This window comes from Lacerta agilis, chromosome 2 (assembly GCF_009819535.1).
Source record: "Lacerta agilis isolate rLacAgi1 chromosome 2, rLacAgi1.pri, whole genome shotgun sequence".
NCBI lineage: Eukaryota > Metazoa > Chordata > Lepidosauria > Squamata > Lacertidae > Lacerta > Lacerta agilis.
In genome coordinates, this window is record NC_046313.1 from 113,241,339 (window position 1) to 113,379,818 (window position 138,480).

The 138,480-nt window shown below is 44.4% G+C and overlaps 13 protein-coding genes across 32 annotated transcripts in view; all 13 read right to left on the bottom strand.

Moving 5' to 3' along the window:
• Positions 1–250: 250 nt before the first annotated feature.
• LOC117042784 (zinc finger protein 678-like) lies at positions 251–3,486 on the bottom strand. The gene is made up of 3 exons (XM_033142431.1): positions 3,387–3,486; positions 2,450–2,585; positions 251–1,102 (listed from the first exon to the last, which is right to left on the bottom strand). Exons 2-3 carry the CDS (start codon positions 2,577–2,579, stop codon positions 339–341), a joined length of 894 nt encoding a protein of 297 aa, XP_032998322.1. The 5' UTR covers positions 2,580–2,585; positions 3,387–3,486; the 3' UTR covers positions 251–338.
• A 3,936-nt stretch (positions 3,487–7,422) lies between these two features.
• Positions 7,423–14,709, bottom strand: LOC117042729 (zinc finger protein 501-like). Its single transcript, XM_033142352.1, has 2 exons — positions 14,636–14,709; positions 7,423–9,301 (listed from the first exon to the last, which is right to left on the bottom strand). The coding sequence occupies exon 2, from the start codon at positions 9,245–9,247 to the stop codon at positions 7,730–7,732; it is 1,518 nt and encodes a 505-aa protein (XP_032998243.1). The 5' UTR covers positions 9,248–9,301; positions 14,636–14,709; the 3' UTR covers positions 7,423–7,729.
• Positions 12,651–14,720, bottom strand: LOC117042481. Its single transcript, XM_033142027.1, has 2 exons — positions 14,638–14,720; positions 12,651–13,409 (listed from the first exon to the last, which is right to left on the bottom strand). Exon 2 carries the CDS (start codon positions 13,317–13,319, stop codon positions 12,651–12,653), a length of 669 nt encoding a protein of 222 aa, XP_032997918.1. The 5' UTR covers positions 13,320–13,409; positions 14,638–14,720.
• A 4,212-nt stretch (positions 14,721–18,932) lies between these two features.
• On the bottom strand, positions 18,933–25,219 carry LOC117042482 (zinc finger protein 665-like). Its single transcript, XM_033142028.1, has 2 exons — positions 24,187–25,219; positions 18,933–20,596 (listed from the first exon to the last, which is right to left on the bottom strand). The coding sequence occupies exons 1-2, from the start codon at positions 25,217–25,219 to the stop codon at positions 18,933–18,935; spliced, it is 2,697 nt and encodes an 898-aa protein (XP_032997919.1).
• Positions 25,220–31,676: 6,457 nt separating this feature from the next.
• LOC117042483 (zinc finger and SCAN domain-containing protein 20-like) lies at positions 31,677–36,225 on the bottom strand. The gene is made up of 2 exons (XM_033142029.1): positions 35,652–36,225; positions 31,677–32,590 (listed from the first exon to the last, which is right to left on the bottom strand). The coding sequence occupies exons 1-2, from the start codon at positions 36,223–36,225 to the stop codon at positions 31,677–31,679; spliced, it is 1,488 nt and encodes a 495-aa protein (XP_032997920.1).
• A 4,520-nt stretch (positions 36,226–40,745) lies between these two features.
• LOC117042484 (zinc finger protein 3-like) lies at positions 40,746–49,532 on the bottom strand. The gene is made up of 4 exons (XM_033142031.1): positions 49,368–49,532; positions 45,989–47,111; positions 41,408–42,406; positions 40,746–40,927 (listed from the first exon to the last, which is right to left on the bottom strand). The coding sequence occupies exons 2-4, from the start codon at positions 47,019–47,021 to the stop codon at positions 40,746–40,748; spliced, it is 2,214 nt and encodes a 737-aa protein (XP_032997922.1). The 5' UTR covers positions 47,022–47,111; positions 49,368–49,532.
• An 11,877-nt stretch (positions 49,533–61,409) lies between these two features.
• LOC117042485 (zinc finger protein 345-like) lies at positions 61,410–66,697 on the bottom strand. Its single transcript, XM_033142032.1, has 3 exons — positions 66,611–66,697; positions 63,821–64,571; positions 61,410–63,136 (listed from the first exon to the last, which is right to left on the bottom strand). Exons 2-3 carry the CDS (start codon positions 64,479–64,481, stop codon positions 61,410–61,412), a joined length of 2,388 nt encoding a protein of 795 aa, XP_032997923.1. The 5' UTR covers positions 64,482–64,571; positions 66,611–66,697.
• A 2,187-nt stretch (positions 66,698–68,884) lies between these two features.
• LOC117042637 (zinc finger protein 271-like) lies at positions 68,885–74,656 on the bottom strand. Of its 5 annotated transcripts, XM_033142204.1 has the most exons (4): positions 74,562–74,654; positions 71,757–72,507; positions 70,305–71,075; positions 68,885–69,884 (listed from the first exon to the last, which is right to left on the bottom strand). In XM_033142204.1, the coding sequence occupies exons 2-4, from the start codon at positions 72,415–72,417 to the stop codon at positions 68,926–68,928; spliced, it is 2,391 nt and encodes a 796-aa protein (XP_032998095.1). In that variant the 5' UTR covers positions 72,418–72,507; positions 74,562–74,654; the 3' UTR covers positions 68,885–68,925. The 5 variants fall into 5 exon arrangements, with proteins under 5 accessions (XP_032998095.1, XP_032998094.1, XP_032998092.1 ...); XM_033142203.1 differs by having other exon boundaries at positions 68,885–71,072; positions 71,769–72,507; positions 74,562–74,656; XM_033142201.1 differs by having other exon boundaries at positions 68,885–71,075; positions 71,769–72,507; positions 74,562–74,656.
• A 2,197-nt stretch (positions 74,657–76,853) lies between these two features.
• On the bottom strand, positions 76,854–82,624 carry LOC117042636 (zinc finger protein 271-like). Of its 5 annotated transcripts, XM_033142198.1 has the most exons (4): positions 82,541–82,624; positions 79,726–80,476; positions 78,274–79,044; positions 76,854–77,853 (listed from the first exon to the last, which is right to left on the bottom strand). In XM_033142198.1, the coding sequence occupies exons 2-4, from the start codon at positions 80,384–80,386 to the stop codon at positions 76,895–76,897; spliced, it is 2,391 nt and encodes a 796-aa protein (XP_032998089.1). In that variant the 5' UTR covers positions 80,387–80,476; positions 82,541–82,624; the 3' UTR covers positions 76,854–76,894. The 5 variants fall into 5 exon arrangements, with proteins under 5 accessions (XP_032998089.1, XP_032998088.1, XP_032998087.1 ...); XM_033142197.1 differs by having other exon boundaries at positions 76,854–79,041; positions 79,738–80,476; XM_033142196.1 differs by having other exon boundaries at positions 76,854–79,044; positions 79,738–80,476.
• A 4,518-nt stretch (positions 82,625–87,142) lies between these two features.
• LOC117042632 (zinc finger protein 271-like) lies at positions 87,143–93,398 on the bottom strand. 4 transcript variants are annotated; one of them, XM_033142187.1, is made up of 3 exons: positions 93,301–93,398; positions 89,770–90,883; positions 87,143–89,078 (listed from the first exon to the last, which is right to left on the bottom strand). In XM_033142187.1, exons 2-3 carry the CDS (start codon positions 90,791–90,793, stop codon positions 87,184–87,186), a joined length of 2,919 nt encoding a protein of 972 aa, XP_032998078.1. In that variant the 5' UTR covers positions 90,794–90,883; positions 93,301–93,398; the 3' UTR covers positions 87,143–87,183. The 4 variants fall into 4 exon arrangements, with proteins under 4 accessions (XP_032998078.1, XP_032998077.1, XP_032998076.1 ...); XM_033142186.1 differs by having other exon boundaries at positions 87,143–89,081; XM_033142185.1 differs by having other exon boundaries at positions 89,758–90,883.
• A 4,025-nt stretch (positions 93,399–97,423) lies between these two features.
• Positions 97,424–102,520, bottom strand: LOC117042486 (zinc finger protein 665-like). The gene is made up of 3 exons (XM_033142033.1): positions 102,439–102,520; positions 99,876–101,001; positions 97,424–99,191 (listed from the first exon to the last, which is right to left on the bottom strand). The coding sequence occupies exons 2-3, from the start codon at positions 100,909–100,911 to the stop codon at positions 97,465–97,467; spliced, it is 2,763 nt and encodes a 920-aa protein (XP_032997924.1). The 5' UTR covers positions 100,912–101,001; positions 102,439–102,520; the 3' UTR covers positions 97,424–97,464.
• A 3,192-nt stretch (positions 102,521–105,712) lies between these two features.
• On the bottom strand, positions 105,713–127,762 carry LOC117042711 (zinc finger protein OZF-like). Of its 3 annotated transcripts, none has more exons than XM_033142325.1 (5): positions 127,589–127,762; positions 125,493–125,596; positions 115,515–115,632; positions 113,917–114,547; positions 105,713–106,770 (listed from the first exon to the last, which is right to left on the bottom strand). In XM_033142325.1, the coding sequence occupies exons 2-5, from the start codon at positions 125,568–125,570 to the stop codon at positions 105,957–105,959; spliced, it is 1,641 nt and encodes a 546-aa protein (XP_032998216.1). In that variant the 5' UTR covers positions 125,571–125,596; positions 127,589–127,762; the 3' UTR covers positions 105,713–105,956. The 3 variants fall into 3 exon arrangements, with proteins under 3 accessions (XP_032998216.1, XP_032998215.1, XP_032998213.1); XM_033142324.1 differs by having other exon boundaries at positions 127,570–127,762; XM_033142322.1 differs by having other exon boundaries at positions 127,539–127,762.
• Positions 127,763–130,941: 3,179 nt separating this feature from the next.
• Positions 130,942–138,480, bottom strand: part of LOC117042769 (zinc finger protein 525-like) — an 8,684-nt gene continuing 1,145 nt past the window's right edge. For 3 of the 7 annotated variants that reach the window (XM_033142413.1, XM_033142411.1, XM_033142414.1), the window contains exons 2-3: positions 138,323–138,401; positions 135,254–136,596 (exon numbers count right to left, since the gene is read on the bottom strand). In XM_033142413.1, coding sequence (XP_032998304.1) covers positions 135,536–136,588 — 1,053 coding nt within the window. In that variant the 5' untranslated portion in view covers positions 136,589–136,596; positions 138,323–138,401 and the 3' untranslated portion in view covers positions 135,254–135,535. Of the gene's footprint in view, positions 131,054–132,173; positions 132,278–134,514; positions 134,802–135,253; positions 136,597–138,322; positions 138,402–138,480 lie in introns of those variants that run through there. The other 4 variants (XR_004426076.1, XR_004426077.1, XR_004426078.1 and 1 more) reach the window with 4 other exon arrangements.

Here is a 138,480-nt window from a genome sequence, read left to right on the forward strand (position 1 = left end):
ACTGAAAGAAATGAACCTTTCCACGATATTCTAATTTTCACCTGTAGTTCTAAATAATCAAAATATCCCATGTGCCCACGAAAGGCAGGCATTTACACGTAAGATAACCAGATAAACGCAGAAGTGCATTGTAACTGTCTTCAAAGACTCAGAAACCTTAAGGCAGAACCCCATCTCACGAGCTTCAGGCATTGGGATAATCTCTCATGATAATTTCACCCCTCTGTGGGTTCTTTGATGTGAAAGAAGGTGTACAGCACACACTTTTCCACACTCCAAGCATTTCCTGTGTGAATTCTTTTATTTCCTTTGATTTAGCAAACAAGGTCTGAAAATTTCTACGGTACCTCCTCCTTGTGACCCAGCTGATGTATTCCAAGGCTTAAGGCAGACATGAAACACGTTTGACATTTGGAGCATATAAAATGTTTCTTTACAGAGCGGGTTGTGTCAGCTCCAACAAAATCTGATGGAGGAACAGAGCTTACGCCACAATCTGGCTTCTCTATGTGGGCTCTCCAATGGGCAATGAAGTTTGTGCTGCTACTGCAGCTATGTTCACATGCCGAGCATTTATAAGGTCTCCCTCCAGTGTGGATTGTTTTACGTTCAACAGAGCTTGCTTGAGAAGCATAACTGGTGCCACTCTCTAGCTTTTTCTCTGTATGGGTTCTCTGATGTGCAGTAAGGTTTGTGCTGTTACTGAAGCTGTGGTCACATTCCGAGCATTTATGAAATGTCTCTCTAGTGTGGATTCTTCGATGTGCAGTCAAGTTCGACTTCCTCTTGAAGCCCTTTTCACATAGGTCACATTTATAGAGCATCTCTCCTGTGCAAATTCTTTGTCTTCCGGCAACTTTTGATGTATGACAGAAGCTCTTTCCTCCCCTGGAGTGTTTATATGGCTTCACCCCTGCATGGAGTCTTCGATGTGCAGTAAGGTTTGACTTCCAATTGAAGCTTGTCCCACATTGTTCACATTTATGGGGTCTCTCTCTCGTAGGAACTCTCTTCTGTTTCAAGTTCACTTTTACATCTTCATGCTTAAGTCCTGGCAGAATCACACATGGTTCTACCTCATTCTCAACTACCTGCACATTACCTGTCAGAAAAAAGAGAAAGACCCAAAAATGACAAGCAAGACCTCAGTTTGCTCTCTCTTTCCCCATCTTGAGTCATATTCTCCCCACTGGAAAGGCTGGTGGGAAAACTTGATGATGTAAAAGGGTAAAAGAGTATTGGGAAATAATTTATAATGAATTGAAAAAAATGTTTAAAAACACCTTCCCCCCCCCCAAAAAAGAGTCCTTTTTTGGGGGGATAATTCAGATGGAAATTCCCAGGTGTCAAAAAAGGTTATTTATGTATGCCACCATGGCGGCCCGTGTTTCGTTAGCCCCCAAATGGAAAACGAATGAGGTCCCAACTAAAGAAGTATGGTAACTTAAGCTGATGGAATATGCACATCTTGCAGATCCAACTTATAGAATAAGAGAACAGAAAGAATATTTGTTTAAAGAAGATTGGAAAATGTTTATTGAATATATGGGGGGAATTCTGTACACTTGAAAACATGAGCAGCATTAAGTGTAAACAAGTTTTGATGGATTTAATAATGGAATGCTGAATGCTTTAGTTTATATAAAACATGCAGGGATTTATGCTATGCAAAAGGAACCATGGAAAGAGAAGGAGGGAAGTCATTGATATTTTAAGGTTGTTTCAATGAATACTCCAAATGGGCCATTCCATTGTCACGGGTGGGACACTTTGACCATGTTTTTTGGTATTCACACATGTGTAACAATGTAAATATACATAAAAATTAACCATCAAAATTTAAACTATGTTCTTAATAAGATACTGAACATTTTACTAATTTTTTATTATTTTTATGGATATTTTTGACAATTTTATTAAATGTTAAAAGTGTTGTCACGGGTGGGACAAAAAAAGGACATGGAGCTTGAGATAAGTTTGATTTATGGAAAAGCTCTGTGAGTTGGGAGGTGAATCAATGATAAACTCAGCATATCTATTTAAATCAATGTTTATTGGTTACAACTATGCAATCAGGAATTAAGTTTAAGAAATTTAACAATACAAAATTAAGGAAAAAATGCTGTCACGGGTGGGATAATCATCAGAAAACTTTTAACTTGAACACTTCTGTGAAGACTACATGGGTGGACTTTTGAAAAGAAGGTCCATAAAATAAACTTCTTTTGTCTTTAGCTTTTAAAAAAATGGTTAGACTGCACGTTTGGAATCTTCCTCACCAAAGTCCAGCGCTCATCTAGCATTCTTATCAGGCTCATTTTTCTTGGAATGGCCCAAATTGTAAAACAGAAAATTTCGTTAAAATATATATATTAAGAAGAAGAAGAAAGAAACTGGGGGGGGGGGCGCATCAAAAAATGTAGGCTGAGAAAGCACAGCTTCTCCTTACTCAGACATCTGGCCTCCTCACTGTCGACTTCCTGTTCCATTTCCTGCCATGGCTGCCTCTGTTTCCCAGCTGCCTGAGCCTGGCCTGCCTCAGAGATATTTGCAGCCTCCTCTTCCTCCTCCTCCTCCATGGGCGTCTGAAACATCAGAAAGGCATTCATTAAAAACAGCCCTCCTGGACCAAGCCAATGACCCTGGCATCCTGTTCTCACAGTGACCAACCAGATCAGCGATTTTATATATTAATAATAATTTATACCCCGCCCATGTGGCTGAGTTTTCCTAGCCACTCTGAGTGGCTTACGGCACATGTAAAAACAGTGCTGTAGATTGCCTCCTTCTGTGATGTAAGTATGTTTTTTGGGGGGCGGTGGTCTTTGGCTACAGGCTGGGCAATTTCAAAAGTCTATATAAGGGCTTGCGCACCGTGTGTGAGTGGGGACCCTGCTGCAACAGTTCATTTCCTTTAATAAAGATCAGGCTTGCTAGCAGCTTTGCTTCTCAATATACTCTGGTTGGCCTCTGTTGTTTTCTCCATACATTGCCCTGCCAACAGAGGCCAGCAGTTCTTACAGATCATCAAGCAGTCTCTCCAGGCTATCTAAGCTCAAGCTGCAGAACCACACCATGCATCCAATGTGCATTTATTATTGTCATCGTTATTATCCTGACTTTTTCTTCAAACCTGGAATTGAAGGCAGTTTACACCATTTTTTTTTAAAAAAAGAATCTGCCTTAAAAAAGAAGAAGAAGAATCACATTCCTGCAAAAGTAGTCTATAAAAATACTGAATGCAGGAGGCAGCAAGCCCCTTTTGCTTACCCAATCCTGTGAATAAATCTCTGTCCCAAAGTTCTTCCTCTGCAATCAAGAATCTCCTGATTTCAGCTTCTCTCTTTTCCCCACTGAAGGAAGAAAAAAAGGTTCCTTTAATTCACCTATATCTCCTTAGAACCAAGGAAGCTCTTGAACCCAGCCCCCAAACAGCAGCCACTACAGGGGTACAGGTTGAAGCCAGAGGATTAATTTCCAGGAAGGAAAATAGAGCAGAAACAGGAAAACCCCATTTAGAACCCACTGAGTTTCCCCCTCACCTCTAGGTAGGTTCAAACCCCACACATTGTAGGCAGGTGGTGGTGGTGAATTTATGATTGGCCTCCTGCGTCCTCCTCCCTCCCAGCTGTGCATCTGCTCAGATAAATGGTGCCAGCTGTTGGTGATTTCAGTGGGATTAGCAAAGGCTGCTGGCGATTGCAGTTCCCAGCAAGCAGTGGCGGCTGGTGCCCATTGGGGCAGAAGGCAGGGAGTCCAACAGGTGGCGCTAGAGCCAACTGCTTTCTCATTTTGTCCCCTTCCTTTTCCTTGCAGGGCTGTGGAAGGGCAACAGCTGAGACTCAGTTCATAGAATCAAAGGATCCTAGAGTTGGAAGAGACCACAAGGGCCATCCAGTCCAACCCCCTGCCAAGCAGGAAACACCATCAAAGCATTCCTGACAGATGGCTGTCAAGCCTCCGCTTAAAGACCTCCAAAGAAGGAGACTCCACCACACTCCTTGGCAGCAAATCCCACTGTCGAACAGCTCTTACTGTCAGGAAGTTCTTCCTAATGTTTAGGTGGAATCTTCTTTCTTGTAGTTTGAATCCATTGCCCCGTGTCCGCTTCTCTGGAGCAGCAGAAAACAACCTTTCACCCTCCTCTATATGACATCCTTTTATATTTTTGAAGATGGCTATCATATCACCCCTTAACCTTCTCTTCTCCAGGCTAAACATACCCAGCTCCCTAAGCCGTTCCTCATAAGGCATCGTTTCCAGGCCTTTGACCATTTTGGTTGCCCTCCTCTGGACACGTTCCAGCTTGTCAGTATCCTTCTTGAACTGTGGTGCCCAGAACTGGACACAGTATTCCAGAACAAAATAGGAAATTCTTTCCAGTAGCACCTTAGAGACCAACCGAGTCCGTTCTTGGTATGAGCTTTCGTGTGCATGCACACTTCTTCAGATACACTGAAACAGAAGTCACCTGATCCTTAAATATAGTGAGGGAGTGGGGAGGGGTATTACTCAGAAGGGTGGTGGGAATGGGTGATCAGCTGATAGGTGTGGAAAACCTGTTGACGACTCTTAACGGCTGCATGATCACCCATTCCCACCACCCTTCTGAGTAATACCCCTCCCCCACTCCAGATTTAAGGATCTGGTGACTTCTGTTTCAGTGTATCTGAAGAAGTGTGCATGCACACGAAAGCTCATACCAAGAACTAACTCAGTTGGTCTCTAAGGTGCTACTGGAAAGAATTTCCTATTTTGTTTCGACTATGGCAGACCAACACGGCTACCCACCTGTAACAGTATTCCAGGTGAGGTCTGACCAGAGCGGAATACAGTTGGTGGAAGCTGATGAGCAATGCCACTCCCCAACCCCTGGACTGGTTGTAAGCAAGAAAGTAGGCAGGTGGGGTTTGGCAAAAGTTAGACTGAAGGTTAGGCAATGCCCTGCTTTGCCCAAATGGAGCAAACTGTGGCAGGGAGATCTGGCCCAAGACCTGGGACAGATATTCTTTCTTCCCTCTTGCACTTTAATTGATAGCAGGCACCCCCAAACTCGGCCCTCCAGATGTTTTGGGACTACAATTCCCATCATCCCTGACCACTGGTCCTGTTAGCGAGGGATGATGGGAGTTGTAGTCCCAAAACATATGGGGGGGGCTGAGTTTGGGGGTGCCTGATTTATAGCTTTCCTGTTTATTTTGGTGCTCTGGTCCATGGGGTCACAAAGAGTCGGACATGACTAAACAATTAAACAACAAAAACTTTTTAGGGTTCTTTGAGTGTCTAGACAGAGTGGTTTAACTATCAGTCTCTCTTCCCTAGGAACTCTGGGAGCTGTAGCTCTGTGAGGAGAATAGGGGCGTCCCCTAACACCCCTCAACACCCTTAACAATCTACACCTCCCAGAATTCTTTGGGGGAAGTCATGACAGTGCTTTCACTGCATGGAGCGGATGTTGGCTAAGTGTGCAGGAAACTGGTTACAGGTAGGTAGCCGTGTTGGTAAAAATGTAAAAAAGTAAAAATGGAGGCAGTGAGAGATTTTACTTTCTTGGCTTCCATGATCACTGCAGATGGTGACAGCAGTCATGAAATTAGAAGACGCCTGCTTCTTGGGAGAAAAGCAATGACAAACCTAGACAGCATCTTAAAAAGCAAAGACATCACCTTGCCGACAAAGGTCCGTATAGTTAAAGCTATGGTTTTCCCAGTAGTAATGTACGGAAGCGAGAGCTGGACCATAAAGAAGGCTGATCACCGAAGAATTGATGCTTTTGAGTTATGGTGCTGGAGGAGACTCTTGAGAGTCCCATGGACTGCAAGAAGATCAAACCTATCCATTCTCAAAGAAATCAGCCCTGAGTGCTCACTAGAAGGACAGATCCTGAAGTTGAGGCTCCAGTACTTTGGCCACCTCATGAGAAGAGAAGACTCCCTGGAAAAGACCCTGATGTTGGGAAAGATGGAGGGCACAAGGAGAAGGGGACGACAGAGGATGAGATGGTTGGCCAGTGTTCTCGAAGCTACTAACATGAGTTTGGCCAAACTACGAGAGGCAGTGAAGGATAGGCGTGCCTGGCGTGCTCTGGTCCATGGGGTCACGAAGAGTCGGACACGACTGAACAACAACAACAACAACAGCTGTGTTGGTCTGCCATAGTTAAAACAAAATAAAATAAAAAATTCCTTCCAGTAGCACCTTAGAGACCAACTGAGTTTGTTCTTGGTATGAGCTTTCGTGTGCATGCACACTTCTTCAGGAAAAGCCTCTCCTCCTCCGGGAGGGGAGGGGTTGTGAGCGGGAGCCAGCTCCTGCATGGGCGTGGGGCGTTTGCCCCCAGCCTTACCTCCCCCCCGCCGCACCGCGCCCCTAGCTGGCAGCCAATAGGGCTGGCGCAGGGGCGGGGTTTAGCTGCTCCTAAGGCAGCCGCGGCGGCTCTTTCCGTCATTCCGCGTCGCTTGTCCGTCGGATCACCCGCCCACCCTCCCTTAGGTTGGGTTCTAGGGTAGGACATTGCTATGGACTTCGGTTGGTCGCCTTGTTTGTGCAAGGGGCCTGGGAGGAGTTTTTGTCCAAGTGGCAAATTGGCACAGCCTCTTGGTTTTCCGCCTACCTCATAGCAAATCGTCACAACTCTGTTAGATTGGCGGTTAGGCGTTGGGTTTAGTGTGGTATCGGAGGGGAAGGTTCGGGCCATCGCCTAACCCTCCAAATGCTGTGTATTCCGTAAAGGAATCCGGCGGTCGTGGATCCTGTCCGATGCCCTGCTGGTGGCTAGGGCCATGGCACGACCCCCCGGTGACTTTAGGGGTGGAGCTTCAGTTGTATTTCACATCAACAGGCTCCACCTCCTGGGTGGTTAACCCTTGAGAGACTCCACGCTCTGCGGGCGGAGCCTACTGTAGTTTGTTCAACCCAATGCCTAAGCCAATACCACTCACATGCTGTAACCAATAAAGTTGTGGCCTTTTTCCTTCCATTAACCATTTCTGAATGCGGGAGAGGGGTCCTCGAGTCACACCTGCAACCTAAATTGGAAACCTGCATGTGTTCTCGTTCCGAGGAGCCAGTGAAAACAGAAGAGTACAAAGATTAAAAGACACACAACTTTATTATTCAGGATTGTTAGTCTCACAACAAATCTAAAAATCAGAAGCAGCTACAGTACCAGTTTTTCATGTCAGACGGATGATGGGTAACTCGCTGAAGCCTCTCAAACTTTCCCATCCTTCCTCATGTCCCTCCTTCTCTATGGACCCAGACCCTAAATAATCGCCTCACTTATCCCTGATATGGTTAATTCAGCTGTATGAACAGAAGAGCCCTCACTTAAGCTATTTTTTTTTTAATTTAAAAAATGTTACATGGAATACACAACAGAAATTGACAACAAAACCTGAGGCAACATGTTCTAGTCACTAAAAAGACACAAGAACCCACTCAAAGCATGGATTGTGTGTGTGTATTGGAAGGTTTGGGGGCTGTACCCTCTGGATGGTTCCTGTGATGCCAAAAAGTAGGACGCCAAGTCTGAGGTCACATTCGCACCCTACATTTATAACTGTTGTCATGGCTTCATCCAAAGAATGCTGGGAAAAGTAGTTTGTACTTCATAGACCTACTAGTACAATCGCCAGCTCCCTCAAGAACCGAAGTTCCCAGGATTCCTTGGGGGGGGAAGCTTTTAAAGTATTGTGTGGATGCGACCTTCTTAGGATAATTGAAGAAGTTACATGGTTTCCATCCGCTGTGCGTTCTCACCTTCATGAGGTCTTGATTCATCATCTAAACCTTCACTGAGATTTGAACCCTGGTTGGGCGTCTCCCTTGTGTGGTGCTTTTGATGCCTCTTGAGGTCTGATTTACGAGTGAAGCTCTTTCCACATTGTTCACACTTGTGCAGTTTCTCCCCTGTATGGCAAGACCTTGTATGTCTGGAAAGAGCTGCGCTCTCACTGAAGCTTTTTCTACACACAGGGCATTCGTAGGGTTTGTCTCCTGTGTGAGTTCTTTGATGTCTAAGGAGATTTGCCTCCTGACTGAAGGCTTTTCTACACTCGGAGCATTGAAAAGGTTTTTGTGTTGTGTGGGTTCCTTGATGTGTAATAAGCAGTCTCCTTGAACGGAAACATTGACTGCACTTGGAACATACATAGACTTTGTTCCATCTGTGTATGATTCTCTTATGTCTAATAAGGACTGACTTGCTACTGAAACATTTTCTACACCCTTCGCATTTATAGGGTTTCTCTGCTTTGTGTGGTATTCTTTTATGTTTGGTAAGGTATGACCACTTAGTATAGCTTTCCCTCCAAGCTGAACATGTATACTTTTTTTTGCGAATCATTTGTTGACTAGGAAGATTTGAGCTCTTAGTAAAGCTTTTTCTACCCAGTGATGACTTAAAAGGTGTCTTCCTCCTATGAAGCTTTAGATGTTTAGTAAGGTTTGCCTCCTGACTGAAGCATTTACCGCACACTGAGCATTCATGGGCTCTCTCACCTTTGTGAATTCTCTGATGTCTAGTAAGGTTTGAGCTTTGAGAGAAACACTTACCACACACTGAACATTTGAAAGGCTTCTCCTTTGTGTGAGTTCTTTTATGTAATGTAAGGCTTATTTGCCAACCAAAGCTTTTCTTGCACACTGAACATTTGAAAGGCTTTTGCCCTGTGTGAATTCTTTCATGTCTTGTAAGGTCTGATTTCACACGGATGCTCTTTCCACAGTATGCACATTTATATGGTTTCCCCCCCGTGTGAATTCTTTGATGTCTTGTAAGGCTTGACCTCTGAGCAAAACACTTACTACACACTGAACATTTGAAAGGTTTCTCCCCTGTGTGAGTTCTTATATGTTCAGGAAGTTTTGATTTCGTGCAGAAGCTCTTTCCACAGACTGCACATTTATGTGGTTTCTGTCCTGTGTGAATCCTCTGATGGGCAGCAAACTGCTTCTGATTCCTGAAGCTCGTTCCACAATTCAAACAAGTAAATCGCTTCACCTCTGTGGGGCATGTGGGGCTGTTTCCATTGTTTCTGCTCCCACTGCTTGTTCCTCCAGACTCTGCCCTTTGATTTCTTTTCTCCTCTGTGGACGCTCTCAAAGCATCTCTGTTTTCTGGTTGTTCTCCTTGCTCAGTGAAGAAGCCACTTTGAGGAACGATGGATTCATGTGTCTTCCGTTCTGTGTGGCTTCTCTTTCCCCTCCTTGGTTCATCCTGACTCGGGTAGTTCTGCTCCACCATCTCATCCTGTGCTTTCCGCAAAGATTTCCTTCTGTTCTGTCTCCACTGCTCAACGCAGGCTGGGTAAGAGAGAAGGATATCATGGATGTCAGAGAGAGATGGAAACAGAGAGATTTAATCTAATATATTTTGTATTTTGTTACACTTTTGGGTCCATTTCTGTCTAAGCGGGCATTGAGTTGCTATCATGGGTGACCTTTCTTTCCTCTCTGCTCAATATCCTGAGTCTGGTTTTGCCATTGCGTCAGATTCATCAGCTAGTTCCTACCTGCAGAGATCCTAATCTTGAGAGCAAATATTTTCTCAGTCTGCTGGTGGAAGCTTACATTGGCTTTAGGAAGCATAGCTATATAGTGTGGCCTTCATGAGATTAGATCAAGATTTCTAATTCTTGATGCATTGAAACTTTTCTAGTGCCCAAGAACAGACAATACAGCCAAAGTAGCAGACTACGAACATAGGGAAAGTAGTTGTGAACAACAAACAAAAAATCAAAAAGTACCCAGCTAAATTGAAAAAATTTATGTACAAGGCTTATATATATATACTGTATACAACTGAACAACAGTACAGTTTCCCCAGAAAACAGTCCTACTGTTTCCCCAGCAAGCAGAACCTAAATAGAGTGGGTTCTATGACAGAGCCAAAGTTTCATCAGTCTCCTGTTGCAAGCTTAGATTGGCTTTAGGAAGCATAGCTATATTGTTTGTCCTGGTTAGAGCATGATTTCTGATTCTCAGTGCATTGAAACTTTTCTAGTTCTTAAGAGCAGAAAATACAGCAAAAGTGCAGACTACGAGCAACAGATGAAACATCAAAAACTACATAGTTAAATTGATAAATTTCTGCACAAGCCTTTTGTTAAGTCATGGGTGGACACAGCAGACGACAAAGTGATTTCCAAACAGCTCTTGTTTATTCTCAGGCTGGAACAGAACTCAGCTGAAGGCCTCAGCAGCGTGCTTATATAGAACTCAGCTACAAAGCAACAGTAACAACTTCTGTAGTTAACCAATCACTGAACGTCACTTTACAATCCTTCTTTTGCATATGCGGACCTGAGTGAAAACTGCAACAGAATGAACTATATACACACACCCCTAGTAGCCTAGGGTGAGAACTTCAATACATAACACCTTTGTTAGCAATTTCACTCCTCTGAGGCTGCATTTTGTGATTAGTGGAAATCACACGGTCTGCCGGAGAGGAAACGTGAGAACTGGATATAGTCCTATGCAGCTTCGGACCCTCGTACCTACGGGACTGCCTCTCCTGGTATGCCCCACAGAGGACCTTAAGGTCCATGAATAACAATGACCAAGGGGGAAAAAAGTATCAAATACTCAGCCGTGACTAGTCCCTAAAACGAGGGAAAGGTATAATAGTATAATAAAGGGATAAAGAAATAACCCAAAACGAACTGAAAATGGGGTGAGGGTCCCCAACCAACTCAGTGAAATAAGGCAAAATTATGTACTTATTTAAATGAAAAACCTCAAAACTAAAACCCTAACGAGCTGCCGGCTCTACCTCGTTTCACCGGACACTCCGTCAGTTTCCTCAGAGGGAAATCAGAAAGTTACTAAGATTAAATCCAAATAATAACGAGCAGTAGGGGGAAGAGTCCTCCCAAAATATATTCTTGTAATTTAAACGAAGGCTAGCTGACCTAAATAGTTGTGATAACGAAAATCATAGTTTAGAAGACGAAGCCGCATGGTGGAATTCCTGGTGGAATACTCTGTCCCATGAGACTAGGGCCCTGCGGGACGTGACCTCCTTCCACAGGGCCTGTAAGACAGAGTTATTCCACCTGGCCTTCAATCTAGCCTGATTCCCTTTTCCTTTTCCTTTCCCCTTTCCTTTTTTCTGAAGAAACCCTTCTGGGACCTCACATTAAAATTCCTCCCTGGTCTCCCTACTGGCCTAGCATGGTTGACTTGGCCAGTTAGCGCTGGTGATCCCAGTGATGTTTGTTTTTTATGCTGTTTTTAGCTGTTTTTTAAAAAGTTGTTTTAATCATTGTCTTATATTTGTTGTTAGCCAGCCTAAGCCCGGTTTCTGGATAGGGAAGGGTGGGTTATAAATAAAATTATTATTATTATTATTATTATTATTATTATTATTATTATTATTATGTGATGTACTATCACTTTTGCCTGTTCTCTCTCAGAGCTGAATGAAAGAGAGCGTCATGATTCTGTGTCTGTGTAATATAGTGTAAATAAATACGTAGTTTAGATCTACGGATGGTTCATTCTTCTTGCTATGCAATGCCAGAAGATTAGTGTGCATACATCAAGTTGGTTTATGTCACTGGAGAGCCCTGGAGAAGAAGGAAATGCCTTTTCCAGAGCTATGCTCACCAGAGGACACTCGGAGATCTGGAGGGGGCGGGCTGCAGATAGCGTGGAGCGCTCTCCCAACAGCCTTATATATATAAAACTCCAGATCCTGTTTTTCTTCCAAATGATACCAGTAATAAAAGGGACAGGAGAATTTAAGGAATCGCACAAAGTACTACCGAGGTTCATCTGGCAAGGGAAAAAACCAAGGAAAAAATCTAAACTTTTAATATATAAAAAAGAAAGAGGTGGATTCTCAATGTCAGATTTGAAACTCTATTACGAGGCATCCTGCCTGTGTTGGTTGAAGGAGTGGATAACATTGGAAAATACGGATTTACTAGACTTGGAAGGTTACGATAACAGATTTGGGGGGCATTCTTATCTTTGGTATGACAAAGTAAATGTTTATAAAGGGTTTCTAAATCACGTGATAAGAAAGTTGATTTATGAAGTTTGGGACAGGTATAAAAATCTGTTAGAACGGAAAACACCATGGTGGCTATCGCCAATAGAGGCACTGACTGTTAAAAAATTAAATATGGAGGGAAGGTAGGCCACCTATGGTATTGATGGAAACTGATAAAGGATTAAAACTTAAACCATATGATCAAATAGAAGAAGTCCTTACAGGTTGGTTGCAATATCATCAAGATCGGAAGAAAAAAGAGTATATTTGTTTGTTAATGTAATGTTGGAAATACAGTGTTCAAAAAGAAATTTATATATATATCTATATCTATATCTATATTTCTATATATATAAATATATATATTTTTTAATTTTCTGCACAAGACACACACACACACACACACACACACACACAACTAAAGAGCAGTACCGTTTCCCCAGGAAACAGTCCTACTTTCCCCCTGGCAAACAGAACCTACATAGAGTGGGTTCCATGACATTCCATTACTTTTAGTGGGTCTACTCTAAGTTGGTGTAGCATGGGATGACATCAAAATAAGTCTTGTGTGCTTGTCATTAAGGCCTGGAGCTCAGAAGGAATTCTGCCTGGGGCTTCCCTCCCCAATATGCATTACCTGGGAGTCCCACTACTTACCAGTATCCATACCTCCCTGAGCTGTGGCTTCATTGGGGGCCCTTCCTTGAAAAACGGGCTTCTGACTAACCATTTCCTCATACCCAATGCAGGAGTCTTGTTCCTTGGTGGCAACAAGAGCGGGTTGGAAGGTGGATTCACTGGGCCCTTTCCAATCTCCTCTGCCAGGAATAGGCATATCTATATCCTCCTCTGAGTCTTCTTCCTCAGGATACCCAGTTCTGATACGGACGGTGGGCTTTCGTAGGACACCTTTCTCATACACAATGCAGACGTCTTGTCCCTTAGCAGCATCAACAACAGCCTGGGCTGGAGGTTCACTGGGGACACTGGAGTCTAGTTTGCTGTGAACGGGACCCTCCACTGAGTGGGTTTCCTGCAAACATGCCTTTCTCTCGCTGGTATGGGGGAACTGCCAGATGTTTTCCTCACCTACAATGCACACATCCTGCTCCTCAGCAGCACCAGGAATTGTCTGTACCGTGATTTCCCAGGAGGCTCTGAAACTTTCCCCACGAAAAAGGGGCACATCCTCCTCCTCCTCGACTGGGTGGGCTTTCTTCTGACCTTCCGTTCTCTTATGAATGATGGGCTTTGGCCTGATGGGTTCCCCATAGACAATGCCCAGGTCTGGCTCCTTGCAAGTATCAAACATCATCATCCTGGCTGTGGTCCAACTGGGCTCCTTGGAACCTTCTTTGTAGGCACGGGCGTCTTCTGTTTCATCTACTGTCTGCCGCTTTCTGTTTGCCTGTTTGGGAAAGTAGATTGTTTGAAATAAGGCATCTTGAGAAACAGGAGATACAGAGAATTAGAAGCACAAGAGTATCCTGTTCAGCTCAGCCTACAGAGGATAAATTATGTGCCCCATATGCATCACTAGACACACTCCATTTCACTGCTTTAGGAAAATAGCTCACAAATGAATCTTTTCTTTCATGACGCTCATGTACACAAGAGAATAGTAACGTTGGCCACTTAGCTCCGTACTGCCTACACTGACTGGCAGCAGCTCTCCAAAGTCCCATACAGGAAGCCTCTCCCAAGTGCTACGTGGAGATGCTCGGGATTGAATTTACCACCTTCTGCAATGCAAGGCAGGCACTCTACCACTGAGTTGCGTTCCTTTCCCCCTAAGAATCTTTTTACCTATGCTCCAGGAAATCTCGCAACCTCCACCTGCAGAAGCTCTAATACACTTCCTGTCCCTCATTTAATTTCTGTTGTGAACTCTGGGTTGCAGCTCTGCCTTGAACAAGCTCGCCCTTAGTGAAATATTTAACTGTTTAAGGGAAACAGACAAATGAAGATCCCAAAAAGTTAATAGGGAGAAACCTCTGCTTTCTAAAAGGGACAAAGTGAGATTGTAGATATATGTTCTTCTCAGTTATGTTTCTGCAAGTAAAGCTGTTTGGAATAAAAAATAATCTGAACATTGCACATGATCTACACACAAGCACACCAACCTTTCCTTGATGATCCCCACCTATTGCTGATCTACATTCCTTCCCCCTCAAACCCTGTTGATATTTGCTCAAGAAAGGTAGCATCCTTCACCTGCAGAAGCCCAAAAACACATCCTGTCCCCCTTTTCCCTTCTGTTATTGACTCTGGGTTGCATCTCCCCAAGGACTCTCCCTTAAGCAATCATGCTTCTTCATGGACATTCCCCCTTAGTGAAATATTTAATTAAGGCAAAGGGCAAGATGCTACATTCCCGACCCCACCCCAGTTTACCCATCCATGGGAAGAATCCCCTCTCTTGCACTCTTCCTCCTTTGACTAACCCAGGTCCCCTTAGGGCTAAGGAAGGTCTACACTCGCGGCCCCGAGCAACAGCCCCTTTCAAAATCAAGTCTGCATTTCACATGCCACAAAGGAGAAGAAGGAGGGGAGAAACAGGGACACCCAGTTCAGAACTTTCCACCCAATCTCAGCATATCTTATCTAGATTTCTTTCTTGGTCGGCTCCAGCTCACCCTTTCAGACAGGCAGTGGTGAACTCACAGACTCCCCTTCTTCATCTCAAGCTCCTTCACTGTCCCACTTGGGTGTTGGCTCATCTAAATGGCTCCAGGTGTTGATAGTTTATGTGGGAAGTGCAAAGGCTGCTGGGAATTGGAGTTCACAGAAAAACAAAGTGGGGGCAGGGCGGAAGCGTGGTCTTTTCCCGTCTTGCTCTTTGATTTATAGCTTTCTTGTTTTCATTTGAAATTGTGGCTTGGTTTCACATATTGTCAACAGAACAACACCAACTTTTGTGGTTTTCTTAAAAAAAGAATTCTCCTCCTCCATGTGCCTCCGATATGAGAGGGCCGGAGCCTGGCAACCTGAGAATAGACCTTTCTTGAGGTGCCTCCTCGCTCCTGGAATGATCTTCCCAGGGAGGATCTCCTGGTGTCTTCCTTCCTTCCTTCTTTTTAGGCACCAGCATTTCAGCCAATGAGTGAATTCAGAGCGGCGAGTGATTTGTGATTTGTTTAGATACCAGGCAGTAGGAATCCCCAGAGTCCTCAAAAGCTGCTTCTCCCTTCCTTTGAGTGTACTTCTTCAGAATTCCAACAGGTTAAGCTATTTCTGAAAAGGAAATAAAACTATGGGGAAGCTTTCACATTCTGTCTGTCACAATTTCAGTTACACTGATTTATGGTTGATAAAGTCTTCATATATACAGAGGACCAAGTCTTGCTGAATAAAACCCAGCTTGGCTTCCGCAATTCACCAATCTTTTAGGGTTCTTTGAACATCTAGGGAGAAGTGGCTTAATCATCATTTGCGTGGCCCCCGAACCCCGGGCTGCCCCTGAGGGAAATAACGACACGAGACAACGTTCTCTGGGATTAAATTGGCCACAACTTTATTACTATTCAGATGTAGGGAGACCTTGGCTCAGGCATTGGGCGTTTATCCTTCCCAGCCCCCCAGCCGGGGTTCTGGGTAATTTCAGGGTTATCCAGCATGAGTGGGGAGTGGGCTAGCTCTGTAGAACATATGTTCAAGCAGATAGCCCGCCCCCCCGTTCGCCGCCGCTGGAGGGGGAGGGCCGTGATGACCTCAGGGCGTATGGTCAAAGCCTCCCCCTGAGACCCCTGTTATCGACGCCGCAATCGGAGTGGGGGTCTCTGCCCCATGCCCCCTCCAATTTTGTAGATGACTAAAGGATTCCGCTCAAGGCCTGTAACCGCCAAAGTTGTGACGAATTGCTACGGGAAAGGCAAAACCTGCCAATGCAGGGAAAGTCATTTCCGGCCCTTCAACAGCGACCTTGTCATAGCAGCGCCTGCGTGCCTGTGTGGCTGTGGAAAAAGAATGTAGTTAACCTGCAACATAAACGTCAATTGAGGCAGTGGAGGGTGGGGAAGCTCTGAATCCAACGGCCGCTTCCCAGGTATGACTCAAGCTCTATTGTGTGTACTGAATAATCCCTCCTTCTACCTGGCCAATCCCCCTGGCAACACCTCCCCAGCCGGGATTGGGCGGCTGCTAGAGTAGGTGGAGTTCACACCTGGGAAGGTGGTGACAGAAAACCAGCTGCCAGGAGCTGCACCATGATCCAAGGGGGTTACTCGTGACCACGCAAAAGCCGCACCCCATTTGATGTGGGGAACGCTCATTCCTCTCCCCTAGTAACGCTGGAAACGGTAGCTCTGTGAGGAGAATAGGAGGTCTCTCCTAACCCATCTCAGCACCCTTAACAACCTTCAGCTGTGTGTAAAGAGGATGCAGGACTAGATGGGCCATCGACCTGATCCAGCAGGTTCTTATGCCTGTGCTGCCCCTTTACCTGTATGTCTTTCACAGGGAGCTTTCCATAGGCTGTCCTTTGGCGTCTCTCTGTGGGAGTGTGTGCGTATGTGCATATGGGGTCCTTGCCAGTTCTGCAATGAGGAACATAGGGTGTGGTCCCGATGCATTTATTGACCTGTGCCATGCTGTTGCTGCATGCTGACTGGCAGAGCATGTGGTGGGTGTATCCAAGGCACATGGCATGCGTTGCGCACCGGCAGTGAGCACTGCTAGGTCTGCAGTGTCCCCTCTCTTAGTTTCATTCCTGTGCTGATGATTTTGAGCTACCTCCCATAAGCCACCTATGAGTTAACTAAACACTTTCTTCCTGCCCACCAGCTGCTAGTTAACGGTTGGGCAGCCACGGCTTGGAGAAGACAGATTGGCCCACAGGCCAGAGGTTCTACAGCCATGTGCAATGAGAAAAGCAGTACAAAATACCCTAAACAAACAATTTAATAATGGTAGAATAATAGAGTTGGAAGAGACCACAAGGGCCATCCAGTCCAACCCCCTGCCAAGCAGGAAACACCATCAAAGCATTCCTGACAGATGGCTGTCAAGCCTCTGCTTAGAGACCTCCAAAGAAGGAGACTCCACCACACTCATTGGCAGCAAATTCCACTGTGGAACAGCTCTCACTGTCAGGAAGTTCTTCCTAATGTTTAGGTGGAATCTTCTTTCTTGCAGTTTGAATCCATTGCTCCGTGTCTGCTTCTCTGGAGCAGCAGAAAACAACCTTTCACCCTCCTCTATATGACATCCTTTTATATATTTGAACATGGTATCACCCCTTAACCTTCTCTTCTCCAGGCTAAACATACCCAGCTCCCTAAGCCGTTCCTCATAAGGCATTGTTTCCAGGCCTTTGACTAATCTGTTCAGGTCATTTTGAAGTGTAATCCTGTCCTCTGGGGTATTAGCCACCCCTCCCAATTTGGTGTCATCTGCAAACTTGATCAGGATGCCCTCAAGCCCATCATCCAAGTCATTGATGAAGATGTTGAATAAGACTGGGCCCAAGACAGAACCCTGTGGCACCCCACTAGTCACTTCTCTCCAGGATGAAGAGGAGCCATTAATGAGTACCCTTTGGGTTCGGTCAGCCAGCCAGTTACAAATCCACTGAATGGTAGAATTGTCTAGCCCGCATTTTACCAGCTTCTTTACAAGAATATCATGGGGCACCTTGTCAAAGGCCTTTCTGAAATCAAGATAGGCTATATCCACATCCACAGCATTCCCTTCATCTACCAGGCTTGTAATTCTGTCAAAAAATGAGATCAGGTTAGTCTGACATGACTTATTTTTCAGTGCTGCAGCAGTATGTTTAAAACTGCAACCTTGACAAGTGACAAGAGTAATAGAGGGGTTAAAATGTACAAAATTTTATTGGTGAATACAGCAAACACATTAAAGTACTTAAAGAAGCAAGTCCCAAATAAAACATGGATTTAAAAAGAAGTACCAATGACAGGAAAAATACACTGAAGTAGAAGAATACAGAAACAGAAGCATCTGCAACATTTCTCTGCCTCTCCATTGCTGTCTTGTGCCGATTCAGCTGATGTGAAATGTGTGAAATGTGTGCACTATCACAAAAGCTTTCCCCCCACACTTGTGGGCTACATAGTGGGAATTCTCTTGTGCTGATTAATTGGATATTTAAAAAGGGGTCTTGCTGCAGCCTGAGAAGCTCTACAATGTCTCCTATTTATGCTTCAGTTGAACCCAAGGCTTCCGCTGCACCCAAATGTGCTGGAACACTTAGAACATACAAAATGTTTCTTTTCAGGGCGGCTTACGCTATGTTCAACAAGCCTTGGTTCAGAAGCATGGCTCAGGCCAAAATCTGGCTCCCCTCCTCTATGAATTCTCTGATTTTCCATAAGGGAAGAGCTGCACCTGAAGCTCTCTTCGCATTCTGAGCATTTGTAAGGTCCTTCTTCAGTGTGCATCCTGTTATGCTTAATGAGATCAAACGGAGAAGTCCTTGTGGCACTTTGAGCATTTGTATCTTCTCTCCACTTCATGGGTTCTCTGATGTGTGATGAGCTGCAGTGCTGAACTGGAAGCCCTGCTCACATTTTGAGTATTTATAAGGCTTCTCTTTGGTGTGGATTAAACTATTTTTTTAATTAAAAAATGTCACAAGGAATCCACACCACAAATGGACAACAAAACCTGAGGCAATGAGTTCTAGTCACTAAAACGACCCAAGAACCCACTCAAAGCATGGATTGTGTGTGTGTGTTGGAAGGTTTGGGGGATGTAGCCTCTGGATGTTTCCTGTGATGCCACAAAGTGGGACGCCAAGTCTGAGGTCACATTCGCACCCTACATTTATAACTGTTGCTATGGCTTCATCCAAAGAATGCTGGGAAAAGTAGTTTGCCAGCTCCCTTAAGAACCGAAGTTCCCAGGATTCCTTTGGGGGAAGCTTTAAAAGTATTGTGTGGATGCGACCTTCTTAGCATAGTTGAAGAAGTTACATGGTTTCCATCCGCTGTGCGTTCTCACCTTCATGAGGTCTCGATCCATCACCTAAACTCTCACTGAGATTTGAACCCTGGTTGGGCGTCTCCCTTGTGTGGTGCTTTTGATGCCTCTTGAGGTCTGATTTATGAGTGAAGCTCTTTCCACATTGTTCACACTTATGCAGTTTCTCCCCTGTATGACAAGACCTTGTACCGGTATGTCTGGAAAGACCTGTGCTCTCACTGAAGCTTTTTCTACACACAGGGCATTCGTAGGGTTTGTCTCCTGTGTGAGTTCTTTGATGTCTAAGGAGATTTGCCTCCTGACTGAAGGCCTTTCTACACTCTGAGCATTGAAAAGGTTTCTGTGCTGTGTGGGTTCCTTGATGTGTAATAAGAAGTCTCCTTGAACGGAAACATTGACTACACTTGGAACATACATAGACTTTGTTCCATCTGTGTATGATTCTCTTATGTCTAATAAGGACTGACTTGCTACTGAAACATTTTCTACACCCTTCGCATTTATAGGGTTTCTCTGCTTTGTGTGGTATTCTTTTATGTTTGGTAAGGTATGACCACTTAGCATAGCTTTCCCTCCAAGCTGAACCTGTATACTTTTTTTTGCGAATCATTTGTTGACTAGGAAGATTTGAGCTCTTAGTAAAGCTTTTTCTACCCAGTGATGACTTAAAAGGTGTCTTCCTCCTATGAAGCTTTAGATGTTTGGTAAGGTTTGCCTCCTGACTGAAGCATTTACCGCACACTGAGCATTCATGGGCTCTCTCACCTTTGTGAATCCTTTGATGATTAGTAAAGTGCGACCTTTGAGAAAAACACTTACTACACACTGGACATTTGAAAGGCTTCTCCCCTGTGTGAGTTCTTTTATGTGCAGTAAGGCTTGTTTGCCAAATAAAGCTTTTCTTACACACTGAGCATTTGAAAGGCTTTTCCCCTGTGTGAATTCTTTCATGTCTAGTAAGGTTTGGCTTCTGAGCAAAACACTTACTACACACTGAACATTTGAAAGGTTTCTCCCCTGTGTGAGTTCTTATATGTATGGTAAGGTGTGAGCTCAAAGTAAAGCTTTTCTCGCACACTGTACATTTGAAAGGCTTTCCCCCTGTGTGAATTCTTTCATGTACCTTAAGGTCCCATTTCATGCAGAAGCTCTTTCCACAGTATGCACATTTATGTGGTTTTTCCCCTGTGTGAAATCTTTCATGTCCTGTAAGGTTTGATTTCGTGCGGAAGCTCTTTCCACAGTATGCACATTTATGTGGTTTTTCTCCTGTGTGAATGATCTGGTGTCGAGCAAACTTACTCTGATACCTGAAGCTCCTTCCACACTCCAAACAAGTAAATCGCTTCACCCCTGTAGGGCATGTGGGGCCGTTTCCATTGTTTCTGCTCCCACTGCTTGCTCCTCCAGACTCTGCCCTTTGAATTCTTTTCTGCTCTGTGGACGCTCTCAAAGCATCTCTGTCTTCCGGTTGCTCTCCTTGCTCAGTGAAGAAGCCACTTCGAGGAATGATGGATTCATGTGTCTTCCGTTCTGTGTGGCTTCTCTTTTCCGTCCTTGGTCCATCCTGACTCAGGTAGTTCTGCTCCACCATCTCATCCTGTGCTTTCCGCAAAGATTTCCTTCTGTTCTCTGTCCACTGCACAACACCTGCTGGGTAAGAGAGAAGGAAATCATGGATGTAGGAGAGAGATGGAAACTGAGATACTCAATCATTCACTCTAATATACAGTGGTACCATGGTTCTCAAACACCTTCGTACTCAAAGAACTTTGGACCCAAACGCTGCAAACCTGGAAGTAAGTGTTCCAGTTTGCGAACTTTTTCTGGTAGCCGAACATGTTCCGTTTTGAGTATTTAAAGCCCTATGTGGCTTAGGACCCTCGTACCTAAGGGACCGCCTCTCCTGGTATGTCCCGTGTAGGACCTTAAGGACCTCAAATAATAATCTTTTGGAGGTCCCGAGCAACAAAGATGCTAGGTTGGCTTCAACTAGGGCCAGGGCTTTCTCAGTATTGGCCCCAACTTGGTGGAACAGTCTATCTATCACAAGAGACCAGGGCCCTGCGGGATTTGGCATCTTTCTGCAGGGCCTGCAAGACGGAGCCGTTCCACCTGGCCTTTGGGTTGGTTTGTGTTTGATATTTATGCTTCATTCTTTTATTGGTGGGCTATTTGAAAATGAGACTGCAGTTTTAATTTTTAATTTTTAATTTGTATTTTAATTTGTATTTTAAATTGATTGTTTTTATGTTTTTGCTGTGAATTTTAATTAGTGTTAGCTGCCCTGAGTCCGGTTTTTGGCTGGGAAGGGCCAGCATGACTAAGCCACTTCTGGCGAACCAGAGCAGTGCACGGAAACGCTGTTTACCTTCCCGCCGGAGTGGTACCTATTTATCTACTTGCACTTTGACGTGCTTTCGAACTGCTAGGTGGGCAGGAGCTTGGACTGAGCAACGGGAGCTCACCCTGTTGCGGGGATTCAAACCGCCGACCTTCTGATCAGCAAGCCCTAGGCTCTGTACTCAAATTCTTCAGTCAAGAGCTTCTTTATTGCTTGACCGCTTGCAGAAGCATTTCTGTTCCTATTATATACAAGCTATTTACACTCCTTCTTTATGTCTCCTGCCCGGTATAATCTCAGTCCAGTAATTAACAATCCTGACACAGCAAAACTCATAGTATCAGCAGCACACATTGTCTTACTTCCAAGCTTGTTGTCAGTGTGCGTGCTGACAGTGTGAGTGTGAGTGAGTGTGTGAGTGTGTGTGTGTGTGTGTGTGTGTGTGTGTGCTTTCCTTGTGCTGAAATTGCAGCCTGCAACTTGCTCCCTTTATTTGCACCTCCAGCTGACACCAATCTAGCCTAGAGTGACCCTTTAAAGCTTCCAGGAACTTTTATCTGTTTCTTAAGGAATGTTTTCCTAACACTTTACGACGTATTTAAAAAGTTTTATTCGCAGCTTTATAGCTGAGTCCCTAATGTTTAGAGCCAACGTTTCTTCAGTCTCCAGCTGGAAGCTTAGATGGGCTTTAGGAAGCATAGCTATGTTGTTCGTCCAGAACGAGGATACAGGTGAAACTCGAAAAATTAGAATATCGTGGAAAGGTTCATTTCTTTCAAAGGTGAAACTAATATATGAGATAGACTCATGACATGCAAAGCGAGATATGTCAAGCCTTTATTTGTTATAAGTGTGATGATTATGGCGTACAGCTGATGAGAACCCCAAATTAAAAATTTCAACTTTGGGGTTTTCATCAGCTGTGAGCCATAATCATCACAATTATAACAAACAAAGGCTTGACATATCACGCTTTGCATGTCATGAGTCTATCTCATATATTAAACTCCAGTAGCTAATGAAAACAATTGCTTACACAAATGGACTTTTCCACAATATTCTAATTTTTCGAGTTTCACCTGTAGAGCAAGCTTTCCAATTCTTCATGCGCTGAAACTTTTCTACTGCTTAAGAGCAAAAATACAGCAAAAGTAGCAGACAATGAACATAGGAAAAGTAGCTGTGAACAACAAAACAAAATATCAAAAAGCACAAAGCAAAATTGAAAAATTTCTGCACAAGCCTTATATATATATAAAACACAAAAATAGTACAGTTTCCCCAGCAGACAGTCCTGCTCAGCGTGGGTTCTATGTCTGTCCATTACATTTAGTGGGTCTACTCTAAGTTGGTGTAGCATGGGGTGAGCTCAAAAATAGCCTTGTGTGCTTGTCATTAAGGCCCGGTGCTCGGAAGGAATTCTGCCTGAGGCTTCCCAGTGGCGTAGCAAAGTCAGCTGGTAAACGGTGAGGAAAATTTCTTGTCAATATTAAAACAGATTAAAATTACTTCAACTTCCTAAGCAGCTGGGTATGCTTATGTGGTGGTTTCTGGTGGTGTTGTTGTTGTTCAGTCGTATCCGACTCTTCGTGACCCCATGGACCAGAGCACGCCAGGCACCCCTATCTGGTTAACACAGGGTTAACAGTCCACAGGATGTTACGTTCTGCACTGGGTGCTCCACCCACGAATGGGTGTTTCCTTGTCTGTATTATACACTTTCTGTTTTTCCTTTGTCCGGGGAGGAAGCAACATGGAGGAGTGAATCCCCGGTTTGTGTACAGTTATGCTTTTGTAATAAACGCTTTAGTTAGAAGCATCTGTCTCAAGAAGCCTTATTGAGACACACTTCAGACATCATTCATGCTGAGTGTTTCTACTCTGCTAAACAGCCAGTCGGTGCAAAGTCGGAGAAGACTGGGAAGCGTACCGGGCGACAGATTTACGACTGTTATCTTCAGTCGTGCCGGGGAGAGGTCGTTGCTACCCTCCGGTTGATCGAAAACACCCATAGCTTACCTAAACAAGAATGCTTCTAGCAGGTGCCTGAAAAGAGTCTAGCAAAGGCACGTTCTTTATTTCAAGAGGCTGGGAGTTCCAAAGTGCAGGTGCTGCCACACAAAACAATGCAGTACAGATATTATGTGGAACCTGTGCTTGAAACTACTGAAGGGGAGGTTTTATTTATTGTGATTTCACCATGCTCTGTATTATCTGAAATGAAAAACATTTATTTAAAAAGCAGGACTGCACAGCAGCAATCTACTCGCCTGCGAGTCTCATCATGATCAGTGGGACTTATTCCTGAGCCGGCGGTATATAAGATTGGCAATCCTATGCACCCCTTGCATCCAGTTTGTACCTAAAAATCTGCACAAACCTGACCAGAGAATTGTAGAACTGGAAGGGAACCCTGAGGGTCATCTAGCCAACCCCCTGCGCAGTGCAGGAATCTCAACTAGACCATCCCTGACCAATGGCCATCCAGCCTCTGTTTAAGACCAAGGAAGGAGAGGCCACCTCCTGCCAAGGGAGTTCTTTTCTACTGTCAGATAGCTCTGCCTGCCAGAATGCTTTTCCTGATGTTTTGACAGCTCGGGGGAGGCTTGGGGGGAGTAGCGGGCGGACAGTGTGCCATTGCCCCGCACTCCTGGGCTGCTTCGGGGGGGGGGTGGAGAGGCCCCAAGACTCCCTCAAGTTGTCCAAACGAAAGGGGGAAGGGGCAAAGGTCACCGGCAAAACAGCATGGCTCCCTGCTCCCTGCCATAAAGCAGCCCGGGAGCTGCCATGTTGTAACCAACCTCAGTAATGATACCCAGGGCGCCCCACACCCCCAGCACCCTCTTCCTATGCCACTGGGGCTTCCTTCCCCGATATGCATCACCTGCACACTTACCTGCACACATATGTCTCTGGGCTGTGGGTTCACTGGGGCCTCTTCCTTGAAAAATGGGCTTCTGACAGACCATTTCCTCATACCCAAAGCGGGTGTCTTGTTCCTCGGTGGCAACAAGAGCGGGTTGGAAGGTGGATTCATTGGGGCCTTTCCAATCTCCCCCGCTAGCAATAGGCTTATCTATATCCTCCTCTGAGCCGTCTTCCTCAGGATACCCAGTTCTGATACGGACGGTGGACTTTTGTAGGACACCTTGTTCATACGCAATGCAGATGTCTTGTCCCTTAGCTGCATCAACAACAGCCTGGGCTGGAGGTTCACTGGGGACACTGGAGTCTAGTTTGCTGTGAACGGGACCCTCCACTGAGTGGGTTTCCTGCAAACACGCCTTTCTCTCGCCGGTGTTGGGGCACTGCCAGATGTTTTCCTCACCTACAGCACACACACCCTGCTCCTTAGCAGCACCAGGAATTGTCTGCCCTGTGATTTCCCAGGGAGATTTGCAACCTCCTCCACGAGGAAGGGGTACATCCTCCTCCTCCTCCTCCTCCTCGACTGGGCGGGCTCTCTTATGGATGATGGGCTTTGGCCTGATGGGTTCACCATAGACAATGCCCAGGTCTGGCTCCTTGCAAGTGTCAAACATCATCATCCTGGCTGTGGCATCAACAACGGTCTGGGCTGGAGGTTCAATGGGGACACTGGAGTCTAGTTTGCTGTGAACGGGACCCTCCACTGAGTGGGTTTCCTGCAAACATGCCTTTCTCTCGCAGGTGTTGGGGAACTGCCAGATGTTTTCCTCACCCACAATGCACACATCCTGCTCCTCAGCAGCACCAGGAATTGTCTGTACTGTGATTTCCCAGGAGGCTCTGAAACTTCCTCCACGAAAAAGGGGCACATCCTCCTCCTCCTCGACTGGGTGGGCTTTCTTCTGACCTTCCGTTCTCTTATGGATGATGGGCTTTGGCCTGATGGGTTCCCCATAGACAATGCACAGGTCTGGCTCCTTGCAAGTATCAAGAGTCATCATCCTGGCTGTGGTCCAACTGGGCTCCTTGGAACCTTCTTTGTAGGCACAGGCGTCTTCTGTTTCATCTACTGTCTGCCGCTTTCTGTTTGCCTGTTTGGGAAAGTAGATTGTTTGAAATAAGGCATCTTGAGAAACAGGAGATACAGAGAATTAGAAGCACAAGAGTATCCTGTTCCGCTCAGCCTACAGAGGATACATTATGTGCCCCATATGCACACTGGACACACTCCATTTCACTGCTTTAGGAAAATAGCTCACAAATGAATCTTTTCCTTCATGACGCTCATGTACACAAGAGAATAGTAACGTTGGCCACTTAGCTCTGTACTGTCTACACTGACAGGCAGCAGCTCTCCAGGGTTTCATACGGGAAGCCTTTCCCAAGCGCTACGTGGAGATACTGGGGATTGAACTTGCCACCTTCTGCAATGCAAGGCAGGCACTCTACCACTGAGCTGCGTTCCTTCCCCCTAAGAATCTTTTGATCTTTGCTCCAGGAAATCTCACAACCTCCACCTGCAGAAGCTCTAATACACTTCCTGTCCCACTTTTCCTTAATGTTGTGGACTCTGGGTTGCAGCTCTGCCTTGAACAAGCCCCCCCCCCCCTTAGTGAAATATTTAACTGTTTAAGGGAAACAGACAAAGGAAGATCCCTAAAAGTTAATAGGGAGAAATCTCTGCTTTCTAAAAGGGACAAAGTGAGATTGTAGATATATGTTCTTCTCAGTTGTGTTTCTGAAAGTAAAGCTGTTTGGAATAAAAAATAATCTGAACATTGCACATGATCTACACACACCAACCTTTCCTTGATGATCCCCACCTACTGCTGATCTACATTCCTTCCCCCTCAAATTCCAGAAAGGTAGCATCCTTCACCTGCAGAAGCCCTTAAACACATCCTGTCCCTCCTTTCCCTTCTGTTATTGACTCTGGGTTGCAGCTCCCCAAGGGTTGGACTGGATGGCCCTTGTGGTCTCTTCCAACTCTATGATTCTATGATTCTATGACTCTCCCTTAAGCAATAATGCTCCTTCATGGACATTCCCCCTTAGTGAAATATTTAATTAATGCAAAAGGCAAAGGGCAAGATTCTGCATTTCCGACCCCACCCCACCCCAGTTTACCCATCCATGGGAAGAATCCCCTGTTGCACTCTTCCTCCTTTGACTAACCCAGGTCCCCTTAGCGCTAAGGAAGGTCGACACTCGCGGCCCCGAGAAGCAGCCCCTTTCGAAATCAAGTCTTCATTTCCAATGCCACAAAGGAGAAGAAAGAGGGGAGAAACAGGGACCCCCAGTTCAGAACTTTCTACCCAATCTCAGCATATCTTATCTTGAGTTCTTTCTTGCTCGGCTCCAGCTCACCCTTTCGGACAGGCAGTGGTGAGGTCACAGACTCCCCTTCTTCATCTCAAGCTCCTTCACTGTCCTACTTGGGTGTTGGCTCATCTAAATGGCTCCAGGTGTTGATAGTTTATGTGGGAAGTGCAAAGGCTGCTGGGAATTGGAGTTCACAGAAAAACAAAGTGTGGCAGGGAGGAAGCGTGATCTTTTCCCGTCTTGCACTTTGATTTATAGCTTTCTTGTTTTGTTTTGAAATCGTGGCTTGGTTTCGCATATTGTCAACAGAACCACACCAACTTTTATGGTTTTCTTAAAAAAAGAATTCTCCTCCTCCGTGTGCCTCCGATATGAGAGGGCCAGAGCCTGGCAACCTGAGAATAGACCTTTCTTGAGGTGCCTCCTCGCTCCTGGAATGATCTTCCCAGGGAGGATCTCCTGGTGTCTTCCTTCCTTCTTTTTAGGCACCAGCATTTCAGCCAATGAGTGAATTCAGAGCGGCGAGTGATTTGTGATTTGTTTAGATACCAGGCAGTAGGAATCCCCAGAGTCCTCAAAAGCTGCTTCTCCCTTCCTTTGAGTGTACTTCTTCAGAATTCCAACAGGTTAAGCTATTTCTGAAAAGGAAATAAAACTATGGGGAAGCTTTCACATTCTGTCTGTCACAATTTCAGTTACACTGATTTATGGTTGATAAAGTCTTCATATATACCGAGGACCAAATCTTGCTGAATGAAACCCAGCTTGGCTTCCGCAATTCACCAATCTTTTAGGGTTCTTTGAACATCTATGGAGAAGTGGCTTAATCATCATTTGCGTGGCCAGGCAGAGTCCCCCGAACCCCGGGCAGCCCCTGAGGGAAATAACGACACGAGACAACGTTCTCTGGGATTAAATTGGCCACAACTTTATTAATATTCAGATGTAGGGAGACCTTGGCTCAGGCACTGGGCGTTTATCCTTCCTAGCCCCCCAGCCGGGGTTCTGGGTAATTTCAGGGTTATCCAGCATGAGTGGGGAGTGGGCTAGCTCTGGAGAACATATGTTCAAGCAGATAGCCTGCACCCCCTGTTCACCGCCGCTGCAGGGGGAGTGCCGTGATGACCTCAGGACGTATGGTCAAAGCCTCCCCCTGAGACTCCTTTAACGGGAACCCTGTTATTGACGCTGCAATGGGGGCGGGGGTCTCCGCCCCACGCCCCCTACAATTTTGTAGATGACTAAAGGATTCCGCCCAAGGCCTGTAACCGCCAAAGTTGTGACAAATTGCTACGGGAAAGGCGAAACCTGCCAATGCAGGGAAAGTCCTTTCCGGCCCTTCAACAGTAACCTTGTCATAGCAGCGCCTGCGTGCCTGTGGAAAAAGAATGTAGTTAACCTGCAACATAAACGTCAATTGAGGGAGTGGAGGGTGGGGAAGCTCTGAATCCAACGGCCGCTTCCCAGGTATGACTCAAGCTCTATTGTGTGTGCTGAATAATCCCTCCTTCTACCTGGCCAATCCCCCTGGCAACACCTCCCCAGCCGGGATTGGGCGGCTGCTAGAGTAGGTGGAGTTCACACCTGGGAAGGTGGTGACAGAAAACCAACTGCCAGGAGCTGCACCGTGATCCAAGGGGGTTACTCGTGACCACGCAAAAGCCGCACCCCATTTGATGTGGGGAACGCTCATTCCTCTCCCCTAGTAACGCTGGAAACGGTAGCTCTGTGAGGAGAATAGGAGGTCTCTCCTAACCCATCTCAGCACACTTAACAACCTTCAGCTGTGTGTAAAGAGGATGCTGGACTAGATGGGCCTTCGAACTGATCCAGCAGGTTCTTATGCCTGTGCTGCCCTGTATGTCTTTCACCTGTATGTCTTTCACAGGGAACTTTCCATAGGCTGTCCTTTGGCGTCTCTCTGTGTGCGTATGTGCATTTGGGGTCCTTGCGAGTTCTGCAACGAGGAACATAGGGTGTGGTACCGATGCATTTATTGACCTGTGCCATGCTGTTGCTGCATGCTGACTGGCAGAGCATGTGGTGGGTGTGTCCAAGGCACATGGCATGCGTTGCGCACTGGCAGTGAGCACTGCTAGGTCTGCAGTGTCCCCTCTCTTAGTTTCATTCCTGATTTTGAGCTACCTCCCATGAGCCACCTATGAGTTAACTAAACACTTTCTTCCTGCCCACCAGCTGCTAGTTAACGGTTGGGCAGCCACGGCTTGGAGAAGACAGATTGGCCCACAGGCCAGAGGTTCTGCAGCCATGTGCAATGAGAAAAGGAGTACAAAATACCCTAAACAAACAATTTAATAATCGTAGAATAATAGAGTTGGAAGAGACCACAAGGGCCATCCAGTCCAACCCCCTGCCAAGCAGGAAACATCATCAAAGCATTCCTGACAGATGGATGTCAAGCCTCTGCTTAAAGACCTCCAAAGAAGGAGACTCCACCACACTCCTTGGCAGCAAATTCCACTGTCAAATAGCTCTCACTGTCAGGAAGTTCTTCCTAATGTTTAGGTGGAATCTTCTTTCTTGTAGTTTGAATCCATTGCTCTGTGTCCGCTTCTCTGGAGCAGCAGAAAACAACCTTTCACCCTCCTGTATATCACATCCTTTTATATATTTGAACATGGTATCACCACTTAACCTTCTCTTCTCCAGGCTAAACATACCCAGCTCCCTAAGCCGTTCCTCATAAGGCATTGTTTCTAGGCCTTTGACTAATCTGTTAAGGTCATTTTGAAGTGTGATCCTGTCCTCTGGGGTATTAGCCACCCCTCCCAATTTGGTGTCATCTGCAAACTTGATCAGGATGCCCTCAAGCCCATCATCCAAGTCATTGATGAAGATGTTGAATAAGACTGGGCCCAAGACAGAACCCTGTGGCACCCCACAGGAGCCACTGAGGAGCCATTGATGAGCACCCTTTGGGTTCGGTCAGCCAGCCAGTTACAAATCCACTGAATGGTAGCATTGTCTAGCCCACATTTTACCAGCTTCTTTACAATAATATCATGGGGCACCTTGTCAAAGGCCTTGCTGAAATCAAGATAGGCTATATCCACATCCACAGCATTCCCTTCATCTACCAGGCTTGTAATTCTGTCAAAAAATGAGATCAGATTAGTCTGACATGACTTATTTTTCAGTGCTGCAACAGTATGTTTAAAACTGCAACCTTGACAAGTGACAAGAGTAATAGAGGGGTTAAAATGTACAAAATTTATTGGTGAATACAGCAAACACATTAAAGTACTTAAAGAAGCAAGTCCCAAATAAAACATGCATTTAAAAAGAAGTACCAATGACAGGAGAAATACACTGAAGTAGAAGAATACAGAAACTGAAGCATCTGCAACATTTCTCTGCCTCTCCATTGCTGTCTTGTGCCGATTCAGCTGATGTGAAATGTGTGCACTATCACAAAAGCTTTCCCTCACACTTGTGGGCTATATAGTTGGAATTCTCTTGTGCTGATTAATTGGATATTTAAAAAGCGGTCTTGCTGCAGCCTGCGAAGCTCTACGATGTCTCTTGTTTATGCTTCAGTTGATGTAACCCAAGGCTTCCACTGCACCCAAATGTACTGTGACACTTGGAACATACGAAATATTTCTATTCCGGCTGGGTTACGTTATGTTCAACAAGACTTGGTTCAGAAGCATGGCTCAGGCCAAAATCTGGCTCCCCTCCTCTATGAATTCTCTGATGTTCCATAAGGGAGGAGCTGCACCTGAAGCTCTCTTCGCATTCTGAGCATTTGTAAGGTCCTTCTTCAATGTGCATACTGTTATGCTTAATAAGATCAAACGGAGAAGCAAAGTCCTTGTGGCACTTTGAGCATTTGTATGTTCTCTCCACTTCATGGGTTCTCTGATGTGCGATGAGCTGCAGTGCAGAACTGTAAGCCCTACTCACATTTTGAGTATTTATAAGGCTTCTCTTTGGTGTGGATTAAACTATTTTTTTAATTAAAAAATGTCACAAGGAATCCACACCACAAATGGACAACAAAACCTGAGGCAACGAGTTGTAGTCACTAAAAAGACTGAAGAACCCACCCAAAACATGGATTGTGTGTATTGGAAGGTTTGGGGGATGTAGCCTCTGGGTGGCTTCTGTGATCCCAAAAAGTGGGACGCCAAGTCTGAGGTCACATTCGCACCCTACATTTATAACTGTTGTCATGGCTTCATCCAAAAAATGCTGGGAAAAGTAGTTTGCCAGCTCCCTTAAGAACCGAAGTTCCCAGGATTCCTTGGGGGGAAGCTTTTAAAGTATTGTGTGGATGCGACCTTCTTAGCATAGTTGAAGAAGTTACATGGTTTCCATCTGCTGTGCGTTCTCACCTTCATGAGGTCTTGATTCATCATCTAAACCTTCACTGAGATTTGAACCCTGGTTGGGCGTCTCCCTTGTGTGGTGCTTTTGATGCCTTTTGAAGTCCAGTTTGCGGGTGAAGCTCTTTCCACATTGTTCACACTTGTGCAGTTTCTCCCCTGTATGGCAAGACCTTGTATGTCTGGAAAGAGCTGCGCTCTCACTGAAGCTTTTTCTACACACTGGGCATTCGTAGGGTTTGTCTCCTGTGTGAGTTCTTTGATGTCTAAGGAGATTTGCCTCCTGACTGAAGGCTTTTCTACACTCTGAGCATTGAAAAGGTTTTTGTGTTGTGTGGGTTCCTTGATGTGTAATAAGAAGTCTCCTTGAACGGAAACATTGACTGCACTTGGAACATGCATAGACTTTGTTCCATCTGTGTACGATTCTCTTATGTCTAGTAAGGACTGACCTGCTATTGAAACATTTTCTACACCCTTCACATTTATAGGTTTTCTCAGTTTTGTGTGGTATTCTTTTATGTTGGGTAAGGTATGACCACTTAATATAGCTTTCCTTCCTAGCTGAACATTTATACTTTTTTTGCGAATCATTTGTTGACTAGGAAGATTTGAGCTCTTAGTAAATATTTTTCTACCCAGTGATAACTTAAAAGGTGTCTTCCTCCTATGAAGTTTTAGATGTTTAGTAAGGTTTGCCTCCCGACTGAAGCATTTACCACACACTGAGCATTCATGGACTCTCTCACCTTTGTGAATCCTTTGATGTTTAGTAAGGCTTGACTTACTACACACTGAACATTTGAAAGGCTTCTCCTTTGTGTGAGTTTTTATGTGCAGTAAGGCTTGATTGCCAACTAAAGCTTTTCTTGCACACTGAACATTTGAAAGGCTTTCCCCCTGTGTGAATTCTTTCATGTCTTGTAAGGTCTGATTTCACACGGAAGCTCTTTCCACAGTGTGCACATTTATGTGGTTTCTTCCCTGTGTGAATTCTTTCATGTCTAGTAAGGCTTGACTTCTGAGCAAAACACTTACTACACACTGAACATTTGAAAGGTTTCTCCCCTGTGTGAGTTCTTATATGTGTGGTAAGGTTTGCGCTCAATGTAAAGCTTTTCTCGCACACTGTACATTTGAAAGGCTTTTCCCCTGTGTGGGTTCTTTTATGTACTGTAAGGTTTGATTTCGTGCAGAAGCTCTTTCCACAGACTGCACATTTATGTGGTTTTTCCCCTGTGTGAATTGTTTCATGTCCTGTAAGGTTTGATTTCGTGCGGAAGCTCTTTCCACAGTATGCACATTTATGTGTTTTTTCTCCTGTGTGAATTAACTGATGTCGAGCAAACTTACTCTGATACCTGAAGCTCCTCCCACACTCCAAACAAGTAAATCGCTTCACCTCTGTAGGGCATGTGGGGCTGTTGCCATTGTTTCTGCTCCCACTGCTTGTTCCTCCAGACTCTGCCCTTTGAATTCTTTTCTCCTCTGTGGACGCTCTCAAAGCATCTCTGTTTTCTGGTTGTTCTCCTTGCTCAGTGAAGAAGCCACTTTGAGGAATGATGGATTCATGTGTCTTCCGTTCTGTGTGGCTTCTCTTTTCCGTCCTTGGTCCATCCTGACTCAGGTAGTTGTGCTCCACCATCTCATCCTGTGCTTTCCGCAAAGATTTCCTTCTGTTCTCTGTCCACTGTACAACACCTGCTGGGTAAGAGAGAAGGAAATCATGGATGTTGGAGAGAGATGGATACTGAGAGATTCAATCGTTCAGTCTAATATACTTTGGTACCATGGTTCTCAAACACCTTCGTACTCGAAGAACTTTGGACCCAAACACTGCAAACCTGGAAGTAAGTGTTCCGGTTTGCGAACTTTTTCCGGAAGCCGAACATGATCCGTTTTGAGTGTTACGCTTCCAATTTGAGTGCCACACTTCCATTTTGAAAGTTACACTGAGGTCTGTCTGTTTTTGCTATTCATGTTGTGTTTTTGTGGCTCTTTGTTTTGTTTTTGTGAGTGTGTGGAACCCAGTTCAGCTACTGATTGATTGTGTGACTGCAGTACATTGGATATTGCTTTCATTTTATGGATCACTGGTCTCGTTAGATAGTAAAATCCATGTTAAATTGCTGTTTTGGGGGTTGTTTTTAAAAGTCTGGAACGGATCAATCCATTTTGCATTACTTACTATGGGAAAGGGGGCCTTGGTTTTGGAACACTTTGGTTTTGGAACGGACTTCCGAATGGATTAAGATTGAGAATCAAGGTACGACTGTACTTGGTCTTTTTGCTACAGTTTGGGGCCATTTCTGTCTAAGCGGGCAATGTGTTGCCATCATGAGTGACTCTTTTTTTAACTCTCCTCAATATCCTGAGTCTGGTTTCATTATTGTGTCAGTTTCAACTTCAAGATTCCACAAGTGGTGAACCTGTGTGGAATCTGCACAGTATAAAAAATGCTGTGAAAATGCTGTTTAAAAAAAAGTTTTGGGAAATACATTGAATTTGGCATAGCCATCTATTGTCACATTTATATATTGCACTTTATATTAGAGGTTACCGCCCACATACTTGCTCTGCGCTTCTCTGCTAGTGCAGTGGCTCCTTGGTCAAACCACTTCTTACTGTTTCTAGCAGAGTTTCCCCAGGAGGCAGGTAAAAGGTAAAGGTAAAGGGACCCCTGACCATTAGGTCCAGTCGTGTCCGACTCTGGGGTTGCGGCGCTCATCTCGCTTTATTGGCCGAGGGAGCTGGCTTATAGCTTCCGGGTCATGTGGCCAGTAAGACTAAGCCGCTTCTTGCGAACCAGAGAAGCACACGGAAACGCTGTTTACCTTCCCGCGTATTTATCTACTTGTACTTTGATGTGCTTTCGAACTGCTAGGTGGGCAGGAGCCGGGACTGAGCAACGGGAGCTCACCCTGTTGCGGGGATTCAAACCGCCGACCTTCTGATCAGCAAGCCCTAGGCTCTGTACTCAAATTCTTCAGTCAAGAGCTTCTTTATTGCTTGACTGGTTGCACAAGCATTTCTGTCACTATTGCCTATATACAAGCTATTTACAGTCCTTCTTTATGTCTCCAGCACGGTATTATCTCAGACCAGTAATTAACAATCCGGACACAGCAAAACTCATAGTATCAGCAGCACACATTGTCTTACTTCCAACCAGTGTGCGTGCTGACAGTGTGTGTGTTTTCCTTGTGCTGAAATTTCAGCCTGCAACTTGCTCCCTTTATTTACACCTCTAGCTGACAGCATTCATGCCTAGAGTGACCCTTTAAAACTTCCAGAAACTTTTATTTGTTTCTTAAGGAATTTTTTCCTAACACTTTACAACGTATTTAAAAAGTTTTATTCGCAGCTTTATAGCTGAGTCCCTAATGTTTAGAGCCAATGTCTCCTCAGTCTCCAGCTGGAAGCTTAGATGGACTTTAGGAAGCATAGCTATATTGTTGGTCCAGCACGAGGATAGAGCAAGCTTTCCAATTATTCATGCACTGAAACTTTTCTAGTGCTTAAGAGCAAAAATACAGCAAAAGTAGCAGACAACGAACATAGGAAAAGAAGTTGTGAACAACAAACAAAATATCAAAAAGCACATAGGAAAATTGAAAAATTTCTGCACAAGCCTTATATATATAAAACACAAAAATAGTACAGTTTCCCCAGCAGACAGTCCTGCTCAGCGTGGGTTCTATGTCAGTCCATTACATTTAGTGCGTCTACTCTAAGTTGGTGTAGCATGGGGTGAGCTCAAAAATAGCCTGGCGCTTGGAAGGAATTCTGCCTGAGGCTTCCCAGTGGCGTAGCAAAGTTAGCTGGTACCCGGTGAGGATAATTTCTTGTCAATATTAAAACAGATTAAAATTACTTCAACTTACTAAGCATCTGGGTATGCTTGCCTAAATAAGAATGCTTTTAGCAGGTGCCTGAAAAGAGTCTAGGAAAGGCATGTGCTTTATTGCAAGAGGCTGGGAGTTCCAAAGTGCAGGTGTTGCCACACTAAACAATGTGGAACCTGTGCTTGAAACTACTGACAGGGAGGTTTTATTTATTGTGATTTCACCATGCTCTGTATTATCTGAAAAGAAAAACATTTATTTAAAAAGCAGGACTGCACAGCAGCAATCTACTCGCCTGCGAGTCTCATCATGATCAGTGGGACTTATTCCTGAGCCGGCGGTATATAAGACTGGCAATGCTATGCACCCCTTGCATCCAGTTTGTACCTAAAAATCTGCACAAACCTGACCAGAGAATTGTAGAACTGGAAGGGACCCCTGAGGGTCATCTAGCCAACCCCCTGGGCAGTGCAGGAATCTCAACGAGACCATCCCTGACCAATGGCCATCCAGCCTCTGTTTAAGACCAAGGAAGGAGAGGCCACCTCCTGCCAAGGGAGTTCTTTTCCACTGTCAGACAGCTCTGCCCGCCAGAATGCTTTTCCTGATATTTTGACAGCTCGGGGGAGGCTTGGGAGTAGTGGGCGTGCGGCGTGCCATTGCCCCGCACTCCTGGGCTGCTTCCGGGGGGGGGGGAGAGGCCCCAAGACTCCCTCAAGTTGTGCAAACGAAAGGGGGAAGGGGCAAAGGTCACTGGCAAAACAGCATGGCTCCCTGCCCCCCACCATAAAGCAGCCTGGGAGCTGCCATGTTGTAACCAACCTCAGTAATGATACCCAGGGCGCCCCACACCCCCAGCACCCTCTTCCTACGCCACTGGGGCTTCCTTCCCCGATATGCATCACCTGCACACTTACCTGCATCCATATCTCTCTGGGCTGTGGCTTCACTGGGGCCTCTTCCTTGAAAAATGGGCTTCTGACAGACCATTTCCTCATACCCAAAGCGGGTGTCTTGTTCCTCGGTGGCTACAAGAGCGTGTTGGAAGGTGGATTCATTGGGGCCTTTCCAATCTCCCCCGCTAGCAATAGGCTTATCTATATCCTCCTCTGAGCCGTCTTCCTCAGGATACCCAGTTCTGATACGGACGGTGGACTTTTGTAGGACACCTTGCTCATACGCAATGCAGATGTCTTGTCCCTTAGCTGCATCAACAACAGCCTGGGCTGGAGGTTCACTGGGGACACTGGAGTCTAGTTTGCTGTGAACGGGACCCTCCACTGAGTGGGTTTCCTGCAAACACGCCTTTCTCTCGCCGGTGTTGGGGAACTGCCAGATGTTTTCCTCACCTACAATGCACACACTCTGCTCCTTAGCATCACCAGGAATTGTCTTCCCTGTGATCTCCCAGGGAGATTTGCAACCTCCTCCACGAGGAAGGGGTACATCCTCCTCCTCCTCCTCCTCGACTGGGCGGGCTCTCTTATGCATGATGGGCTTTGGCCTGATGGGTTCACCATAGACAATGCACAGGTCTGGCTCCTTGCAAGTGTCAAACATCATCATCCTGGCTGTGGCATCAACAACGGTCTGGGCTGGAGGTTCAATGGGGACACTGGAGTCTAGTTTGCTGTGAACGGGACCCTCCACTGAGTGGGTTTCCTGCAAACACGCCTTCCTCTCGCAGGTGTTGGGGAACTGCCAGATGTTTTCCTCGCCCACAATGCACACATCCTGCTCCTCAGCAGCACCAGGAATTGTCTGTACCATGATTTCCCAGGAGGCTCTGAAACTTCCTCCACGAAAAAGGGGCACATCCTCCTCCTCCTCGACTGGGTGGGCTTTCTTCTGACCTTCCGTTCTCTTATGGATGATGGGCTTTGGCCTGATGGGTTCCCCATAGACAATGCCCAGGTCTGGCTCCCTGCAAGTATCAAACATCATCATCCAGGCTGTGGTCCAACAGGGCTCCTTGGAACCTTCTTTGTAGGCACAGGCGTCTTCTGTTTCATCTACTGTCTGCCGCTTTCTGTTTGCCTGTTTGGGAAAGTAGATTGTTTGAAATAAGGCATCTTGAGAAACAGGAGATACAGAGAATTAGAAGCACAAGAGTATCCTGTTCAGCTCAGCCTACAGAGGATAAATTATGTGCCCCATATGCATCACTAGACACACTCCATTTCACTGCTTTAGGAAAATAGCTCACAAATGAATCTTTTCTTTCATGACGCTCATGTACACAAGAGAATAGTAACGTTGGCCACTTAGCTCCGTACTGCCTACACTGACTGGCAGCAGCTCTCCAAAGTCCCATACAGGAAGCCTCTCCCAAGTGCTACGTGGAGATGCTCGGGATTGAATTTACCACCTTCTGCAATGCAAGGCAGGCACTCTACCACTGAGTTGCGTTCCTTCCCCCTAAGACTCTTTTGATCTTTGCTCCAGGAAATCTTGCAACCTCCACCTGCAGAAGCTCTAATACACTTCCTGTCCCTCATTTAATTTCTGTTGTGAACTCTGGGTTGCAGCTCTGCCTTGAACAAGCTCGCCCTTAGTGAAATATTTAACTGTTTAAGGGAAACAGACAAATGAAGATCCCTAAAAGTTAATAGGGAGAATTCTCTGCTTTCTAAAAGGGACAAAGTGAGATTGTAGATATATGTTCTTCTCAGTTATGTTTCTGCAAGTAAAGCTGTTTGGAATAAAAAATAATCTGAACATTGCACATGATCTACACACAAGCACACCAACCTTTCCTTGATGATCCCCACCTATTGCTGATCTACATTCCTTCCCCCTCAAACCCTGTTGATATTTACTCCAGAAAGGTAGCACCCTTCACCTGCAGAAGCCCTTAAACACATCCTGTCCCCCTTTTCCCTTCTGTTATTGACTCTGGGTTGCAGCTCCCCAAGGACTCTCCCTTAAGCAATCATGCTCCTTCATGGACATTCCCCCTTAGTGAAATATTTAATTAAGGCAAAGGGCAAAGGGCAAGATGCTACATTCCCGACCCCACCCCATGGGAAGAATCCCCTCTCTTGCACTCTTCCTCCTTTGACTAACCCAGGTCCCCTTAGCGCTAAGGAAGGTGTACACTCGTGGCCCCGAGCAGCAGCCCCTTTTGAAATCAAGTCTGCATTTCAAATGCCACAAAGGAGAAGAAGGAGGGGAGAAACAGGGACCCCCCAGTTCAGAATTTTCCACCCAATCTCAGCATATCTTATCTAGATTTCTTTCTTGGTCGGCTCCAGCTCACCCTTTCAGACAGGCAGTGGTGAACTCACAGACTCCCCTTCTTCATCTCAAGCTCCTTCACTGTCCTACTTGGGTGTTGGCTCATCTAAATGGGTCCAGGTGTTGATAGTTTATGTGGGAAGTGCAAAGTCTGCTGGGAATTGGAGTTCACAGAAAAACAAAGTGGGGCAGGGGGGAAGGGTGATCTTTTCCCGTCTTGCACTTTGATTTGTAGCTTTCTTGTTTTGTTTTGAAATTGTGGCTTGGTTTCGCATATTGTCAACAGAACAAGACCAGCTTTTGTGGTTTTCTTAAAAAAAGAATTCTCCTCCTCCGTGTGCCTCCGACATGAGAGGCCCGGAGCCTGGCAACCTGAGAACGAGCCTTTCTTGAGGTGCCTCCTCGCTCCTGGAATGATCTTCCCAGGGAGGATCTCCTGGTGTCTTCCTTCCTTCCTTATTTTTAGGCACCAGCATTTCAGCCAATGAGTGAATTCAGAGCTGCGAGTGATTTGTGATTTGTTTAGATACCAGGCAATAGGAATCCCCAGAGTCCTCAAAACTGCTTCTCCCTTCCTTTGAGTGTACGTCTTCTGATCCTTGTGCCTTTAACAACTGTGTAGCAGGCAGAATTTCAACAGGTTAAGCTATTTCTAAAACGGAAATAAAACTGTGGGGAAGCTTTCACATTCTGTCTGTCACAATTTCAGTTACACTGATTTCTGGTTGATAAAGTCTTCATATATACAGAGGACCAAGTCTTGCTGAATAAAACCCAGCTTGGCTTCCGCAATTCACCAATCTTTTAGGGTTCTTTGAACATCTAGGGAGAAGTGGCTTAATCATCATTTGCGCGGCCAGGCAGAGTCGGAAGAGACCACAAGGGCCATCCAGTCCAACCCCCTGCCAAGCAGGAAACACCATCAAAGCATTCCTGACAGATGGCTGTCAAGCCTCCGCTGAAAGACCTCCAAAGAAGGAGACTCCACCACACTCCTTGGCAGCAAATTCCACTGTCAAACAGCTCTCACTGTCAGGAAGTTCTTCCTAATGTTTAGGTGGAATCTTCTTTCTTGTAGTTTGAATCCATTGCTCCGTGTCCGCTTCTCTGCAGCAGCAGAAAACAACCTTTCACCCTCCTGTATATCACATCCTTTTATATATTTGAACATGGTATCACCACTTAACCTTCTCTTCTCCAGGCTAAACATACCCAGCTCCCTAAGCCGTTTCTCATAAGGCATTGTTTCTAGGCCTTTGACTAATCTGTTAAGGTCATTTTGAAGTGTGATCCTGTCCTCTGGGGTATTAGCCACACCTCCCAATTTGGTGTCATCTGCAAACTTGATCAGGATGCCCTCAAGCCCATCATCCAAGTCATTGATGAAGATGTTGAATAAGACTGGGCCCAAGACAGAACCCTGTGGCACCCCACTAGTCACTTCTCTCCAGGATGAAGAGGAGCCATTGATGAGCACCCTTTGGGTTCGGTCAGTCAGCCAGTTACAAATCCACTGAATGGTAGCATTATCTAGCCCACATTTTACCAGCTTGTTCACAAGAATATCATGGGGCACCTTGTCAAAGGCCTTTCTGAAATCAAGATAGGCTATATCCACATCCACAGCATTCCCTTCATCTACTAGGCTTGTAATTCTGTCAAAAAATGAGATCAGGTTAGTCTGACATAACTTATTTTTCAGTGCTGCAACAGTATGTTTAAAACTGCAACCTTGACAAGTGACAAGAGTAACAGAGGGGTTAAAATGTACAAAATTTATTGGTGAATACTGCAAACACATTAAAGTACTTAAAGAAGCAAGTCCCAAATAAAACATGCATTTAAAAAGAAGTACCAATGACAGGAAAAATACACTGAAGTAGAAGAATACAGAAACAGAAGCATCTGCAACATCTCTCTGCCTCTCCATTGCTGTCTTGTGCCGATTCAGCTGATGTGAAATGTGTGCACTATCACAAAAGCTTTCCCCCCACACTTGTGGGCTATATAGTGGGAATTCTCTTGTGCTGATTAATTGGATATTTAAAAAGGGGTCTTGCTGCAGCCTGAGAAGCTCTACGATGTCTCCTATTTATGCTTCAGTTGAACCCAAGGCTTCCGCTGCACCCAAATGTGCTGTGACACGTGGAACATACAAAATGTTTCTTTTCAGGGCGGCTTACGCTATGTTCAACAAGACTTGGTTCAGAAGCATGGCTCAGGCCAAATTCTGGCTCCCCTCCTCTATGAATTCTCTGATGTTCCATAAGGGAGGAGCTGCAGCTGAAGCTCTCTTCGCATTCTGAGCATTTGTAAGGTCCTTCTTCAGTGTGCATCCTGTTATGGTTAATGAGAAGCCCTGCTCACATTTTGAGTATTTATAAGGCTTCTCTTTGGTGTGGATTAAACTATTTTTTTAATAAAAAAATGTCACAAGGAATCCACACCACAAATGGACAACAAAACCTGAGGCAATGAGTTCTAGTCACTAAAAAGACCGAAGAACCCACCCAAAGCATGGATTGTGTGTGTGTGTGTATTGGAAGGTTTGGGGGATGTAGCCTCTGGGTGGCTTCTGTGATGCCAAAAAGTGGGACGCCAAGTCTGAGGTCACATTTGCACCCTACATTTATAACTGTTGTCATGGCTTCATCCAAAGAATGCTGGGAAAAGTAGTTTGCCTGCTCCCTTAAGAACTGAAGTTCCCAGGATTCCTTGGAGGGAAGCTTTTAAAGTATTGTGTGGATGCGACCTTCTTAGGATAGTTGAAGAAGTTACATGGTTTCCATCCGCTGTGCGTTCTCACCTTCATGAGGTCTCGATCCATCACCTAAACTCTCACTGAGATTTGAACCCTGGTTGGGCGTCTCCCTTGTGTGGTGCTTTTGATGCCTTTTGAAGTCTGGTTTACGGGTGAAGCTCTTTCCACATTGTTCACACTTGTGCAGTTTCTCCCCTGTATGGCAAGACCTTGTATGTCTGGAAAGACCTGCTCTCTCACTGAAGCTTTTTCTACACACAGGGCATTTGTAGGGTTTGTCTCCTGTGTGAGTTCTTTGATGTCTAAGGAGATTTGCCTCCTGACTGAAGGCTTTTCTACACTCTGAGCATTGAAAAGGTTTTTGTGCTGTGTGGGTTCCTTGATGTGTAATAAGAAGTCTCCTTGAACGGAAACATTGACTGCACTTGGAACATGCATAGACTTTGTTCCATCTGTGTATGATTCTCTTATGTCTAATAAGGACTGACCTGCTACTGAAACATTTTCTACACCCTTCACATTTATAGGGTTTCTCTGTTTTGTGTGGTATTCTTTTATGTTGGGTAAGGAATGACCACTTAGTATAGCTTTTCCCCCAAGCTGAACATTTATGCTTTTTTTTGAGAATCATTTGTTGACTAGGAAGATTTGAGCTCTTAGTAAAGCTTTTTCTACCTGGTGATAACTTAAAAGGTGTCTTCCTCCTATGAAGCTTTAGATGTTTAGTAAGGTTTGCCTCCTGACTGAAGCATTTACCACACACTGAGCATTCATGGGCTCTCTCACCTTTGTGAATCCTTTGATGTTTACTAAGGTTTGACCTTTGAGAAAAACACTTACTACACACTGAACATTTGAAAGGCTTCTCCTTTGTGTGAGTTCTTTTATGTGCAGTAAGGCATGATTGCCAACTAAAGCTTTTCTTGCACTCCGAACATTTGAAAGGCTTTTCCACTGTGTGAATTCTTTCATGTCCTGTAAGATTTGATTTCTTGCGGAAGCTCTTTCCACAGTATGCACATTTATGTGGTTTTCCCCCTGTGTGAATTGTTTCATGTCCTGTAAGGTTTGATTTCTTGAGGAAGCTCCTTCCACAGTGTGCACATTTATGCGGTTTTCCCCCTGTGTGAATTCTTTCATGTTCTGTAAGGTTTGATTTCTTGCGGAAGCTCTTTCCACAGTATGCACATTTATGTGGTTTTTCCCCTGTGTGAATTCTTTCATGTCCTGTAAGGTTTGATTTCGTGCGGAAGCTCTTTCCACAGTATGCACATTTATGTGGTTTTTCTCCTGTGTGAATGATCTGATGTCGAGCAAACTTACTCTGATACCTGAAGCTCCTTCCACACTCCAAACAAGTAAATCGCTTCACCCCTGTAGGGCATGTGGGGCCGTTTCCATTGTTTCTGCTCCCACTGCTTGCTCCTCCAGACTCTGCCCTTTGAATTCTTTTCTGCTCTTTGGACACTCTCAAAGCATCTCTGTCTTCCGGTTGCTCTCCTTGCTCAGTGAAGAAGCCACTTCGAGGAATGATGGATTCATGTGTCTTCCGTTCTGTGTGGCTTCTCTTTTCCGTCCTTGGTCCATCCTGACTCAGGTAGTTCTGCTCCACCATCTCATCCTGTGCTTTCCGCAAAGATTTCCTTCTGTTCTCTGTCCACTGCACAACACCTGCTGGGTAAGAGAGAAGGAAATCATGGATGTCGGAGAGAGATGGAAACTGAGATACTCAATCATTCACTCTAATATACAGTGGTACCATGGTTCTCAAACACCTTCGTACTCAAAGAACTTTGGACCCAAACGCTGCAAACCTGGAAGTAAGTGTTCCAGTTTGCAAACTTTTTCTGGTAGCCGAACATGTTCCGTTTTGAGTATTTAAAGCCCTATGTGGCTTAGGACCCTCGTACCTAAGGGACCGCCTCTCCTGGTATGTCCCGTGTAGGACCTTAAGGACCTCAAATAATAATCTTTTGGAGGTCCCGAGCAACAAAGATGCTAGGTTGGCTTCAACTAGGGCCAGGGCTTTCTCAGTATTGGCCCCAACTTGGTGGAACAGTCTATCTATCACAAGAGACCAGGGCCCTGCGGGATTTGGCATCTTTCTGCAGGGCCTGCAAGACGGAGCCGTTCCACCTGGCCTTTGGGTTGGTTTGTGTTTGATATTTATGCTTCATTCTTTTATTGGTGGGCTATTTGAAAATGAGACTGCAGTTTTAATTTTTAATTTTTAATTTGTATTTTAATTTGTATTTTAAATTGATTGTTTTTATGTTTTTGCTGTGAATTTTAATTAGTGTTAGCTGCCCTGAGTCCGGTTTTTGGCTGGGAAGGGCCAGCATGACTAAGCCACTTCTGGCGAACCAGAGCAGTGCACGGAAACGCTGTTTACCTTCCCGCCGGAGTGGTACCTATTTATCTACTTGCACTTTGACGTGCTTTCGAACTGCTAGGTGGGCAGGAGCTTGGACTGAGCAACGGGAGCTCACCCTGTTGCGGGGATTCAAACCGCCGACCTTCTGATCAGCAAGCCCTAGGCTATGTACTCAAATTCTTCAGTCAAGAGCTTCTTTATTGCTTGACCGCTTGCAGAAGCATTTCTGTTCCTATTATATACAAGCTATTTACACTCCTTCTTTATGTCTCCTGCCCGGTATAATCTCAGTCCAGTAATTAACAATCCTGACACAGCAAAACTCATAGTATCAGCAGCACACATTGTCTTACTTCCAAACTTGTTGTCAGTGTGCGTGCTGACAGTGTGAGTGTGAGTGAGTGAGTGAGTGTGTGTGTGTGTGTGTGTGTGTGTGTGCTTTCCTTGTGCTGAAATTGCAGCCTGCAACTTGCTCCCTTTATTTGCACCTCCAGCTGACACCAATCTAGCCTAGAGTGACCCTTTAAAGCTTCCAGGAACTTTTATCTGTTTCTTAAGGAATGTTTTCCTAACACTTTACGACGTATTTAAAAAGTTTTATTCGCAGCTTTATAGCTGAGTCCCTAATGTTTAGAGCCAACGTTTCTTCAGTCTCCAGCTGGAAGCTTAGATGGGCTTTAGGAAGCATAGCTATGTTGTTCGTCCAGCACGAGGATACAGGTGAAACTCGAAAAATTAGAATATCGTGGAAAGGTTCATTTCTTTCAAAGGTGAAACTAATATATGAGATAGACTCATGACATGCAAAGCGAGATATGTCAAGCCTTTATTTGTTATAAGTGTGATGATTATGGCGTACAGCTGATGAGAACCCCAAATTAAAAATTTCAACTTTGGGGTTTTCATCAGCTGTGAACCATAATCATCACAATTATAACAAACAAAGGCTTGACATATCACGCTTTGCATGTCATGAGTCTATCTCATATATTAAACTCCAGTAGCTAATGAAAACAATTGCTTACACAAATGGACTTTTCCACAATATTCTAATTTTTCGAGTTTCACCTGTAGAGCAAGCTTTCCAATTCTTCATGCACTGAAACTTTTCTACTGCTTTAGAGCAAAAATACAGCAAAAGTAGCAGACAATGAACATAGGAAAAGTAGCTGTGAACAACAAAACAAAATATCAAAAAGCACAAAGCAAAATTGAAAAATTTCTGCACAAGCCTTATATATATATAAAACACAAAAATAGTACAGTTTCCCCAGCAGACAGTCCTGCTCAGCGTGGGTTCTATGTCTGTCCATTACATTTAGTGGGTCTACTCTAAGTTGGTGTAGCATGGGGTGAGCTCAAAAATAGCCTTGTGTGCTTGTCATTAACGCCTGGCGCTTGGAAGGAATTCTGCCTGAGGCTTCCCAGTGGCGTAGCAAAGTCAGCTGGTACCCGGTGAGGAAAATTTCTTGTCAATATTAAAACAGATTAAAATTACTTCAACTTCCTAAGCAGCTGGGTATGCTTATGTGGTGGTTTCTGGTGGTGTTGTTGTTGTTCAGTCGTATCCGACTCTTCGTGACCCCATGGACCAGAGCACGCCAGTCTCCCCTATCTGGTTAACACAGGGTTAACAGTCCACAGGATGTTACGTTCTGCACTGGGTGCTCCACCCACGAATGGGTGTTTCCTTGTCTGTATTATACACTTTCTGTTTTTCCTTTGTCCGGGGAGGAAGCAACATGGAGGAGTGAATCCCCGGTTTGTGTACAGTTATGCTTTTGTAATAAACGCTTTAGTTAGAAGCATCTGTCTCAAGAAGCCTTATTGAGACACACTTCAGACATCATTCATGCTGAGTGTTTCTACTCTGCTAAACAGCCAGTCGGTGCAAAGTCGGAGAAGACTGGCAAGCGTACCGGGCGACAGATTTACGACTGTTATCTTCATTCGTGCCAGGGAGAGGTCGTTGCTACCCTCCGGTTGATCGAAAACACCCATAGCTTACCTAAACTAGAATGCTTCTAGCAGGTGCCTGAAAAGAGTCTAGCAAAGGCACGTTCTTTATTTCAAGAGGCTGGGAGTTCCAAAGTGCAGGTGCTGCCACACAAAACAATGCAGTACAGATATTATGTGGAACCTGTGTTTGAAACTACTGAAGGGGAGGTTTTATTTATTGTGATTTCACCATGCTCTGTATTATCTGAAATGAAAAACATTTATTTAAAAAGCAGGACTGCACAGCAGCAATCTACTCGCCTGCGAGTCTCATCATGATCAGTGGGACTTATTCCTGAGCCGGCGGTATATAAGATTGGCAATCCTATGCACCCCTTGCATCCAGTTTGTACCTAAAAATCTGCACAAACCTGACCAGAGAATTGTAGAACTGGAAGGGAACCCTGAGGGTCATCTAGCCAACCCCCTGCGCAGTGCAGGAATCTCAACTAGACCATCCCTGACCAATGGCCATCCAGCCTCTGTTTAAGACCAAGGAAGGAGAGGCCACCTCCTGCCAAGGGAGTTCTTTCCCACTGTCAGACAGCTCTGCCTGCCAGAATGCTTTTCCTGATGTTTTGACAGCTCGGGGGAGGCTTGGGAGTAGTGGGCGTGCGGCGTGCCATTGCCCCGCACTCCTGGGCTGCTTCCGGGGGGGGGGGGAGAGGCCCCAAGACTCCCTCAAGTTGTCCAAACGAAAGGGGGAAGGGGCAAAGGTCACTGGCAAAACAGCATGGCTCCCTGCCCCCCACCATAAAGCAGCCTGGGAGCTGCCATGTTGTAACCAACCTCAGTAATGATACCCAGGGCGCCCCACACGCCCAGCACCCTCTTCCTACGCCACTGGGGCTTCCTTCCCCGATATGCATCACCTGCACACTTACCTGCATCCATATCTCTCTGGGCTGTGGCTTCACTGGGGCCTCTTCCTTGAAAAATGGGCTTCTGACTGACCATTTCCTCATACCCAACGCGGTTGTCTTGTTCCTCGGTGGCAACAAGAGCAGGTTGGAAGGTGGATTCATTGGGGCCTTTCCAATCTCCCCCGCTAGCAACAGGCTTATCTATATCCTCCTCTGAGTCTTCTTCCTCAGGATACCCTGTTCCGATATGGATGGCGGGTTTTTGTAGGACACCTTGCTCATACACAATGCAGAGGTCTTGTCCCTTAGCTGCATCAACAACAGCTTGGGCTGGAGGTTCACTGGGGACACTGGAGTCTAGTTTGCTGTGAACGGGACCCTCCACTGAGTGGTTTTCGTGCAAACACGCCTTTCTCTCGCCGGTGTTGGGGCACTGCCAGATGTTTTCCTCACCTACAATGCACACATCCTGCTCCTTAGCAGCACCAGGAATCGTCTGTACCGTGATTTCCCAGGAGGCTCTGAAACTTCTCCCACGGAAAAGGGGTACATCCTCCTCCTCCTCGACTGGGTGGGCTTTCTGCTGACCCTTACTTCTCTTATGGATGATGGGCTTTGGCCTGATGGGTTCCTCATAGACAACACACAGGTCTGGCTCCTTGCAAGTATCAAGCATCATCATCCTGGCTGTGGCATCAACAACGATCTGGGCTGAAGATTCATTGGAGTCTAGTTTGCTGTGAACGGGACCCTCCACTGAGTGGGTTTCCTGCAAACATGCCTTCCTCTCGCAGGTGTTGGGGAACTGCCAGATGTTTTCCTCGCCCACAATGCACACATCCTGCTCCTCAGCAGCACCAGGAATTGTCTGTACCGTGATTTCCCAGGAGGCTCTGAAACTTCCTCCACGAAAAAGGGGTACATCCTCCTCCTCCTCGACTGGGTGGGCTTTCTGCTGACCTTCCGTTCTCTTGTGGATGATGGGCTTTGGCCTGATGGGTTCCCCATAGACAATGCCCAGGTCTGGCTCCTTGCAAGTATCAAACATCATCATCCTGGCTGTGGTCCAACTGGGCTCCTTGGAACCTTCTTTGTAGGCAACGGCGTCTTATGCTTTATCTACTCACTGCCACTTTCTCTTTGCCTGTTTGGAAAAGTAGATTGTTTGAAATAAGGCATCTTGAGAAACAGGAGATACAGAGAATTAGAAGCACAAGATTATCCTGTTCAGCTCAGTCTTGGGAGGATACATTGTGTGCCCCATATGCACACTAGACACACTCCATCTTACTGTTTTAGGAAAATAGCTCAGAAATGAATCTTTTCCTTCATGATCCTCATGTACACAAGAGAATAGTAACTTTGGACACTTAGCTCAGTACTGTCTACACTGACTGGCAACATCTTTCCAGGGTTTCATACAGGAAGCCTCTCCCAAGCGCTACATGGAGATACTGGGGATTGAACTTGTCACCTTCTGCAATGCAAGGCAGGCACTCTACCACTGAGTTGCGTTCCTTTCCCCTAAGACCCTTTTGATCTTTGCTCCAGGAAATGTATCAACCTCCGCCTGCAGAAGCCCTAATACACTTTTCTTTTCTGTTGTGGACTCTGGGTTGCAGCTCTGCCTTAAACAAGCTCCCCCTTTATGAAAAATGTAAATAACGCAAACACAAAAGGCAAGAGGCTATCTTCCTGACCCCACCCTTATTTTAACCTCCCATGGGAACACATCTCTCTCTTGCACCCTTCCTTGCTAACCATATTCCTCCTCCTTCTGCACCATGAGAAATTCCTTGTTTTCACTTTCTCATTCTCCCAAAGGGCTGTCATCCTTTGACTCACCCAGGTCCCCTTAGGGATGCTGCCGAGGGCGGTGTTGTGTCACTGTGATCTGTCTGAAGTGAAACAGACAGAGAAATGTACATTCCTTTCCCCTAAGACTCTGTTGCTATTTGCTCCAGAAATGTAGCATCCTTCACCTGCAGAAGCCCTAAAACACATCCTGTCCCTCTTTTACCTTCTGTTATTGACTCTGGGTTGCAGCTCCCCAAGGACCCTCCCTTAAGCAATCATGCTCCTTCATGGACACTCTGCCGTAGTGAAATATTAAATTAATGCAAATGGCAAAGGGCAGTTTACCAATGCATGGGAAGAATTCCCTCTCTTGCATTCTTCCTTGCTGACCAATACAATACAATACAAATCTTTATTACGGTCAAAGACCAGCATATAAAATCTGAAAGGTGCTTTAGAAAGCTAAAAGGTATTAAAACACAAGGTGAATATAAAAGTCTATAAATTTTTTAAAAGAAGCTGAAAGTATCCAAAAGAAGGGTCAGGAACATTGGGTGGGTGTGGAAGAGCACAAAAGGTTGATATAGTGAAGTCTTTAACTATCATTAGCAGAGCACTCTGATAGGTTCATTATAACTGATTTGTGGCACAGGTCATCCCGCTATGAATCTCGAGCGCTGCTGTGCAGAACCTAGTAACGCTATACATTGCAGCAGGATCCAACTTGCATTTTCCCAGCTTCTGCTCGTGATCTTCATTCCATTCCCAAAACAATTCCTTGCCGGCCATATTCCTTCGCCCACAAAATGGGGGATACCCTTGTTGTCACTTTCTCATTCCTCCAGAGGAATGCCAGCCTCCTTTGATTCACCCAGGTTCTATTAGTAATAATAATAAAAAGAAGAGGACAGATGACTCAAGAAGTATGGAAAGAGTGGAGGATATTTAAAGAATATTTAAGGAATAGTGGTATAAATGGAATCCTAATGGCAGATGTAGACTGAACCTTTAAATTAGTAAATAGAAATTCAAGGATGAAAAAACATGAATTGTAAATGGAATCTATAACTGTACACTATACAAATATAATATTACTAAATGCAATGAGGATAATTGGAGGTACAAGAATTTGTCTGTGTAAAAAAAAGGACAGTAGCTATGTATGTAAATGTATATGTTTATTTTGAGTATTTGTGTATATTTAATATTAAATAATAAAGAGAGGTAATAATAATAATAATAATAATAATAATAATAATAATAATAATAACAACAACAATAATAACAATAACAATAATTTATTTGTACCCCACCCATCTGGCTGGGTCTCCCCAGCCACTCTGGGCGGCTTCCAACAAATATTGAAATACATTAAAATACCACAGATTAAAAACTTCCCTAAACAGGGCTGCCAATAATAATTAGTCTTAGGACTAAGGCAGGTCTACATTTGAAACCCAGAGCAGTCCCTTGTGAGGCCAAGCTTGTATTTCAAATGCCACAACGGTGAAGAAAGTGGGGTGGAAACAGGGACCCCTAGTTCAAAAATTTCTACCCAAACGCAGCATGTCTTATCTTGAGTTCTTTGTAGGCTCCAACTCACCCCTTCTGGTAGACATTGGTGAATTCAAAGGCTTCCCTTCTTCATCTCAAGCCCCTTCACTGATCCACTTGGGTGTTTGCTCAGATAAATGGGGCCAGGTGTTGATCGTTTATGTGGGAAGTGCAAAGGCTGCTGGGAATTGGAGTTCACAGAAAAGGAAACTGTTGCAGGGAGGAAGTGTGATCTGAAAAGAGAAATTAAACAGCAGAGAAAGAAAGGCAGAAATGCCCTCTTTCCCCCTCTTGCACTTTGATTTATAGCTTTCTTGTTTTGTTTTGATTTGTTTTGTTTTGGTTTAAATTGTGGCTCGGTTTCACATATTGTCAACATAATAACATCAACTTTTGTGGTTTTCTTAAAAAAAGATTTTGACCCTGATAATGTTAGCTTGACCATAAGCTAGTCCAGCATTCTGTTTTCTACAGTGGCCAATCGGATAGCTCTAGGAAGACCAGTTACTGGATGTAGAAGAGCCAGAATCTGGTGTTCAGAAGTTGAGGGGTCCTGAATGTGATGGTACTATTGTGCATCATACCTTTTGTAGCAATGATTTTTATAACATAGGGCGCTAGTCTGCCACCTGCTCAGCCACTCACCATCAGGCAAGGCAGACAGCAGAGGTAGTCCTGTGATCTCTGCAACTCTGCTGCCGCAGCCAGAAACTCTGGAGGACAGCCGAGGACGGTTGTGAGATTCTGCTGTACACACTATTTCTACGAAAATTTATTGCACTATCACGCTATAGCATTTAGTACTGTATATGGAACCTTGCACTTTAAGAGTGAACTTGAAGAGTGAACTATAAGGAAATTCTTGTAGACATGTGTTAAGTCAAGCTATTTTCTGCCAAATTGTTGGTATAATATATTTGCACAATCCGCATCTCCTGGCTGTTGTGCCAACTGCAAAGCAGAGACACTGTAGGGTTGCCATTGTTGTGATATCAGTACAAGCCGAGCTGCGAAGACGCTGAAGCAACAAGGTCACTTGACTTGACTAAGAGTCATATTTCACTCTGTGAGAAACACACTGGCCATAGTAGCCCACTCACATGTGATGTCATTGTAATTACTGTTGTACTCTTTACTTTCTGTTTTGCATCGGAGATGCAAGATGCTTTAAGAGACAGCTCTGAATTATGAGCTGCTACGCAGAGACATTCTGCTTTATCTACAATAAAGTAGGTTTAGCCAAAAGGCTCGTGTGTGTTGTTTTCAAGCTGGGAACAACCGCATATTACATTGTGCCCCTGGACTCAAGAAGCCAGAGGGCACGGAAGCTTCGTCCGTCTTGGGGGTCAGTCTCTGAACCTGCCCCCGCGGGAAGTTTTCATAACATTGGTAGCAGAGGATGGTTTCCGAAGACATCGGACCTCTGAAGTCTTCTGCCTGATGTTTATTTGCCGGCAAAGAAAACAGCCTTAAACTGCGTTCTTCATTCCGGGGGAGTTTTTCGTGCTGAAGACGGCCGTTTCCCGCTGTGAGAAGAAGACGCGTTAATTGGACTGTGAGTAAACCGGACAGAAGGCTAGGTTTGTTAGCTTAATTTGCTTTCTGAAGACAGAGAGTAAAAAGCCTGCTTTTTCGCCACTATGGCAAAGGATAGCAAGCAGAGCAGCAGCTCCCTTTGTCCAATGCTTACTGGACAAAATTACCAGTCATGGTTTTGAATAGCCTCCATGCCGGTTATAGTGCTATTGCATCACAGCTAGGTGCCCTGGATGCTCAAAACTTAACCGTTGCCAGAGTCTTCTCAACTTTGCTAAATGAGCAAGATCGTTGTGCTGCTCAAAATGAGGCTAATGGAAGGGGGAGTGAAGCAGAAGCGTCCTCAACCCCACCTAGTGGTCCAACTGAGCATGAGCAAGCTCTTAAAGTCATACGCTGCACAAACTGTGGAATGAGAGGACACAGTTTCCAGACCTGCAGAAAACCCAAGAAGGGATCTATCCAGAGCCAAAATGCAGCTGGATCTACAGGCAAAACGCAAGCCAAAGTCTACAAAGGGCGCACAGTGGCATTGCTTACACAAGGCGTGCAGGAGCAGCATACTGACTTAGCGTGAGTTATAGACTCAGCTTGTTCGCACCACAGGAACGCAAACAAACGTTTATTTAAGACTTTTAAGAAGCAAGAATCCACCGTGTCGCAGGTGAGTGGAACACACCTGAAATCGACTGGAGTTGGAACTGTTTATCTTCAGAGTCTCCAGCTATCTATTAGCAACGTGCTATACGTCCCAGAAATTGCCTACAACCTGCTAAGTGCATCGCAGCTTACCGAGAAGGGATGCGAGCTCAGGCTGCGCAAAGGACTTTGCACAATTTTTAAAGATGGAGAAGCTATCTTTACAGCTCAGAAGAACAAAGATGGACTATTTGTACTGTCTTTTGATTCTACTGACTGTTGTTATGATGTTGTTGACTCTTATTTTGCAGGTGCTGCTAAGTCCAAGGAGACTACCAAACAGCCACGCAGAGAAAAGGTCACAAGATGTTTCCAGCAGGTTTCTGCTGATGTAATAGGACTTCTGCCACAATCTAGAGGCGGAGCTACCTGTTATTTATTGCTGTCTGATCATTTCTCTAAATTCTCTTGGATTTACACTATGAAAAGTCCGCAGCAAGTCTTGGCCAAGTTCACTGAATTTTGTGCTAAGATAGATTTCATGCATGATGGCAAAATTGAATGTTTATATACTAATCAATTACCAGTGTTTGATTCACAGGAGTTCCAAGAGTTCCTAAGTCAACATTGCATTCGGCACAAAGTTGCCGTCAGCCAATCATCATGGAACAAAGATTTGTGTGTTAAAATTAACACAATACTACGTGAGGGTATGCAGGCGCAATTGCTAAGTGCAAAGCTGTCTGAACAGAATTGGGCTGAAAGCCTATCTGCCTTCACATATGCATGGGTCAGGAGTATTCCAAAAGGAATGGAATGCTCACCTTATGAGATACTGTTTAACAGAAAGCCTTCTGTTAAGCATCTTAAGGTTTTTGGTTCTCAGATGTGGGTGGAATCACTTGAAGGTGCAACCATCCAAGGCATTTTTATGGGCTATGAGAAAGGTCAATACAGAATACTATTGCCTTCCTCTAACACAGTAATTCTTACTCAGGAGGTAGAACCTACTGAAAAGCCGGAGACACAGGTTCTCCAAAGCTTTCCCATTGATGTCAATACATATGAGGATACTGACACCAGCAGTAGCAGTGCAAGCTCAACCACGGCTAGTTCCGACACAGGTGAAACTGTCATTGAGAGAACTCATGCTATGACCAGGCCATCAACAGATGATGATGTGCTAGAATCTTTAGAGCCACTGTTTACAATTGGTAAAGTTTCTCCAAAAAGTCCTGTTCAGGAGAAACTCAGTAAAGAGGATCTACATCTTGTGCGTAGATCTGAAAGAGTAACAAAAGGTCAGGCGCCCAAACGTTACTCCAAAGAGTTTGCAATCTCAGCTGTTGCCAATGTAGCTGTAGTTTGCACTCAAGACAGAGACACTCAGGCTCACTTCACAGATGTGAAAAAGCCACCACAACAGGTTGCAAAGTTCAACACTGTTTCTGCCAACACACACAGAGCAAGCGCTCTGGTCCCCTGGAGAGTTGGATATCGAAGGCTCAAACTGGTAGAACCAGTCTCAGAGAGTTCCAAGGGTGGAACAAAGACATCAGATTCATACTGTGTATATGATAACTGTTTGTTTACTTCTCTTAATAATGCCTTAACTTACGCCGCTCTCACATTGTCTAATATCGGGGGAGGATGTTGTGATATCAGTACAAGCCGAGCTGCGAAGACGCTGAAGCAACAAGGTCACTTGACTTGACTAAGAGTCATATTTCACTCTGTGAGAAACACACTGGCCATAGTAGCCCACTCACATGTGATGTCATTGTAATTACTGTTGTACTCTTTACTTTCTGTTTTGCATCGGAGATGCAAGATGCTTTAAGAGACAGCTCTGAATTATGAGCTGCTATGCAGAGACATTCTGCTTTATCTACAATAAAGTAGGTTTAGCCAAAAGGCTCGTGTGTGTTGTTTTCAAGCTGGGAACAACCGCATATTACATTGTGCCCCTGGACTCAAGAAGCCAGAGGGCACGGAAGCTTCGTCCGTCTTGGGGGTCAGTCTCTGAACCTGCCCCCGCGGGAAGTTTTCATAACAGCCATATGTCCGGGAAAACCTGGACGTGTCCTCTTTGGGGAGCGCAACATGCCCATCTGGGCAGATTTTTTTGTTTTAAAAGGAAATGTCTGGGTTTTGGAAGGGTTTTTGGGCTCAGGCAGCTTGAGACAGGCCTGCTGCTACAATGGTTTGAACTGTTTTTAACTGTTTGACATTTGTGTGTGTTTGGTTGTTGTTTCAGTTACAGGTGGGTAGCCGTGTTGGTCTGCCATAGTCGAAACAAAATAGGAAATTCTTTCCAGTAGCACCCTAGAGACCAACTGAGTTTGTTCTTGATATGAGCTTTCGTGTGCATGCACACTTCTTCAGATACACTGAAACAGAAGTCACCAGATCCTTAAATATAGTGAGGGAGTGGGAAGGGGTATTACTCCTATTTTGGTTGTTGTTTGTTATTATCGAGGGTATGGAGATGTGTCTGGAAGGAGAGGAGCTGGGAAGAATAGCAGGGTCCCCAATCACTGTGGTCCAGGGTAGGCGGAGGTGAGGGAGGGAGGCTGGGTTATGCCCACATGGCACAGGAAGTTAATGACTATTCCATGTGGCAGGCCCTCTTCCAACCTGAGGAATTGATGATGGTTGGGAGAACTGCTGGTTTTGGGGGACACCAGAATCGAGGTGACAGGCTGTGGGTGTCCTGATGACCATGGGGCTGTCCCAACATGCCACTGCCCAAGTGGCCGACCACACTCTGGATCTTGTTTTATCAATTGGACCTGTTATGTATTGGTTTTATATGTATGCATAAGTTTTACTGCTAGTTCTGTAACTGCCTTTCCCGCTCCAGGGTGATTCAGACGGGTGCAGGGACAGTTGCTATTGGTTAACTTGTTGGCACAATTTGGATCCTTACTCTGATTGGGTCCCGCCAAAATCTAAATGTATCCTTTCCCCTGCTCCTGTTCCTGAGAGCATAAAAGGAGCTCGCCCTTTCCCTCCAGTCAGTTCCTACTGCAATAAAGGAGATTTTTCTTGTTAGACTTTGTTGCAACCTGGAATAGATATATAATCTCACCTTTGCTTTATTCTGTATGCTTATGCATTAAGACTGTGCCTTGATAGGAATGCTTCTTACAAAGAGTTTGTGGGTTATAGCTGAACTAAGCAGAAATATTGACCGCAGAAGATATAAATTATGTCATGGGTCCTATGTCCCCAAGTGAGTCAGGATGTTGGGAGAAACAGAATGTCTGCAGAATGTTCTGGGTGTCTGAAATACATATAGAGTTTGACCAAGTCTGACATAATGAGATTTATATGCTGACCAAGCTGAAACAATGGCCCAACGAAAGGAATTGGGGGAGAGTTCACAGGGCGCAAGAGGTCGTTACAAGAAAGCAGAAGTGAATCTCCTTGCTTCAGCTAACTAGGGTGAAGTTCAGAGAGTCTTCTGGGGACAAGAGGGTTGGATTTCTGGGTTGCTGTCATACGCTCATTGGCTTGATGCTTAATGCAAGATATGAATATGTAACGTTTGAAGGATCTATAAAAACCTTTGGATACCTGTGATTAATGTCCAGTCTTTTGGAGATGACTCCCTGGACCTCCCCTTCATGGATCACTGCCTTGTCGTGGCGAGGGGGCTTGAATTACTCAGGGAAGCTATGAACAGGTCAAGATGGACAGGTCATAGTGGAGAGTTTGGACCAAACGTGATCCACCTGGAGTAGGAACTGGCAAGCCACTCCAGTATCCCTGCCAAGAAAACTCCATGGACAAAGACAACAGGCATATAAAAGATATGACGCTGGAAGATGAGCCCCTCAGGTCGGAAGGCGTCCAACTTGCTACTGGGGAAGAGCGGAGGACAAGCACAAGTAGATCCAGAACTGATGAAGCGGCTGGGCCAAAGCCGAAAGGACGCTCAGTTGCTGATATGCCTGGAAGTGAAAGGAAAGTCCAATGCTGTAAAGAAAAGTATTGCATAGGAACCTGGAATGTAAGAACCCTGAACCTTGGAAAGCTGGATGTGGTAAAAAATGAGATGGCAAAAATAAACATTGACATCCTAGGCATCAGTGAACTAAAATGGACAGGAATGGGCGAATTCAGTTCGGATGACTATCATATCTACTACTGTGGGCAGGAATCCCGTAAAAGAAATGGAGTGGCCCTCATAGTCAACAAAAGAGTGGCGAAAGCTGTACTGGGATGCAATTTCAAAAATGATAGAATGATCTCGATACGAATCCAAGGCAGACCTTTTAACATCACAGTAATCCAAGTTTATGCACCAACTACCAGTGCTGAAGAAACCGAAATTGATCAATTCTATGAAGACTTACAACACCTTATAGAAATGACACCAAAGAAGGATGTTCTTCTCATTATAGGGGATTTGAATGCTAAAGTAGGGAGTCAAAAGATAAAAGGAACAACTGGCAAGTTTGGCCTTGGAGTTCAAAATGAAGCAGGGCAAAGGCTAATAGAGTTCTGTCAAGAGAACAAGCTGGTCATCACAAACACTCTTTTCCAACAACACAAGAGACGACTCTACACATGGACATCACCAGATGGGCAACATCGAAATCAGATTGATTATATTCTCTGCAGCCAAAGATGGAGAAGCTCTATTCACTCAGCAAAAACAAGACGTGGAGCTGACTGTGGCTCAGATCACCAGCTTCTTATAGCAAAATTCCAGCTTAAACTGAAGAAAGTAGGAAAAACCACTGGGACAGTAAGATACAATCTAAATCAAATTCCTTATGAATACACAGTTGAAGTGAAGAGCAGGTTTAAGGATTTAGATTTGGTGGATAGAGTGCCTGAAGAAGTGTGGATGGAGGCTCGTAACATTATACAGGAGACAGCAACAAAAACCATCCCAATGAAAAAGAAATGCAAGAAAGCAAAGTGGCTGTCCAATGAGGCCTTACAAATAGCGGGGGAGAGAAGGCAAGCAAAATGCGAGGGAGATCGTGAAAGATACAGGAAATTGAATGCAGATTTCCAAAGAATAGCAAGGAGAGACAAGAGGGCCTTTCTAAACGAGCAATGCAAAGAAATAGAGGAAAATAACAGAATGGGAAAAACCAGAGATTTGTTCAAGAAAATTGGAGATATGAAAGGAAGATTTCGTACAAAGATTACCACAATTAAGGACAAAAGTGGAAAGGACCTAACAGAAGCAGAAGACATCAAGAAGAGGTGGCAAGAATACACAGAGGAATTATACCAGAAAGATATGGAGGTCTCATACACCCCAGGTAATGTGGTTGCTGACCTTGAGCCAGACATCCTGGAGAGTGAAGTCAAATGGGCCTTAGAAAGCCTCGCTAACAACAAGGCCAGTGGAAGTGATGATATTCCAGCTGAACTATTTAAAATTTTAAAAGATGATGCTGTTAAGGTGCTACACTCAATATGCCAGCAAGTTTGGAAAACTCAGCAGTGGCCAGAGGATTGGAGAAGATCAGTTTACATCCCAATCCCAAAGAAGGGCAGTGCCAAAGAATGCTCCAACTACCGCACAATTGCACTCATTTCACACGCTAGCAAGGTTATGCTTAAAATTCTACAAGGCAGGCTTAAGCAGTATGTGGACCGAGAACTCCCAGAAGTGCAAGCTGGATTTCGAAGGGGCAGAGGAACCAGAGACCAAGTTGCAAACATGCGCTGGATTATGGAGAAAGCTAGAGAGTTCCAGAAAAAAATCTACTTCTGCTTCATTGACTACGCAAAAGCATTTGACTGTGTCGACCACAGCAAACTATGGCAAGTTCTTAAAGAAATGGGAGTGCCGGATCACCTCATTTGTCTCCTGAGAAATCTCTATGGGGGACAAGAAGCTACAGTTAGAACTGGATATGGAACAACTGATTGGTTCAAAATTGGGAAAGGAGTACGACAAGGCTGTATATTGTCTCCCTGCTTATTTAACTTATATGCAGAATTCATCATGCGAAAGGCTGGACTGGATGAATCCCAAGCCGGAATTAAGATTGCCGGAAAAAATATCAACAACCTCAGATATGCTGATGATACTGCCCTGCTGGCAGAAAGTGAGGAGGAATTAAAGAACCTTTTAATGAGGGTGAAAGAGGAGAGCGCAAAATATGGTCTGAAGCTCAACATCAAAAAAACTAAGATCATGGCCACTGGTCCCATCACCTCCTGGCAAATAGAAGGGGAAGAAATGGAGGCAGTGAGAGATTTTACTTTCTTGGGTTCCATGATCACTGCAGATGGTGACAGCAGTCACGAAATTAGAAGACGCCTGCTTCTTGGGAGAAAAGCAATGACAAACCTAGACAGCATCTTAAAAAGCAAAGACATCACCTTGCCGACAAAGGTTCGTATAGTTAAAGCTATGGTTTTCCCAGTAGTAATGTATGGAAGTGAGAGCTGGACCATAAAGAAGGCTGATTGCCGAAGAATTGATGCTTTTGAATTATGGTGCTGGAGGAGACTCTTCAGAGTCCCATGGACTGCAAGAAGATCAAACCTATCCATTCTCAAAGAAATCAGCCCTGAGTGCTCACTAGAAGGACAGATTCTGAAGTTGAGACTCCAGTACTTTGGCCACCTCATGAGAAGGGAAGACTCCCTAGAAAAGACCCTGATGTTGGGAAAGATGGAGGGCACAAGGAGAAGGGGACGACAGAGGATGAGATGGTTGGACAGTGTTCTCGAAGCTACTAACATGAGTTTGGCCAAACTGCGAGAGGCAGTGAAGGATAGGCGTGCCTGGCGTGCTCTGGTCCATGGGGTCACGAAGAGTCGGACACGACTGAACGACTAAACAACAACAACAACCCTGGACCTATTGCTCAGCAATAAAAACACTTACCTTCAATTTCTCCTAAATGCCGTGTTTGGCATTTATTTTAAGAACTAAGGTTCCCAGTACGATATAACAACTTGACTCCTAGCATATGCTTGCTAGCATGCTGAATCACTACCCAGAGGTGACTTCACATAACAAGGCCGGAAGAGGGTGATGCAAAAATGGGGGCTATTGACAGCAGTCCCATTTAGGGAACCTGAGAGCAGCCCTTTCCTGAGGTGCCTCCTTGCTCCTGGAATGCTCTTCCCAGGGAGGATCTCCTGGTGTCTTCCTTCCTTATTTTTATGCACCGGCATTTCAGCCAATGAGTGTATTCAGTGCTGTGAGTGATTTGTGAGTTGTTTAGATAGCAGGCAATAGGAATCCCCAGAGTCCTCAAAAGCTGCTTCTCCTTTCCTTTGAGTGTACTTCTTTTGATCCTTGTGCCTTTAACAGCTGTGTAGCAGGCAGAATTCCAACAGGTTAAGCTATTTCTAAAAAGGAAATATAACTGAGGAAGCTTTCACATTCTGTCTGTCACAAGTGTGGCCACTGATTTATGGTTGATAAAGTCTTCATATATACAGAGGACCAAGTCTTACTAAATAAAATGCAGCTTGGCTTCTGCAATTCACTAATCTTTTAGGGTTCCTTCAGCAACTAGGGCAAAGTGTTTTAACCATCTGTTCCTCTCCCCTAGTAGCACTGGAAACTAGCTCTGTGAGGAGAATAGGAGGTCTCTTCAGCTCCCAGAATTCCTTAGAGCAGTGTTTTTCAACCACTGTTCCGCGGCACACTAGTGTGCCGCGAGATGTTGCCTGGTGTGCCGTGGGGAAAACGTCCCGGCCGTTGTTGTTGCCTTCCTTCAGCCAATCAGGGTCAGCCTGCGCGTTTGTACACAGAGCCAAAAAGAGACGCCCGCCTTGCCCCAGCAGCGCCGAGGCTACACTGCACTGCATTGCATGGCCCTGGACGCAGCAGCCGGGCCGGCCGCCTCAAAAGCGCCTCCCTCCCTCCTTCACCCTCCCGCCGGCCAATCGTCAGCACCCTCCGGCCTGCCAGAGTTCCTCGGCTGTCGGCGTGGCCCTGAAGGGGTCCTGCGCGCCGCCCGCGCGCGCGCCTTGTCTCGAGTGGGGTTCCGAGGCCAATGTAGGCACGCGCATCTTAGAAGCGGGAGGGGTGTGTGGAAAGAGCGGGCCGGAGATGAGGAGGAGGGAGCCGGCAGTGGAGGTGGGTGGGGGCTTGGAAATGGCGCGCGCGAGGCGGAGGCCGGTGGGGGGGGGGGAGAGAGAGAGGATTCAGTACCAAATCGGATGCAAAACCGCATCTATAACCTCTCAAGGGAAATGTTTCCCAAAGTGCAGTCATCTCCAACCTACATAAATTAATTAAGAATTCTTTTGCTGTTTGGAGGAAATAACAAGCCTGGCTCCTTTCAGCTGGGTGAGAGCACTTTGCTAATAAATGATGAATAATTAGGATGTGTAGGTTTCCTTTTGCATTTATTTCGCACTTGCTGGTTCAACCTCTTTGAACTTCCCAAAGCACAAGATCATCACAAAAAAGGGAAACACCACATTGGCTGGGCTCTCAAGTGTGGCATGGCAGTTAATTATATCATGTCAGGATGTCTCAGGAGCTTCTCCTCTCATGTCTTTGTCACAAAAAGTCACTCAGGTACAAGACTAGAGTCCCTCAGACCTTACTTGGGGCTGGACTATATTTTGAAAAAAATATGAACAAATTCCTATGCCCCACAAATAACCCAGAGATGCATTTTAAATAAAAGGACAGGTTCCAATTCTGTAAAAACATGCTGATTCCTGGACCATCCGCGGGCAGCATTTAGAAGGTGATTGGGCCACATCCGGCCCCCGGGTCTTAGTTTGGGGACCCCTGCTCTTAAGTCCAAGAATTATAAAATACTTTCTTTGTGTTTATTTGATTCCTATTCAAGAGAATTACTTTATATATAGTCAATATAGGCACAGAGTTAAATTTTTTAACATTTTCTAATGGTGGTGTGCCTCGTGATTTTTTTCATGAAACAAGTGTGCCTTTGCCCAAAAAAGGTTGAAAAACACTGCCTTAGAGGAAGCCATGACTGTTTAAAGCAGTATCACAGTGATTTCACTGCATGGGAAACCCAGTCATATGGGCAGGGTATAAATAATAAATTGTTCTTCTTCTTGTTGTTGTTATTTGAATGTGCTGAGTGTGCTGGAAACTGCAACCTAAATTGGAAAGCTGCATCCATTTTGTTGTGAGGAGCCAGAGAAAAGAAGAGTACAAAGCATAATATTTACACAACATTATTATTCAGGATTGGTAGTCTCAAAAGAAATCTAAAAAGTTAGAAGCAGCTACTGTGCCAATTTTACAATTCCAATGGGGAAGCCTCTGAAGCCTTTCAAACTTCTCCTTTCCTTGGGTCAATCCTTCTCTTTGGTTTCAAGAGCCTAAGCAATCACCTAAATAATCCCCAACTTTGTTAATTCAGCCGGATGAACAGAAGAGCCTCACATTTATTGGGGTGCCAAGAGAACTCCCCAATGTGAAGAGAGAGAGGTGCTGGTTGACTTTGCTCTGGCCAAGGAAAGAGCTGAGTTTTCTCTAGATTATCCCAAGAGCAATTTTCATAGCATAATTGATTAAGAGAAAGCCACTTTATTATATATATATGTAAAAACTTTTCAGCTATCACATGGAATCCACCCAAACAATGAACAACAAACCTGAGGCAATGAGTTTTAGTTACTTAAAAGAACTTGCCCAAAGCATGTATTACGTGTTTGTATTGGGAGGTTCAGGTGGGGACGTGGCCTGTGTGTGGCTCCTGTGATGCCCAAGAGATGGATGCCGACACTGAGGTCACATCCGCACAAAACCTTTATAGCTCCTTTATAGATATTATATGGCATTCTCAAAAGAATTCTGGAAACAGTAGTTTGAACCTCACAGGTCTAAATTCCAGCCAGCTTACAAACACCATTAAGTTCCCAGTATTCTTTAGGGGAAGCTTTAAATATATAGTATTGTGTGGATGCGACCTTCTTAGGATAGTTGAAGAAGTTACATGGTTTCCATCCGCTGTGCGTTCTCACCTTCATGAGGTCTTGATTCATCATCTAAACCTTCACTGAGATTTGAACCCTGGTTGGGCGTCTCCCTTGTGTGGTGCTTTTGATGCCTCTCGAGGTCTGATTTACGAATGAAGCTCTTTCCACATTGTTCACACTTGTGCAGTTTCTCCCCTGTATGGCAAGACCTTGTATGTCTGGAAAGACCTGTGCTCTCACTGAAGCTTTTTCTACACACAGGGCATTCGTAGGGTTTGTCTCCTGTGTGAGTTCTTTGATGTCTAAGGAGATTTGCCTCCTGACTGAAGGCTTTTCTACAATCTGAGCATTGAAAAGGTTTTTGTGTTGTGTGGGTTCCTTGATGTGTAATAAGAAGTTTCCTTGAACGGAAACATTGACTGCACTTGGAACATGCATAGACTTTGTTCCATCCGTGTAGGATTCTCTTATGTCTAGTAAGGATTGACCTGCTACTGAAACATTTTCTACACCCTTTGCATTTATAGGGTTTCTCTGCTTTGTGTGGTATTCTTTTATGTTTGGTAAGGTATGACCACTTAGTATAGCTTTCCCCCCAAGCTGAACATTTATACTTTTTTTTGCGAATCATTTGTTGACTAGGAAGATTTGAGCTCTTAGTAAAGCTTTTTCTACCCAGTGATGACTTAAAAGGTGTCTTCCTCCTATGAAGCTTTAGATGTTTAGTAAGGTTTGCCTCCTGACTGAAGCATTTACCGCACACTGAGCATTCATGGGCTCTCTCACCTTTATGAATCCTGTGATGTTTAGTAAAGTGCGACTTTTGAGAAAAACACTTACCACACACTGAACATTTGAAAGGCTTCTCCCCTGTGTGAGTTCTTTTATGTACTTTAAGGTGTGAGCTTTGTGTGAAACATTTATCGCACTCAGAACATTTGAAAGGCTTCTCCTGTGTGTGAATTCTTTTATGTACTGTAAGGTATGAGCTGTGTACGAAACATTTATCGCACTCAGAACATTTGAAAGGCTTCTCCCCTGTGTGAATTCTTTTATGTCGTGTAAGGCTTGCGTTCGCAGTAAAGCTTTTATCGCACTCAGAACATTTGAAAGGCTTTTCCCGTGTGTGAGTTCTTTCATGTACTGTAAGGTTTGAGCTGTGTGCGAAACATTTATCGCACTCAGAACATTTAAAAGGCTTCTCCCCTGTGTGAGTTCTTTTATGTTGTGTAAGGTTTGCGTTCGTAGTAAAGCTTTTATTGCACTCAGAACATCTGAAAGGCTTTTGCCCTGTGTGGGTTCTTTTATGTTGTGTAAGGTCACTTTTCAAGCGGAAGCTCTTTCCACAGTCTGCACTTTTATGAGGTTTCTGTCCTGTGTGAATCATCTGATGGGCAGCAAACTGCTTCTGATACCTGAAGCTCTTTCCACACCGCTTCACCTCTGTAGGGCATCTGGGGCTGTTTCCATTGTTTCTGCTCCCACTGCTTGTTCCTTCAGACTCTGCCCTTTGATTTCTTTTCTCCTCTGTGGACGCTCTCAAAGCATCTCTGTTTTCTGGTTGTTCTCCTTGCTCAGTGAAGACGCCACTTTGAGGAACGATGGATTCATCTGTCTTCCGTTCTGTGTGACTTCTCTTTCCCCTCCTTGGTCCATCCTGACTCAGGTAGTTCTGCTCCACCATCTCATCCTGTGCTTTCACCAAAGATTTCCTTCTGTTCTGCCTCCACTGCTCAACGCCTGCTGGGTAAGAGAGAAGGAAATCATGGATGTCAGAGAGAGATGGAAACAGAAAGATTCAATCTAATATGTTTTGTCTTTTGTTACACATTTTGGGCAAATGTTGTCTAAGCGGGCAGTGATTTTCCATCATGGGTGACTTTTCTTTCCACTCTGCTCAATATCCTTAAGTCTGGTTTTGCCATTCTGTCAGATTCACCAGCAAGTTCCTACCTGTAGAGATCCTATTCTTTAGAACAAATGTTATCTCACTCTCCAGGTGGAAGCTTCAATTGGCGTTAGGAAGCACAGCTACAGATAGTTTGTCCATCATGAGGTAAGATCAAAATTTCTAATTCTTGATGCATTGAAACTTTTCTAGTGCTCAAGAGCAGACAATACAGCGAAAGTAGCAGACTACGAACATAGGAAAAGAGGTTGTGAACAACAAACAAAACAACCAAAAGTACAACGCTAAATTGAAAAATTTCTGCACAAGGCCTATATATGCCCAGCAAACAGAACCTACATAGAGTGGGTTCTATGACAGTCCATTACTTGTAGTGGGTCTATTCTAAGTTGTTGCATCATGGGATGACCTCCAAAATAGCCTTGTGTTCTTGTCATTAAGGCCTGGAGCTCAGAAGGAATTTTGCCTGGGATTTCCCTCCCATATATGCATTACCCAGGAGTCCCATTACTTACCAGTATCCATACCTCTCTGGGCTGTGGCTTCACTGGGTGCTCTTCCTTGAAAAACGGGCTTCTGACTAACCATTTCCTCATACCCAACGCAGGAGTCTTGTTCCTTGGTGGCATCAAGAGCAGGCTGGAAGGTGGATTCATTGGGGCCTTTCCAATCTCCTCTGCCAGGAATAGGCATATCTATATCCTCCTCTGAGTCTTCTTCCTCAGGATACCCAGTTCTGATACGGACGGTGGGCTTTTGTAGGACACCTTGCTCATACGCAATGCAGATGTCTTGTCCCTTAGCAGCATCAACAACAGCCTGGGCTGGAGGTTCAATGGGGACGCTGGAGTCTAGTTTGCTGGGAACGGGACCCTCCACTGAGTGGGTTTCCTGCAAACACGCCTTTCTCTCGCTGGTGTTGGGGAACTGCCAGATGTTTTTCTCGCCCACAATGCACACATCCTGCTCCTCAGCAGCACCAGGAATTGTCTGCACTGTGATTTCCCAGGAGGCTCTGAAACTTCCCCCACGAAAAAGGGCTACATCCTCCTCCTCCTCGACTGGGTGGGCTTTCTGCTGCACCTGCGTTCTCTTATGGATGATGGGCTTTGGCCTGATGGGTTCCCCATAGACAATGCACAGGTCTGGCTCCTTGCAAGTATCAAACATCATCATCCTGGCTGTGGTCCAACTGGGCTCCTTGCAACCTTCTTTGTAGGCACGGGCGTCTTCTGTTTCATCTACTGTCTGCCACTTTCTCTTTGCCTGTTTGGAAAAGTAGATTATATTAAACTCTTGAGAAACAGGAGATACAGAGAATTAGAAGCACAAGAGTATCCTGTTCAGCTCACCCTTGGGAGGATACATTATGTGCCCCATATGCACACTAGACACACTCCATTTCACTGCTTTAGGAAAATAGCTCACAAATGAATCTTTTCCTTCATGACGTTCATGTACACAAGAGAATAGTAACGTTGGCCACTTAGCTCCGTACTGTCTACACTGACAGGCAGCAGCTCTCCAGAGTCCCATACGGGAAGCCTCTCCCAAGTGCTACATGGAGATACTGGGGATTGAACTTGCCACCTTCTGCAATGCAAGGCAGGCACTCTACCACTGAGTTGCATTCCTTCCCCCTAAGACTCTTTTGATCTTTGCTCCAGGAAATGTATCAACCTCCACCTGCAGAATCTCTAATACACTTCCTGTCCCACTTTTCCTTTCTGATGTGGACTCTGGGCTGCACTCTGCCTTAAACAAGCTCCCCCTTAATGAAAAATGTAAATAACGCAAACACAAAAGGCAAGAGGCTATCTTCCTGACCCCACCCCCATTTTAACCTCCCAGGGGAAGACATTTCTCTCTTGCAGCCTTCCTTGCTAACCATATTCCTCCTCCTTCTGCACCATGAGAAATCCCTTGTTTTCACTTTCTCATTCTCCCAAAGGGCTGTCATCCTTTGACTCACCCAGGTCCCCTTAGGGATGCTGCCGAGGGCGGTGTTGTGTCACTGTGATCTGTCTGAAGTGAAACAGACAGAGAAAGATCCCTAAAAGTTAATAGGGAGAAATCTGTGCTTTCTATAAGGGAAAAAGTGAGATTGTAGATATATGTTCTTCTCAGTTATGTTTCTGAAAGTAAAGCTGTTTGGAATACAAATAGTCTGAACATTGCACATGTTCTACACACAAGCACACCAACCTTTACTTCGTAGTCCCTGGCTACCGCTGATGTACATTCCTTTCCTCTGTTGCTATTTGCTCCAGAAATGTAGATTCCTCTACCTGCAGAAACCCTAAAACACATCCTGTCCCTCTTTCCCTTCTGTTATTGACTCTGGGTTGCAGCTCCCCAAGGACCCTCCCTTAAGCAATCATGCTCCTTCATGGACACTCGCCCGTAGTGAAATATTAAATTAATGCAAAAGGCAAAGGGCAGTTTACCAATCTTGCATTCTTCCTTGCTGACCAATACAACACAATGCAAATCTTTATTACTGTCAAAGACCAGCATATAAAATCTGAAAGGTGCTTTAGAAAGCTAAAAGGTATTAAAACACAAGGTGAATATAAAAGTCTAATTTTTTTTAAAAAGAAGCTAAAAGTATCCAAAAGAAGGGTCAGGAACATGGGGTGGGTGTGGAAGAGCACAAAAGGTTGATATAGTGAAGTCTTTAACTATCATTTACAGAGCACTCTGATAGGTTCATTATAACTGATTTGTGGCACAGGTCATCCCGCTATGAATCTCGAGCGCTGCTGTGCAGAACCTAGTAACACGATACATTGCAGCAGGATCCAACTTGCATTTTCCCAGCTTCTGCTCGTGATCTTCATTCCATTCCCAAAACAATTCCTTGCTGACCGTATTCCTTCTCCCACAAAACGGGGGATACCCTTGTTGTCACTTTCTCATTCCTCCAGAGGAATGCCAGCCTCCTTTGACTCACCCAGGTCCTAATAATAATAATAATAATAATAATAATAATAATAATAATAATTTGTACCCTGCCCATCTGGCTGGGTCTCCCCAGCCACTCTGGGTGGCTTCCATCAAATATTAAAATACATTAAAATATCACAGATTTAAAACTTCCCTAAACAGGGCTGCCAATAATAATTAGTCTTAGGACTAAGGCAGGTCTACATTTGAGACCCGGAGTAGCCCCTTGTGAGGCCATGTTTGTATTTCAAATGCCACAAAGGTGAAGAAAGCGGGGTGGAAACAGGGACTCCTAGTTCAGAAATTTCTACCCAAACCCAGCATGTCTTATCTTGAGTTCTTGGTAGGCTCCAACTCACCCCTTCTGGTAGACATTGGTGAATTCACAGGCTTCCCTTCTTCATCTCAAGCCCCTTCACTGATCCACTTGGGTGTTTGCTCAGATAAATGGGGCCAGGTGTTGATCGTTTATGTGGGAAGTGCAAAGGCTGCTGGGAATAGTCCATCATGAGGTAAGATCAAAATTTCTAATTCTTGATGCATTGAATCTTTTCTAGTGCTCAAGAGCAGACAATACAGCGAAAGTAGCAGACTACGAACGTAGGGAAAGTAGTTGTGAACAACAAACAAAACAACAAAAAGTACAACGCTAAATTGAAAATTTTCTTCACAAGGCTTATATATGCCCAGCAAACAGAACCTACATAGAGTGGGTTCTATGACAGTCCATTACTTTTAGTGGGTCTATTCTAAGTTGTTGCATCATGGGATGACCTCCAAAATAGTCTTGTGTTCTTGTCATTAAGGCCAGGAGCTCAGAAGGAATTATGCAATGAAGCAGATTGTTCTTGTTAGACTTGTCTCCTAGCATATCCTTGCTAGCATGCTGAATCACTACCCAGAGCTGACTTCACATAACAGGGCCGGAAGAGGGTGATGCAAAAATGGGGGCTATTGACAGCAGTCCCATTTAGGGAACCTGAGAACAGGCCTTTCCTGAGGTGCCTCCTCGCTCCTGGAATGCTCTTCCCAGGGAGGATCTCCTGGTGTCTTCCTTCCTTATTTTTAGGCACCGGCATTTCAGCCAATGAGCGAATTCAGAGCTGTGACAGATTTATGAGTCGTTTAGATACCACGCAATAGGAATCCCCAGAGCCTCAAAAGCTGCTTCCCCCTACCTTTGAGTGTATACTTCTTCTGATCCTTGTGCCTTTAACAGCTGTGTAGCAGACAGATTTTCAACAGGTTAAGCTATTTCTAAAAGGGAAATATAACTATGGGGAAGCTTTCACGTTCTGTCTGTCACAAGTGCGGCCATTGATTTATGGTTGATAAAGTCTTCATATATACAGAGGACCGACCAATTCTTACTGAATAAAACGCAGCTTGACATCTGCAATTCTGCAATTTAGGGTTCCTTCAGCAACTAGGGGAAAGTGTTTTAACCATCTGTTCCTCTCCCCTAGTAGCACTGGAAACTAGCTCTGTGAGGAGAATAGGAGGCCTCTTCAGCTCCCAGAATTCCTTAGAGGAAGCCATGACTGTTTAAAGCAGTATCATGGTGCTTTCACTGCATGGGAAACCCAGCCATATGGGTGGGGTATTAATAAATTATTATTATTATTATTATTATTATTATTATTATTACTACAGGTGTGTAGCCGTGTTGGTCTGCTATAGTTGAAACAAAATAGAAAAATCTTTCCAGTAGCACCTTAGAGACCAACTGAGTTTGTTCTTTGGTCTCTAAGGTGCTACTGGAAAGATTTTTCTATTTATTATTATTATTATTATTATTAGAATGTATGCTGAGTGTGCTGGAAACTGCAACCTAAATTGGAAAGCTGCATCCATTTTGTTGTGAGGAGCCAGAGAAAACAAGAGTACAAAGCATAATATTTACACAACTTTATTATTCAGGATTGGTAGTCTCAAAAGAAATCTAAAAAGTTAGAAGCAGCTACTGTGCCAATTTTACAATACCAATGGGGAAGCCTCTGAAGCCTTTCAAACTTCTCCTCCTTTCCTTGGGTCAATCCTTCTCTTTGGTTTCAAGAGCCTAAACAATCACCTAAATAATCCCCAACTTTGTTAATTCAGCCGGATGAACAGAAGAGCCTCACATTTATTGGGGTGCCAAGAGAACTCCCCAATGTGAAGAGAGAGAGGTGCTGGTTGACTTTGCTCTGGCCAAGGAAAGAGCTGAGTTTTCTCTAGATTCTCCCAAGAGCAATTTTCATAGCATAACTGATTAAGAGAAAGCCACTTTATTATATATATATATGTAAAAACTTTTCAGCTATCACATGGAATCCACCCAAACAATGAACAACAAACCTGAGGCAATGAGTTTTAGTTACTTAAAAGAACTTGCCCAAAGCATGTATTACGTGTTTGTATTGGGAGGTTCAGGTGGGGACGTGGCCTCTGTGTGGCTCCTGCGATGCCCAAGAGATGGACACCGACACTGAGGTCACATCCGCACAAAACCTTTAAAGCTCCTTTATAGATATTACATGGCATTCTCAAAAGAATTCTGGAAACAGTAGTTTGAACCTCACAGGTCTAAATTCCAGCCAGCTTACAAACACCATTAAGTTCCCAGTATTCTTTAGGGGAAGCTTTAAATATGCAGTATTGTGTGGATGCGACCTTCTTAGGATAGTTGAAGAAGTTACATGGTTTCCATCCGCTGTGCGTTCTCACCTTCATGAGGTCTTGATTCATCATCTAAACCTTCACTGAGATTTGAACCCTGGTTGGGCGTCTCCCTTGTGTGGTGCTTTTGATGCCTCTTGAGGTCTGATTTACGAATGAAGCTCTTTCCACATTGTTCACACTTGTGCAGTTTCTCCCCTGTATGGCAAGACCTTGTATGTCTGGAAAGACCTGCGCTCTCACTGAAGCTTTTTCTACACACAGGGCATTCGTGGGGTTTGTCTCCTGTGTGAGTTCTTTGATGTCTAAGGAGATTTGCCTCCTGACTGAAGGCTTTTCTACACTGTGAGCATTGAAAAGGTTTCTGTGCTGTGTGGGTTCCTTGATGTGTAATAAGAAGTCTCCTTGAACGGAAACATTGACTGCACTTGGAACATGCATAGACTTTGTTCCATCTGTGTAGGATTCTCTTATGTCTAGTAAGGATTGACCTGCTACTGAAACATTTTCTACACCCTTTGCATTTATAGGGTTTCTCTGCTTTGTGTGGTATTCTTTTATGTTTGGTAAGGTATGACCACTTAGTATAGCTTTTCCCCCAAGCTGAACATTTATACTTTTTTTTGCGAATCATTTGTTGACTAGGAAGATTTGAGCTCTTAGTAAAGCTTTTTCTACCCAGTGATGACTTAAAAGGTGTCTTCCTCCTATGAAGCTTTAGATGTTTAGTAAGGTTTGCCTCCTGACTGAAGCATTTACCACACACTGAGCATTCATGGGCTCTCTCACCTTTGTGAATCCTTTGATGTTTAGTAAAGTGCGACTTTTGAGAAAAACACTTACCACACACTGAACATTTGAAAGGCTTCTCCCCTGTGTGAGTTCTTTTATGTACTTTAAGGTGTGAGCTTTGTGTGAAACATTTATCGCACTCAGAACATTTGAAAGGCTTCTCCTTTGTGTGAGTTCTTTTATGTACTGTAAGGCTTGTTTGCCAACCAAAGCTTTTCTTGCACACTGAACATTTGAAAGGCTTCTCCTTTGTGTGAGTTCTTTTATGTTCAGTAAGGCTTGTGTGCCAACCAAAGCTTTTCTTGCACACTGAACATTTGAAAGGCTTTTGCCCTGTGTGAATTCTTTCATGTCTTGTAAGGTCTGTTTTCAAACGGAAGCTCTTTCCACAGTCTGCACATTTATATGGTTTCCCCCCTGTGTGAATGCTTTGATGTTTAGTAAAGTCCGACCTTTGAGAAAAACACTTACTACACACTGAACATTTGAAAGGTTTCTCCCCTGTGTGAGTTCTTTTATGTACTGTAAGGTATGAGCTTTGTGTGAAACATTTATCGCACTCAGAACATTTGAAAGGCTTCTCCTGTGTGTGAATTCTTTTATGTACTGTAAGGTATGAGCTTTGTGTGAAACATTTATCGCACTCAGAACATTTGAAAGGCTTCTGCTGTGTGTGAATTCTTTTATGTACTGTAAGGTATGAGCTGTGTACGAAACATTTATCGCACTCAGAACATTTGAAAGGCTTTTCCCGTGTGTGAGTTCTTTTATGTACTGTAAGGTTTGAGCTGTGTGCGAAACATTTATCGCACTCAGAACATTTGAAAGGCTTCTCCCCTGTGTGAGTTCTTTTATGTCGTGTAAGGTTTGCGTTCGCAGTAAAGCTTTTATCGCACTCAGAACATTTGAAAGGCTTTTGCCCTGTGTGGGTTCTTTTATGTTGTGTAAGGTCACTTTTCAAGCGGAAGCTCTTTCCACAGTCTGCACTTTTATGAGGTTTCTGTCCTGTGTGAATCATCTGATGGGCAGCAAACTGCTTCTGATACCTGAAGCTCTTTCCACACCGCTTCACCTCTGTAGGGCATCTGGGGCTGTTTCCATTGTTTCTGCTCCCACTGCTTGTTCCTTCAGACTCTGCCCTTTGATTTCTTTTCTCCTCTGTGGACGCTCTCAAAGCATCTCTGTTTTCTGGTTGTTCTCCTTGCTCAGTGAAGACGCCACTTTGAGGAACGATGGATTCATCTGTCTTCCGTTCTGTGTGACTTCTCTTTCCCCTCCTTGGTCCATCCTGACTCAGGTAGTTCTGCTCCACCATCTCATCCTGTGCTTTCACCAAAGATTTCCTTCTGTTCTGCCTCCACTGCTCAACGCCTGCTGGGTAAGAGAGAAGGAAATCATGGATGTCAGAGAGAGATGGAAACAGAAAGATTCAATCTAATATGTTTTGTCTTTTGTTACACATTTTGGGCAAATGTTGTCTAAGCGGGCAGTGATTTTCCATCATGGGTGACTTTTCTTTCCACTCTGCTCAATATCCTTAAGTCTGGTTTTGCCATTCTGTCAGATTCACCAGCAAGTTCCTACCTGTAGAGATCCTATTCTTTAGAACAAATGTTATCTCACTCTCCAGGTGGAAGCTTCAATTGGCGTTAGGAAGCACAGCTACAGATAGTTTGTCCATCATGAGGTAAGATCAAAATTTCTAATTCTTGATGCATTGAAACTTTTCTAGTGCTCAAGAGCAGACAATACAGCGAAAGTAGCAGACTACGAACATAGGAAAAGAGGTTGTGAACAACAAACAAAACAACCAAAAGTACAACGCTAAATTGAAAAATTTCTGCACAAGGCCTATATATGCCCAGCAAACAGAACCTACATAGAGTGGGTTCTATGACAGTCCATTACTTGTAGTGGGTCTATTCTAAGTTGTTGCATCATGGGATGACCTCCAAAATAGCCTTGTGTTCTTGTCATTAAGGCCTGGAGCTCAGAAGGAATTTTGCCTGGGATTTCCCTCCCATATATGCATTACCCAGGAGTCCCATTACTTACCAGTATCCATACCTCTCTGGGCTGTGGCTTCACTGGGTGCTCTTCCTTGAAAAACGGGCTTCTGACTAACCATTTCCTCATACCCAACGCAGGAGTCTTGTTCCTTGGTGGCATCAAGAGCAGGCTGGAAGGTGGATTCATTGGGGCCTTTCCAATCTCCTCTGCCAGGAATAGGCATATCTATATCCTCCTCTGAGTCTTCTTCCTCAGGATACCCAGTTCTGATACGGACGGTGGGCTTTTGTAGGACACCTTGCTCATACGCAATGCAGATGTCTTGTCCCTTAGCAGCATCAACAACAGCCTGGGCTGGAGGTTCAATGGGGACGCTGGAGTCTAGTTTGCTGGGAACGGGACCCTCCACTGAGTGGGTTTCCTGCAAACACGCCTTTCTCTCGCTGGTGTTGGGGAACTGCCAGATGTTTTTCTCGCCCACAATGCACACATCCTGCTCCTCAGCAGCACCAGGAATTGTCTGCACTGTGATTTCCCAGGAGGCTCTGAAACTTCCCCCACGAAAAAGGGCTACATCCTCCTCCTCCTCGACTGGGTGGGCTTTCTGCTGCACCTGCGTTCTCTTATGGATGATGGGCTTTGGCCTGATGGGTTCCCCATAGACAATGCACAGGTCTGGCTCCTTGCAAGTATCAAACATCATCATCCTGGCTGTGGTCCAACTGGGCTCCTTGCAACCTTCTTTGTAGGCACGGGCGTCTTCTGTTTCATCTACTGTCTGCCACTTTCTCTTTGCCTGTTTGGAAAAGTAGATTATATTAAACTCTTGAGAAACAGGAGATACAGAGAATTAGAAGCACAAGAGTATCCTGTTCAGCTCACCCTTGGGAGGATACATTATGTGCCCCATATGCACACTAGACACACTCCATTTCACTGCTTTAGGAAAATAGCTCACAAATGAATCTTTTCCTTCATGACGTTCATGTACACAAGAGAATAGTAACGTTGGCCACTTAGCTCCGTACTGTCTACACTGACAGGCAGCAGCTCTCCAGAGTCCCATACGGGAAGCCTCTCCCAAGTGCTACATGGAGATACTGGGGATTGAACTTGCCACCTTCTGCAATGCAAGGCAGGCACTCTACCACTGAGTTGCATTCCTTCCCCCTAAGACTCTTTTGATCTTTGCTCCAGGAAATGTATCAACCTCCACCTGCAGAATCTCTAATACACTTCCTGTCCCACTTTTCCTTTCTGATGTGGACTCTGGGCTGCACTCTGCCTTAAACAAGCTCCCCCTTAATGAAAAATGTAAATAACGCAAACACAAAAGGCAAGAGGCTATCTTCCTGACCCCACCCCCATTTTAACCTCCCAGGGGAAGACATTTCTCTCTTGCAGCCTTCCTTGCTAACCATATTCCTCCTCCTTCTGCACCATGAGAAATCCCTTGTTTTCACTTTCTCATTCTCCCAAAGGGCTGTCATCCTTTGACTCACCCAGGTCCCCTTAGGGATGCTGCCGAGGGCGGTGTTGTGTCACTGTGATCTGTCTGAAGTGAAACAGACAGAGAAAGATCCCTAAAAGTTAATAGGGAGAAATCTGTGCTTTCTATAAGGGAAAAAGTGAGATTGTAGATATATGTTCTTCTCAGTTATGTTTCTGAAAGTAAAGCTGTTTGGAATACAAATAGTCTGAACATTGCACATGTTCTACACACAAGCACACCAACCTTTACTTCGTAGTCCCTGGCTACCGCTGATGTACATTCCTTTCCTCTGTTGCTATTTGCTCCAGAAATGTAGATTCCTCTACCTGCAGAAACCCTAAAACACATCCTGTCCCTCTTTCCCTTCTGTTATTGACTCTGGGTTGCAGCTCCCCAAGGACCCTCCCTTAAGCAATCATGCTCCTTCATGGACACTCGCCCGTAGTGAAATATTAAATTAATGCAAAAGGCAAAGGGCAGTTTACCAATCTTGCATTCTTCCTTGCTGACCAATACAACACAATGCAAATCTTTATTACTGTCAAAGACCAGCATATAAAATCTGAAAGGTGCTTTAGAAAGCTAAAAGGTATTAAAACACAAGGTGAATATAAAAGTCTAATTTTTTTTAAAAAGAAGCTAAAAGTATCCAAAAGAAGGGTCAGGAACATGGGGTGGGTGTGGAAGAGCACAAAAGGTTGATATAGTGAAGTCTTTAACTATCATTTACAGAGCACTCTGATAGGTTCATTATAACTGATTTGTGGCCCAGGTCATCCCGCTATGAATCTCGAGCGCTGCTGTGCAGAACCTAGTAACACGATACATTGCAGCAGGATCCAACTTGCATTTTCCCAGCTTCTGCTCGTGATCTTCATTCCATTCCCAAAACAATTCCTTGCTGACCGTATTCCTTCTCCCACAAAACGGGGGATACCCTTGTTGTCACTTTCTCATTCCTCCAGAGGAATGCCAGCCTCCTTTGACTCACCCAGGTCCTAATAATAATAATAATAATAATAATAATAATAATAATAATAATAATAATAATAATAATTTGTACCCTGCCCATCTGGCTGGGTCTCCCCAGCCACTCTGGGTGGCTTCCATCAAATATTAAAATACATTAAAATATCACAGATTTAAAACTTCCCTAAACAGGGCTGCCAATAATAATTAGTCTTAGGACTAAGGCAGGTCTACATTTGAGACCCGGAGTAGCCCCTTGTGAGGCCATGTTTGTATTTCAAATGCCACAAAGGTGAAGAAAGCGGGGTGGAAACAGGGACTCCTAGTTCAGAAATTTCTACCCAAACCCAGCATGTCTTATCTTGAGTTCTTGGTAGGCTCCAACTCACCCCTTCTGGTAGACATTGGTGAATTCACAGGCTTCCCTTCTTCATCTCAAGCCCCTTCACTGATCCACTTGGGTGTTTGCTCAGATAAATGGGGCCAGGTGTTGATCGTTTATGTGGGAAGTGCAAAGGCTGCTGGGAATAGTCCATCATGAGGTAAGATCAAAATTTCTAATTCTTGATGCATTGAATCTTTTCTAGTGCTCAAGAGCAGACAATACAGCGAAAGTAGCAGACTACGAACGTAGGGAAAGTAGTTGTGAACAACAAACAAAACAACAAAAAGTACAACGCTAAATTGAAAATTTTCTTCACAAGGCTTATATATGCCCAGCAAACAGAACCTACATAGAGTGGGTTCTATGACAGTCCATTACTTTTAGTGGGTCTATTCTAAGTTGTTGCATCATGGGATGACCTCCAAAATAGTCTTGTGTTCTTGTCATTAAGGCCAGGAGCTCAGAAGGAATTATGCAATGAAGCAGATTGTTCTTGTTAGACTTGTCTCCTAGCATATCCTTGCTAGCATGCTGAATCACTACCCAGAGCTGACTTCACATAACAGGGCCGGAAGAGGGTGATGCAAAAATGGGGGCTATTGACAGCAGTCCCATTTAGGGAACCTGAGAACAGGCCTTTCCTGAGGTGCCTCCTCGCTCCTGGAATGCTCTTCCCAGGGAGGATCTCCTGGTGTCTTCCTTCCTTATTTTTAGGCACCGGCATTTCAGCCAATGAGCGAATTCAGAGCTGTGACAGATTTATGAGTCGTTTAGATACCACGCAATAGGAATCCCCAGAGCCTCAAAAGCTGCTTCCCCCTACCTTTGAGTGTATACTTCTTCTGATCCTTGTGCCTTTAACAGCTGTGTAGCAGACAGATTTTCAACAGGTTAAGCTATTTCTAAAAGGGAAATATAACTATGGGGAAGCTTTCACGTTCTGTCTGTCACAAGTGCGGCCATTGATTTATGGTTGATAAAGTCTTCATATATACAGAGGACCGACCAATTCTTACTGAATAAAACGCAGCTTGACATCTGCAATTCTGCAATTTAGGGTTCCTTCAGCAACTAGGGGAAAGTGTTTTAACCATCTGTTCCTCTCCCCTAGTAGCACTGGAAACTAGCTCTGTGAGGAGAATAGGAGGCCTCTTCAGCTCCCAGAATTCCTTAGAGGAAGCCATGACTGTTTAAAGCAGTATCATGGTGCTTTCACTGCATGGGAAACCCAGCCATATGGGTGGGGTATTAATAAATTATTATTATTATTATTATTATTATTATTATTATTATTACTACAGGTGTGTAGCCGTGTTGGTCTGCTATAGTTGAAACAAAATAGAAAAATCTTTCCAGTAGCACCTTAGAGACCAACTGAGTTTGTTCTTTGGTCTCTAAGGTGCTACTGGAAAGATTTTTCTATTTATTATTATTATTATTATTATTATTATTATTATTATTAGAATGTATGCTGAGTGTGCTGGAAACTGCAACCTAAATTGGAAAGCTGCATCCATTTTGTTGTGAGGAGCCAGAGAAAACAAGAGTACAAAGCATAATATTTACACAACTTTATTATTCAGGATTGGTAGTCTCAAAAGAAATCTAAAAAGTTAGAAGCAGCTACTGTGCCAATTTTACAATACCAATGGGGAAGCCTCTGAAGCCTTTCAAACTTCTCCTCCTTTCCTTGGGTCAATCCTTCTCTTTGGTTTCAAGAGCCTAAACAATCACCTAAATAATCCCCAACTTTGTTAATTCAGCCGGATGAACAGAAGAGCCTCACATTTATTGGGGTGCCAAGAGAACTCCCCAATGTGAAGAGAGAGAGGTGCTGGTTGACTTTGCTCTGGCCAAGGAAAGAGCTGAGTTTTCTCTAGATTCTCCCAAGAGCAATTTTCATAGCATAACTGATTAAGAGAAAGCCACTTTATTATATATATATATGTAAAAACTTTTCAGCTATCACATGGAATCCACCCAAACAATGAACAACAAACCTGAGGCAATGAGTTTTAGTTACTTAAAAGAACTTGCCCAAAGCATGTATTACGTGTTTGTATTGGGAGGTTCAGGTGGGGACGTGGCCTCTGTGTGGCTCCTGCGATGCCCAAGAGATGGACACCGACACTGAGGTCACATCCGCACAAAACCTTTAAAGCTCCTTTATAGATATTACATGGCATTCTCAAAAGAATTCTGGAAACAGTAGTTTGAACCTCACAGGTCTAAATTCCAGCCAGCTTACAAACACCATTAAGTTCCCAGTATTCTTTAGGGGAAGCTTTAAATATGCAGTATTGTGTGGATGCGACCTTCTTAGGATAGTTGAAGAAGTTACATGGTTTCCATCCGCTGTGCGTTCTCACCTTCATGAGGTCTTGATTCATCATCTAAACCTTCACTGAGATTTGAACCCTGGTTGGGCGTCTCCCTTGTGTGGTGCTTTTGATGCCTCTTGAGGTCTGATTTACGAATGAAGCTCTTTCCACATTGTTCACACTTGTGCAGTTTCTCCCCTGTATGGCAAGACCTTGTATGTCTGGAAAGACCTGCGCTCTCACTGAAGCTTTTTCTACACACAGGGCATTCGTGGGGTTTGTCTCCTGTGTGAGTTCTTTGATGTCTAAGGAGATTTGCCTCCTGACTGAAGGCTTTTCTACACTGTGAGCATTGAAAAGGTTTCTGTGCTGTGTGGGTTCCTTGATGTGTAATAAGAAGTCTCCTTGAACGGAAACATTGACTGCACTTGGAACATGCATAGACTTTGTTCCATCCGTGTAGGATTCTCTTATGTCTAGTAAGGATTGACCTGCTACTGAAACATTTTCTACACCCTTCGCATTTATAGGGTTTCTCTGCTTTGTGTGGTATTCTTTTATGTTTGGTAAGGTATGACCACTTAGTATAGCTTTTCCCCCAAGCTGAACATTTATACTTTTTTTTGCGAATCATTTGTTGACTAGGAAGATTTGAGCTCTTAGTAAAGCTTTTTCTACCCAGTGATGACTTAAAAGGTGTCTTCCTCCTATGAAGCTTTAGATGTTTAGTAAGGTTTGCCTCCTGACTGAAGCATTTACCACACACTGAGCATTCATGGGCTCTCTCACCTTTGTGAATCCTTTGATGTTTAGTAAAGTGCGACTTTTGAGAAAAACACTTACCACACACTGAACATTTGAAAGGCTTCTCCCCTGTGTGAGTTCTTTTATGTACTTTAAGGTGTGAGCTTTGTGTGAAACATTTATCGCACTCAGAACATTTGAAAGGCTTCTCCTTTGTGTGAGTTCTTTTATGTACTGTAAGGCTTGTTTGCCAACCAAAGCTTTTCTTGCACACTGAACATTTGAAAGGCTTCTCCTTTGTGTGAGTTCTTTTATGTTCAGTAAGGCTTGTGTGCCAACCAAAGCTTTTCTTGCACACTGAACATTTGAAAGGCTTTTGCCCTGTGTGAATTCTTTCATGTCTTGTAAGGTCTGTTTTCAAACGGAAGCTCTTTCCACAGTCTGCACATTTATATGGTTTCCCCCCTGTGTGAATGCTTTGATGTTTAGTAAAGTCCGACCTTTGAGAAAAACACTTACTACACACTGAACATTTGAAAGGTTTCTCCCCTGTGTGAGTTCTTTTATGTACTGTAAGGTATGAGCTTTGTGTGAAACATTTATCGCACTCAGAACATTTGAAAGGCTTCTCCTGTGTGTGAATTCTTTTATGTACTGTAAGGTATGAGCTTTGTGTGAAACATTTATCGCACTCAGAACATTTGAAAGGCTTCTGCTGTGTGTGAATTCTTTTATGTACTGTAAGGTATGAGCTGTGTACGAAACATTTATCGCACTCAGAACATTTGAAAGGCTTTTCCCGTGTGTGAGTTCTTTTATGTACTGTAAGGTTTGAGCTGTGTGCGAAACATTTATCGCACTCAGAACATTTGAAAGGCTTCTCCCCTGTGTGAGTTCTTTTATGTCGTGTAAGGTTTGCGTTCGCAGTAAAGCTTTTATCGCACTCAGAACATTTGAAAGGCTTTTGCCCTGTGTGGGTTCTTTTATGTTGTGTAAGGTCACTTTTCAAGCGGAAGCTCTTTCCACAGTCTGCACTTTTATGAGGTTTCTGTCCTGTGTGAATCATCTGATGGGCAGCAAACTGCTTCTGATACCTGAAGCTCTTTCCACACCGCTTCACCTCTGTAGGGCATCTGGGGCTGTTTCCATTGTTTCTGCTCCCACTGCTTGTTCCTTCAGACTCTGCCCTTTGATTTCTTTTCTCCTCTGTGGACGCTCTCAAAGCATCTCTGTTTTCTGGTTGTTCTCCTTGCTCAGTGAAGACGCCACTTTGAGGAACGATGGATTCATCTGTCTTCCGTTCTGTGTGACTTCTCTTTCCCCTCCTTGGTCCATCCTGACTCAGGTAGTTCTGCTCCACCATCTCATCCTGTGCTTTCACCAAAGATTTCCTTCTGTTCTGCCTCCACTGCTCAACGCCTGCTGGGTAAGAGAGAAGGAAATCATGGATGTCAGAGAGAGATGGAAACAGAAAGATTCAATCTAATATGTTTTGTCTTTTGTTACACATTTTGGGCAAATGTTGTCTAAGCGGGCAGTGATTTTCCATCATGGGTGACTTTTCTTTCCACTCTGCTCAATATCCTTAAGTCTGGTTTTGCCATTCTGTCAGATTCACCAGCAAGTTCCTACCTGTAGAGATCCTATTCTTTAGAACAAATGTTATCTCACTCTCCAGGTGGAAGCTTCAATTGGCGTTAGGAAGCACAGCTACAGATAGTTTGTCCATCATGAGGTAAGATCAAAATTTCTAATTCTTGATGCATTGAAACTTTTCTAGTGCTCAAGAGCAGACAATACAGCGAAAGTAGCAGACTACGAACATAGGAAAAGAGGTTGTGAACAACAAACAAAACAACCAAAAGTACAACGCTAAATTGAAAAATTTCTGCACAAGGCCTATATATGCCGAGCAAACAGAACCTACATAGAGTGGGTTCTATGACAGTCCATTACTTGTAGTGGGTCTATTCTAAGTTGTTGCATCATGGGATGACCTCCAAAATAGCCTTGTGTTCTTGTCATTAAGGCCTGGAGCTCAGAAGGAATTTTGCCTGGGATTTCCCTCCCATATATGCATTACCCAGGAGTCCCATTACTTACCAGTATCCATACCTCTCTGGGCTGTGGCTTCACTGGGTGCTCTTCCTTGAAAAACGGGCTTCTGACTAACCATTTCCTCATACCCAACGCAGGAGTCTTGTTCCTTGGTGGCATCAAGAGCAGGCTGGAAGGTGGATTCATTGGGGCCTTTCCAATCTCCTCTGCCAGGAATAGGCATATCTATATCCTCCTCTGAGTCTTCTTCCTCAGGATACCCAGTTCTGATACGGACGGTGGGCTTTTGTAGGACACCTTGCTCATACGCAATGCAGATGTCTTGTCCCTTAGCAGCATCAACAACAGCCTGGGCTGGAGGTTCACTGGGGACACTGGAGTCTAGTTTGCTGGGAACGGGACCCTCCACTGAGTGGGTTTCCTGCAAACACGCCTTTCTCTCGCTGGTGTTGGGGAACTGCCAGATGTTTTTCTCGCCCACAATGCACACATCCTGCTCCTCAGCAGCACCAGGAATTGTCTGCACTGTGATTTCCCAGGAGGCTCTGAAACTTCCCCCACGAAAAAGGGCTACATCCTCCTCCTCCTCGACTGGGTGGGCTTTCTGCTGCACCTGCGTTCTCTTATGGATGATGGGCTTTGGCCTGATGGGTTCCCCATAGACAATGCACAGGTCTGGCTCCTTGCAAGTATCAAACATCATCATCCTGGCTGTGGTCCAACTGGGCTCCTTGCAACCTTCTTTGTAGGCACGGGCGTCTTCTGTTTCATCTACTGTCTGCCACTTTCTCTTTGCCTGTTTGGAAAAGTAGATTATATTAAACTCTTGAGAAACAGGAGATACAGAGAATTAGAAGCACAAGAGTATCCTGTTCAGCTCACCCTTGGGAGGATACATTATGTGCCCCATATGCATCACTAGACACACTCCATTTCACTGCTTTAGGAAAATAGCTCACAAATGAATCTTTTCCTTCATGACGTTCATGTACACAAGAGAATAGTAACGTTGGCCACTTAGCTCCGTACTGTCTACACTGACAGGCAGCAGCTCTCCAGAGTCCCATACGGGAAGCCTCTCCCAAGTGCTACATGGAGATACTGGGGATTGAACTTGCCACCTTCTGCAATGCAAGGCAGGCACTCTACCACTGAGTTGCATTCCTTCCCCCTAAGACTCTTTTGATCTTTGCTCCAGGAAATGTATCAACCTCCACCTGCAGAATCTCTAATACACTTCCTGTCCCACTTTTCCTTTCTGATGTGGACTCTGGGCTGCACTCTGCCTTAAACAAGCTCCCCCTTAATGAAAAATGTAAATAACGCAAACACAAAAGGCAAGAGGCTACCTTCCTGACCCCACCCCCATTTTAACCTCCCAGGGGAAGACATCTCTCTCTTGCAGCCTTCCTTGCTAACCATATTCCTCCTCCTCCTGCACCATGAGAAATCCCCTTGTTTTCACTTTCTCATTCTCCCAAAGGGCTGTCGTCCTTTGACTCACCCAGGTTCCCTTAGGGATGCTGCCGAGGGTGGTGTTGTGTCACTGTGATCTGTCTGAAGTGAAACAGACAGAGAAAGATCCCTAAAAGTTAATAGGGAGAAATCTGTGCTTTCTATAAGGGAAAAAGTGAGATTGTAGATATATGTTCTTCTCAGTTATGTTTTTGAAAATAAAGCTGTTTGGAATACAAATAGTCTGAACATTGCACATGTTCTACACACAAGCACACCAACCTTTACTTCGTGGTCCCTGCCTACCGCTGATGTACATTCCTTTCCCCTAAGACTCTGTTGCTATTTGCTCCAGAAATGTAGCATCCTTCACCTGCAGATGCCCTAAAACACATCCTGCCCCTCTTTTCCTTCTGTTATTGACTCTGGGTTGCAGCTCCCCAAGGACTCTCCCTTAAGCAATCATGCTCCTTCATGGACACTCGCCCGTAGTGAAATATTAAATTAATGCAAAAGGCAAAGGGCAGTTTACCAATCCATGGGAAGAATTCCCTCTCTTGCATTCTTCCTTGCTGACCAATACACTACAATACAAATCTTTATTACGGTCAAAGACCAGCATTTAAAATCTGAAAGGTGCTTTAAAAAGCTAAAAGGTATTAAAACACAAGGTGAATATAAGAGTCTATAAATTTTTTTAAAAGAAGCTAAAAGTATCCAAAAGAAGGGTCAGGAACATGGGGTGGGTGTGGAAGAGCACAAAAGGTTGATATAGTGAAGACTTTAACGATCATTTACAGAGCACTCTGATATGTTCATTATAACTGATTTGTGGCCCAGGTCATCCTGCTATGAATCTCGAGCGCTGCTGTGCAGAACCTAGTAACACGATACATTGCAGCAGGATCCAACTTGCATTTTCCCAGCTTCTGCTCGTGATCTTCATTCCATTCCCAAAACAATTCCTTGCTGGCCATATTCCTTCTCCCACAAAACGGGGGATACCCTTGTTGTCACTTTCTCATTCCTCCAGAGGAATGCCAGCCTCCTTTGACTCACCCAGGTCCTAATAATAATAATAATAATAATAATAATAATAATAATAATAATAATTTGTACCCTGCCCATCTTGCTGGGTCTCTCTGGGCGGCTTCCAACAAATATTAAAATACATTAAAATATCACAGATTTAAAACTTCCCTAAACAGGGTTGCCAATAATAATTAGTCTTAGGACTAAGGCAGGTCTACATTTGAAACCCAGAGCAGCCCCTTGTGAGGCCAAGTTTGTATTTCAAATGCCACAAAGGTGAAGAAAGCAGGTTGGAAACAGGGACTCCTAGTTCAGAAATTTCTACCCAAACCCAGCATGTCTTATCTTGAGTTCTTGGTAGGCTCCAACTCACCCCTTCTGGTAGACATTGGTGAATTCACAGGCTTCCCTTCTTCATCTCAAGCCCCTTCACTGACCCACTTGGGTGTTTGCTCGGATAAATGGGGCCAGGTGTTGGTCGTTTATGTGGGAAGTGCAAAGGCTGCTGGGAATTGGAGTTCACAGAAAAGGAAACTGTTGCAGGGAGGAAGTGTGATCTGAAAAGAGAAATTAAACAGCAGAGAAAGAAAGACAGAAATGCCCTCTTTCCCCCTCTTGCACTTTGATTTATAGCTTTCTTGTTTTGTTTTGTTTTGTTTTGTTTTGTTTTGTTTAAATTGTGGCTCGGTTTCTCATATTGTCAACATAATAACATCAACTTTTGTGGTTTTCTTAAAAAAAAAGATTTTGACCCTGCTAATGTTAGCTTGACCATAAGCTAGTCCAGCATTCTGTTTACTACAGTGGCCAATCGGATAGCTCTAGGAAGACCAGTTACTGGATGTAGAAGAGCCAGAATCTGGTGTTCAGAATGATAAGGAAAGTTCCAGCTATCACCTTCCCCATCGCGCGGCCCCACCGCGAGGCTTCCAGGCCAGCGAGTGCGGGACCGTGGAGCCTCTTCCCCCCCAACGATGAGCGGGCACCCCTTGCACCCTGTTCCTGTCTTCCCCCCCTCACACACGTTGCACAAGCACCCACATAAACCCTCACGATAAAGGGTTTCCCCAAAAGCCCCAATTTGCGCCCCTATAAACCTCCGAAATCGCTCCTGTCAAGCCCGTTCCCCGTACAGGCCATTTTCTCAATGAACAGCAACCCACCAATCAAAAGCATGCATTTCAGCCTGCAAGATGGAACGTTCAGCTACCGCTCTGCACGCCTCATTTAACCTACTGACAAGGTGATGACAGATCAACAATGAAACTGAAACTACGTTGTACTTAGCAAAGGAAGTTATTAATTATGATTCGATACAATGTAACAACTAGACAATTTAGACGCAGAGGTGGTCTCTTTAACTTTGCAAAGGTTTATTCATGAAAAATCATATCTCCATAACGCGTTGTCCGATTTGCTTCGTTCTGGTGTCTATCTTCTCGTTGGGAGATGGCCTCTCTAGCCCCGCAGTCCCCGCCATTCTCCTACCATCGGAAGATTATGATTTTCACTGCTTATGATTTTCTGTCACCTAAATGAATTTTATCGCAGTGGCTTTCATAATCCCTTAGGCGAGAGAGCACGTACAATCCAGGTGCTGGAGGAAATGCCCCCACCCAGGTGATTCACTCAAGCACCCTCCAATCCGTTACCATGGTGACAGACATCCTCTAAGATGTTTCCCCATTGTTCGTGTCCTGTAAAGAATCTGTATGTATATTGCACCCACCCTAAACCCATTTACTTGTTCCTGCCACCATTCCTGATATGCTAAACTTGTTTACCCGTATGTAAATTTTGCCTGGACCTCCTCTTTCCCCCTCCTTTCACTGACGTAGTTATGATGTATTCTGCAATGTATTCTGGGTGAAAGCGGGAAGTTTTAAAAGTTCATGACACGCTTTGTTCGGGGTTTGGATCCTCCGGAACCTTGTTGCGCAATAAACTCCTTTGCTTTTGCTCCAATCTCTAGCTGGTCTTCGTTGACTCCGCAGCGAATCACGGGCTTCTTCCGTAGGACCGGGAGCAGAGCAGCCTCTACCCGGTGATTTCCGTAACAAGAAGTTGAGGGGTCCTGAATGTGATGGTACTATTGTGCATCAAACCTTTTGTAGCAATGATTTTTATAACATAGGACGCTAGTCTGCCACTTGCTGAGCCACTCGCCATCAGGCAAGGCAGACAGCAGAGGTAGTCCTGTGATCTCTGCAACTCTGCTGCCGCAGCCAATCTGCATCTGCTGCACAAAAGCAACAGACAGTCACGGAAATACAATATGAAATACACAAAGCCGTGAACTATGAAATATGAACTGTGCAAATCTCTGGAGGACAGACGAGGACGGTTGTGAGATTTTGCTATACACACTATTTCTACGAAAATTTATTGCACTATCCCTCTATAGCATATAGTAATGTATATGGAACCTTGCACTTTAAGAGTGAACTTGAAGAGTGAACTATAAGGAAATTCTTGTAGACATGTGTTAAGTCGAGCTATTTTCTGCCGAATTGTTGGTATAATATATTTGCACAATCCGCATCTCCTGGCTGCTGTGCCAACTGCAAAGCAGAGACACTGTAGGGTTGCCATATGTCCGGGAAAACCTGGACGTGTGCTCTTTGGGGAGCTCAACATGCCTATCTGGGCAGATTTTTTTGTTTTAAAAGGAAATGTCTGGGTTTTGGAAGGGTTTTTTGGGCTCAGGCAGCTTGAGACAGGCCTGCTGCTACAATGGTTTGAACTGTTTGACATTTGTGTGTGTTTGGTTGTTGTTTGTTATTATCGAGGGTGTGGAGATGTGTCTGGAAGGAGAGGAGCTGGGAAGAATAGCAGGGTCCCCAATCACGGTGGTCCAGGGTAGGCGGAGGTGAGGGAGGCTGGGTTATACCAACAAGGCACAGGAAGTTAATGACTATTCCATGTGGCAGGCCCTCTTCCAACCTGAGGAATTGATGATGGTTGGGAGAACTGCTGGTTTTGGGGGACCCCAGCACCGAGGTGACAGGCTGTGGATGTCATGATGACCATGGGGCTGTCCCAACATGCCACTGCCCAAGTGGCCGGCCACACTCTGGATCTTGTTTTATCAATTGGGCCTGTTATGTATTGGTTTTATATGTATGCGTAGTTCTGTAACTGCCTTTCCCGCTCCAGGGTGATTCAAACGGGTGCGGGGACAGTTGCTATTGGTTAACTTTTTGGCACAATTTGGATCCTTACTCTGATTGGGTCCCGCCAAAATCTAAATGTATCCTTTCCCCAACTCCTGTTCCTGAGAGCATAAAAGGAGCTCGCCCTTTCCCTCCAGTCAGTCAAGTTCCTACTGCAATGAAGGAGATTGTTCTTGTTAGACTTGTCTCCTAGCATATCCTTGCTAGCATGCTGAATCACTACCCAGAGCTGACTTCACATAACAAAGCCGGAAGAGGGTGATGCAAAAATGGGGGCTATTGACAGCAGTCCCATTTAGGGAACCTGAGAACAGGCCTTTCCTGAGGTGCCTCCTCGCTCCTGGAATGCTCTTCCCAGGTAGGATCTCCTGGTGTCTTCCTTCCTTCCTTATTTTTAGGCACCGGCATTTCAGCCAATGAGTGAATTCAGAGCTGTGAGAGATTTGTGAGTCGTTTAGATACCAGGCAATAGGAATCCCCAGAGTCCTCAAAAGCTGCTTCCCCCTTCCTTTGAGTGTGTACTTCTTCTGATCCTTGTGCCTTTAACAGCTGTGTAGCAGGCAGAATTTCAACAGGTTAAGCTATTTCTAAAAGGGAAATATAACTATGGGGAAGCTTTCACATTCTGTCTGTCACAAGTGCGGCCACTGATTTATGGTTGATAAAGTCTTCATATATACAGAGGACCGACCGAGTCTTACTGAATAAAACACAGCTTGGCTTCTGCAATTCTGCAATTTAGGGTTCCTTCAGCAACTAGGGGAGAGTGTTTTAACCATCTGTTCCTCTCCCCTAGTAGCACTGGAAACTAGCTCTGTGAGGAGAATAGGAGGCCTCTTCAGCTCCCAGAATTCCTTAGAGGAAGCCATGACTGTTTAAAGCAGTATCACGGTGCTTTCACTGCATGGGAAACCCAGCCATATGGGTGTGGTATAAATAAATTATTATTATTATTATTATTATTATTATTATTATTATTATTATGTGTGCTGAGTGTGCTGGAAACTGCAACCTAAATTGGAAAGCTGCATCCATTTTGTTGTGAGGAGCCAGAGAAAACAAGAGTACAAAGCATAATATTTACACAACTTTATTATTCAGGATTGGTAGTCTCAAAAGAAATCTAAAAAGTTAGAAGCAGCTACTGTGCCAATTTTACAATTCCAATGGAGAAGCCTCTGAAGCCTTTCAAACTTCTCTTCCTTCCTTGGGTCAATCCTTCTCTTTGTTTTCAAGAGCCTAAACAATCACCTAAATAATCCCCAATTTTGTTAATTCAGCCAGATGAACAGAAGAGCCTCACATTTATTGGGGTTCCAAGAGAACTCCCCAATGTGAAGAGAGAGAGGTGCTGGTTGACTTTGCTCTGGCCAAGGAAAGAGCTGAGTTTTCTCTAGCTTCTCCCAAGAGCAATTTTCATAGCATAACTGATTAAGATAAAGCCACTTTATTATATATATATATGTAAAAACTTTTCAGCTATCACATGGAATCCACCCAAACAATGAACAACAAAACTGAGGCAATGAGTTTTAGTTACTTAAAAGAACTTGCCCAAAGCATGTATTACGTGTTTGTATTGGGAGGTTCAGGTGGGGACGTGGCTCCTGCGATGCCCAAGAGATGGATGCCGACACTGAGGTCACACCCGCACAAAACCTTTATAGCTCCTTTATAGATATTATATGGCATTCTCAAAAGAATTATGGAAACAGTAGTTTGAACCTCACAGGTCTAAATTCCAGCCAGCTTACAAACACCATTAAGTTCCCAGTATTCTTTAGGGGAAGCTTTAAATATATAGTATTGTGTGGATGCGACCTTCTTAGGATAGTTGAAGAAGTTACATGGTTTCCATCCGCTGTGCGTTCTCACCTTCATGAGGTCTTGATTCATCATCTAAACCTTCACTGAGATTTGAACCCTGGTTGGGCGTCTCCCTTGTGTGGTGCTTTTGATGCCTCTTGAGGTCTGATTTACGAATGAAGCTCTTTCCACATTGTTCACACTTGTGCAGTTTCTCCCCTGTATGGCAAGACCTTGTATGTCTGGAAAGACCTGTGCTCTCACTGAAGCTTTTTCTACACACAGGGCATTCGTGGGGTTTGTCTCCTGTGTGAGTTCTTTGATGTCTAAGGAGATTTGCCTCCTGACTGAAGGCTTTTCTACACTCTGAGCATTGAAAAGGTTTTTGTGTTGTGTGGGTTCCTTGATGTGTAATAAGAAGTCTCCTTGAACGGAAACATTGACTGCACTTGGAACATGCATAGACTTTGTTCCATCCGTGTAGGATTCTCTTATGTCTAGTAAGGATTGACCTGCTACTGAAACATTTTCTACACCCTTCGCATTTATAGGGTTTCTCTGCTTTGTGTGGTATTCTTTTATGTTTGGTAAGGTATGACCACTTAGTATAGCTTTTCCCCCAAGCTGAACATTTATACTTTTTTTTGCGAATCATTTGTTGACTAGGAAGATTTGAGCTCTTAGTAAAGCTTTTTCTACCCAGTGATGACTTAAAAGGTGTCTTCCTCCTATGAAGCTTTAGATGTTTAGTAAGGTTTGCCTCCTGACTGAAGCATTTACCACACACTGAGCATTCATGGGATCTCTCACCTTTGTGAATCCTTTGATGTTTAGTAAGGCTTGACCTTTGAGAAAAACACTTATCACACACTGAACATTTGAAAGGCTTCTCCCCTGTGTGAGTTCTTTTATGTACTTTAAGGTGTGAGCTTTGTGTGTAACATTTATCGCACTCAGAACATTTGAAAGGCTTCTCCTTTGTGTGAGTTCTTTTATGTACTGTAAGGCTTGTTTGCCAACCAAAGCTTTTCTTGCACACTGAACATTTGAAAGGCTTCTCCTTTGTGTGAGTTCTTTTATGTGCAGTAAGGCTTGTGTGCCAACCAAAGCTTTTCTTGCACACTGAACATTTGAAAGGCTTTTGCCCTGTGTGAATTCTTTCATGTCTTGTAAGGTCTATTTTCAAACGGAAGCTCTTTCCACAGTGTGCACATTTATATGGTTTCCCCCCTGTGTGAATGCTTTGATGTTTAGTAAAGTCCGACCTTTGAGAAAAACACTTACTACACACTGAACATTTGAAAGGCTTTTCCCGTGTGTGAGTTCTTTTATGTACTGTAAGGTTTGAGCTGTGTGCGAAACATTTATCGCACTCAGAACATTTGAAAGGCTTCTCCCCTGTGTGAGTTCTTTTATGTTGTGTAAGGTTTGCGTTCGCAGTAAAGCTTTTATCGCACTCAGAACATTTGAAAGGCTTTTGCCCTGTGTGGGTTCTTTTATGTTGTGTAAGGTCACTTTTCAAGCGGAAGCTCTTTCCACAGTCTGCACTTTTATGAGGTTTCTGTCCTGTGTGAATCATCTGATGGGCAGCAAACTGCTTCTGATACCTGAAGCTCTTTCCACACCGCTTCACCTCTGTAGGGCATCTGGGGCTGTTTCCATTGTTTCTGCTCCCACTGCTTGTTCCTTCAGACTCTGCCCTTTGATTTCTTTTCTCCTCTGTGGACGCTCTCAAAGCATCTCTGTTTTCTGGTTGTTCTCCTTGCTCAGTGAAGACGCCACTTTGAGGAACGATGGATTCATCTGTCTTCCGTTCTGTGTGACTTCTCTTTCCCCTCCTTGGTCCATCCTGACTCAGGTAGTTCTGCTCCACCATCTCATCCTGTGCTTTCACCAAAGATTTCCTTCTGTTCTGCCTCCACTGCTCAACGCCTGCTGGGTAAGAGAGAAGGAAATCATGGATGTCAGAGAGAGATGGAAACAGAAAGATTCAATCTAATATGTTTTGTCTTTTGTTACACATTTTGGGCAAATGTTGTCTAAGCGGGCAGTGATTTTCCATCATGGGTGACTTTTCTTTCCGCTCAATATCCTTAAGTCTGGTTTTGCCATTCTGTCAGATTCACCAGCAAGTTCCTACCTGTAGAGATCCTATTCTTTAGAACAAATGTTATCTCACTCTCCAGGTGGAAGCTTCAATTGGCGTTAGGAAGCACAGCTACAGATAGTTTGTCCATCATGAGGTAAGATCAAAATTTCTAATTCTTGATGCATTGAAACTTTTCTAGTGCTCAAGAGCAGACAATACAGCGAAAGTAGCAGACTACGAACATAGGAAAAGAGGTTGTGAACAACAAACAAAACAACCAAAAGTACAACGCTAAATTGAAAAATTTCTGCACAAGGCCTATATATGCCCAGCAAACAGAACCTACATAGAGTGGGTTCTATGACAGTCCATTACTTTTAGTGGGTCTATTCTAAGTTGTTGCATCATGGGATGACCTCCAAAATAGCCTTGTGTTCTTGTCATTAAGGCCTGGAGCTCAGAAGGAATTTTGCCTGGGGTTTCCCTCCCATATATGCATTACCCAGGAGTCCCATTACTTACCAGTATCCATACCTCTCTGAGCTGTGGCTTCACTCGGGGCTCTTCCTTGAAAAACGAACTTCTGACTAACCATTTCCTCAACGCAGGAGTCTTCTTCCTTGGTGGCATCAAGAGCGGGCTGGAAGGTGGATTCATTGGGCCCTTTCCAATCTTCTCTGCCAGGAATAGGCATATCTATATCCTCCTCTGAGTCTTCTTCCTCAGGATACCCAGTTCTGATACGGACGGTGGGCTTTTGTAGGACACCTTGCTCATACACAATGCAGATGTCTTGTCCCTTAGCAGCATCAACAACAGCCTGGGTTGGAGGTTCACTGGGGACACTGGAGTCTAGTTTGCTGTGAACAGGACCCTCCACTGAGTGGGTTTCCTGCAAACACGCCTTTCTCTTGCAGATGTTGGGGTTCTGCCAGATGTTTTCCTCACCTACAACACACACATCCTGCTCCTTAGCAGCACCAGGAATTGTCTGCACTGTGATTTCCCAGGGGGATCTGAAACTCCCCCCACGAAAAAGGGGTACATCCTCCTCCTCCTCGACTGGGTGGGCTTTCTGCTGACCCTCCGTTCTCTTATGGATGATGGGCTTTGGCCTGATGGGTTCCCCATAGACAACACACAGGTCTGGCTCCCTAGAAGTATTAAGTATCATCATCCTGGCTGTGGCATCAACAACGATCTGGGCTGGAGGTTCACTGGGGGCACTGGAGTCTAGTTTGCTGTGAATGGGACCCTCCATTGAGTGGGCTTCCTGCAAATATGCTTTTCTCTCGCAGATGTTTGGGTACTGCCAGATGTTTTCCTCACCCACAATGCACACATCCTGCTCCTTAGCAGCACCAGAATTTGTCTGTACCGTGATTTCCCAGGAGGCTCTGAAACTTCCTCCACGGAAAAGGGGTACGTCCTCCTCCTCCTCGACTGGGTGGGCTTTCTGCTGACCTTCCGTTCTCTTATGAATGATGGGCTTTGGCCTGATGGGTTCCCCATAGACAACGCACAGGTCTGGCTCCTTGCAAGTATCAAACATCATCATCCTGGCTGTGGTCCAACGGGTCTCCTTGCAACCTTCTTTGTAGACACTGGAGTCTTCTGCTTTATCTACTGTCTGCCACTTTCTCTTTGCCTGTTTGGGAAAGTAGATTATACTAAACAAGGTATCTAGAGAAACAGGAAATATAGGGAATTAGAAGCACAGGAGTATCCCCATATACACACTGGACACTCTCCATCTTACTTTTTTAGGAAAATAGCTCACAAATGATTCATTTCCTTCATGATGCTTGCATACACAAGAGAATAGTAATATTGGCCACTTAGCTCTGTACTGTCTACACTGACAGGCAGCAGCTCTCCAGGGTTTCATACAGGAAGCCTCTCCCAAGTGCTACATGGAGATACTGGGGATTGAACTTGCCACCTTCTGCAATGCAAGGCAGGCACTCTACCACTGAGCTGCGTTCCTTCCCCCTAAGAATCTTTTTATCTTTGCTCCAGGAAATGTATCAACCTCCACCTGCAGAATCTCTAATACACTTCCTGTCCCACTTTTCCTTTCTGATATGGACTCTGGGCTGCACTCTGCCTTAAATAAGCTCCCCCTTAATGAAAAATGTAAATAACGCAAACACAAAAGGCAAGAGGCTATCTTCCTGACCTCACCCCCATTTTAACCTCCCAGGGGAAGACATCCCCCTCTTGCAGCCTTCCTTGCTAACCATATTCCTCCTCCTTCTGCACCATGAGAAATTCCTTGTTTTCACTTTCTCATTCTCCCAAAGGGCTGTCATCCTTTGACTCACCCAGGTCCCCTTAGGGATGCTGCCGAGGGCGGTGTTGTGTCACTGTGATCTGTCTGAAGTGAAACAGACAGAGAAAGATCCCTAAAAGTTAATAGGGAGAAATCTCTGCTTTCTATAAGGGACAAAGTGAGATTGTAGATATATGTTCTTCTCAGTTGTGTTTCTGAAAGTAAAGCTGTTTGGAATACAAATAGTCTGAACATTGCACATGACCTACACACAAGCACACCAACCTTTACTTCGTGGTCCCTGCCTACCACTGATGTACATTCCTTTCCCCTAAGACTCTGTTGCTATTTGCTCCAGAAATGTAGCATCCTTCACCTGCAGAAGCCCTAAAACACATCCTGTCCCTCTTTTCCTTCTGTTATTGACTCTGGGTTGCAGCTCCCCAAGGACTCTCCCTTAAGCAATCATGCTCCTTCATGGACACTCTCCCGTAGTGAAATATTAAATTAATGCAAAAGGCAAAGGGCAGTTTACCAATCCATGGGAAGAATTCCCTCTCTTGCATTCTTCCTTGCTGACCAATACAATACAATACAAATCTTTATTACGGTCAAAGACCAGCATATAAAATCTGAAAGGTGCTTTAGAAAGCTAAAAGGCATTAAAACACAAGGTGAATATAAAACTCTATAAAAATTTTAAAAGAAGCTAAAAGTATCCAAAAGAAGGGTCAGGAACATTGGGTGGGTGTGGAAGAGCACAAAAGGTTGATATAGTGAAGTCTTTAACTATCATTTACAGAGCACTCTGATAGGTTCATTATAACTGATTTGTGGCAGAGGTCATCCTGCTATGAATCTCGAGCGCTGCTGTGCAGAACCTAGTAACGCTATACATTGCAGCAGGATCCAACTTGCATTTTCCCAGCTTCTGCTCGTGATCTTCATTCCATTCCCAAAACAATTCCTTGCCGGCCATATTCCTTCGCCCACAAAATGGGGGATACCCTTGTTGTCACTTTCTCATTCCTCCAGAGGAATGCCAGCCTCCTTTGATTCACCCAGGTTCTATTAGTAATAATAATAAAAAGAAGAGGACAGATGACTCAAGAAGTATGGAAAGAGTGGAGGATATTTAAAGAATATTTAAGGAATAGTGGTATAAATGGAATCCTAATGGCAGATGTAGACTGAACCTTTAAATTAGTAAATAGAAATTCAAGGATGAAAAAACATGAATTGTAAATGGAATCTATAACTGTACACTATACAAATATAATATTACTAAATGCAATGAGGATAATTGGAGGTACAAGAATTTGTCTGTGTAAAAAAAAGGACAGTAGCTATGTATGTAAATGTATATGTTTATTTTGAGTATTTGTGTATATATTTTAAATAATAAAGAGAGGTAATAATAATAATAATAATAATAATAATAATAATAATAATAATAACAACAACAACAACAACAACAATAACAATAATTTATTTGTACCCCGCCCATCTGGCTGGGTCTCCCCAGCCACACTGGGCGGCTTGCAACAAATATTGAAATACATTAAAATACCACAGATTAAAAACTTCCCTAAACAGGGCTGCCAATAATAATTAGTCTTAGGACTAAGGCAGGTCTACATTTGAAACCCAGAGCAGCCCCTTGTGAGGCCATGTTTGTATTTCAAATGCCACAACGGTGAAGAAAGTGGGGTGGAAACAGGGACTCCTAGTTCAGAAATTTCTACCCAAACCCAGCATGTCTTATCTTGAGTTCTTGGTAGGCTCCAACTCACCCCTTCTGGTAGACATTGGCGAATTCAAAGGCTTCCCTTCTTCATCTCAAGTCCCTTCACTGACCCACTTGGGTGTTTGCTCAGATAAATGGGGCCAGGTGTTGATCGTTTATGTGGGAAGTGCAAAGGCTGCTGGGAATTGGATTTAACAGAAAAGGAAACTGTTGCAGGGAGGAAGTGTGATCTGAAAAGAGAAATTAAACAGCAGAGAAAGAAAGGCAGAAATGCCCTCTTTCCCCCTCTTGCACTTTGATTTATAGCTTTCTTGTTTTGTTTTGTTTTGTTTTGTTTTGTTTGAATTGTGGCTCGGTTTCACATATTGTCAACATAATAACATCAACTTTTGTGGTTTTCTTAAAAAAAGATTTTGACCCTGATAATGTTAGCTTGACCATAAGCTAGTCCAGCATTCTGTTTTCTACAGTGGCCAATCGGATAGTTCTAGGAAGACCAGTTACTGGATGTAGAAGAGCCAGAATCTGGTGTTCAGAAGTTGAGGGGTCCTGAATGTGATGGTACTATTGTGCATCATACCTTTTGTAGGAATGATTTTTATAACATAGGACGCTAGTCTGCCACCTGCTGAGCCACTCACCATCAGGCAAGGCAGACAGCAGAGGTAGTCTTGTGATCTCTGCAACCTCTGCAACCGCAGCCAATCTGCATCTCCTGCACAAAAACCAACAGACGATCACGGAAATACAATACGAAATACACAAAACCGTGAACTATGAAATACGAACTGTGCAAATACATTATACCAACAATTTGGCAGAAAATAGCTTGACTTAACACATGTCTACAAGAATTCCCTTATAGTTCACTCTTAAAGTTCACTCTTAAAGTGCAAGGTTCCATATACAGTACTATAGAGTGATAGTGCAATAAATGTTTATAGGAATAGTGTGTACAGCAGAATCACACTATTTCTACGAACATTTATTACACTATCACTCTATAGCATATAGTACTGTATATGGAACCTTGCACTTTAAGAGTGAACTTGAAGAGTGAACTATAAGGAAATTCTTGTAGACATGTGTTAAGTCGAGCTATTTTCTGCCAAATTATTGGTGTAATATATTTGCACAATCCGCATCTCCTGGCTGTTGTGCCAACTGCAAAGCAGAGACACTGTTGGGTTGCCATATATCCAGGAAAACCTGGGCGTGTCCTCTTTGGGGAGCGCAACATGCCCATTTGCGCAGATTTTTTGTTTTAAAAGGAAATGTCTGGGTTTTGGAAGGGTTTTTTGGACTCAGGCAGCTTCAGACAGGCCTGCTGCTACAATGGTTTCAACTGTTTTTAACTGTTTGACATTTGTGTGTGTTTGGTTGTTGTTTGTTATTATCGAGGGTGTGGAGATGTGTCTGGAAGAAGAGGAGCTGGGAAGAATAGCAGGGTCCCCAATCACGGTGGTCCAGGGTAGGCGGAGGTGAGGGAGGGAGGCTGGGTTATGCCCACACGGCACAGGAAGTTTATGACTATTCCATGTGGCAGGCCCTCTTCCAACCTGAGGAATTGATGATGGTTGGGAGAACTGCTGGTTTTGGGGGACCCCAGCACCGAGGTGACAGGCTGTGGATGTCATGATGACCATGGGGCTGTCCCAACATGTCACTGCCCAAGTGGCCGGCCACACTCTGGATCTTGTTTTATCAATTGGGCCTGTTATGTATTGGTTTTATATGTATGCGTAGTTCTGTAACTGCCTTTCCCGCTCCAGGGTGATTCAAACGGGTGCGGGGACAGTTGCTATTGGTTAACTTGTTGGCACAATTTGGATCCTTACTCTGATTGGGTCCCGCCAAAATCTAAATGTATCCTTTCCCCAACTCCTGTTCCTGAGAGCATAAAAGGAGCTCGCCCTTTCCCTCCAGTCAGTCAAGTTCCTACTGCAATGAAGGAGATTGTTCTTGTTAGACTTGGCTCCTAGCATATCCTTGCTAGCATGCTGAATCACTACCCAGAGCTGACTTCACATAACGAAGCCGGAAGAGGGTGATGCAAAAATGGGGGCTATTGACAGCAGTCCCATTTAGGGAACCTGAGAGCAGGCCTTTCCTGAGGTGCCTCCTCGCTCCTGGAATGCTCTTCCCAGATAGGATCTCCTGGTGTCTTCCTTCCTTATTTTTAGGCACCGGCATTTCAGCCAATGAGTGAATTCAGAGCTGTGAGAGATTTGTGAGTCGTTTAGATACCAGGCAATAGGAATCCCCAGAGTCCTCAAAAGCTGCTTCCCCCTTCCTTTGAGTGTGTACTTCTTCTGATCCTTGTGCCTTTAACAGCTGTGTAGCAGGCAGATTTTCAACAGGTTAAGCTATTTCTAAAAGGGAAATATAACTATGGGGAAGCTTTCACATTCTGTCTGTCACAAGTGCGGCCACTGATTTATGGTTGATAAAGTCTTCATATATACAGAGGACCGAGCAGTGCTGTCAAGTATCCCGTTTCCCCCGGGATTCTCCCTTATTTCAAGCAGTTTCCTGCTGCTCTCCCTTATTTTTTATGTCCCTTAAATTTCCCATTTTTAATGGAAACAGCTCCTCCCCTGCTGGCCAGGGACTGGTTGGGAAGACCTCGCCTACTTGGAAAGAAAAGCCTCAACCCTCAAAGCAAGTGGGAGCCGTTTCCCGTGCTTACAGGAGGGTGTATTCCTCCCCCTGCATCAGCCCCTATCCGTTGCCACTGAGCCCCTCAGCTGGCCAATAGGGTTAGCTGGCGGGTAGAGCCTGGCTGCCTTTGAGCAGCTGCTGCTTCCTGTCCTGTTTTGATGGGATCAGACAAGAAGACGATGGGGCTCCATCGTGCGGAGCACATGACTGCCCTCCTCTTTGCTCCGCTCCAAGCCTGAGCCCGCTTGGAGTTTACATTGCTGCTCCGCCCACTTTTGCTTCTGGCTCCGCCCACCACTGACATGTGGCTGTCCCCGGGATAGGTGAGACTGCTGATCCCTTATTTTCAAATCTGAAACTTGACAGCTATGGGACCGAGTCTTACTGAATAAAACACAGCTTGGCTTCTGCAATTCTGCAATTTAGGGTTCCTTCAGCAACTAGGGGAGAGTGTTTTAACCATCTGTTCCTCTCCCCTAGTAGCACTGGAAACTAGCTCTGTGAGGAGAATAGGAGGTCTCTTCAGCTCCCAGAATTCTTTAGAGGAAGCCATGACTGTTTAAAGCAGTATCATGGTGCTTTCACTGCATGGGAAACCCAGCCATATGGGTGGGGTATAAATAATAAATTATTATTATTATTATTATTATTATTATTATTATTATTATTATTTGAATGTGTGCTGAGTGTGCTGGAAACTGCAACCTAAATTGGAAAGCTGCATCCATTTTGTTGTGAGGAGCCAGAGAAAACAAGAGTACAAAGCATAATATTTACACAACTTTATTATTCAGGATTGGTCGTCTCAAAAGAAATCTAAAAAGTTAGAAGCAGCTACTGTGCCAATTTTACAATTCCAATGGGGAAGCCTCTGAAGCCTTTCAAACTTCTCTTCCTTCCTTGGGTCAATCCTTCTCTTTGTTTTCAAGAGCCTAAACAATCACCTAAATAATCCCCAACCTTGTTAATTCAGCCAGATGAACAGAAGAGCCTCACATTTATTGGGGTGCCAAGAGAACTCCCCAATGTGAAGAGAGAGAGGTGCTGGTTGACTTTGCTCTGGCCAAGGAAAGAGCTGAGTTTTCTCTAGCTTCTCCCAAGAGCAATTTTCATAGCATAACTGATTAAGATAAAGCCACTTTATTATATATATATATATGTAAAAACCTTTCAGATATCACATGGAATCCACCCAAACAATGAACAACAAAATTGAGGCAATGAGTTTTAGTTACTTAAAAGAACTTGCCCAAAGCATGTATTACATGTTTGTATTGGGAGGTTCAGGTGGGGACGTGGCCTCTGTGTGGCTCCTGCGATGCCCAAGAGATGGACGCCGAGACTGAGGTCACATCCGCACAAAACCTTTAAAGCTCCTTTATAGATATTATATGGCTTTCTCAAAAGAATTCTGGAAACAGTAGTTTGAACCTCACAGGTCTGAATTCCAGCCAGCTTACAAACACCATTAAGTTCCCAGTATTCTTTAGGGGAAGCTTTAAATATACAGTATTGTGTGGATGCGACCTTCTTAGGATAGTTGAAGAAGTTACATGGTTTCCATCCGCTGTGCGTTCTCACCTTCATGAGGTCTTGATTCATCATCTAAACCTTCACTGAGATTTGAACCCTGGTTGGGCGTCTCCCTTGTGTGGTCCTTTTGATGCCTCTTGAGGTCTGATTTACGAATGAAGCTCTTTCCACATTGTTCACACTTGTGCAGTTTCTCCCCTGTATGGCAAGACCTTGTATGTCTGGAAAGACCTGCGCTCTCACTGAAGCTTTTTCTACACACAGGGCATTCGTAGGGTTTGTCTCCTGTGTGAGTTCTTTGATGTCTAAGGAGATTTGCCTCCTGACTGAAGGCTTTTCTACACTCTGAGCATTGAAAAGGTTTTTGTGTTGTGTGGGTTCCTTGATGTGTAATAAGCAGTCTCCTTGAACGGAAACATTGACTGCACTTGGAACATACATAGACTTTGTTCCATCTGTGTAGGATTCTCTTATGTCTAGTAAGGATTGACCTGCTACTGAAACATTTTCTACACCCTTTGCATTTATAGGGTTTCTCTGCTTTGTGTGGTATTCTTTTATGTTTGGTAAGGTATGACCACTTAGTATAGCTTTTCCCCCAAGCTGAACATTTATACTTTTTTTTGCGAATCATTTGTTGACTAGGAAGATTTGAGCTCTTAGTAAAGCTTTTTCTACCCAGTGATGACTTAAAAGGTGTCTTCCTCCTATGAAGCTTTAGATGTTTAGTAAGGTTTGCCTCCTGACTGAAGCATTTACCACACACTGAGCATTCATGGGATCTCTCACCTTTGTGAATCCTTTGATGTTTAGTAAGGATTGACCTTCGAGAAAAACACTTACCACACACTGAACATTTGAAAGGCTTCTCCCCTGTGTGAGTTCTTTTATGTACTTTAAGGTATGAGCTTTGCGCGAAACATTTATCACACTCAGAACATTTGAAAGGCTTCTCCTTTGTGTGAGTTCTTTTATGTACTGTAAGGTATGAGCTTTGTGTGAAACATTTATCGCACTCAGAACATTTGAAAGGCTTCTCCTGTGTGTGAATTCTTTTATGTATTCTAAGGTATGAGCTGTGTACGAAACATTTATCGCACTCAGAACATTTGAAAGGCTTTTCCCGTGTGTGAGATCTTTTATGTACTTTAAGGTTTGAGCTGTGTGCAAAACATTTATTGCACTCAGAACATTTGAAAGGCTTCTCCCCTGTGTGAGTTCTTTTATGTTGTGTAAGGCTTGCGTTCGCAGTAAAGCTTTTATCGCACTCAGAACATTTGAAAGGCTTTCGCCCTGTGTGGGTTCTTTTATGTTGTGTAAGGTCACTTTTCAAGCGGAAGCTCTTTCCACAGTCTGCACTTTTATGAGGTTTCTGTCCTGTGTGAATCATCTGATGGGCAGCAAACTGCTTCTGATACCTGAAGCTCTTTCCACACCGCTTCACCTCTGTAGGGCATCTGGGGCTGTTTCCATTGTTTCTGCTCCCACTGCTTGTTCCTCCAGACTCTGCCCTTTGATTGCTTTTCTCCTCTGTGGACGCTTTCAAAGCATCTCTGTTTTCTGGTTGTTCTCCTTGCTCAGTGAAGACGCCACTTTGAGGAACGATGGATCCATCTGTCTTCCGTTCTGTGTGGCTTCTCTTTCCCCTCCTTGGTCCATCCTGACTCAGGTAGTTCTGTTCCACCATCTCATCCTGTGCTTTCACCAAAGATTTCTTTCTGTTCTGCCTCCACTGCTCAACGCCTGCTGGGTAAGAGAGAAGGAAATCATGGATGTCAGAGAGAGATGGAAACAGAAAGATTCAATCTAATATGTTTTGTCTTTTGTTACACATTTTGGGCAAATGTTGTCTAAGCGGGCAGTGATTTTCCATCATGGGTGACTTTTCTTTCCACTCTGCTCAATATCCTTAGTCTGGTTTTGCCATTCTGTCAGATTCACCAGCAAGTTCCTAACTGTAGAGATCCTATTATTTAGAACAAATGTTATCTCACTCTCCAGGTGGAAGCTTCAATTGGCGTTAGGAAGCACAGCTACAGATAGTTTGTCCATCATGAGGTAAGATCAAAATTTCTAATTCTTGATGCATTGAAACTTTTCTAGTGCTCAAGAGCAGACAATACAGCGAAGGTAGCAGACTATGAACGTAGGGAAAGTAGTTGTGAACAACAAACAAAACAACAAAAAGTACAACGCTAAATTGAAAAATTTCTTCACAAGGCTTATATATGCCCAGCAAACAGAACCTACATAGAGTGGGTTCTATGACAGTCCATTACTTTTAGTGGGTCTATTCTAAGTTGTTGCATCATGGGAATGACCTCCAAAATAGCCTTGTGTTCTTGTCATTAAGGCCTGTAGCTCAGAAGGAATTTTGCCTGGGGTTTCCCTCCCATATATGCATTACCCAGGAGTCCCATTACTTACCAGTATCCATACCTCTCTGAACTGTGGCTTCACTGGGGGCTCTCCCTTGAAAAACGAACTTCTGACTAACCATTTCCTCAACGCAGGAGTCTTGTTCCTTGGTGGCATCAAGAACGGGCTGGAAGGTGGATTCATTGGGGCCTTTCCAATTTCCTCTGCCTGGAATAGGCATATCTATATCCTCCTCTGAGTCTTCCTCCTCAGGATACCCAGTTCTGATACGGACGGTGGGCTTTTGTAGGACACCTTGCTCATACACAATGCAGAGGTCTCGTCCCTTAGCTGCATCAACAACAGCCTGGGCTGGAGGTTCACTGGGGACACTGGAGTCTAGTTTGCTGGGAACGGGACCCTCCACTGAGTGGGTTTCCTGCAAACACGCCTTTCTCTCGCAGATGTTGGGGCACTGCCAGATATTTTCCTCACCTACAATGCACACATCCTGCTCCTTAGCAGCACCAGGAATTGTCTGTACCGTGATTTCCCAGGAGGCTTTGAAACTTCCTCCACGAAAAAGGGGTACATCCTCCTCCTCCTCGACTGGGTGGGCTTTCTGCTGACCCTCCGTTCTCTTATGGATGATGGGCTTTGGCCTGATGGGTTCCCCATAGACAATGCCCAGGTCTGGCTTCCTAGAAGTATCAAGGATCATCATCCTGGCTGTGGCATCAACAACAGTCTGGGCTGGAGGTTCACTGGGGGCACTGGAGTCTAGTTTGCTGTGAACGGGACCCTCCACTGAGTGGGCTTCCTGCAAATATGCTTTTCTCTCGCAGATGTTGGGGTACTGCCAGATGTTTTCCTCACCCACAATGCACACATCCTGCTCCTTAGCAGCACCAGAATTTGTCTGTACTGTGATTTCCCAGGAGGCTCTGAAACTTTCCCCACGAAAAAGGGGTACATCCTCCTCCTCCTCGACTGGGTGGGCTTTCTGCTGACCTTCCGATCTCTTATGAATGATGGGCTTTGGCCTGATGGGTTCCCCATAGACAACACACAGGTCTGGCTCCTTGCAAGTATCAAACATCATCATCCTGGCTGTGGTCCAACTGGTCTCCTTGCAACCTTATTTGTAGGCACGGGAGTCTTCTGCTTTATCTACTGTCTGCCACTTTCTCTTTGCCTGTTTGGGAAAGTAGATTATACTAAACAAGGTATCTAGAGAAACAGGAAATATAGAGAATTAGAAGCACAGGAGTATCCCCATATACACACTGGACACTCTCCATCTTACTGTTTTAGGAAAATAGCTCACAAATGATTCATTTCCTTCATGATGCTTGCATACACAAGAGAATAGTAATATTGGCCACTTTGCTCCGTACTGCCTACACTGACAGGCAGCACCTCTCCAGGGTTTCATACAGGAAGCCTCTCCCAAGCGCTACATGGAGATACTGGGGATTGAACTTGCCACCTTCTGCAATGCAAGGCAGGCACTCTTCCACTGAGCTGCGTTCCTTCCCCCTAAGACCCTTTTGATCTTTGCTCCAGGAAATGTATCAACCTCCACCTGCAGAAGCCCTAATACACTTTTCCTTTCTGATATGGACTCTGGGCTGCACTCTGCCTTAAATAAGCTCCACCTTAATGAAAAATGTAAATAACCCAAACACAAAAGGCAAGAGGCTATCTTCCTGACCCCACCCCATCTTAACCTCCCGGGGGAAGAGATCTCTCTCTTGCACCCTTGCTTGCTACCCATATTCCTCCTCCTGCATGATGAGAAATCCCCTTGTTTTCACTTTCTCATTATTCCAAAGGGCTGTCATCCTTTGACTCACCCAGGTCCCCTTAGGGATGCTGCCGAGGGCGGCATTGTGTCAATGTGATCTGTCTGAAGTGAAACTGACAGAGAAAGATCCCTAAATGTTAATAGGGAGAAATCTCTGCTTTCTATAAGGGACAAAGTGAGATTGTAGATATATGTTCTTCTCAGTTATGTTTCTGAAAGTAAAGCTGTTTGGAATACAAATAGTCTGGACATTGGACAGGATCGACACACAAGCAGGCCAACCTTTTGTAAATGACCCCCCCCTACAGCTGATCTACATTACTTCCCCCTAAGACGCTGTTGATATTTGGTCCTGAAATGTAGATTCCTCTATCTGCAGAAACCCTAAAACACATCCTGTCCCTCTTTTGCCTTCTGTTATTGACTCTGGATTGCAGCTTCCCAAGGACCCTCCCCCTTAGTGATATGTTTAATTAATGCACAAGGCAAGAGGCTACCTTCTTGACCCCACCCCAGTTTACCCGTCCATGGGAAGAATTCCCTCTCTTGCACTCTTCCTTACTGACCATATTCCTTCTCCCACAAAACTGGGGATCCCCTTGCTGTCACTTTCTCATTCCTCCAGAGGAATGCCAGCCTCCTTTGACTCACCCAGGTCCTCTTAGAACTAAGGCAGGTCTACATTTGAGACCCAGAGCAGCCCCTTGTGAGGCCAAGTTTGTATTTCAAATGCCACAAAGGTGAAGAAAGCGGGGTGGAAACAGGGACCCCTAGTTCAGAAATTTCTACCCAAACCCAGCATGTCTTTGGTAGATTCCAGCTCACCCTTCAGGCAGGCAGTGGGGAATTCACAGACTTTCCTTCTTCCTCTGAAGCTCCTTCACTGTCCCACTTGGGTGTTTGCTCAGATAAATGAGGCCAGGTGTTGATCGTTTATGTGGGAAGTGCAAAGGCTGCTGGGAATTGGAGTTCCCAAGAAAGCAAACTCTTGGAGTGAGGAAGCATGACCTGAAGAGAGAACTCAGACAGCAGAGATGATAGATAGATAGATAGATAGATAGATAGATAGATAGATAGATAGATAGATATAGATATCCTATTTTCCCTGTGCCCATTGATTTATGGCTTTCTTGTTTTGTTTTGTTTTGAGTTTGTTGTTGCCAGGGCTATTGTTCTCCATCTTAGGATGATGCAGCATTCAGCCATCTCATTGGACATGTAGATGGCGCTACTTAACTGGCCAGCTTAGTCCATTACCTTAGAAAGAGACTGGTCTGAGTGGTTCAGCAGTGGCAGCAGTTTCTACTAGATTTTAACCTCACAGATACAGGATCGTAGACCTGAAAGGCACTCATGGGTATCATCCAGACTGACTTCCCCAAAGCCCATAACAGTACATATCAGGGGTGCGTAAACATATGGACCTGTGGCCCTTCCCATGTTTGTAGGACCACAACATCCATCATTCCACACAATTGGTTGTGTGTTTATCCAGCAAAGAAACCAAAAACATAATGTGTAGTTTGGGTGGGAAATAGATGATGAGTGTGGCGGAATAATGCCTGCTGATGATTCTGGTTCATCATGGGTTAACCTATCACTCCCATGTTAGGTAGGTGTTCCCTGGGAGGCGGAGCTAGTTGGCGTTCTAAAAGGAGGGGGAACAACCGTTAAAAGGCAGTTGGGGGTTTGGCAGTTGGGGGTGGAGGATTAGAGAGAGAAAAATGCGAGGTTAGGCTTTGGGGAATGGGAGGAAAGGTCATTACCATTGCTAAAGGGATGCAGGAAATATTATAACAAAGCTGAATTACATGAGAAGAAGATTTGTACCAGTAATAACCCGAGACCTCCTTGTTTTCAAGTTACCTAATAAAGTTAAATGTGCTTAAACGTTCGCTGACTGTGGCAGTGGATCAGTACCTTAAGAGGTGTGACTAAGAGGAGAGAACAAAGCTTTCCTGGGGAAGAGGAAACTGTTTGCTTATTCTCCTGTCATACAGAGGGCTGGACAGTGAAGCCAAGTGTGCCACTTATTTGCCTAAAGGGAAGGCAAACTGCAGTAGTTGGGAACCCTGGTAGGGAGATCCCATAGGTGGCAAAAGAGGTTTTCAAACGTAGAGCCCTGAGGTACCCCAGAGACAACTCCCATATGAACACTGAAGGATTCATCCTAGTTGTCAGTGAAACCTAGGGAGAGTCACGGTTGGGGAAGTATTGAAGGGGAGGGAATAGGATCCCTCACAGTGGGCATTTTCACATTGTACACTCAGAGTGGCTGGAGGAAGAGCATGAGAACAACCCTCTCCAAACAGGAAGCCTAGAGTAACCGGTAGAATCATGTGCTCAGTCACACAATGGCTTTCAAAGAGGATTGCACCAATTTATGACAGATAAAGCTATTGATGGCTACTATCCATGATAGCTATGCTCTGCCTCCATGGTCGGAGGCAGTAATGCTTTCAAATACAGTGTGTCTGCTGTGCTGCAGCCGGTGTGTGCATTGGGGGTCCTTGTGAGTTCTGCAACGAGGAACATAAGGTGTGGTCCCGATGCATTTATTTACTTGTGCCATGCTGTTGCTGCATGCTGACTGGCAGAGCATGTGGTGGGTGTGTCCAAGGCACATGGCATGTGTCGCGCACCGGCAGTGAGCACTGCTAGGGCTGCAGTGTCCCCCCTCCTAGTTTCATTCCTGTGCTGATGATTTTGAGCTACCTGCCATTAAGGTAAAGGTAAAGGGACCCCTGACCATCAGGTCCAGTCGTGTCCGACTCTGGGGTTGCGCCACTCATCTCGCTCTATAGGCCGAGGGAGCCAGCGTTTGTCCTCAGCCAGCTTCCGGGTCATGTGGCCAGCATGACAAAGCCTCTTCTGGCGAACCAGAGCAGCGCACGGAAACACCGTTTACCTTCCCGCCAGAGTGGTCCCTATTTATCTACCTGCCATTAGCCACCTATTAATTAACTAAACACTTTCTTCCTACTCAATAGCTGCTAGTTAAGAATTGATGCTTTTGAATTATGGTGCTGGAGGAGACTCTTGAGAGTCCCATGGACTGCAAGAAGATCAAACCTATCCATTCTCAAGGAAATCGGCCCTGAGTGCTCACTAGAAGGACAGATCCTGAAGTTGAGGCTCCAGTACTTTGGCCACCTCATGAGAAGAGAAGACTCCCTGGAAAAGACCCTGATGTTGGGAAAGATGGAGGGCACAAGGGGACGACAGAGGACGAGATGGTTGGACAGTGTTCTCGAAGCTAGTAACATGAGTTTGGCCAAACTGCGGGAGGCAGTGAAGGATAGGCGTGCCTGGCGTGCTCTGGTCCATGGGGTCACGAAGAGTCGGACACGACTGAACGACTGAACAACAACAAAATGGTTAGGCAGGCACAGTGGCAGAGGAAGGGGGCAGGTGGGTGGGGGCCACCCCAGGTGCCATGTCTGAGGACGGCAACAAGAAGGCACTCTGCGGTGTGCTCGCTCGGCTGCCCCTGGCCGCGGCGGCGCAATCAACCATCGCACCGCCACAGCCATGTGCTGAAGATCCCACCGGTGTCCATACGGCGCTCAGGCAGCACCGAGGGCAAACCGCTATGTACGGCACATGCGCAGCATCACTACATATGGGGCATACACAGCGTCACTACATACAAAGCATGTGTGCCACTGCTCCAGCCACAAGTGCAGGATCCCGCCACCATCCGTACGGCGCTCGAGCGCTGGTGCCGGCAACATAGCGATGCCATGCATGCGCCCTACTTAGCAACACCATGCATCCGCCGTACATAGCGACGCTGTGCATGCGTCGCCAGCTGTTTGCCCCACCCCCGGGTGCCGGTTAGCCTTCCTTCGTCGCTGGGCAGCCATGGCTTGGGGAAGACAGATTGGCATACAGGTCAGAGGTTCTTCAGGCATGTGCGATGAGAAAAGCCATACCAAAAACCCCAAACAAACAATTTAATAAACGCTGAAGCAGTGTATTTAAAACTGCAACCTTGACAGGGGGCAAGAGTAATAAAAAAGAAACAAAAGGGATAAGAAACCTACAAAATTTATTGGTGAACACAGCAAACACGTTAAAATACTTATATTTTACATGCATTTAAAAGAAGTACCAGTGATTGGAGTAATAAACTGAAGTAGAAGAAGAGAGAAACAAGCATTTGCAACATCTCTCTGTCTCTCCATTGCTGTCTTGTGCCGATTAAACAGATGTGAAATGTGTGCACTATCATAAAAGCTTTCCCCACACTTGTGGGCTATTTAGTGGGAATTCTCTTGTGCTGATTAATTGGATATTTAAAAAGGGGTCTTGCTGCAGCCTGAGAAACTCTACAATGTCTCCTATTTATGCTTCAGTTGATGTAACCCAAGGCTTCCGCTGCACCCAAATGTGCTGTGACACTTGGAACATACAAAATGTTTCTTTTCAGGGCGTGTGACTTTATGTTGAACAAGACTTGGTTCAGAAGCATGGCTCAGGCCCAAATCTGGCTCCCCTCCTCTATGAATTTTCTGATGTTCCATAAGGGATGTGCTGCACCTGAAGCTCTTTTCGCATTCTGAGCATTTGTAAGGTCCTCCTTCAGTGTGCATCCTGTTATGCATAATGAGATCAAATGGAGAAGTAAAATCCTTGTGGCACTTTGAGCATTTGTATGTTTTCTCCACTTCATGGGTTCTCTGATGTGCGATGAGCTGTGTGCTGAACTGGAAGCCTTGCTCACATTCTGAGCATTGATGAGGCTTCTCTTTGGTGTGGATTTTTTTGTGTCGAACAAGGCTCGATTTACATCTGTACTCCTTACCACAGTCGGAGCACTTGTATGGATTCTCTCCTGTGTGGCTGTTCTGGTGTTCGGTAAGCTGTTTGCTACGATTGAAGCTCTGCCCACATTCTGAGCATTTATAAGGCTTCTCTTTTGTGTGGATTCTTTGATGCTCCCTAAGTATGGATCGAGTAGTGAACCTCTTGCCACACTGTGAGCATTCATATGGCCTCTCACCTGTGTGGCTTCTCTGGTGTACTGTCAAGTAGCTCTTGTGGCTGAAGCTTTGCCCACATTCGGAGCATTTATAAGGCTTCTCTTTCGTGTGGAATCTTTGATGCAGCCTAAGGTTGGCTCCCGTAATGTATGTCTTGCCACATTCGGAGCATTTGTATGGCCTCTCCCCTGTGTGGGTTCTCTGGTGTACTTTCAAGTTGCTCTTTTGACTGAACCTCTGCCCGCATTCTGAGCATTCATAAGGCTTCTCTTTAGTGTGGATTACTTGGTGCATGGCAAGGTTGAACTTACGACTGAAGCTTCTTTCACACACCTCACATTTATAGGGCTTCTCTCCCGTGTGACTTCTTTCATGCTCAATAAGCGCCGAGCTGCTGTTACAGCTTTTCCCACACCACTTACATATATGGGGGGCTCCTCCTGTGTGAACTCTTTGGTGTTGATGAAGGTTCATCTCTGTTGTTAAAGCTTCAGGCCCTGTTGACAACATCGCACAACCTTCTCCTTCATTCTCAGTTACCTGCATATCATCTGCTGAAATAAAGGGGAGAAAGACTTGATGGGACCCCAAAGGAGAAGGAACACTTCCATTGGCTCTCGACTAAATGTTTCATTTCATTCATTGAAATTGGCTAACACCCATAGTGAGAGTTATTTATTTCTCCTATGTCTGTTAGAATATGCTGCTGAAAGACACCTTGACCAGCAGATCTATCCTTTCCCCTAAAGCAGGAGCTTATGAGAGTGAAGGGAATATTAATGGCTTAAGAATTAGTTTACTGGAATTAAACCACTGTGAGGTCCTGTTGCCCAGTCCCTGATCCTGCCAACCTAGCAGTTTGAAAGCACATCAAAGTGCAAGTAGATAAATAGGTACCGCTCCGGTGGGAAGGCAAACAGCGTTTCCGTGCGCTGCTCTGGTTTGTCAGAAGCGGCTTGGTCCTGCTGGTCACCTGACCCGGAAACTGTATGCTGGCTCCCTTGGCCAATAAAGCGAGATGAGCACCACAACCCCAGAGTTGTCCGCGACTGGACCTAATGGTCAGGCGTTCCTTTACCTTTACCATTCATACTGCTGAAGCTTGATGTGTTTGTTGGTTTGTGTGCTCTGGTGGAACAATTAGGACCCACATTCTTGTCTAACCCAGGACAGGGTTTTATTTTCTTATGAAAGATAGCCAGGTATTGGGAATGCATTGGCACAATTCCTGATTATCTTGCCTTCCTAGATACATAAGAATGTAAGTTATTGTTATGCTCTGCTGTTCATGTGGTGGCCAGTAGGTGGCCATGCCAACTGCAGCATAAGGAACAGCTGGCTGACCCAGGTGAACTGTGGGGGGGGGGATATGCAAGGAAGTGAGATAGAAAGGGAGGGGCTTTAGTCAGGTGGAGCCTGGCCTGCATCAGGGAGATTTGCAGCCTCCTCTTCCTTCTCCTCCAGTATCAACTGAAACAGCAAAGAGGAATCCTTTCAGTGGGAACCTTTTGTTCAAGCTGGAGCAACAGTCCACAACATCTTTTTCACTCACCCTCTGCAAGTGAGAAATTAGGGCTGTGTTTGTTCACACCACACATTTCAGGTGCACCCATTTATTGCACAGACACCCCATCTCCAAGTGGTGCGGTATTCAAGAGGTTCCATGCGCTTACGGAGGGCTCGGTTACCTCAGAATGAGGGACAGCTGAGACTGTGGTACCTTGATAATAAGTGGTTTATTTACACATCTGTGCAACCTGAGCCTCCGAAGGAGGGACTCACAACATTAATGCCCCCCAAAGGGTCTTGCTTCTCCAACCTGCCATAGAAGATATTTTTAGGCGGGTGCCCCCAGCGCTCTCCAGGAACTTCAGACCCTGAAGACATGTGGAATCCTTTGTTGAGGGCTAGATAAAACAATATGGAAGAGGCAACCCGATGTAGTCTACTGTGGCCTGCACATGGCCTTCTCAACCACAAGAGCAGTACATGTGAAAAGGATCTAGGAGTCTTGGTAGACCACAAACTTGACATGAGTCAACAGTGTGATGCAGCAGCTAAAAAAGCCAATGCAATTCTGGGGTGCATCAATAGGAGTATAGCATCTAGATCAAGGGAGGTAATAGTACCACTATATTCTGCTCTGGTCAGACCTCACCTGGAATACTGTGTCCAGTTCTGGGCACCACAGTTCAAGAAGGATACTGACAAGCTGGAACGTGTCCAGAAGAGGGCAACCAAAATGGTCAAAGGCCTGGAAACGATGCCTTATGAGGAACGGCTTAGGGAGCTGGGTATGTTTAGCCTGGAGAAGAGAAGATTAAGGGGTGATATGATAGCCATGTTCTAATATATATTAAAGGATGTCATATAGAGGAGGGTGAAAGGTTGTTTTCTGCTGCTCCAGAGAAGCGGACACGGGGCAATGGATTCAAACTACAAGAAAGAAGATTCCACCTAAACATTAGGAAGAACTTCCTGACAGTGGGAGCTGTTCGGCAGTGGAATTTGCTACCAAGGAGTGTGGTGGAGTCTCCTTCTTTGGAGGTCTTTAAACAGAGGCTTGACAGCCATCTGCCAGGAATGCTTTGATGGTGTTTCCTGCTTGACAGGGGGTTGGACTGGATGGCCCTCGTGGTCTCTTCCAACTCTATGATTCTATGATTCTAAGAGGGACAGGGCTTGTGATGGCCAGCGGAGCCAGACTAGAGTCTGGTGGTGCAGTTCCCAAGAAATTCCACCAGAGGGCTTGAGCCATTCGCTGATTGGCTACAGAGTCAACTAGACACCGAGGGGGGAGGAGCAGCACTTTGGGAGGGAAAATAAAAGGAGCCATTTCTGAGGGAGGTGGTTAGATAGGGCTGGATTTGAGAAGATGGACAGTATTTGATTGGAGATGTTAGAGCGGGTTCAGGATGAGGGATAGGGTTCAGGATAGGATTTGGCGGAGAACTGGTTCATATTTGAGTTGAACACCCACACTGAGGATGTTAGCAAGAGGACAGAGTCTCACAGCTTTACATATAGGGAGAAAGTGTTGAGGGTCTGGGAAATGTATACAGACAGGAATGTTCTGGAAGGGCTGAGACTGAGCCAGGAGAGGGAGAAGCTGTGGGAATACAGACTCCATGGGTCTCAAGTTCTTCTAGGTAAAGAAAACTCCCAAACCAGTCACAAGGGGCAAGGGAATCCCCCGGGTCTGTTATTCCATTTGGAATACCTCAGGAATGAGATGATTAAGAGAGTATGTAACTGAAGAAAAGTGCCCCTCACTTGTGGGCCAAAGTATTAATCTGCAAAGGAAGCTGTGCTGTATTAAATGTATTTAACTTAACCACCTGTCATAACTAAGTAGCAGAAACTGAACCTAGCATTTTACCACCTAGTCTAGAACCTAATTAAACATCTAACTGAAGTGTACCAACTGATTTTTAGCAACCAAAGTTTAAGAAGAGCGGTGCCTATAGCATAATGTTTAAGCCTGTGGCATCTTTATAAAAGTTAACTTTTACTTGAAAGAATGCATTTCCTGACCCGCTTTATTTCACAAACTTCTTTTAGTTTAATAAAACTTTTCATGCGTGTTTGAGCAAGTCCTGCCCGAGACTCTAATCTACTACGTTTTCCCTCACAACAAGACCCCCCACAGGACAAACTGTGGTTAACTATAGAAATTTGTGTAATTGGCGTACAGTGAAGAGTGTGCGCTATATTTAATGGGGGGGGGCAGTTAGCGGGGTGAGTCCACCCCGCTATTAATTGGTAGAAAGCGGGTGGGTCTGCCGCAGAGCTCAACCCTTGGCCCCACAACCAACCCTCTGGCAGCATAACAGCCAGTGGTAACTAAAAGCCCGCCAATTTAGATCCCTTTAAAATATGATTGGACATATTCATGGAAATGAAGGCTGACAACAGCTACTAGCCATGATGGCTCTGTTCTTTCTCCCCAGTCAGAGGAGGCAATGCGTCTGAATACGAGTTTTGGGGGGCCACAGAAGAGGAGAGGCCACTGGGAGAACAGGATGCTGGACTAGATGGGCCATTGGCCTTTAGTTCTTGATTATTTCACCTGGAAGGAGAGCATGACTTCGACGTCTCCCAGTTCTTCATACCAGTAAGCAGTGCTTTTTTCCTTTAAAAATGTTTAGGGGTGCTCCCATTTTCCTACTCATATTGAAATACTGCCCCTTAATGAGGCCAAACTTGGATTCACAAAATGTTTAGGGGTATGCATACCTCTGCGTCCCCCCCAAAAGCACTGCCAGTAAGGCTTCATAGAGTAATGGTCCTCCATGGGTCACAGATACAGGTCTCCCAACTCTGTAATGTGGGATATGTAACAGAGACACCCAAGATATTAGGGATATTCCCACACCCAGAGAGCTGTCACAAATAGATGGGGGTCATAGTGTAGTGTTTGGAGGAAATCTGCTTAACGCAGGCACCCCCAAACTCGCCCCTTCAGGTGTTTTTGGGACTACAACTCCCACCATCCCTAGCTAACAGGACCAGTGGTCAGGGATGATGGGAATTGTAGTCCCAAAAACACCTGAAGGGGCGAGTTTGGGGGTGCCTGCGTTAAGCAGGTTTCCTCCAAACACTACACCATGACCCCCATCTATTTGTGCATGTATTCTTTTCTATACAGTTTGCAAGGAACGAGCAGTAGTTAAGATCAACCGCAGTTACAGGTTTAAATATGGGCCCTATGCCTTTTTCTAAAGAAGGACTGTAATAGACCACAGTCTTAATGTTTTGATTGCTTGGTTCTTATTGTATTTTGACACTCTGTACTTGCTTTTGGCTTGTGATGGGATCATTGTACATTGTGTGAAATGCTTCAATATTTTGCTGTCCCAAGCGGTATATACGTTTGTAAAATGAATGAAATGAATGCTTGGAGGAAGCCAGGACTATTTAAAGAGGTACCTTTAAAAGTATGGCATTAATGTGGTCATTTTTTTTTTTACACCGGCCAAGTAAACCTACTCCTAAGGATGCTGCTGCTTCCTGGCAGGGACTTTGAGGTCCAGCTCCCCAGCAGTGTAGTCTTCAAAACTAATATTCCTGCTTCAAGGACACCTCTAAATAAGGAAACGTTGAATGCAAAAGTTCCTTTACGGAAGATGATCAAGCCAGAAGCAAGCAAGAAAGAAGGGAAACTGAAACTAAAGTCGGAAAAGCCCCTCCTTCTGCTTTCCACTCCCAAATACATTAACCTAGAGCAGTGTTTTTCAACCACTGTTCCGTGGCACACTAGTGTGCCGCGAGATGTTGCCTGGTGTGCCGTGGGGAAAAATTGTGTTTATTTGATTCCTATTCAAGAGAATTACTTTATATATAGTCAATATAGGCACATACTTAATTTTTTTTAACATTTTCTAATGGTGGTGTGCCTCGTGATTTTTTTCATGAAACAAGTGTGCCTTTGCCCAAAAAAGGTTGAAAAACACTGACCTAGAGCTTTCTAAACTGTGTGTCGCCACACAATAGTGTGTGGGCTTAATTAAGTATGTAGGTATATTGTGCAAATTCTCCTCATGCTCCTTCTGGGGCTGGAAAGGGGCTAGTTTAACCTGCAGTTTGCTAGAAAAACTGGATTACTGCGTCGGAAAATGATGCATGTCTAAGAGGCGTCCCCAACATGAAAAGTTTGGAAACCTACACATTAACACCCATTTCTTCTTAATATTGTGGGTTTGAACCAAAGTCTGTTGCCTGTTGCAACACTTTCCTCTACCAAATTCCACTCCCACCACTAGGCACCTCGTTTGCTCAGCTTCCATTCGCCTCTGAAGAAATGAAAGAATCCCGTTAACTCACCCAGGAAAGCAGAAAGGAAAATGAGTCTACTATCCAGCCCCAATGCAGCACTCACTCTGGGGGTGGAAGATTAAAAGCTAGGATGCCAGCGGCCGGGAAGCAGAGCAGAAATGGGAACTCTATGTTAAGCTTTTCCTACAAGATACCATGATGTTTTCTCTTGAGCTCTAGATAGGTGGTGCTGAATTTATGACTCGCCTCTTCCCTCTCAGACTTATTCTACCTCAGCTGTGCACACGCTCAGGTAAATGGGGCCAGCTGCTGATTGTTTCTGAGGGATTTGCAAAGGCTGCTGGGAAATGAAGTTCACAGGGAGCAAAACTGAGCCAAGACCAGCAACCAGGCAACTGAGAGAGAAAGATTCCGTCTCTCTCCTCTTGCACTTTGATTTATAGCCTTCCTGTTATTTTCAAATTTTATATATTGTCCACATATGAACATTTTAAAAAAAAGAAAATAAGAGGGAATGGCTTGAGGAAGACAGGTTGTCTTATAAGCCAGAGATTCCACAACCATGTGCAATGAGGAAAGCTGTTTATTAAACAAACTAGTTCATAATCACAGCAGTATGTTTAAAACTGCAACCTTGACAGGGGGCAAGAGTAATAAAAAGAGAAGCAAAAGGGGTAAAAACCTACAAAATTTATTTGTGAATACAGCAAACACATTAAAATACTTATAGAAGCAAGTGCCAAATAAAACATGCATTTAAAAAGAAGTACCAGTGATTGGAGTAATAAACTGAAGAAGAGAGAAACAGAAGCATTTGCAACATCTCTCTGCCTCTCCATTGTTGTCTTGTGCCGATTAAACTGATGTGAAATGAATGCACTATCATAAAAGCTTTTCCCCAAACTTGTGGGCTATTTGGTGGGAATTCTCTTGTGCTGATTAATTGGATATTTTAAAAAGGGTCTTGCTGCTGCCTGAGAAGCTCTACGATGTCTCCTCTTTATGCTTCAGTTGATGTAACCCAAGGCTTCCGCTGCACCCAAATGTGCTGTAACACTTGGAACATACAAAATGTTTCGTTTCAGGGCGGGTTACGTTAGGTTCAACAAGACTTGGTTCAGAAGCATGGCTCAGGCTAAAATTTGGCTCCTCTCCTCTATGAATGAGATCAAATGGAGAAGTAAAGTCCTTGTGGCATTTTGAGCATTTGTATGTTCTCTCCACTTCATGGGTTCTCCGGTGTGCGATGAGCTGTGTGCTGAACTGGAAGCCTTGCTCACATTCTGAGCATTGATGAGGCTTCTCTTTGGTGTGGATCTTTTGTTGCTGAACAAGGTTTGATTTCCTGCTATACTCCTTACCACAGTCGGAGCACTTGTATAGTTTATCTCTTGTGTGGGTTATCTGGTGTCTGGTAAGCTGTGACCTATATTGGAAGCTCCGTTCACATTCCGAACATTTATGTGGCTCTTCTTTTGTGTGGATTCTTTGATGCATCTTAAGGTTGCTTTGAGTAGTGTACGTCTTGCCACATTCTGAGCATTTGTATGGCCTCTCACCTGTGTGGGTTCTCTGGTGTACTTTCAAGTTGCTCTTTTGACTGAACCTCTGCCCGCATTCTGAGCATTCATAAGGCTTCTCTTTAGTGTGGATTACTTGGTGCCTGTCAAGGTTGAACTTATGACTGAAGCTTCTTTCACACACATCACATTTATAAGGCTTCTCTTTGGTGTGCTTTCTTGTGTGTCTAATAAGGGGATATTTATAATCAAAACCCTTACCACACTCTGAGCACTTGTATGGTTTATTTCCTGTGTGGATTATCTGGTGTCTGGTAAGGTCTGGAATAAATTTGAAGCTCTGCCCACATTCTGAGCATTCATAAGGCTTCTCTTTAGTGTGGGTTGCTCGGTGCCTGGCAAGGTTGAACTTACGACTGAAGCTTCTTTCACACACATCACATTTATAGGGCTTCTCTCCCCTGTGACTTCTTTCATGCTCAATAAGGGCCGAGCTGCTGTTAAGGCTTTCCCCACAGTATCTACATGTATAGGGGGCCTCACCGGTGTGGACTCTTTGGTGTTGATGAAGGTTCATCTCTGTTGTTAAAGCTTCAGGCCCTGTTGACAACATCGCACAACGTTCTCCTTCATTCTCAGTTACCTGGTTACCATCTGCTGAAATAAAGGGGGGAAAGACTTGATGGGACCCCAAAGGAGAAGGAATGCTTCCACTGCCTCTCGACTAAATGTTTCATTTCATTCATTAAAATTGGCTATCACCCGTAGTGAGAGTTATTTATTTCCCCTATGTCTGTTAGAATATGCTGCTGAAAGACACCTTTCCCCGCAGACCTTTCCTTTCCCCAAAAGCAGGAGTTTAAGAGAGTGAAGTTAATATTAACCGCTTGAGAATTAGTTTAGCAGGATGAAACAACTGTATACTGCTGAAATTTGATGCGTTTGTTGGTTTGCATGCTCTGGGGGAACAATTAGGATATAAGTCCATGTATAACATGGGACAGGGATTAATTTTCTTATGAAACAAAATCACTTATTGTGAATGCATTGGCACAATTCCTGATTTTCTTGCCTTTAAACAGAGCCTAGGGCTTGCTGATCTAAATGTCGGGGGTTTGAATCCCTGCAACGGGCTGAGCTCCCTTTACTCAGTCCCTGTTCCTGCCAACCTAGCAGTTTGAAAGCACGTCAAAGTGCAAGTAGATGAATAGGTACCACTCTGGCGGGAAGGTAAACGGTGTTTCCATGCGCTGCTCTGGTTCACCAGAAGCGGCTTCATCATGCTGGCCACATGACCCGGAAGCTGTACGCTGGCTCCCTCGGCCAATAAAGCAAGATGAGCACCGCAACCTCAGAGTCGTCTGCGACTGGACCTAACGGTCAGGGGTCCCTTTACCTTTACTTCAAGGTATTGTCACGCTCTGCAGTACATGTGGTGACCAATAGGTGGCCATGCCAGCTGAAGCATGTGGAACAGCTGGCTAGCCCAGGTGAGCTGGGGGGGGGGTGGCATATGCAAGGGTTGAGAAATAAAAGGAGGGCCTTTTGTCAGGTGTGGGGGAAGAGCAAAGTGGTGGGTGGGTTTGGCACCTATAGCAGGATAGGGGGAGTCTGAACTTACCCCAAATCTTGCCCTCCCCATCATCATCTTCCTCCTGGGTTTCCTGCTGCAGCTGCCTCTGCTCAACTGAAGATGGAGCCTGGCCTGCATTTGAGAAATTTTCAGCCGCCTCCCTCTCCTCCAATATCACCAGAAACAGAAGAAAGGAATTATTTCAATAGGAACCTATTGTTCAAGCTGGTGTAACAACCTCACATCATCTGTATCTTTCACTCACACTCCACAAGTGGGAAATCAGGGATGTGTTTGTTTACATACAACTTATTTAAAGTATACCCATTTATTGCGCGCGCACACACACAACATCTCCAAATGGTGTGTTATTCCAGGCTTCCAGGCACTTGGAGAGGGTTTGGTTTCCTCAGAATGAGGGACATCTGAGAGTTTGGTATCTTAATGATAGATAGTTCATTTACACATCTATGCAACCTGAGCCTCTGATGGAGGGTTTACAATATTAAAGCCTCCTGAAGGGCCTTGCTTGCACCCGCCATAGCAGCTATTTTGAGACTGGCATCCCCAGCGCTCTCCAGGACCTCCAGACCCTGAAAGACATCACATGGGGAGTCCCTTGCTGAAGACTAGACAGACCATATGGAAGATGCCACCTTATCTGGACTATTGTGGCCTGCACATCCCCTTCTCAAGCACAAGAGGGACAGGGAGCTTGACCCCTGACCCCCAACCCGGTGGCACACTAGCGAATGGGAACTAAACGGCCACCAACGTGGATGGCTTGAAAATATGCTTGGACATATTCATGGAGGAGAAGTCCAACGTAGGGCACTTATGCTGGCCCAACTGAATATCTTTCCCGCGGCATTTGTCAGGGGTAGATATCAGAATATTTCCAGAAACAAGAGATACTGCAGATGTTCCCTGAATGTCCCGGACAAAGTAGAGCATATTCTCTTTTATTGTCCACTACACAGTACGCTGCGTGAACGTGTGTTGTCCCCCCTTTTGGGAGGTTTGAAACCGCAGCATGGTGGAAGTGTTGGATTCTGTCTCTCTGACATTGACCAAAGGGTGACTGCGGGGGTAGCCGAGTTTTTGGCAGCAGTGCTTTAAGGAGTACTTTAACAGGAGGAAATTCTAGATTTCACATATATACACATACAATCAGCCTATGAGTTTAATTGTTGTTTCTGTGTGTGTGTGTGTGTGTGTGTGTGTGTGTGTGTGTGTGTGTGTGTATATATATATATATATATATATATATATATATATATATATATAATAGTTCTTGTATGTGATTCTTTCTCTCGCGATTTTACTTGTAAAATGCCTAATAAAGGTTTGATAAGTAAGGAGGAGAAGTCTATCAATGACTACTAGCCAGGATAGCTATCCCCTGCCTCCACAGTTAGAGGTAGTATTTTTTCTTAATACGAATTTTGGGAGACCACAGAAGAGGAGAGGGCTCTTGTACCCAGATGTTATTTGCCCCTGTTTGGCCACCGGGAGAACAGGATACTGGACTAGATGAGCCATTGGCTTTTAGTTCTTGATTATTTCACCTGTAAGTAGAGTACCAATTCATTAGCGATTTCCATATCCACTTCCCACGCAGGTTTCTTGTGGGATTGGTCCCCCATGGTTCACAGGTACAGGTTTCCCAACTCTGTAAGAGAAGTAGCGTTGTAATAGACCACAGGCATTATTTCACTATGAATGTTTTGCTTAACCTGTTTTAGTTGCATTTTGATGCTGTGTAGTTCCTTTTTGTTTGTGATGCTATAATTGTACATTGTGTGAACCACTTCAATATTTTGTTGCACTAAGTGGTATATAAGTCTTAAAAATGAATCAATGAAATAAATGCTGGGTGCGGGGGAGGTTTTCGGCCCACTGGATGGTGCTGGACTACAACACCCATCATCCCTGGCTGAGGCTGATGGGAATTGTAATTCAGTAACATCCAGAGGACCAAAGGTTCAATACTCCCTCTGTCTGCATTATCGCTGCCGGTTGAGGCCTGCAGTCCCTGTAAATGATGAAGGGGCCTCTCTGTTGTTGTTGTTGTTGTTGTTGTTGTTGTTGTTGTTGTTGTTGTTGTTAAGTCGTTCAGTCGTGTCTGACTCTTCATGATCCCATGGACCAGAGCACGCCAAGCAGTCCTTCCAAACCTCAGCTCCAAATAAGGGCTTTTACACACTTCTTGTTGCCCTTTCTTTTCTAGGCATCAGCGTGGACGAGTTTTCATTTACCCTGCTGCTTTTCCTGGGAAAACCTGGCTGTTTAACAGCAAATTGCAACAAACCCCATTCATTCTGATTCAGCGGTAAATAATGGGTTTCCCCAAGAAAAGTGAAGCAGAAAACTCCTCAGACCCAAGCGTATAAAGCACGAGAGAAGTGGAATACATAGGAGAAGAAGTGTGGGTGAGTCCTGGCTCATGTTAGCTTGTAGAGAATGGTTCCTGTTTGGCCACATTCCCACCATCCATCTTAAAACAGTACAATACCACTTTAAACAGTCCTGGTTCTCCCCAAAGAACTTGGGGAGCCGTAGTTTAGTAAAAGCGCTGAGGGTTGTGAAGAGACTCCTGCTATTCTCCTCACTCAGCTACAATGCACAGAGTTCCTTAGGAAGCGGGACTGATTTTTAAACCACGCTGGGAACTTCACCTTGCCGACAAAGGTCCATATAGTTAAAGCTATGGTTTTCCCAGTAGTAATGTATGGAAGAGAGCTGGACCATAAAGAAGACTGATCGCCGAACAATTGGTGCTTTTGAATTATGCTGCTGGAGGAGACTCTTGAGAGTCCCATGGACTGCAAAAAGATCAAACTTATCCATCCTTAATGAAATCACCCCTGAGTGCTCACTGGAAGGACAGATCCTGAAGTTGAGGCTCCAGTACTTTGGCCACCTTATGAGAAGAAAAGACTCTCTAGAAAAGACCCTGATGTTGGGAAAGATGGAGGGCACAAGGAGAAGGGGACGACAGAGGATGAGATGGTTGGACAGTGTTCTTGAAGTGACTGGCATGAGTTTGGCCAAACTGCAGGAGGCAGTGGAGGATAGGGGTGCCTGACGTGCTCTGGTCCCTGGGGTCACAAAGAGTCGGACACCACTGAACGACTGAACAACACAACTTGTACTTTTATTAAGGTATAGCTCAGAGTATTCTTTGGACTAAGCCAGGACTGTTTAAAGAGGTACCTTTTAAAGGATGGCATGAATGTGGTTGTTTTTTTACACCAGCAGAGTACACATACTCCGAAGGATGGTCCTCCTTGCTGGCAGGGTCTTGGAGCTCCAGCAACCCCAATGTGCTGCGTAAAAAAAGGGATATTCCTGCTTCAAGGGCACATCTAGTGAAGGAAACATTGAATGCCAAAGCTCCTTTTCTGAAAATGATCAAGCAAACAAGGAAGGAAACTGAAACTAAACTGGAAAACCCCTCCTCCCTAATTATCTCACATTCCCAGATACATTAACCCCCTTTGTGCCTTTTTCTTTTCAGTATAGTGCGTATGAACTAAAGTCTGTTGCCTGTTGCAACAACACTTTCCTCACCAGATTGCATCCCCACCATCAGGCAACTCACACGTTCAGCTTCTCTTTTCCTCTGGAGAAATGAAAGAATTCCTTTAACACACCCAGGAAAGTAGGAAGGAAAGTAGGTCTACAATTCAGCCCCAAATCAACACCCACTGCAGGCGTGGAATATTAAAAACTAGGATGCCAGCTCCCAGGAAGCAGAGCAGAAATTGGAAATCTCCCTTAAGCATGTCCTACAGGATCCCATGACATTTTCTCTTGAGCTCTAGATAGGTGGTGCTGAATTTATGACTCACCTCCTTCATCCCAGACTTATTCTCCCCCAGCTGTGCACATGCTCAGGTAAAAAGGGCCAGCTGCTGGTAATTTCTGAAAGTGTTGCAAAGGCTGCTGGGAAATGAAGTTCACAGGGAACAAAACTGAGCCAAGACCAGCAACCAGGCAGCAGAGAGTCAAAGATCCCCTTTCCCCCCTCTTGCACTTTGATTTATAGCCTTCCTGCTGTTTTTAAATTTTATATATTGTCCACATATGAACATTAAAAAAGAAAAGAAAAGAAGAAGGAATGACTTGGGGAAGACAGATTGTCTTATAAGCCAGAGATTCCACAACCATGTGCAATGAGGAAAGCTGTTTATTAAACAAACTAGTTCATAATCACAGCAGTATGTTTAAAAGTGCAACCTTGACAGGGGGCAAGAGTTATAGAAGCAAGTGCCAAATAAAACATGCATTTAAAAAGAAGTACCAGTGATTGGAGTAATAAACTGAAGAAGAGAGAAACAGAAGCATTTGCAACATCTCTCTGCCTCTCCATTGTTGTCTTGTGCCGATTAAACTGATGTGAAATGAGTGCACTATCATAAAATCTTTCCCCCACACTTGTGGGTTATTTAGTGGGAATTCTCTGGTGCTGATTAACTGGATATTTAAAAAGGGGTCTTGCTGCAGCCTGCGAAGCTCTGCAATGTCTCCTCTTTTTGCTTCAGTTGATGTAACCCAAGGCTTCCGCTGCACCCAAATGTGCTGTGACACTTGGAACATACAAAATATTTCTATTCCTGCTGGGTTACGTTATGTTCAACAAGACTTGGTTCAGCAGCATGGCTCAGGCCAAAATCTGGCTCCCCTCTTCTATGAATTCTCTGATGTTCCATAAGGGAGGAGCTACACCTGAAGCTCTTTTCACATTCTGAGCATTTGTAAGGTCCTTCAGTGTGCATACTGTTATGTTCAAAGAGATCAAACAGAGAAGTAAAGTCCTTGTGGCAGTTTGAGCATTTGTATGTTCTCTCCACTTCATGGGTTCTCCGGTGTGCATTGAGCTGTATTCTGAACTGGAAGACTTGCCCACATTCTGAGCATTTATGAGGCTTCTCTTCGGTGTGGATTTTTTGGTGTCGAAGAAGGTTTGATTTCCTGCTACACTCCTTACCGCAGTCGGAGCACTTGTATGGTTTATCACATGTGTGGGTTTTCCGGTGTCTGAAAAGCTGTATCCTAAATTTGAAGCTCTGTTCACATTGCGAGCATTTATATGGATCTTCTTTTGTGTGGATTCTTCGATGGATCTTAAGGTTGCTTTGATTAGTGAACCTCTTGCCACATTCGGAGCATTCGTATGGCTTCTCCCCTGTGTGGGTTCTCTGGTGTACTATCAAGCTGCCCTTGTAACCTAAGCTCTGCTCACATTCTGCGCATTTGTAAGGCTTCTCTTTAGTGTGGGTTTCTTGGTGCGTGGTAAGGTTGAACTTACGACTGAAGCTTCTTTCACACACCTCACATTTATAGGACTTCTCTCCCGTGTGACTTCTTTCATGCTCAATAAGGGCCGAGCTGCTTTTACAGCTTTTCCCACACCACTTGCATATATGGGGGGTTTCTCCTGTGTGGACTCTTTGGTTTTGATGAAGGTTCATCTCTGTTGTTAAAGCCTCAGGCCCTGTTGACAACATCGCACAACGTTCTCCTTCATTCTCAGTTACCTGGATATCATCTGCTGAAATAAAGGCGGGAAAGACTTGATGGGACCCCAAAGGAGAAGGAACACTTCCATTGGCTCTCGACTAAATGTTTCCTTTCATTCATTAAAATTGGGTCTCTCCCGTAGTGAGAGTTATATATTTCCCCTATGTCTGTTAGAATACAGGTGAAACTCGAAAAATTAGAATATCGCGGAAAGGTTCATTTCTTTCAGTAATTCAACTTAAAAAGTGAAACTAGGCCTTTGACAATATATCTTGGACTTTCATGAAGAAGAATTTGGAAAAATGGAGGTCGGCCAAAGATTTTTAAATGGCATAAATGCCATTTATAAAGAGCAAAGAGCAAAGATCCTTATTAACAATGTGATGTGCGAGGAAATTAGGATTGAAAAAGGAACAAGACAAGGGTGCCCTATCTCCCCATTACTTTTCATTACGGTCCTGGAGGTATTGCTGGAAATGATTAGAAAGGAAAAGCAAATTAAAGGAATTAGGGTGGGAGAGAAAGAATATAAACTGAGAGCCTACGCTGATGATTTGGTTTTATCCCTACAAGATCCGGAAAGCAGTGTACCTAAAGCATTAGAGATAATAGATTCTTTTGGAAGTGTAGCAGGGTTTAAGTTGAATAAAACAAAGACAAAGGTTTTGACAAAAAACATGTCACCATTGCAGACGCAGAAATTACAAGATCAAACTGGACTTAGATTTGTTAACAAGGTAAAGTATTTGGGGGTGAATTTAACTCCAAAGAATCTAAACCTGTTCAAGGACAATTATGAAAAATTGTGGAAAGAGATTAAGAAAGACTTGGAGATATGGACAAGATTAAAGTTAACTTTGATGGGCAGAATAGCAGCCATTAAGATGAATGTATTACCAAAGATTTTGTTTTTATTTCAAGTGCTTCCAATTATAGACAAAATGGACTGTTTCAAAAGGTGGCAAAAAGACTTATTGAAATTTATTTGGCAGGGGAAGAAACCTAGAATTAAATATAAAATACTGACTGATTTAAAAGAAAGAGGTGGATTCTCCCTGCCGGACTTGAGAATATATTTTGAAGCGGCTGCCTTTTGTTGGTTAAAGGTTTGGTTTAAGTTGGAAGACACTGATGTTTTAGATTTGGAAGGACATGACAATGTATTTGGCTGGCATGCTTATTTGTGGTATGATAAGGTGAAGGCCCACAAAGCTTTTAAAAATCATATTATTAGGAATGCCTTGTATCAGGTTTGGATACGAAACAAAGATTTGTTGGAGAGAAAAACCCCCAGATGGCTGTCTCCAGTGGAAGCGAAGGCGTATAAGAGACCCAATATGTCTGCGAAATGGCCAAAGTATGCTGATATTTTGGAACAAGATGGTCAGAATTTTAAATTGAAAAGTTATGAACAATTGAAGGAGGTGATGACAGACTGGTTGCAGTATTATCAGATCAATGAAGTCTTTAAGATAGATAGAAAACTAGGTTTTCAAACTGAGAAGTCTAAGTTGGAAACAGAACTTATTGAACCGAATAGTAAGAATCTTTCCAGAATGTATAATTTGTTGCTAGAGTGGCATACAAAAGATGAAGTGGTTAAATCAGTTATGATTGGTTGGGCAAAAGATGTGGGACATAATATTATGTTGGAGGATTGGGAAAGACTTTGGAAGCAAGGTATCAGATTTACTGCGTGTAATGCATTGAGAGAAAACATTATGAAAATGATGTATAGATGGTATTTGACACCTGTGAAACTAGCTAAGATGTATCATGGAGTGAGTAATGAATGCTGGAAATGTAAAAAAGTAGAAGGTACCTTTTATCATATGTGGTGGACATGCCCAAAGGTAAAGGATTTCTGGGAGAAAATCTATAACGAGCTGAAAAAAGTGTTGAAAAACACATTTATTAAGAAACCAGAGGCCTTTCTGCTGGGCATGGTCAACCATGAGATTCCCAATAGAGATAAAACATTTTTTATGTATGCCACAACAGCTGCTAGGATTTTAATAGCGAAGAATTGGAAAAGTGAAAATCTACCGACAGTGGAAGAATGGCAGATGAAGTTGATTGAATACATGGAACTCGCTGAACTGACTGCGAAACTCCGAGACCAGAGGGAGGAAGTGGTGCAAGAAGATTGGAATAAATTCAGAGACTATATGAAAAAATGCGAAAAGATAGAGATTTGAATTGGAAATCAGTTGAACTATTGGCAACAGCATAGATTATGTTTAGAAAAAAGTAGGATATAATTGTTAGAATTGCTAAGGTGTATAGGAATGATATAAGTTGTTAAAGTTAGAAATAAGATGATAGATAAATAAGGTACAGATTAATGGTGAATGATGATTTAAAGTTGTTATAAAGTTACTAAAGTAAATTTGTAATGAACGCAGCATAGAAGATGGGAGGAAGTCCATTAAGTAAGAATTAAATTAGTTTAAGGATGCTTAGGATTTATTTGTTGTATTTTTGGTGTTTTTAGTCTTTTGTTGTTTAGTTAAGTGTAGTTTTTATTTTTTAGATTTGTAGTGTTTGTATTTTGTATTTTGTATTTTTGTATTTTGTCTTTTTCTTTTTGTTAATTTTGAAATATAATAAATTCTTTAAAAAAATAAAAAATAAAAAGTGAAACTAATATATGAGATAGACTCATGACATGCAAAGCGAGATATATCAAGCCTTTATTTGTTATAATTGTGATGATTATGGCATACAGCTGATGAGAACCTCAAATTAACTATTTCAACTTTGTGGTTTGCATCAGCTGTGTGCCACAATCATCACAATTATAACAAACAAAGGCTTGACATATCTCGTGTTGCATGTCATGAGTCTATCTCATATATTAAATTCCAGTAGCTAATGAAAACAATTGCTTACATAAATGGACTTTTCCATGATATTCTATTTTTTTGAGTTTCACCTGTATACAGCTGAAAGACACCTTTCCCCGCAGATCTTTCCTTTCCCCAAAAGCAGGAGTTTAAGAGAGTGAAGGTAATATTAACGCCTTGAGGATTAGTTTACTGGTATGAAACAACTGTATACTGCTGAAATTTGATGCGTTTGTTGGTTTGCATGCTCTGGTGGAACAATTAGGATACAAGTCCATGTATAACCTGGGACAAGGATTAATTTTCATATGAAACAAAATCACTTATTGTGAATGCATTGGAACAATTCCTGATTTTCTTGCCTTTAAACAGAGCCTAGGGCTTGCCGATCAGAAGGTCGGCGGTTTGAATCCCCACAACGGGCTTTGCTCGGTTCCTGTTCCTGCCCACCTAGCAGTTCGAAAGCACGTCAAATTGCTAGTAGATGAATAGGTACCACTCTGGCGGGAAGGTAAACGGAGTTTCTGTGCGCTGCTCTGGTTCACCAGAAGCGGCTTGATGCTGCTGGCCACATGACCCGGAAGCTGTATGCCGGTTCCCTCGGCCAATAAAGCAAGATGAGCACCACAACCCGAGAGTCGTCTGCGACTGGACCGAATGTTCAGGGGTCCCTTTACCTTTACTTTAAGGTATTGTCACGCTCTGCAAATCATGTGGTGACCAGTAGGTGGCCATGCCAATGGAAGAATGTGGAACAGTTGGCCAGCCCAGGTGAGCTGGGGGGTGGCATATGCAAGGGGTGAGAAATTAAAGGAGGGCCTTTTGTCAGGTGTGGGGGAAGGGCAAAGTGGTGGGTTGGTTTGGCACGTATAGCAGGATAGGGGGAGTCTGAACTTACCCCAAATCCTGCCCTCCCCATCTTCATCTTCCTCCTGGGTTTCCTGCTGCAGCTGCCTCTGCTCAACTGAAGATGGAGCCTGGCCGGCACTGAAGAAATTTTCAGCAGCCTCCCTCTCCTCCAATATCACCAGAAACAGAAGAAAGGAATCATTTCAATAGGAACCTCTAGTTCAAGCTGGAGGAACAACCTCGCATTGTCTGTATCTTTCACTCACACTCCACAAGTGGGAAATCAGGGATGTGTTTGTTTACATACAACGTATTTAAAGTATACCCATTTATTGCGCGCGCACACACACAATCTCCAAATGGTGTGGTATTCCAGGCTTCCAGGCACTTGGAGAGGGTTCGGTTTCCTCAGAATGAGGGACAGCTGAGAGTTTTGTATCTTAATGATACATACCGTATTTTCCAGCGTATAAGACGAATGGGCGTATAAGACGACCCCCAACTTTTCCAGTTAAAATATAGAGTTTGAGATATACTCGACCGCAGATTCTCCACCCGGCGTATAAGACGACCCCCGACTTTTGAGGAGATTTTCCTGGATTAAAAAGTAGTTTTATATGCCAGAATATACAGTAGTTCATTTACACATCTATGCAACCTGAGCCTCTGATGGAGGATTTACAATATTAATGCCTCCTAAGGAGAGGGCTCTTGTACCCAGATGTTATTTGCCCCTGTTTGGCCACCGGGAGAACAGGATACTGGACTAGATGAGCCATTGGCCTTTAGTTCTTGATTATTTCACCTGTAAGGAGAGTACCACTTCATGAGCGGTCTCCAGATCGAAATCCCAGTAAGGATGCTCGTGGAATTGGTCCCCCATGGTTCACAGGTACAGGTTTCCCAACTCTGTAAGAGAATATGGGATATGTAGCAGAGAAACCCAAGATATTAGGAAGATTCCCACACCCAGAGAGCTATGAGGAAGGGCCTCATGTTAAACAGGCTTCCTCCATGCGCTACAGCATAACCCCCATCTATATATGGTTGTAATTTTTCCTATACTGTTTGCAAGAAACAAGCTGCACATAAGATTAACCACAGTTTAGGGTTTAAAGATGGACACTGTGCCTTTTTTAATAGAAGCATTGTAACAGACCACAGACATTATTTCACTATGAATGGATTAATGTTTTGCTTAACGGGTTCTGGTTGCATTTTGATGCTCTGTAGTTCCTTTTTGTATGTGATGCTATAATTGTACATGGTGTGAACCACTTCAATATTTTGTTGCACTAAGTGGTATATAAGTTAGAAAAATGAGTGAATGAAATAAATGCTGGGTGCGGGGGAAGCTTTGGGCCCTCGGGATGGTGCTGGACTACAACACCCATCATCCCTGGCTGAGGCTGATGGGAGTTGTAATTCAGTAACATCCAGAGGACCAAAGGTTCAATACACCCTCTGTCTGCATATCGCGGCTGGTTGTGTCCTGCAGTCCCTGTAAATGATGAAGGGGCTTCTCTAGTCCATCCAAACCTCAGCTCCAAATAAGGGCTCTTACACACTTCTGGTTGCCCTTTCTTTTCTAGGCATCACCGTGGAAGCGTTTTCATTTACCCTGCTGCTTTTCCTGGGAAAACTTTCCTGGGAAAACCTCGGGTTACGTACTCAATTCGTTTCAGGTCGTTGTACGTAACCCAAAAAGTATGCAACCCAAAAAACACGTTTTGCGTATGCGTGAAGTGTGCAGAACGCTTGTGCGCATTGCGCACGCGGCATTTACATTTTCGGGTTACAGGCGTACGTAACCCAAGGTACGAGTGTAATGGGTATGCATAGTGGATCTGATGGCGCTGCTGCAAGGCGGGGAGCGAGCGGCGGGTCGTGGGGCTGCCCCGCCCGTAAAGAAGCACGGATGGGGTGCCAGGCGGTGGGGGATGAGCCGGGGAGTGTCACCCCCCCTCCCCTGGAACCTGGGGCGGAGCGCCCGCTACGCCCCACCCTTCCTATATCACTGAATTGCAACAAACCCCCCATTCATTCTGATTCATCGGTAAATAATGGGTTTCCCCAAGATAAGTGAAACAAAAAACTCCTCAGATACAAGCGTATAACGCATGAGACAAGTAGAAGACATAGGAGAAGAAGTGTGGGTGAGTCCTGGCTCATGTTAGCTTGTAAAGAATGGTTCCTGTTTGGCCACATTCCCACCATCCATCTTAAAACAGTACAATTCCACTTTAAACAGTCCTGGTTCTGCCCAAAGAACTTGGGGAGCTGTAGTTTAGTAAAAGCCCTGAGGGTTGTGAAGAGACTCCTGCTATTCTCCTCACACAGCTACAATGCACAGAGTTCTTCGGGAAGCGGGATTGATTATTAAACCACGCTGGGAACAGCACTTCTGTGAAGGGAATTGGGGAAGTCTCCTGTACTTTTTATCAAGGTACAGCTCCCAGTATTCTTTGGAGGAAGCCAGGACTGTTTACAGGATGGCATGAATGTGGTCATTTTTTTACACAAGTAGAGTACACCTACTCCTAAGGATGGCCCTCCTTCCTGGCAGGGACTTGGAGCTCCAGCTCCCCCAAAGTGCTGCCTATAAAAAATAAGGGCTATTCCTGCTTCAAGGGCACATCTAGTGAAGGAAACATTGAACGCCAAAGTTCCTTTTCTGAAAATGATCAGGAAAGAAGGAAAGAAAGAAAGGAAACCGAAACTGAACTGGAAAACCCCTCCTCCCTACTTATCTCACATTCCCAGATACATTAACCCCCTTTGTGGCTTTTTCTTTTCAGTATAGTGCGTATGAACTAAAGTCTGTTGCCTGTTTCAACAGCACTTTCATCACCAGATTGCATCCCCACCATCAGGCAACTCACTCGTTCAGCTTCTCTTTTCCTCTGGAGAAATGAAAGAATTCCTTTAACACACCCAGGAAAGTAGGAAGGAAAGTAGGTCTACAATTCAGCCCCAAATCAACACCCACTGCAGGTGTGGAATATTAAAAACTAGGATGCCAGCTCCCAGGAAGCAGAGCAGAAATTGGAAATCTCCATTAAGCATGTCCTACAGGATCCCACGATGTTTTCTCTTGAGCTCTAGATAGGTGGTGCTGAATTTATGACTCACCTCCTGCATCCCAGACTTATTCTCCCCCAGCTGTGCACATGCTCAGGTAAAAAGGGCCAGCTGCTCGTAATTTCTGAAAGTGTTGCAAAGGCTGCTGGGAAATGAAGTTCACAGGGAGGAAAACTGACCCAAGACCAGCAACCAGTCAAAGATCCCCTTCCCCCCCTCTTGCATGTTGATTTATAGCCTTCCTGCTGTTTTTAAATTTTATATATTGTCCACATATGAACATTAAAAAAAAAAAAGAAAATAAGAAGGAATGGCTTGGGGAAGACAGATTGTCCTATAAGCCAGAGGTTCCACAACCATGTGCAATGAGGAAAACTGTTTATTAAACAAACGAGTTCATAATCACAGCAGTATGTTTAAAAGTGTAACCTTGACAGGGGGCAAGAATAATAAAAAGAGAAGCAAAAGGGGTAAAAACCTACAAAATTTATTTATGAATACAGCAAACACATTAAGATACTTATAGAAGCAAGTGCCAAATAAAACATGCATTTAAAAAGAAGTACCAGTGATTGGAGTAATAAACTGAAGTAGAAGAAGAGAGAAACAAGTATTTGCAACGTCTCTCTGCCTCTCTATTGCTGTCTTGTGCCGATTAAACTGATGTGAAATGTGTGCACTATCATAAAATCTTTCCCCCACACTTGTGGGTTATTTAGTGGGAATTCTCTGGTGCTGATTAACTGGATATTTAAAAAGGGGTCTTGCTGCAGCCTGAGAAGCTCTGCAATGTCTCCTCTTTATGCTTCAGTTGATGTAACCCAAGGCTTCCGCTGCACCCAAATGTGCTGTGACACTTGGAACATACAAAATGTTTCTTTTCCGGCTGGGTTACGTTATGTTCAACAAGACTTGCTTCAGAAGCATGGCTCAGGCCAAAATCTGGCTCCCCTCTTCTATGAATTCTCTGATGTTCCATAAGGGAGGAGCTGCACCTGAAGCTCTTTTCACATTCTGAGCATTTGTAAGGTCCTTCTTCAGTGTGCATACTGTTATGTTCAAAGAGATCAAACAGAGAAGTAAAGTCCTTGTGGCAGTTTGAGCATTTGTATGTTCTCTCCACTTCATGGGTTCTCCGGTGTGCATTGAGCTGTATTCTGAACTGGAAGCCTTGCTCACATTCTGAGCATTTATGAGGCTTCTCTTTGGTGAGGATTTTTTGGTGTCGAAGAAGGTTTGATTCACTACTATACTCCTTACCACAGTCAGAGCACTTGTATAGTTTATCACATGTGTGGGTTATCTGGTGTCTGAAAAGCTGTATCCTAAATTTGAAGCTCCGTTCACATTGCGAGCATTTTTATGGCTCTTCTTTTGTGTGGATTCTTTGATGCATCTTCAGGCTCCTTTTAGTAGTGTACCTATTGCCACATTCGGAGCATTCGTATGGCTTCTCCCCTGTGTGGGTTCTCTGGTGTACTCTCAAGCTGCCCTTGTAACCGAAGCTCTGCCTGCATTCTGCGCACTCATAAGGCTTCTCTTTAGTGTGGATTACTTGGTGCGTGGTAAGGCTGAACTTACGACTGAAGCTTTTTTCACACACCTCACATTTATAGGGCTTCTCTCCCGTGTGACTTCTTTCATGCTCAATAAGGGTCGAGCTGCTTCTGCAGCTTCTCCCACACCACTTGCATATATGGGGGGCTTCTCCTGTGTGGACTCTTTGGTGTTGATGAAGGTTCATCTCTGTTGTTAAAGCTTCAGGCCCTGTTGACAACATTGCACAACGTTCTCCTTCATTCTCAGTTACCTGGATATCATCTGCTGAAATAAAGGGGGAAAGACTTGATGGGACCCCAAAGGAGAGGGAACACTTCCATTGGCTCTCGACTAAATGTTTCATTTCATTCATTAAAATTGGCTATCTCCCGTAGTGAGAGACATTTATTTCCCCTATGTCTGCCTGGCGTGCTCTGGTCCATGGGGTCATGAAGAGTCGGACATCACTGAACAACAACAACAATGTCTGTTAGAATACAGGTGAAACTCGAAAAATTAGAATATCGTGGAAAGGTTCATTTCTTTCAGTAATTCAACTTAAAAAGTGAAACTAATATATGAGACTCATTACATGCAAAGAGAGATATATCAAGCCTTTATTGTGATGATTATGGCGTACAGCTGATGAGAACCTCAAATTAACTATTTCAACTTTGGGGTTTTCATCAGCTGTGTTCCATAATCATCACAATTATAACAAACAAAGGCTTGACATATCTCGCGTTGCATGTCATGAGTCTATCTCATATATTAAACTCCAGTAGCTAATGAAAACAATTGCTTACATTAATGGATTTTTCCACGATATTCTATTTTTTTGTTTCACCTGTATGCAGCTGAAAGACACCTGCTCCTGCAGATCTTTCCTTTCCCCAAAAACAGGAGTTTAAGAGAGTGAAGGTAATATTAACGCCTTGAGGATTAGTTTAGTGGGATGAAACAACTGTATACTGCTGAAATTTGATGCGTTTGTTGGTTTGCATGCTCTGGCGGAACAATTAGGATACAAGTCCATGTATAACCTGGGACAGGGATTTATTTTCTTATGAAACAAAATCACTTATTGTGAATGCATTGGAACAATTCCTGATTTTCTTGCCTTTAAACAGAGCCTAGGGCTTGCCGATCAGAAGGTCGGCGGTTCGAATCCCCACAACGGGCTTTGCTCGGTTCCTGTTCCTGCCAACCTAGCAGTTCGAATGCACGTCAAATTGCAAGTAGATGAATAGGTACCACTCTGGCAGGAAGGTAAACGGTGTTTCCATGCGCTGCTCTGGTTCACCAGAAGCGGCTTCATCATGCTGGCCACATGACCCGGAAGCTGTACGCCGGTTCCTTCGGCCAATAAAGCGAGATGAGCACTGCAACCCCAGAGTCGTCTGCGACTGGACCTAACGGTCAGGGGTCCCTTTACCTTTACTTTAAGGTATTGTCACGCTCTGCAGTTCATGTGGTGACCAGTAGGTGGCCATGCCAATGGAAGAATGTAGAACAGTTGGCCAGCCCAGGTGAGAAATAAAAGGAGGGCCTTTTGTCAGGTGTGGGGAAAGGGCAAAGTGGTGGGTGGGTTTGGCACATATAGCAGGATAGGGGCAGTCTGAACTTACCCCAAATCCTGCCCTCCCCATCTTCATCTTCCTCCTGGGTTTCCTGCTGCAGCTGCCTCTGCTCAACTGAAGATGGAGCCTGGCCTGCATTGAAGAAATTTTCAGCAGCCTCCCTCTCCTCCAATATCACCAGAAACAGAAGGAATCATTTCAATAGAAACCTATTGTTCAAGCTGGAGAAACAACCTGGCATCATCTGTATCTTTCACTCACACTCCACCAGTGAGAAATCAGGGGTGTGTTTGTTTACATACAACACAATTAAAGTATACCCATTTATTGCACACACACACACACACACACACACAATCTCCAAATTGTGTGGTATTCCAGGCTTCCAGGTACTTACAGAGGGTTCGGTTTCCTCAGAATGAGGGGCAGCTGAGAGTGTGGTATCTTAATGATAGATAAAACAAAATAGGAAACAAAATAGGAAATTCTTTCCAGTAGCACCTTAGAGAGTTTGATCTTGGTATGAGCTTTCGTGTGCATGCACACTTCTTCAGATACCACTTCAGGTATCTGAAGAAGTGTGCATGCACACGAAAGCTCATACCAAGAACAAACTCAGTTGGTCTCTAAGGTGCTACTGGAAAGAATTTCCTATTTTGTTTCCTATTTTGTTTCGACTATGGCAGACCAACACGGCTACCCACCTGTTAATGATAGATAGTTCATTTACACATCTATGCAGCCTGAGCCTCTGATGGAGGGTTTACAATATTAATGCCTCCTAAAGGGTCTTGCTTGCACCCGCCATAGCAGCTATTTTGAGACTGGCATCCCCAGTGCTCTCCAGGACCTCCAGACCCTGAAGACATCACATGGGGAGTCCCTTGCTGAAGACTAGACAGATCATATGGAAGATGCCACCTTATCTAGTCTACTGTGGCCTGCACATCCCCTTCTTAAGCACAAGAGGGACAGGGAGCTCAACCCCTGACCCCCCAACCCGGTGGCACACTAGCGAATGGGAACTAAACGGCCACCAACGTGGATGGCTTGAAAATATGCTTGGACATATTCATGGAGGAGAAGTCTATCATTGACTACTAGCCAGGATGGCTATCCCCTGCCTCCACAATTAGAGGTAGTATTTTTTCTTAATACGAATTTTGGGAGACCACAGAAGAGGAGAGGGCTCTTGTACCCAGATGTTACTTGCCCCTGTTTGGACACCGGGAGAACAGGATACTGGACTAGATGAGCCATTGGCCTTTAGTTCTTGATTATTTCACCTGTAAGGAGAGTACCACTTCATGAGCGGTCTCCAGATAGAAATCCCAGTAAGGATCCTCGTGGAATTGGTCCCCCATGGTTCACAGGTACAGGTTTCCCAACTCTGTAAGAGAATATGGGATATGTAGCAGAGAAACCCAAGATATTAGGAAGATTCCCACACCCAGAAAGCTATGAGGAAGGGCCTCATGTTAAACAGGCTTCCTCCATGCGCTACAGCATAACCCCCATCTATATATGGTTGTAATTTTTCCTATACTGTTTGCAAGAAACAAGCTGCACTTAAGATTAACCACAGTTTAGGGTTTAAACATGGACACTGTGCCTTTTTTAATAGAAGCATTGTAACAGACCACAGGCATTATTTCACTATGAATGGATTAATGTTTTACTTAATGGGTTCTAGTTGCATTTTGATGCTCTGTACAGTGGTACCTCGGGTTACAGATGCTTCAGGTTACAGATGCTTCAGGTTACAGATGCTTCAGGTTACAGACTCCGCAAACCCAGAAATAACGCTTCATGTTAAGAACTTTGCTTTAGGATAAGAACAGAAATCGTGCTCTGGCAGCGCAGCGGCAGCAGGAGATCCCATTAGCTAAAGTGGTGCTTCAGGTTAAGAATAGTTTCAGGTTAAGAACGGACCTCCAGAACGAATTAAGTACGTAACCAGAGGTACCACTGTAGTTCCTTTTCGTATGTGATGCTATAATTGTACATTGTGTGAACCACTTCAATATTTTGTTGCACTAAGTGGTATATAAGTTATAAAAATGAATGAATGAAATAAATGCTGGGTGCGGGGGAAGCTTTGGGACCTCTGGATGGTGCTGGACTACAACACCCATCATCCCTGGCTGAGGCTGATGGGAGTTGTAATTCAGTAACATCCAGAGGACCAAAGGTTTAATATACCCTCTGCCTGCACATTGCTGCCGGTTGAGGCCTGCAGTCCCTGTAAATGATGAAGGGGTTTCTCTAGTCCATCCAAACCTCAGCTCCAAATAAGGGCTCTTACACACTTCTGGTTGCCCTTTCTTTTCTAGGCATCAGCGTGGAAGAGTTTTCATTTACCCTGCTGTTTTATTTGGGAAAACCTGGCTGTTTAACAGTGAATCGCAACAAACCCCATTCATTCTGATTCAGAAGTAAATACCTCGGGTTACGTACTCAATTCGTTTCGCATCGTTGTACGTAACCCAAATGTATGCAACCCAAAAAACACGTTTGCGCATGCGTGAAGTGTGCAGAACGCTTGTGCACATGCGCGCATTGCACGCGCAGCAGTTACATTTTCAGGTTACGGGCGTACGTAACCCAAGGTACGACAGTAATGGGTATGCATAGTGGATCTGATGGGGCTGCTGCAAGGCGGGGAGCGAGCGGCGGGTCGTGGGGCTGCCCCGTCCGTAAAGAAGCACGGATGGGGTGCCAGGCGGTGGGGGAGGGGCCGGGGAGTGTCACCCCCCCTCCCCTGGAACACGGGGCAGAGCCCCCTACGCCCCACCCTTCCTATGTCACTGAATCGCAACAAACCCCATTCATTCTGATTCAGCGGTAAATAATGTGTTTCCCCAAGATAAGTGAAACAAAAAACTCCTCAGACGCAAGCGTATAACGCATGAGACAAGTAGAAGACATAGGAGAAGAAGTGTGGGCGAGTCCTGGCTCATGTTAGCTTGTAAAGAATGGTTCCTGTTTGGCCACATTCCCACCATCCATCTTAAAACAGTACAATTCCACTTTAAACAGTCCTGGTTCTGCCCAAAGAACTTGGGGAGCTGTAGTTTAGTAAAAGCCCTGAGGGTTGTGAAGAGACTCCTGCTATTCTCCTCACACAGCTACAATGCACAGAGTTCTTCGGGATGCGGGATTCATTGTTAAAGCACGCTGGGAACAGCAGTTTTGTGAAGGGAATTGGGGAAGTCTCCTGTACTTTTTATCAAGGTACAGCTCCCAGTATTCTTTGGAGGAAGCCAGGACTGTTTACAGGATGGCATGAATGTGGTCATTTTTTTACACAAGTAGAGTACACCTACTCCTAAGGATGGCCCTCCTTCCTGGCAGGGACTTGGAGCTCCAGCTCCCCCAAAGTGCTGCCTATAAAAAATAAGGGCTATTCCTGCTTCAAGGGCACATCTAGTGAAGGAAACATTGAATGTCAAAGCTCCTTTTCTGAAAATGATCAAGCAAGAAAGGAAACCGAAACTAAACCGGAAAACCCCTCCTCCCTACTTATCTCACATTCCCACACACAGTAACCCCCTTTGTGGCTTTTTCTTTTCAGTATAGTGCATATGAACTAAAGTCTGTTGCCTGTTTCAACAGCACTTTCCTCACCGAAATGCATCCCCACCATCAGGCAACTCACACGTTCAGCTTCTCTTTTCCTCTGGAGAAATGAAAGAATTCCTTTAACACACCCAGGAAAGTAGGAAGGAAAGTAGGTCTACAATTCAGCCCCAAAACAGCACCCACTGCAGGTGTGGAATATTAAAAACTAGGATGCCAGCTCCCAGGAAGCAGAGCAGAAATTGGAAATCTCCATTAAGCATGTCCTACAGGATCCCATGACATTTTCTCTTGAGCTCTAGATAGGTGGTGCTGAATTTATGACTCACCTCCTGCATCCCAGACTTATTCTCCCCCAGCTGTGCACATGCTCAGGTAAAAAGGGCCAGCTGCTCGTAATTTCTGAAAGTGTTGCAAAGGCTGCTGGGAAATGAAGTTCACAGGGAGGAAAACTGACCCAAGACCAGCAACCAGGCAGCAGAGAGTCAAAGATCCCCTCTTTCCCCCTCTTGCACTTTGTTTTATAGCCTTCCTGTTATTTTTAAATTTTATATATTGTCCACATATGAACATTAAAAAAAAGAAAATAAGAAGGAATGGCTTGGGGAAGACAGATTGTCCTATAAGCCAGAGGTTCCACAACCATGTGCAATGAGGAAAGCTGTTTATTAAAAAACTATTTCATAATTACAGCAGTAGATTTAAAACTGCAACCTTCACAGCGGGCAAGGGTAATAAAAAGAGAAGCAAAAGGGGTAAAAACCTACAAAATTTATTTGTGAATACAGCAAACACATTAAAATACTTATAGAAGCAGGTGCCAAATAAAACATGCATTTAAAAAGAAGTACCAGTGATTGGAGTAATAAACTGAAGTAGAAGAAGAGAGAAACAAGTATTTGAAACATCTCTCTGCCTCTCTATTGCTGTCTTGTGCCGAATAAACTGACGTGAAATGAGTGCACTATCATAAAATCTTTCCCCCACACTTGTGGGCTATTTGGTGGGAATTCTCTTGTGCTGATTAACTGGATATTTAAAAAGGAGTCTTGCTGCAGCCTGAGGAGCTCTACGATGTCTCCTGTTTATGCTTCAGTTGATGTAACCCAAGGCTTCCGCTGCACCCAAATGTGCTGTGACACTTGGAACATACAAAATGTTTCTTTTCTGGCTGGGTTTCATTATGTTCAACAAGACTTGGTTCTGAAGCATGGCTCAGGCCAAAATCTGGCTCCCCTCCTCTATGAGGAGGTCCTTCTTCAATGTGCATCTTGTTATGTTTAATGAATTCAAATGGAGAAGTAAAATCCTTGTGGCACTTTGAGCATTTGTATGTTTTCTCCACTTCATGGGTTCTCTGATGTGTGATGAGCTGCGTGCGGAACTGGAAGCCCTGCTCACATTTTGAGCATTGATGAGGCTTCTCTTTGGTGTGGACTGTTGTGTGTCTATTAAGGTAATATTGACAATAAAAACCCTTACCACACTCTGAGCACTTGTATGGTTTATCTCCTTTGTGGGTTATCTGGTGTCTGAAAAGCTGTGTGTTAAATTTGAAGCTCTGTTCACATTCTGAGCATTTATATGGCTCTTCTTTTGTGTGGGTTCTTTGATGAACCTTAAGGTAGCCTTGTGTAGTGTACGTCTTGCCACATTCGGAGCATTCGTATCGCTTCTTCTCTGTGTGGGTTCTCTGGTGGGTTCTCCAGCTGCTCTTGTAACCGAAGCCCTGCCCACATTCTGAGCATTTGTAAGGCTTCTCTTTAGCGTGGGTTACTTGGTGCATAGCAAGTTTTGACTTGGATATGAAGCTTTTTTCACACACCTCACATTTATAGGGCTTCTCTTTGGTGTGGGTTGCTCGGTGCGTGGCAAGGTTGAACTTACGACTGAAGCTTCTTTCACACACATCACATTTATAGGGCTTCTCTCCCGTGTGACATCTTTCATGCTCAATAAGGGCCGAGCTGCTTCTGCAGCTTTTCCCACACCACTTGCATATATGGGTGGCTTCTCCTGTTTGGACTCTTTGTTGTTGATGAAGGTTCATCTCTGTTGATAAAGGTTCAGGCCCTGTTGACAACATCGCACAATGTTCTCCTTCATTCTCAGTTACCTGCATATCATCTGCTGAAATAAAGCGGGGAAAGACTTGATGGGACCCCAAAGGAGAAGGAATGTTTCCATTGGCTCTCGACTAAATGTTTCATTTCATTCATTAAAATTGGGTATCTCCCAGAGTGTGAGTTATTTATTTCCCCTATGTCTGTTGGAATATGCTGCTGAGAGACACCTTGTCCAGCATATCTTTCCTTTCCCCTAAAGCAGGAGCTTAAGAGAGTGAAGGGAATATTAATGGCTTGAGAATTACCGTATTTTTCGCTCCATAAGACGCACCTAGTTTTTAGAGGAGGAAAGGGGGAAAGCCCTGTTTTTTTGAGGATCAGCTCAAAGTGGTGCAGCGTTTTTTTCAAAGAGGAAAAGGCCCGTTTTTATGGGGTTCAACTCACAGTTCTGCAGCTTCTAGTGCTACAGCCATTTCTACAGTTCCCAGACAGATAATCTAATCAGCCAGTCCCACTTTAGGGCCATTCCATGAAAAATGAGCCTGATAAGAAAGCTAGATGAGTGCTGGACTTTGGTGAGGAAGATTCCAAACGTGCAGTCTAACCATTTTTTTAAAGCTAAAGAAGTTTAGTTTATGGACCTTTTTTCCAAAAGTCCACCCATGTAGTCTTCACAGAAGTGTTGAAGTTAAAATTTTTCTTATGATTGTCCCACCCGTGACAGCATTTCCACCTTAATTTTGTATTGTTAAATTTCTTAAACTTAATTTCTGATTGCATAGTTGTAACCAATAAACATTGATTTAAACAGATATGCTGAGTTTATCATTGATTCACCTCCCAACTCACAGAGTTTTTCCATAAATCAAACTTATCTCAAGCTCCATGTCCTTTTTTGTCCCACCTGTGACAATACTTTAACGTTTAATAAAATTGTCAAAAATATCTATAAAAATAATAAAAAAATAGTAAAATGTTTAGTAACTTATTAAGAACATAGTTTAAATTCTGGTTGTTAATTTTTATGTAAATTTACATTGTTACACATGTGTGAATACCAAAAAACATGGTCCTAGTGTCCTGCCCTTTAGAAGGAGGAGGAGGAGGAGGAGGAGGAGGAGGAGGAGGAGGAGGAGGAGGAGGAATTTGGATTTGATACCCCGCTTTATCACTACCCAAAGGAGTCTCAAAGCGGCTAACAATCTCCTTTCCCTTCTTCCCCCACAACAAACACTCTGTGAGGTGAGTGGGGCTGAGAGACTTCAGAGAAGTGTGACTAGCCCAAGGTCACCCAGCAGCTGCATGTGGAGAAGCGGAGATGCGAACCCGGTTCCCCAGATTACGAGACTACCACGCTTAACCACTACACCACACTGACTCTCTCTTTAGCTAATGGGGCCTCCCACTGCTGCTGCGCTGCCAGAGCACGATTTCTGTTCTTATCCTAAAGCAAAGTTCTTAACCTGAAGTGTTATTTCTGGGTTAGCAGAGTCTGTAACCTGAAACGTATGTAACCTGAAGCGTATGTAACCCGAGGTACCACTGTACATCATATGGAAGAGGCAATCTTATTTAGTCTATTGTGGCCTGCACATCCCTTTCTCAAGCCCAAGAGGGGCAGGGAGTTCAACCCCTGCCCCCCCCCCCAATCTGGTGGCACACTAGCGAATGGGAACTAAATGGCCACCAACGTGGCTAGCTTGAAAATATGCTTGGGCATATTTATGGATAAGTCTATCAATGATGCTGGACTAGATGAGCCATTGGCTTTTAGTTCTTGAATATTTCACCTGGGCGGAGTGTATGTCATCCAGTCAGGTTCCACGTGGAATTGGTCCCCCAAGGGTCGCAGATACAGGTCTCTCAACTCTGCAAGAGAACGTGGGATATGTAACGGAGACAGCCAAGATATTAGGGAGATTCCCACACCTAGAGTGCTATGAGAAAG

What these genes read in the sequence shown, in the direction of transcription:
- LOC117042483 (XM_033142029.1), bottom strand. Translation starts at nt 36,225, where the DNA reads ATGCATAAGAGAGCCCGCCCAGTCGAGGAGGAGGAGGAGGAGGATGTA. An exon ending in CCAGAGAGATATGGATGCAG is followed by an intron (nt 32,591 to 35,651) that starts GTAAGTGTGCAG and finishes CTTACCCAGCAG; the next exon opens with GTGTTGTACAGTGGACAGAG.
- LOC117042485 (XM_033142032.1), bottom strand. Translation starts at nt 64,481, where the DNA reads ATGATGATGTTTGATACTTGCAAGGAGCCAGACCTGTGCATTGTCTAT. An exon ending in CCAGAGAGGTATGGATACTG is followed by an intron (nt 63,137 to 63,820) that starts GTAAGTAATGGG and finishes CTTACCCAGCAG; the next exon opens with GCGTTGAGCAGTGGAGGCAG.
- LOC117042486 (XM_033142033.1), bottom strand. Translation starts at nt 100,911, where the DNA reads ATGATGATGTTTGATACTTGCAAGGAGCCAGACCTGTGTGTTGTCTAT. An exon ending in TCAGAGAGGTATGGATACTG is followed by an intron (nt 99,192 to 99,875) that starts GTAAGTAATGGG and finishes CTTACCCAGCAG; the next exon opens with GCGTTGAGCAGTGGAGGCAG.
- LOC117042632 (XM_033142184.1), bottom strand. Translation starts at nt 90,793, where the DNA reads ATGATGATGTTTGATACTTGCAAGGAGCCAGACCTGTGCGTTGTCTAT. An exon ending in TCAGAGAGGTATGGATACTG is followed by an intron (nt 89,082 to 89,757) that starts GTAAGTAATGGG and finishes TCTCTTACCCAG; the next exon opens with CAGGCGTTGAGCAGTGGAGG.
- LOC117042481 (XM_033142027.1), bottom strand. Translation starts at nt 13,319, where the DNA reads ATGATGATGTTTGATACTTGCAAGGAGCCAGACCTGGGCATTGTCTAT.
- LOC117042482 (XM_033142028.1), bottom strand. Translation starts at nt 25,219, where the DNA reads ATGATGACTCTTGATACTTGCAAGGAGCCAGACCTGTGCATTGTCTAT. An exon ending in CCAGAGACATATGTGTGCAG is followed by an intron (nt 20,597 to 24,186) that starts GTAAGTGTGCAG and finishes CTTACCCAGCAG; the next exon opens with GTGTTGTGCAGTGGACAGAG.
- LOC117042636 (XM_033142194.1), bottom strand. Translation starts at nt 80,386, where the DNA reads ATGATGATGTTTGATACTTGCAAGGAGCCAGACCTGTGCATTGTCTAT. An exon ending in CCAGAGAGGTATGGATACTG is followed by an intron (nt 79,045 to 79,725) that starts GTAAGTAATGGG and finishes TCTCTTACCCAG; the next exon opens with CAGGCGTTGAGCAGTGGAGG.
- LOC117042711 (XM_033142325.1), bottom strand. Translation starts at nt 125,570, where the DNA reads ATGGGGGACCAATTCCACGAGCATCCTTACTGGGATTTCGATCTGGAG. An exon ending in AAGTGGTACTCTCCTTACAG is followed by an intron (nt 115,633 to 125,492) that starts GTGAAATAATCA and finishes GTGATATTGGAG; the next exon opens with GAGAGGGAGGCGGCTGAAAA. An exon ending in TGGGGAGGGCAAGATTTGGG is followed by an intron (nt 114,548 to 115,514) that starts GTAAGTTCAGAC and finishes TTATTTCAGCAG; the next exon opens with ATGGTAACCAGGTAACTGAG.
- LOC117042484 (XM_033142031.1), bottom strand. Translation starts at nt 47,021, where the DNA reads ATGATGATGTTTGATACTTGCAAGGAGCCAGACCTGGGCATTGTCTAT. An exon ending in CCAGAGAGATATGGATGCAG is followed by an intron (nt 42,407 to 45,988) that starts GTAAGTGTGCAG and finishes TCTCTTACCCAG; the next exon opens with CAGGTGTTGTGCAGTGGACA. An exon ending in ACCTTTTAAGTTATCACCAG is followed by an intron (nt 40,928 to 41,407) that starts GTAGAAAAAGCT and finishes CTTGCCATACAG; the next exon opens with GGGAGAAACTGCACAAGTGT.
- LOC117042729 (XM_033142352.1), bottom strand. Translation starts at nt 9,247, where the DNA reads ATGGTGGAGCAGAACTACCCGAGTCAGGATGAACCAAGGAGGGGAAAG.
- LOC117042637 (XM_033142199.1), bottom strand. Translation starts at nt 72,417, where the DNA reads ATGATGATGTTTGATACTTGCAAGGAGCCAGACCTGTGCATTGTCTAT. An exon ending in CCAGAGAGGTATGGATACTG is followed by an intron (nt 71,076 to 71,756) that starts GTAAGTAATGGG and finishes TCTCTTACCCAG; the next exon opens with CAGGCGTTGAGCAGTGGAGG.
- LOC117042784 (XM_033142431.1), bottom strand. Translation starts at nt 2,579, where the DNA reads ATGGAGGAGGAGGAGGAAGAGGAGGCTGCAAATATCTCTGAGGCAGGC. An exon ending in TGAGGAGGCCAGATGTCTGA is followed by an intron (nt 1,103 to 2,449) that starts GTAAGGAGAAGC and finishes TTTTTCTGACAG; the next exon opens with GTAATGTGCAGGTAGTTGAG.